Source organism: Musca domestica, unplaced genomic scaffold (genome assembly GCF_030504385.1).
Source record: "Musca domestica strain aabys unplaced genomic scaffold, Musca_domestica.polishedcontigs.V.1.1 16, whole genome shotgun sequence".
In the NCBI taxonomy this organism is placed as follows: Eukaryota; Metazoa; Arthropoda; class Insecta; order Diptera; family Muscidae; genus Musca; species Musca domestica.
This window is the reverse complement of record NW_026712219.1, coordinates 16801446-16945624: the sequence shown is the minus strand read 5'-3', so window position 1 is coordinate 16945624 and position 144179 is coordinate 16801446. Positions and strand designations below refer to the sequence as shown.

Genomic DNA, 144179 nt, shown 5'->3' with positions numbered 1-144179 from the left:
CGTTGGCGTTTGCTGTTTAATAACTCTTACCAAGATGACAAGACCAACAACACACAACAGGAAAAGCTATGGGGGCTATGGCGAAGCAGTAAAACTTACTATTGAGACATTGAGCTGACTTAAGCAGGAAATAAACAATTTGTTGTCGTTGTTGTTGCTTTTTATTTCGACTTTGCATTGGGTCTTTGTTGTTCGGTGTTGCTTTTTTCTGTTTTTGGGAAACTTATTCCAGTTAATTTGGTAACAAGATCTATACCCAAGTGTTCCGTTTTGTTCCATGGCAACTGGGAGCAGCTCAAATGCCATGCCACTACCAAAATGCATCTGGATGCAATTCTACAACAAAAAACCGAAATAATTAGTCTTCAATTAAAGGTTGTCAAACTGAAATAGATTTTTAAACTATTTTTTGAAAACAAAAAAGGAGAGACATGATGGAATATTTTTAAGAAACATTTCCAAAGGTTTAAAGGGCCATAATCCTGAATTTTTTATACAATATTTCCAAAGAACTGGCAGATCCTTGAAAGTTTTTAAGAATTTTTTTTTCTTTCAAGGAAACACTCCCTTATGACAATACCTTTTTTAAGAATTCTTACATCCTTAGAATTCGCCAAGGACTAGCAAACATTTGAAAAGGGATTTTTATAAAACAAGCTAAAAACCCGTGAGTTCGGCCGGGCCGAACTTTGAATACCCTCCACTATTTGGAAGGAATTTGAAAATTTTCAAAAAATAAAATCCTTTAAAAACTTTGTTAAAATTTTAACCAATAATGAAAGTCCTAAAGTCGGGCGGGGCCGACTTTATGATACCCTACACCACTTTGCTAATTTAGTACAGCTCCACATAACAATTAAAAGATTTGATGGGAGAATACAATTATACAAGCCATAAATATAAATATAATTTAAAGTTCAAAGGACTAAATATGCCAAAGTGCAAAATAATTTGAAATCGGATAAAGATATATATGGGAGCTATATCCAAATCGGAACCGATCTCGATTTCCCTGAATATCGTTGTTACGGAGTGCATATTACGGCTGTGGGTAACATATATAACAAATCGGATGCACAATATATATGGGAGCTATAGCTATATCCGTACCGATCTTCACCAAATTTGGCATACTAGCTTCTAGACTCAATTCGGCCGCATTTGCCAAATTCCATCCCATTTGGGCAAATATTAGACGTTTGGTGTACAATAAAAATTAAATCGGACGAAGTTAAATATGGGAGCTATATCCAAATCTGAACCGATCTCGATAAAATGTAGTAAAAGTATTTCTGAGCTCCATTTGATATATTTCCCCAAATATTGTTGTTACAGAGTGCATATTACGGCTGCGAAGGACAAAAATAACAAATCGGATGAACAATATATATGGGAGATATAGCTATATCTGAACCGATTTCGATCAAATTTGACATACTTATTTTAAGGCCTAATTTGGTTGTATGTACAAAATTCCATACTATTCGGGCTGATATTACACGTTTGGTGCACAATAAAAAAAATTCGGACGAAGATATATATGGGACCTATATCTAATTTTTCACCGATTATCTCCAATTTCAATAGGGTTCGTCCTTGGGCCAAACAAATGCTGTTTGGTAAATTTCATCTCAATCGGATAATAAATGCGACCTGCATTTTGCTGACAAGAATACATGGACAAACGGACGGACGGACGGACGTACTGACATGCATAAATCAACTCAGAAAGTGATTCTATGGAGATACTCAAAAGTAACTATATGTCTATCTCGCTTCCTTCTCCATGTTACAAACAAATGCACAAAGATATAATACCCTTACCACTATGTGGTGTAGGGTATAAAAATACCGAATATAGCCGTTATATTGGGGTCCATATGACGTGGACCTACAAAGGCATTGTTTGTCATAAGCCACTGCCATATTCAAATTCGAAACTTGAAATAAACGGTGAATAATGTAGCTAAAATCATCAAAATATCGTATATAGGGTTGTACCGTTATATTGGAGCTGTGCGAGAACCCGGACCAGCGTAGACAATTTTCTGTCAAAGGCTGTACCATCCATTACAAAGTTCAAATTCGACGTCGTCAAACAATTTCGGTGGGTATTGTACCTAAAATCGTCAAAATACCGAATATAGAGGGGTACTGATATATGTGGCCTATACGAAGACCTGAACCTGCATAGACAATATTCTGTCTTAGGCTGTAGTTCCCATTACGAAATTCAAATACCAAATTTGAAACAATTCCGCTTAATAATGAAGCTAAAATCATTAAAATACCGAATATTTGGAGGTACAGCAAAGACAATTTTCTGTCTTAGCCTGTAGTATCCATTTCGAACTTCAAATATCAAATTTGAAACAATTCCCGTGAATAATGTCGCTAAAATCATCAATATATCGAATATCGGGAGATACCGTTATATGGGGGCTATATGAGAACATATGGGGCCTACTGGAAAAATAATAATAAAAAGGTTTGAAAGTGAATGTTTTAAAGAATATTTTTCAAGAGCTACGTTGATTTTTCAAGAAATATTTTCCAATGACTTTGACTTCCTCAAAACATGGATTTATTAAAAAAATATTTTTCATGGACTGTGAAATCATTAAACGTGGATTTTCAAGAATGTTATTTATGGACTAGCAGACCCTCAAACTTGTTTCTTAAGGAAAATTTTTTCAAGGACTAGCAAAAACTTTGTTTTTAAAGAAAATTTTAAATCTTGGGTTTTAAAGGGAATTTTTCAGAAGGATTACAATATTTTTAATGAATAGTTTTTAATTTTTTTTTAAAAGATCAAGGTCTTTCATAGATTTTTAAGGAGCCCAATTTAAGGATTTTAAATATTTTTAACTTTAAGGAGTCCTACATCCTTTAACTATTTTTTAAACGACATATAAAACCTTGAATTTTAAATGCAGCTTTTAAGGATAATGACATCCTTAAATGTGATTCTTTTTTAATTATATTTCTAAAAGGACTACTATATTCATAAAATAATATTTTATGCAGAATATTTGCCAAGGACCCTATTATTCATAATCATGGAATGTTATGAACTTTCACATCCTTTAAAGTGGATTTTTGAAAGAATATTCTTTCCAGTACTATCACATCCTTGAACCTGCTTATATTTCTTAAACTTAGATTTTTTAAGAATAATATTTTTAACGGGACTTTTAAATCTTGACATCCTTAACATGGATTTAAACGTGAATTTTTATAAGAATATTGTGCAAGGACTATGGCATCCTTAAACGTGGACTTTTATAAGAACAAAGGGTGAGATGAAAAAACTGCAACCAACTTCAGACTGCTGTCATTTCTAAGCCACTCTCTCGTACCATCGCTCGTTACCGTGATATTGGTAGCGTATCCCGACTTCAAGGAAGTAGACGGAAGAAAACAGCAACATCAGCAGAAATGGTTCGAAAAGTAAAGAAGCGACTTGAGCGAAACGCGCTTCTAAGTGACCGAAAAATGGCTCGTGAACTGAACATGTCGCAATATTCCATTTGACAACTATTGAAAATTGAGCTCAGGATGAAGCCATTGAAATTCCAAAAAGTGCAAGAACTTACATCGCAAACGAAAGAAAATAGACTCAGGAGAGCTAAAGTGTCGAAAGTGGCGAATTTGGGTTTCTCCGATGAGAAAACATTCGTTGTCCAGCTGTTTGTAAACAAAAAAAATCGGGTTTACTTGCCAAAGAGTTCAGCTGAAAATCGGCACATTCGGTTGGCCACCAGAACTCAAGCGCCGGCCATGTTGATGGTGTGGGCAGCCATAACAGCCGATGGTCGCTCTCCGCTCGTATTAATCGACCGTGGCATCAGAATAAATGCCAAATAATATCGCGAAAATATTCTGGATGGTATATTAAAGCCGTAGACTTTGGACATTCCAACAGGACCATCGCACTCTGTACAAATCAGGCTCCTCGCTTCATTTCCAGCGCACAATGGCCACCAAAATCTCCGGATACCAATCCGTTGGACTATTGTGTCTGGAGGATTTTGGAAGGCAAGGTTGTCCCTTAAAAATACTAAAGTGTCGATCACCTCAAGCAAGATTAGCAGACCAATATTTGGGCAGCGTGTGACGGTTTCATTGGCCGTTTGAAGGCCATAATTTGTGCCAAAGGTGACCAAATTCCAACAAATCTAAACTTATTCTAAATGTTGATGCTATCTTCTCATTTTTGCTTTCACTCAATAAAATTAAAAAAAAATGTAAAAATTATGGCGTTTGACCTTGTTGCAGTTTTTGTACCCTCCTCCTTGGAGAGGAGGGGTATACAATTCTAAGTCGATTTAACTATGTCCGTCCGTCTGTCTGTCTGTTGAAATCACGTTACAGCCAACATTATTTGACGTAGAGCATCAACATTTAGCAGAACAATTTGTATTGTGTCTAGGATGGTTGGCATTGAAAAAGAGATATATCAGTTCACGTTTTGGTATAGTCCCCATATAACGGTACCTCCCGATATTCCGTATTTTGATGATTTTTGCCACATTTTTTCACGGATTTGTCTGAAAATTGGTATCTGTAGGTCATAGTGGGTCCTAGTTTGTGTGGCGAAATATTATATTTATGGGTCCACGCTTTGGTATAGCCCCCATATAACGGTACCTCCCGATATTCGGTATTTTGATGATTTTTGTCACATTTCTTCGCGGATTTGTTTAAAAATTGGTATTTGTTGGTCATAATGGATTCTGGCTGCGGTGGCGAAACATTGTATGTATAGGTCCACATTTTGGTATAGTTCCCATATAACGGTAACTGCAGATATACGGTATTTTGACTATTTTTGCCACATTTTCCCACGAATATGTCCAAAAATGTATATTTGTGGGTCACAATGGGTTCTAATGTTTGCTTTACCCTAGTTCGACCCGCCGAACTTAATGTTTTTTCACTTGTTTTTATCTCACCCTGTAGTGGATATTCTTTCAATAAATTATTTTTTTTTTGATTGACCACAAATTTGTCTATTCTATTCTTCTAATTCCCATCCCTTTTCCTTTTGCATTCCATTCCCGCATTCTAATCTCCATTCACACCACTGTTCATTTTGGCTTTTCCGGAATTTATTTTAATTTTATGGTTTTGACAATTCTATGCATATTTATGATTGCTCTTGTAATTCTCGTGCACATTCGTAAGTGTGTGTGTGCCATTGTCTGTTTCTCCTCAAATTTTTCGATACCAGGTAGTTTACCTCCGCCATTTGGGTGATTCACAAATAAATACCCACCAAGGTTGGCTGGTTGGCAGGCTGGTTTAGTGTTTCACATTTAAATGGAATTTTCACAAAAACCAAATGATTTTTATAGTTTTTCGCACAGTAATTTTCATTGACAATGTCATGCGGAGATCCTGCCGTGGTGTTGGTGTGATCAGCCATCAACCGTATTGTAACAAGGATATTTTTTTGATGGATGTCTTGCTTGGTGTTGGTTCAATTATTGTCTGGTTCCCTTTTGAATTTACTCTTTTACGACTATTTTTGTTTCAATTGTTGCATTAGCCTCTGAAAATTATATTAATGGATTTTCACGAAGAGTGTCTGTGTGAGAGAAAGAGAGAGAGAGAGCGAGATCCAACACCAGCAACCATTAACAATAGCTACAATGGCAAGTTGGATCTATGTGTCCGTCCATTGTTGTTTTTTTTTTTCAAATCATTTGTTTCTGCCATTTCCATTATTGTTGTTGTTGCTCTGCTTAGCCTGTTGTCCTTGTGTCAGTCCATCAAATCCATCATCATTTATCGTATTTCAGTCACAGCTCGTCAATTTACAACTGGAAATTTACTTAAAGATTTTTAATTGTTTTTTTTTTTTTTTTCATTTCTTCAAACTCCGTCCTTTGTTCGTCTGATGATCTTCATTGCTTGATCCTTTTCCTTGATGTAAGTTTCTGATTTGAAATTGTTTTTTTTTTTGTTGGGAAGGGAGGGGGATGGTTTGTCATTGTTGTTTTGTCATTTCTTTGGATTTACGGCAGTCAGGGTAATTCAAGAAGACAGTGAGTGAAAAATGTCATTTATTTTAATCATTGGTTTCGGTTCGTCTTAAATCGTTAGGTTTCTTCTTCTTTTTCGTCTTTGATTTCTTGGACTCTATGTGGCTGGACAAAGAAGTGTCATTAAGCTTTCCTGCTTATCTTTGACGTTACATTTAATGCAATGTTTTTACCATTTTCTGTTTTGTTTTGCTTACTGTCTGGCTGTGATTGATTTTAACAAATTTATTTCCCAAGGTACAGATTGGTCAGTTAATTTGAATTCCAAGGGATAGTCTTGAAAGTAATGCGATTAGATCGTAAAACGAATAATTAATCATTGATTTGTAAATGTCATTTGGAAATAGGGGGACAGCTTAAGTACGAATATACCTTTTTAAAATGAAGAAATGGAATTTTCGAAACTGTCCTTGAATTTCCTTGAAAGAATATTTTTATAAAAATCCACCTTTAAAAAAATCCACGTTTATGGATATGATGGTCCTTGGAAAATATTCTCTAAAAAAAATCACATTTCAGGATTTGAAAAATATTCTTTAAAAATCCACGATTCAGGAAAAACATTCTTTAAAAAATCCACTTTTAAGGATGTGATAGTCCTTGAAAAATATTTAAAATAAATCCACGATGCGATAATCCTTGAAAAATATTTAAAATAAATCCTCGATGCGATAATCCTTGAAAATATTTTAAAAAAAAATCCACGTTTTGGATTTTGGTAGTCCTTGATATATATACTTTAGAAAATCCAAGTTTAAGGCAATGGTAGTTCTTGAAAAATATTCCTTAAAAAATCCAAGTTTAAGGCAATTATAGTTCTTGAAGAATATTCCTTAAAAATTCACGTTTGAGGAACTGATAGTCCCTAAAACATTCTTTAAAAAATCCAAGTTTAAGGCAATGATAGTTCTTGAAAAATATTCCTTAAAAAATCCAAATTTAAGGCAATGATAGTTCCTGAAGAATATTCCTTAAAAATCCACGTTTGAGGAACTGATAGTCCCTAAAACATTCTTTAAAAAAAACACGTTTAAGGCTAGTCCTTGAAAAATATTCTTTAAAAAAAACACGTTTAAGGCTAGTCCTTGAAAAATATTCTTTAAAAAAAACATGTTTAAGGCTGTCCTAGTCCTTCAAAAATATTCTTTAAAAAATCCACGTTTAAGGCTAGTCCTTTAAAAATATTCTTTAAAAAATCCACGTTTAAGGCTAGTCCTTTAAAAATATTCTTCAAAAAAAACCACGTTTAAGGCTAGTCCTTTAAAAATATTCTTTAAAAAATCCACGTTTAAGGCTGTCCTAGTCCTTCAAAAATATTCTTTAAAAAATCCACGTTTAAGGCTAGTCCTTTAAAAATATTCTTTAAAAAATCCACGTTTAAGGCTAGTCCTTTAAAAATATTCTTTAAAAAATCCACGTTTATGGCTAGTCCTTGAAAGATATTCTTTAAAACATCCACGTTTAAGGCTGTCCTAGTCCTTGAAAAATATCCTTTAAAAAATCCAAGTTTAAGGCTGTCCTAGTCCTTGAAAAATATTCTTTAAAAATCCAGGTTACAGGATGTGATAGACCTTGAAAAATATTCTTTAAAAAATCCACGTTTAAGGCTAGTCCTTGAAAGATATTCTTTAAAAAATCCACTTTTAAGGCTAGTCCTTGAAAGATATTATTTAAAAAATCCACGTTTAAGCCTAGTCCTTGAATAATATTATTTGAAAATCCACGTTTAAGGCTAGTCCTTGAAAAATATTATTTAAAAATCCACGTTTAAGGCTAGTCCTTGAAAAATATTCTTTAAAAAATCCACGTTTAAGGATGTGATAATCCTTGAAAAATATTCTTTAAAAAATCCGGCTGTGGCAGTCGTTGAAAACTATTCTTTAAAAACTCCATGTTTCAGGATGTGATGGTCCTTGAAAAATATTCTATGAAAAATCCACGTTTGAGGATGTCATTGTCCTTGATAAACATTCTTTCAAAAAAACAACGTTTGAGAATGTGATAGTCCTAGAAAAATATTTTTTAAGCAATCCAAATTTAGAAATGAGATGGCCTTTGAAAAATATTCCTTAAAAATAATATTTTAAGGCAGCAATAATCTTGAAAAAAACCTTAAAAATCCACGTTTACGGCAATTGTAGTCCTTAATAATATTCGCTAAAAAGCCAAGTTTAGGACTATGATAGTTGTTGAAAAATATTATTTAAAAAACCAAATTTAAGGCTCTCATAGTCCTTGGAAAAAATCTGTTAAAAAAATATATTCCTTGTAATATTCCTTGAAAAATATTACTTAAAAATCCAAATTTAAGGCTCTCATATTCCTTGAAAAATATTCTTCAAAAAATCCATGTTTAAAGATGTGATAGTCCTTGAAAAATATTCTTTAAAAAACCCACGTTTAAGGATGTGATAGTCCTTGAAAATATTCTTTAAAATCCACATTTAAGGCTGTTCTAGTCCTTGAAAAATATTCTTTAAAAAATCCACGTTTAAAGATGTCCTAGTCCTTGAAAAATATTCTTTAAAAAATCCACGTTTAAGGATATGATAGTCCTTGATAATATTCTTTAAAAAATCCAAGTTTAAGGCTGTCCTAGTCCTTGAAAAATATTATTATAAAATCCAAGTTTAAGGCTGTGATAGTCCTTGAAAAATATTCTTTAAAAAATCCACGTTTAAGGCTGTCCTAGGACTTGAAAAATATTCTTCAAAAAATCTACGTTTGAGGATGTGACAGTCTGTGAAAAATATTCTTTAAAAATCTACGTTTGAGGATGTGATAATCTGTGAAAAAATATTTTTTAAAAACTCCACGTTTAAGGCCGTCCTAGTCCTTGAAAAATATTCTTTAAAAAATCTACGTTTGAGGATGTGATTGTCCTTAAAATAAATTCTGTAAATTTTTATGGCTGTGATAGTCCGTAAAAAATATCCTCTACAAAAATTTAAGGCTGTGACAGTTTTTGAAAAATAATCCATAAAAATCCAATTTTAAGTCTGTTATAGTCCATAAAAAAAAATCTCCAAAAAAATCCGTGTTTAGTCGTTGAAAAATATTCTTTCAAAAATCCACGTTAAAGGCTGTGATATTTTAGGGGTTTTATAGTCCTTGAAAAATATTCTTTAAACATCCAGGTTTAGGGCTGTAATATTCCTTAAAAAATGTTTTTTTTTTAAATTCACGTTTAAGGCAGTGATAGTCCCCGAAGAAATATTCTTTAAAAACCCATATTTAAGGATATATCCTTGAAAAAATATCTTAAAAAAATTCATTTTTAAGGTCTTGATATTCCTCGAAAAAATTGAATTTGCTTGAAAAATATATTCTTAAAAAAATACAAAATTATGGCTTTGGTGGAACTTGCAAAAATTGTCTTCATCTCGAAGAACATATCCTTAAAAAAAATACAAGAATCTCCTTGTCGCGAATTCAGTCTCATCTTACCAATTTTTTTGGCCACATTGTATTAAAAAATACTTATAAATTCAGAAACAAAAACAAATGTTTAACACCCATTACGCTCGATGTTCAACATCAATGGAACTGATACAAACATTTGCAAATACATTTACTAATCCTCCATAAATAATGGGATAGAAAATTGACATTTTAATGTAATCAATCATTTTTTTATAAACACAATTCTCAAAAAAAAACATCCCCATTAGTCGAGGATTATAACAAAACCGTCTGTGGAAAAAAAAATCAAAAAATAATATGAAGGGGTAAATTTTAAATAAGTCAATAAAAACATTTTTCGTCTATTTTCGCTAAAATAAATACTACGTTTTTGAAAGGGAATCAAATCCCATCATAAAAACTAAAATTGTTACAGAGAATGTTCGAAATTCGAACAGCTGTTCCTAGACGAAATATTAAAAACGAGAAGGATGCAAATGTTAGTGGCATGAGATTAAACATGGTGCCATAAATGGGAGGAGGGTTAACCAGCCCATAGCGAATCATAAAAACAACAGCAACAACGAAAAATATTCAATTCAAAACAAAACCGTTTCAAAATTATGTTCTAAACAATGTTCTTCAAGTACGGCGAACTAGCTGGGTACTTGAGCGTCTCTGCCATAGTTGGATGGGCGAATGTTTTAAGGGTTTGTTTTGAAACATAAAAAACCCAAAACAGAGCAAGGACATTAACTAAGCATTCAGTCAGCCAGCCTAGCCTATCCTAGCCTCGCCTTGTAACACAGCGTGTACATGCGAAAAACAAAAAGCGAAACAACAATGTTACAATAATTTCAGAAGCGTGTAGATGGTTGATTTTGTTTTTTTTATTTTGCAAACTGCAGCTAAGTGTAGAATTTAACATTTGCTTTTGTTGTTGTTGCAGTTTTTATTATTTGTATTTACTAGTCACTTCCCATCATTATCCTGAGCATGGCTTTGCCAAAATGAAATGGGTGGTTCCGTTTGACACATGTTTCCTTGCAGTTTGAAACCTGTGTAATCTGTTTGCATTGTTTTTTTTTTTTTTTTTCTTGAATATGGGATGTATGCGAATGCGAGAGTGTGTGTAGAGGTGAATATGTATTTTTCAATTTTTAGCATCCTGATGATTTGACATTTGCAAAATCTATGAGTCGTAAAGGGGATTTGAATTTAGTAAATGTGTTTGAAATCAGATACACAAATACATACATTTGAAAATTGAAGGTAGCTGATATTCCTACTTTTTTAATAACTTCCTGTTGTAGACCCGAATTAATAGCCCTGGGAATGTTTCAATTTTCAAAAAATATATATTTTACAAATAATTGTTCAAGACCTAGCGGATTTTGTAAGAATATTAGAACAACAAAAAATAACAAAGCCTGAAACATGGATTTTTTCAAGAATATTTTTCAAACACTAGAAGACCCTTAAACGTGGATTTTTTAAGGATTATTTTTCAAGGACTATGAGAGGCTTATACGTGGATTTTTTAAGGAATATTTTTCAAGGACTATGAGAGCCATAAACGTGGATTTTTTAAAGAATATTTTTCAAGGACTATGACATCCTTAAACGTGAATTTTTTAAAGAATATTTTTCAAGGACTATGACATCCTTAAACGTGGATTTTTTAAAGAATATTTTTCAAGGACTATGACATCCTTAAACGTGGATTTTTTAAAGAATATTTTTCAAGGTCTATGACATCCTTAAACGTGGATCTTTTAAAGAATATTTTTCAAGGACTATGACATCCTTAAACGTGGATTTTTTAAAGAATATTTTTCAAGGACTATGAGATCCTTTAACGTGGATTTTTTAAGGAATATTTTTCAAGGACTATGAGATCCTTTAACGTGGATTTTTTATAGAATATTTGTAAAGGACTATGACTTCATTAAACGTAGATGTTTCAAAGATTTTTTTCAGGAACTATGACTTCATTAAACATGGATGTTTTAAAGTTTTTTTTTTTTTTTCAAGAACTATGACTTCATTAAACGTGGATAAAGAATATTTTTCAAGGACTATGACATCCTCAAACGTGGATTTTTTAAAGAATATTTTTCAAGGACTATAAGACCCTAAAATGTAACTTTTTAAAGAAAATTTTCAAGGACTATGACATCCTTAAACGTGGATTTTTTAAAGAATATTTTTCAAGGACTATGACATCCTTAAACGTGGATTTTTTAAAGAATATTTTTCAAGGACTATGACATCCTTAAACGTGGATTTTTTAAAGAATATTTTTCAAGGACTATGACATCCTTAAAAGTGGATTTTTTAAAGGAATATTTTTCAAGGACTATGAGATCCTTTAACGTGGATTTTTTATAGAATATTTGTAAAGGACTATGACTTCATTAAACGTAGATGTTTTAAAGATTTTTTTTTCAAGAACTATGACTTCATTAAACGTGGATTTTTTAAAGAATATTTTTCAAGGACTATGACATCCTTAAACGTGGATTTTTTATAGAATATTTTTAAAGGACTATGACTTCATTAAACGTGGATGTTTTAAAGATTTTTTTCAGGAACTATGACTTCATTAAACCTGGATTTTTTAAAGAATATTTTTCAAGGACTATGAGATCCTTAAACGTGGATTTTTTATTCAATATTCATTAAACATGGATGTTTTAAAGTTTTTTTTTTTTTTTCAAGAACTATGACTTCATTAAACGTGGATAAAGAATGTTTTTCAAGGACTATGACATCCTTAAACTTGGATTTTTTTTAAAATATTTTTAAAGGTGGATCATTAAAGAATGTTTTTCAATGACTATGACATCCTTCAACGTTAGTTTTATAACGAATGTTTTTAAGGCCTATGAGAGCCATAAACGTGAATTTTTTAAAGAATATTTTTCAAGGACTATGAGAGTCTTAAACGTGGATTTTTTAAATAATATTTTTCAAGGACTATGAGAGTCTTAAACGTGAATTTTTTAAATAATATTTTTTAAGAACTATTAGAATTTTGGACGTGAATTTTTGAAGAATATTTTTCAACGACTGTGACATCCATAAACATGAATTTTTTAAGAGAATTTTTAAGGACTATGACATCGTTAAACGTGGATTTTTTAAAGAATATTTTCAAGGACTATAAGAGCCTTAAACGTGGATTTTTAAAAATATTTTTCAAGGACTATGAGAGCCTTAAACTTGAATTTTTAAAATAATATTTTTCAATGAGAGCCTTAGACGTGGATTTTTTAAAGAATATTTTCAAGGACTATGAAAGCCTTAATCGTGGATTTTTTAAAGAATATTTTTCAAGGACTATGACATCCTTAAACGTGGATTTTTTAAAGAATATTTTTCAAGGACTATGACATCCTTAAACGTGGATTTTTTAAAGAATATTTTTCAAGGACTATGACATCCTTAAACGTGGATTTTTTAAAGAATATTTTTCAAGGACTATGACATCCTTAAACGTGGATTTTTTAAAGAATATTTTTCAAGGACTATGACATCCTTAAACGTGGATTTTTAAAGAATATTTTTCAAGGACTATGACATCCTTAAACGTGGATTTTTAAAGAACATTTTTCAAGGACTATGACATCCTTAAACGTGGATTTTTTAAAGAACATTTTTCAAGGACTATGACATCCTTAAACGTGGATTTTTTAAAGAATATTTTTCAAGGACTATGACATCCTTAAACGTGGATTTTTTAAAGAATAATTTTCAAGGACTATGACATCCTTAAACGTGGATTTTTTAAAGAATATTTTTCAAGGACTATGACATCCTTAAACGTGGATTTTTTAAAGAATATTTTTCAAGGACTATGACATCCTTAAACGTGGATTTATTAAAGAATATTTTTCAAGGACTATGACATCCTTAAACGTGGATTTGTTAAAGAATATTTTTCAAGGACTATGACATCCTTAAACGTGGATTTTTTAAAGAATATTTTTCAAGGACTATGACATCCTTAAACGTGGATTTTTTAAAGAATATTTTTCAAGGACTATGACATCCTTAAACGTGGATTTTTTAAAGAATATTTTTCAAGGACTATGACATCCTTAAACGTGGATTTTTTAAAGAATATTTTTCAAGGACTATGACATCCTTAAAAGTGGATTTTTTAAAGGAATATTTTTCAAGGACTATGAGATCCTTTAACGTGGATTTTTTATAGAATATTTGTAAAGGACTATGACTTCATTAAACGTAGATGTTTTAAAGATTTTTTTTTCAAGAACTATGACTTCATTAAACGTGGATTTTTTAAAGAATATTTTTCAAGGACTATGACATCCTTAAACGTGGATTTTTTATAGAATATTTTTAAAGGACTATGACTTCATTAAACGTGGATGTTTTAAAGATTTTTTTCAGGAACTATGACTTCATTAAACCTGGATTTTTTAAAGAATATTTTTCAAGGACTATGAGATCCTTAAACGTGGATTTTTATTCAATATTCATTAAACATGGATGTTTTAAAGTTTTTTTTTTTTTCAAGAACTATGACTTCATTAAACGTGGATAAAGAATGTTTTTCAAGGACTATGACATCCTTAAACTTGGATTTTTTTTAAAATATTTTTAAAGGTGGATCATTAAAGAATGTTTTTCAATGACTATGACATCCTTCAACGTTAGTTTTATAACGAATGTTTTTAAGGCCTATGAGAGCCATAAACGTGAATTTTTTAAAGAATATTTTTCAAGGACTATGAGAGTCTTAAACGTGGATTTTTTAAATAATATTTTTCAAGGACTATGAGAGTCTTAAACGTGAATTTTTTAAATAATATTTTTTAAGAACTATTAGAATTTTGGACGTGAATTTTTGAAGAATATTTTTCAACGACTGTGACATCCATAAACATGAATTTTTTAAGAGAATTTTTAAGGACTATGACATCGTTAAACGTGGATTTTTTAAAGAATATTTTCAAGGACTATAAGAGCCTTAAACGTGGATTTTTAAAAATATTTTTCAAGGACTATGAGAGCCTTAAACTTGAATTTTTAAAATAATATTTTTCAATGAGAGCCTTAGACGTGGATTTTTTAAAGAATATTTTCAAGGACTATGAAAGCCTTAATCGTGGAGGTTTTAAAGAACTTCCGAATTTGGTTTTCTCCGATGAGAAATTCGATGAAAAATTTGATGCTATTTCCGAAATTTGTTGCTTTCATTCAATAAAATTAAAAAAATATATATATATATATATATAAAAATTATGGTGTTGCATTTTTTTTATCTCACCTTGGTGAGATGGCTTTCTTATTGGCTTTCTTATTTAATGGAAAACCACTTCTGAAAAATATGAGACCGTCAGTTTTAATTATTTTCTGGGTCCCATTCCCCCTACAAAATTAATATTTTTAAAGAAGGCTGTTTTCAACTGCCCCTCGTAAATATTCCTCAAAAAGTCTTTTGTGGAAAGGATTTTATGTCCATGTGTGCAATAATTTTTCTTTCAAAAATGTTTATAATCAATTTTTTCCATCTTCCCATAGCGAAAAAATACAACTGTACATTCTAACCTCCAAGCTAATAACCATTAACACAAAAGAACTGCAATGATCAAATTTAATTAAGAACATTTTCATATTTCATTAGATCATGAACCACTTTTTTGCCTTCAACCAGCATTCGGAAGGGGGAAATTTGCTACCATTATTTATTTAGATATGGCAAACGGTGGCGAACTATTCAAATCAAAAACAACAGAAAAAAAACTCGCTCACATTCAATGAAGCTAATATAAGGGTTAAACTATCTGCGAAACAATAAAAGGATAATCAACATTTCTCTAATCATGGGAAATTCATAAACACACGGAGAGTAAACACACACACACACTCACATGCATAACAAAACAATGCTCGTAAGGATGTGAATACTAAAAGATGATGATAGTCTGTACTTTATTTTTATTTTTTGTTAATGTAGTTCATATCAAAATTTCAGATTTATGTTGGTGCGAAAATCTACAAAACAAACCCTTCACCCTTTTGAAAACAACAAAAATTGAAAAGCATCAAAAAATCAATTTAAATGGTATTCAGAATAAAAGGAGACGTTATTTTTATCTATGACTTGGTAAAATTTAGACAACCTGAGAAGAAAACTCTGAAACTCGCACATAACAGACAACAAAATGGAAATAGAACTTGATTTGGAAAGATGGCAACGAATTTAATCAGACAATCTTTTATGGGTGTATATGTGTGTGAGTGTGTGTCACTAATGTAAGAATAGCTGTTACTCGTTTATATACATTGCAATTTTGGTAGATTTCGACCAAATGTGGTCGAAAATATTGGTTTGGTTTTACATTTGGTCGTTTTTGAGTTAAAGTTGGTCAATAGTTACAAGGAGTTTTATAGGTTATTTGGATGATATTTTTAGTTTTTTTATAGAGATGAATACGTTCTATAAATCACATGCGGGACAGAAGAACCTTTTGATGTCTTATGTAGAGAAAGACCTTACACATATCTGCTATATATGTGGAACTCCTGTAGGGGTCCTATGGTTAGACACCTTGTGTAGATTTTAGACCCTCCATCCACAGATAGACGACTTTCTTGAACTTACTCTGTAAAGGAGACCTTCGACAGGATCTCTATTAGCAGACGAACTTAGTCGACTTTTTACAGGTCTTCGTATTTGACCAAGTATAGTTCTTCTTTAGGTAGAAACGTGTGCAGTTCTATCAAAAATCTCCTTGCCAAGAAGAGCATATAAAATTTCCCTGTGCTTAGAAGATTTTCTACAAATAGAACCTCTATGGATAGAAGACCTTTTTCGAGTCCTTTTTTTTGATTAAATGACTTTTCAAGCTTTCTATGGATAGAAGATCTAAAGGTGTGCTGGGATAGAAAAAGGACTTATACAAGTCTTTCTCCTACAAATAGAATTCTTCAGAAGGTCATTCGTGAACGAAAAACCATCTATAGGTCCATCAATTGAAGATCTTCTCTAGGTCTTCTACATATAGGAAGTGTTTTTCCGATTTCAAGAAGAAGACCGATACAAGACCTCTTATTGGTCTTCTATATACAGTGTGAGATGAAAAAACTGCAACCAACTTCAGACTGCTGTCATTTCTAAGCCAGTCGTCCGACAGCTGTTAAAAATATTCCAGTGATAGCTTATTATATTGTTTACAAGCGTACAAGAGCATTTTGGTGAGAATTTTCCAGAAAAAAAGTTATTTGTGTTTGAATTCAAGCGTGACAGTTTGATTTCTTTATACTTGGCCGGAAAACCACAAGTGGCTATCGTTAGAGCACTCCAGCCTTTAAATGTGAATAAATCTTTTGTGTCTCGTACCATCGCTCGTTACCGTGATACTGGGAGCGTAGCTGTAAGTCAAGGAAGTGGACAGAAGAAAACTGCAACATCAGCAGAAATGGTTAGAAAAGTAAAAAAGCGACTTGATCGAAACCCCCTTCGCAGTGGCCGAAAAATGGCTCGTGAGCCGAACATATCGCAATATTCCATTGAAATTCCAAAAAGTGCCAAAAAAAATTGCTTCGCTTGACCGAAAGTGGTGAACTGCCGAATTTGGTTTTCTCCCATGGGAAAACATTCTTTGTCCAGCAGTTTGTAAAAAAAAAAAACAAAATGATCGTGTTTACTTGCCAAATAGGTCAGCTGAAAATGTTCACCTTCGGTGTGGGCAGCCATAACAGCCGATGGTCGCTGCCCGCTCGGAATAAATGCCGAATATTATCGCGAAAACATTCTAGAGGGTGTATTAAGACCTTGGGCACGCAAACATTTTGGCCGCACACCTCGGACATTCCAACAGGACTCAGTACGCGCCACCCAAGAATGGTTACAAAATGAGGTTCCTCGCTTCATATCCAGCGCACAATGGCCACCAAAATCTCCGGATACCAATTCGTTGGACTATTGTGTCTGGAGTATTTTGGAAAGCAAGGTTGGCACTAAAAAGTACCAAAGTGTCGATCACCACAAGCAAGCGCTTCACCGGGAATGGGCCAAACTACCGAAGAGCAACATTTGGGCAGTGTGTGACGGTTTCATTGACCGTTTGAAAACCATAAATTTAAACTTATTCTAAAATTTGATGCTATTTCTGACATTTTGCGTTCTCATTCAATAAAATTAAAAAAAATGTAAAAATTATGGCGTTTGACTTTGTTGCAGTTTTTTTTTATCTCACCCTGTATATATTTCAGAGTTTGAGCTATTATCTTATTAAAAAGATCTTCTTCTTCCTTTGTTTAGAATTTTTGGTCGGAATCAAATTTCCTTACAAAATACTACTTTTAACGAAATACGGCAACACTGTCGACCACCACAACTTGTACTTACCTCTAATCCCTTTTTCTTAGCATTTGATGCATTTTTAATTTATTTCTTTTTTACTTTGCATTCTTTTAGTTCTCGATTTATTTTCTTCTAAACAAAGCAACTCCAAATGGCTCAAGAACATTAAAATCTCACCTAACATTTTTCTCTATTCTCTGTCTGTCTCTCTCTCTCTTTCGTCATTTGACTGACTGACATATCTTTTGTTAGCACCAGTTACCAAAAACGGCAAACACAGCGAGCAACAACAACGGTCACCAAAAAAAAACATTTTCAAAATCCTCGGTGTTGTTGTAATTCATCACCTACAAATCAATCATTTTGACGAAAAACCCCTTAGTTGAGACACACACGAACGCACACACATACATCTATCCATCTATTCATACATACATACCTGTGAGCATTTCGTACTTAAATGCTTAGGTATGTAGGGTATGTATGGTGGTGCATTAATGCTATCAGCAACAGTGGAAAATGCTCGTGAAAAGTCTTAAAAAACAATGGCCGGTAGAATATTCAAAAATCAAAGACAAACAACAACAACAACAGAAAAGGAAAGAAAAGAAAATCATCATCGTCATCATCATCGTTGCACCGGTGTAGAACGAGAGCCACTGCCATTCGGTCGACATCATTGAATAAACAATGGAAAATCCCAAAACAATGCGACATTCAACCACCACCTCTCCTCTAAGAACATTCGTCAAAGCAACGACACGGTCATCCATCCAACAACATTAGCAACAAAGATTCGAACAACTAGGACTGGTTTGAGGGGGATCAAACAGAAATGTACTTAATTTTTGAGTGATAAAATTTGTATGGAATCCATCAAACAGGAGAACATTTCGTGGATATGATAATAGTTGACAAATAATTCATGTTCAATTTGTATATGGGAATCTGCTAAAGAGTCTCCTTTACTTATTTTTTTTTATGGAATCGGTTTCGAATTATATGAAGATACTAGCAGGTTTCTACTATTTCACCAGTGAAAAGTCCACCTTAAAATTTTGGATTAATTCCAAAAGTTGTGTTAGGCCTTTTTAGGTACTGAAAATCTGCAATTTGTTCAGTCTGACAACATTTTTCAATAAGAACTTTATACAACGTATTAAATTTTCAGACTTTCAATGTTTTATATTTTGTTCAAGTTTTTTGCTTTTTTCGGAAGAATAATAGAAACAAGTAAAAAAGCTGTAAGTTCGGCCGGGCCGAACTTTGAATACCCTCCACCATTTGGTACAAATTTGGCAATTTTCAAAAAATAAAATCCGTTAAAAATTCTGTTGAGGTCTATACAATGACGTGGACCTGCATAGGCGAGTTTTGTCACAAGCTATTACAATATTCAAATGCGAAACTTGAAAAAAAATCTGTTTATAATGTAGCTAAAATCATAAAAATACCGAATATCGAGAGGTACCATTGGGGGTTATAAAACGTCAGACAATTTTCTCTCACATGCTGTAGTATCCATTACGAACTTCAAATGCGAACTTTGAAACAATTCCAGTAAATAATGTCGCTAAAATCATTTAAATACAGAATATCGGGGTGTACCGTTATATGGGGGCTATACGAAGACGTGGACATGCAGAGAAAATTTTCTGTCATAGGCTGTAGTATTCATTACAAATTTCAAATACTAAATTTGAAATAGTTCCGGAAAATAATGTCTCAAAAATCATAAAAATACCGAATATCGGGAGGAACCGTTATATGGGGGCTATACGAACACGTGGACCTACATGGCCCATTTTCAATACCAAAAATCCTGCAGAAATAATACACATTTGAGTAAAATTTTATCAACCTACTTCATATGTGTTCGGAAGCTAAAGTGATTTCCGCAGACGGACAGACGGACGGACATTGCTAAATCGACATAGAATTGTATGCTGATCAAGAATATACATACTTTGTGGGGTCTAAAATGTATATCTTGAGATGTTATATCTTGAGATTGTCATTTGGAATGACAAACCTAATATACCCTCTATACTATGGTGGAGGGTATAAAAAAGTTTACTTTACCAAAAAAAACTTTAAAATCTTTCATTTCTAAGTTTAATAAGGAGGATATTAATTAGACCATTGTACAATGGACCCACATACAATTTTTCTGTCCAAAGCTGTTCTAAAGTCTCCATAACCTTCAGAATTTGAGCTCTCTCCATTCACTCAATACTAAATTTAGTAACACCTACCGTGATCCAAAATTAAACCCAGAGAAAAAATGACAACATCCGTGTATGAAATGACCACATCCGTGTATGATAGTGTATCAACCACGTTTGGTGTCAAAATGAGCACGCTGTTGTCATTTTGACACCGAGATTTTGGCAACGATTTCAACAACAGATGTGCATGAAATGAGCACATACGTGGTCATTTCGAGCACGCCCCGTTGTCAGATTGTCAACGCTTCGTTGTCAGATCGTCAACGCTTCGTTGTCAGATTGTCAACGCTCCGTTGTCGGATTGTCAACGCCCGTTGTCAGATTGAAATCAATGGTGGTCATTTTTTGATATCCGTTCCTTTTCCATTTTATACCCTTAGTAGAAGAAACGACATTTTTTGAAAAGTATTTTATTGAACGAAACCAATTACATAAATTCAATATAAATACATATTTGATTTAACAAAACAATTCGAATTACATATATTCAATGTATAGAAACAAATTAAATTAACTTAAATCTGAAATAAACTTTTCCATTATTCATAGGATATAAGTGAAATGGGTAAGTAATAAAATCTAAAATTGGTATTAAAAAAATTGTATCCTCATTCAGAGAACCAACTTCATACGATTGTAAATGGTAATCAAAGTTTTTAACTTTTACTTGGTTACATAAAATGTAAACATTTTCATTTTCAATTATTAAATGTTTAATTTTGAAAAGTTCAATTGCGGCATTATTTGTTGCTAAATAATAGTTTTTTTTATACCTAGTTCCCTTAAAAAAAATGTCATCAGACACTTTGCAATTTTGGTAATTTAAAACTGGCTTACTTTTTTTGTAACAATATTCCTCTTTTGCCAAATCTTCGATGGTATGCGTATTAATGATAACATTTGGTTCTAAGTTATCTTCGTGTTTTAATAAAAAATTGGAAAATTTCAATCCAGACTTAATAGATAATGAACGACAGGGATTTACTCTTGATGTAGTATTTCCTAAATAGGCTTTTGCTTCCTTGTGTTTAGCTTCGAATCTCATGCTCCAGAGATATTTAAGGGGACCACATTTTCGGATAGCTGTGGGATAGTGGACAAGAAAGTGGTGTTTCGGTTTTAACGAACCGTATAATGTTATATAAAGTGAATGGTGATCTCTAATTAATTCTTCCAATTTTATTAAATCGTCTTCTATATAACTTGGTCTTAAAAGTAAATCGATTATTTGTAATAATATTATAAAAACTTTCCAGTGATCGTTGGAGAAAGGAATTAAATCGCCTACCATTAAAGGTAAAAAATTAGTAAAACACATAGTTTCACTAGCTGTCATTTTTAAGTTATAGTTTTTCAATCTACATAAATCTAGTGGTCCAGATTTATTTCCCACTTCAATTTCTCCAAATTGGAATAAAGATTTTCTGCTGTTAATACAATCTAACGTAACAATATTTTCTTGAATCAGCCCGAGAATTACATTAGACATATCGTAGACACATATGCCCTCGAAAATGTCATGCATAATATCAAAACAAAAATTTTCAGTGACGTTAAAATTTGGTAAAGATTCGAAGATACACTTGTTTTTAATACCTGTTTCTTGAAAATTATTTTCCAATACATTTGAGTTGTAATTCTCTTGGTTTCTTAAACTATCTAAATGCTGAATTGCGTCGAATTGCATTTGGGACTTTTTTCTTCTACATACCCGGCAAAATCTTTTAGAGTTAAATGATTGCACGTAGCCTAAAATACTATTAACTGCTAAATTATCTCCAATAATTACACCTAAAATAAAATGCACCTTCTGAACACTTTGTTGAACACAAATTTCAACCCCTTCTTCTAGAATTTTTAACTCTTCTACAAGATTGTGAAATGAAACTTCATTTCCACGTTCTTTTAAATCCTTTGATGGTATAAACGCAGCAGTTAATATATAATCAAGTTTTGACAACAAGTGCTGTGGCATTGAAGGAAAGCTAATATAACAACCACATATGGAAAATGTATGGGTTCCAAGAGGATTATTAATTTGAAAATCATCCATGTAAAGGACATAGGGAATAACTAAATTGTACTGATATTTTAATAATTTAGTTTTATATAACTCACCGTTTGTAAAATTTTGTAAAACAGGTGAATTTAGGAATTTTTTGGAGTTTTCTAATGTCAAATCTAAGAGATTTGGAATTTTAAAAAGGGCACTTATCATGAATTTCAGTGGCATTATATAAATATTGGATAACTTTGGACCTAAACTGGGATTTCCGCTGATAACAATTTCCGAGACTTGATTGCTAATTACATAAACCTTTGGATCATCATAAAAGTTTAGTTCTTTTAAAATTTTTAAAAGTCTATATTCCGTTCTAGTTTCTTCGAAAGGATTTTTACAAAAGTTTAGTAAGTACCTTAAGTCTTCATAATTTGGATGATCAGTTATATATTTTTCAATTGTACATGAAATGGATGAAAGCAGAATTGAAACAGAATGTTGTATTTCTATAACATGATTTCTAGGCATATAGCTTTGACCATGTAATTGTAAAGACAGATATAAGGTTTTCTTTTTCAAAACATTTAAATCCTTTTCTATTGTATTGTTGTTAATAACAGTTTCACTGTTTGTATAATCATTTTCTTTTGATGATGACATTTCAACTGGCACATTAATGGCTTTAACCATTGGTGGAGCTTTTGTGTGATTCTTGTGAAGTTTTTCTAAATGAATTCTGAATGACGTAAATTTTGTAAATGTTTGCTTACAGTTGTCCTGAACGCATTGTACTTTTAAAAATTTAGTGGACATTAAATGGTCTGTTTTCAAATGAGCTATTAAAAGATTTGCCTTATCAAAATGCTTACGGCAACGAAAGCAAATATACATTTTGAATTGTACTTTAATTATTGTTGCAGAAATTAATAAGTGAAGTCAAATTAACTGATTTTATATCATATACAGTATTAATTTCATAAAAATATTTTTGGATAAAAATCCATGGAATTTGGCAGGCATTTGGATATTTTAAAGAAAGTGCATGAAAAATTTTAAAACATGTATCTAAACATTCGAGGAACGATTGAAATTTTAACAAATTGTGGTTAAAAAAAACATAAAAACCTTTTATATTGAAATCGGACAAACCCTCCACAATTATAAATGGCTGTATAGTTAATCCAGCATTGTAATACTTTTCAGTGACTGTATCAATTTGCCTTTTATAATCGTTAATTGTCGGTAGTCGCAGTACGAAACTTTCCTGCGAATCAGCTATTGTTACTTTTTTTCGTAATTTACCGTTTCCACATTTAAACCTAGCAGGTGATGGTAAAACTGAATTCAACAGTATTGCGTATATATAATCTTGAGCATCTGCAACCGAAATATAAAATAAATATTACTTTTAATGTTTATGATAAATCAGGAATTAAAATTTACCTATGCTGCTTGCCGTCAAAACATTTGCGAAGAGTTGTTTGCAATGTTCGTTATGAATATTTTTCCCATAATAATTGTAAATTTTTTTCTTAAATTGGTCCCATTTAGAAAGTAGAAGATTGCCTTTCTGTGGATACATAATATCGAAATCAATGTTGACCTAAAACGAAACATTAGTATCCATATACAAATAAATAGCTCATGGCTACTTACCAATTCTGAAGCTCTTGCATCGGACAACTTCGTCCATTCAAGGAGAAATGTATGGCTACTTAAATTTTTTATATCTCTTTGCCGTATGTTAAAAGATCTTTTCCATTTTTCGCAGATCGATCCCCAATCATTACATTCTCTTAGTAAGGAAGCTTTCAATGAATTTTCAACTGATTCATCAATTTCGGGAACATCTTTGTTACAAAAATTAGGAGATGTGTGAGTTGCTGCTTTGCTTGTGCTAGGCTCGGAAATCAAAAGCTTTATTCTTTTGGACTTCTTGTTTCTATACTTGGCATAAAGTTTTCCGCTTGCGTTGTTCTTTCCTTTTCTTGAAATGTAATAATAATCCTAAAAATAAAGACATATTATAAGTTAAGAAACTACATAATCAGATACGTTGTTTATATTGTTAATCTTACCCTCATTTCGTTTTCAAGAGGAAAAACGGAACAAATTTCATCCAATATGCGCATATAGTCTTGAGTGTAAAGAGTAACATTGTTGGTTAAAATATCTTCAATAATTATATTAATTATATCATCTCTTTGCTCGTCACTTAATTTCTTATTAACGCTACTACATTCAAGCGCTAGTTTCCCCTTCGAGGTATGTGTTAACAATTCCGTTAGATCCTATATTAAATAAAAAAACTACATTAACTATGCTTACACAAATATTACTCTTACCTTACCTCTGACAAAATTCCTTTGGCTTTTGAGCAGTTCGAACCTGTAGTGTCGGGAGTACCAGGAGTACTTGCAGGTGTCTCGTTGCGTTTCCACCATTCACCTATTTTAGATGGAACTGACATAGTTTCGTCATCAATCCCGAGCTATTGTTATGACAATATTAATACTGAGTTCAACTCTGTAAAACAAATAATACGTACCTTTCGTTTTTTCCAAGCAAAGAGCTTTTCTCTGAATTCAACACGCAGTCCCAATGGTGGCACTGCTTCCTTTAAATCTTCTTTTTTCAAGTACTGCAAGCTGCGAAATGTTACATGTGATGCTAAAAGAACAAAAAAGAAAATTCTTTGTTAATTACACTGATTAACTGAAAAATTCATTTTTATTTACTTACCTTTTAATTGTTCAAAAAGCGACTCCATATTTATTCCTTTTAAGAACTCCCTTAACATATAATCGTCCTCATTGTTTTCCGCATCTTGACTACTGCAATGGTTTGTATCGCGAACCACAACAATATTGCCATCGATTTCTAACAACTCACCAATGATATTTTGAGGATCTTGCGAATTATTATTCATTTTCAATAAATTTTTTGCACAATGCGTCCTTTCTCTTTCAATAACACGGAAAAAATGGTAAATATGCAGCCGATTGCACACGAGTAAAAAAAATGACAACGGTGGTGCATGATTCATACACGGTAGTTGCTAAAATGGCAACGATCGTGTACGATTCATGCACGTCGGTGTACAAAGTAACAACGGTGGTGCATCATTATGCAGGTGGTGGTGCATAATTCATACACGACCGGTGTCATATTGACAACGACCGTGTGTGAATCATGCACCACCGTTGTCATTTTTTACTCGTGTGTAATCGGCTGCAATTACCAATATTACAAATGGACAAATTAAGCACGGCTGTTGTTGGTACCGAAAGTTGACCACGTCTCGGTGTCAATTTGAGCACGTTCGTGCACAATTCACCAACAGCCGTTGTTGAAAAATATAACAACGGGTCGTTGCGAAAATGACAACATACGTGCTTGATTTCGCAACGGGATTTTTCCCTCAGTGTAGTACTCTTCGTACCGTAAGTTTTTGCTTTCTTCAGGCATATTCGGAATAATATTTGTAATATAACCATATTCGTGCACTAAATGAGATTTTCCCTTGCGATATTTAATAACACGTTGGGCGCCATTCGAAGACTAAGCTGAGCGATTCTTCCCTAATTGCTAGCAAATAAGAAATAATATGTGTGATATAATCAAATCAGGATAATTAGATTTCATATTGAGATATTTTGAAATTTAGGGCATTTTCCCCAAGTTGGGCTCCATTGGACGCCAAACGACATTTTCGTTGTGAACTCCTTATTCTTGCGAGCATTCCCTTGCAATATTCAGAAAGTTTAGTCAATTTCCCTACGTCGGGCGCCATGGCAAAGGGAATTATTTGATTTATACTTTTCCTCTTTCAGGTAAGTTGGGAATAATTCGATATTTAGAAATTCAGATTGTTTCCCAACGTTGGGCGCTACTTGACAATAAAGATAATTTTATACCCTACACCACATAATGTTAAGGGTATTATGTCTTTGTGCATTTGTTTGTAACATGGAGAAGAAAGCGAGATAAACCCATAGGTACTTTTAAGAATCTTCATAGAATAACTTTCAGTAAGTTCGTCCGTCCGCCATGTATTCTTGTGAACAAAATGCATATCGCATTTATTATCCGATTGAGGTGAAATTTTGAAATAAAACAATGAAAAACCTGCAATCAACTTCAGACTGCTATCATTTCTAAGCCACTCGTCCGACAGCTGTTAAAATTATTAGTGACAATTTTCCCAAAAAAAGTTATTCGTGATGGAATTCAAGCGTGATAGTGTGCTTTCTTTATATTTGGCTGGAAAACCACAAGTGGTTATCGTTAGAGCACTCCAGCATTTAAATGTGAATAAATCTTTTGTGTCTCGTACCATCTTTCGTTACCGTGATCCTTGGTAGCGTAGCCCGACGTCAAGGAAGAGGACGGAAGGAAACACCAACATCAGCAGAAATGGTTCGAAAAGTAAAGAAGCGACTTGATCGAAGCCCGCGTCGCAGTTGCCGAAAAATGGCTCGTGAGCTGAACATATCGCAATATTCCATTCGACAAGTCCTGAAAAATAAGCCCGGGTACAGCCATTGAAATTCCAAAAAGTGCAAGAACTTACACCGCAACGGAAAGAAAATAGACTCAAAAGAGTTAAAACTAAAGAGTTGTTTCGCTTGGCCGAAAGTGGTGAACTGCCGAATTTGGTTTTCTCCTATGAGAAAACATTCGTTATCCAGCAGTTTGTAAACAAACAAAATGATAGTGTTTACTTGCCAAATAGGTCAGCTGAAAATATGCACCTTCGATTGGCCACCAGAATTCAAGCGCCGGCCATGGTGACGGTGTGGGCCGCCATAACAGCCGATGGACGTTCTCCGCTCGTATTATTCGAATAATGCCGAATATTATCGCGAAAATATTCTGGAGGGTGTATTAAAACCTTGGGCAAGCAAACATTTTAGCCGCAGACCTTGGACATTCCAACAGGACTCGCACTCAGCAGGCGCCACCTAAGAATGGTTAAAAAATGAGGTTCCTCGCCACCAAAATCTCCGGATATCAATCCGTTGAACTTGTGTGTCTGGAGTATTTTGGAAAGCAAGGTTGGCACTAAAATATACCAAAGTGTCGATCACCTCAAGCAAACGCTTTGCCGTGTATGGGTCAAAATACCGCAGAGCAATATTCGGGCAGCGTGTGACGGTATCATTGGCCATTTGAAGGCCATAATTCTGCCAAAGGTGACCAATTCGATCAAACCTTATTTAAAATTTGATGCTATTTCCGACATTTTTTGCTTTTATTCAATAAAATTAAAAACATGCAAAAATTATGGTGTTGGACTTTGTTGCAGTTTTTTTTTTATCTCACCCTGTATGTTGTACAGTTTAGTACTTTTCGTGCACTTATAATGCGAATTTCCATAAACTCTTTGGTACATCTATCATATACTCCATCAGTGTCCCTTGTTCCAAACTTAAAGCTTCTAGCTCTACTGCTTCCTCAAATACAAAGCGTACCATATTTCGTACCTTTTAATATTTTTCGTACCGCTCTAGTACGAATTTCCAAAAACCCAGCCTTATCTGACCCGTTCGGACCTAAATTTCAAGATTCTAACTTCAGCCGTTTCGCCTGGGCGTTGATGAATCGTTAAGTCAGATAATTTTAGTCAATCATAAAATCTTAGGACTTCTCGGCTATGAATATGAGAATATTTTTGAGGTATTCATGAAAAAATTGATTTTCAAAAATTTTGGATCTGAAAATTAGATTTACATATACGTCGCTTTTGACGCTACTAGTAATGACAACTATATATCCTCTGCATTACCGAAAAGCTAAAAAATAATGAGATGTTCCTATAAAAGGTACAAGGCACGGCGGCACCGAGTGCATAATGGATAATGTAAATTTGAAGAAAGTCACTATGTATGTATATGTGTATGTGGGTGTGTATAAGAACATATGTTGCAATAAGCCTTAAACCAGTCATCAAAGTGAATTCTATCAAAAAATGCATTTGTTCCGAATTGAAAAAAAAATCAAAAAAAAAATATTCTACACCGATGTTGTTGTTAATCTCCGTACTGACGAAACCTTTAATTGTTGTGACGATGATGAACTACGAGACATTTATTTATTTAGAGCTACGTTTTTTTTTCTTTCCTTTTTTGTCTTCGATGCCTAATTCCCTACTCCAACTCTGGAGCAGAACGACACGATTGTGAGTTCTTTGCTGGGGTTTTTGATGAAAAATTACATTTTTTGTGGTGGAAGATTGATATTTGAAGATTAAACTAAGTATTGTACCCAAAGTAGTAGAAAAAAAATACAAAACAATGGAACTACAAACTCACCGACACACACACACAAACAGAGTCACACAAAAGGAGTACTCTTAAGGTGGTGGTGTAGTATTTTTTTCGGTTTTGTTCATTTCTGTGACCAACATCTAATCTCAATTGAGGTGTGTCCGTCATGTATTGAAATTTAAACTTTTTTTGAAATTTGATTATGAGATTAAGCCACAAAATGTTCCAACACACACATACTTCTCTGCAGCAGCAGAGCTCTAATTCAGCCAAAACAAAAACCGAAAAAATTGCCTTAGGTTTTAAAAATTTCTTTTTAATTTTTAGCTGATTTTCTTTAGAAACCAGGGCATATTTTGTTAAACTCTTATTTTTAGACATTCAAAAAACACTTGAAATTAAGTGATTGAGAGGGTTTCTACTTCTTTCACATTTCCCCTGACCCCAGAAAACGTTTTAAACTCGTAAAAAATCTATTTCCTGTGTGTCAAGTGAAGATTTCCCAGCCCTGATTGAGCCACCAATGTTGTAATTTTCCTGTATTTTTCCTAGTTATTTTTAAGAGGTTCCCTTTTCCATTTCCCCTTCACCGTCTTCCTACAAATTGTGTACATGCTTTACATATTAAAGAGGTTCTATTTTCGCTGTTGTTGTTGTTGTTCTTGGTATCTCAAGTGATTAAAATCATTACACGCACTTTTAGTTCACGAAGCGATAAGGTGATCGATCTATCTAACCAGGTTCATCATCATTTCTACCTGGCTTAAGTATTCTCTCTTTCTCTATTTTCGTTTGTTGTCTTAGTCTAAAATAAACACTTTACCTGGTTTACTAGGGGAGGATAGCCATTGAATTTGATTTAGAACATCATTTTACGGCCAACGTTTTCGAGTCATTCAAAATAAATAAACAAATGAATAATTTGAAAATTATCTATCATTTGTAGGACTGGGAATGCCACATAGTTGGAAGTTATACGAATTCAGAATATTGCTGGAATAGAATAGCTGATTAATAGTTCAAAAAGTAAAAAAGTTGTAGGTTCGGCCGGGCTGAACTTTGAATACCATCCGCCATATGCAACAAATAAGGAAATTTTCAAAAAAAAAAAAAAAAAAATAAAATCCATTAACAATTCTATTAAAATACCGAATATTGGAAGGTGCCGCTACATGGGGGATATACGATATTGTGGACCTATATTAACAATTCTATTTCAGGGGGAAAAGTACTTACAAAGAACTTCTTTTGTAGAATTTCAGACAATTCCATTGAACATTTTGGCTAAAATAAAAAAAATACCGACTATTGGGGGGTACCGTTATATGGGGGATATACATATATATCGTGGATCTATATTAACAATTCTCTTCTAGGGGATAAAGTACTCACACGGAACTCCTTGTGTGAATTTGCATACAATACCGTTAAAAAAAATGTGGCTAAAATCATCAAAATACAGAACATCGGAGGGTACCGTTAAATAGGGGCTATACGATATCGTAGATCTTATAGATAATACTCTTCCAGGGGATAAAGTAGTCACAAAGAACTCCTTGTGTGGATTTAAATCATAAAAATACCGAATATCGGAAGGTGCCGTTATACGGGGGATAAACGATATTGTGGACCTATAACAAAAATTCTCTTTCAGGGCGTAAAGTACTCACAAGGTATTTTTTAGTGCCAACCTTGCTTTCCAAAATACTCCAGACACAATAGTACAACGGATTGGTATCCGGAGATTTTGGTGACCATTATGCGCTGGAAATGAAGCGAGGAACCTATATTTGTAACCATTCTTGGGTGGCACGTGCTGAGTGTGATGGTGTTGAGCCCTGTTGGAATGTCCAAGGCTTGCGACTAAAATGTTTGCATGCCCAAGGCTTTAATACACCCTCCAGAATATTTTCGCGATAATATTCGGCATTTATTCTGATACGATCGGAGAGCGACCATCGGCGGTTATGGCGGCCCACACCAGCACCATGACCGTTGCTTGAGTTCTGGTGGCCAACCGAAGGTGCATTTTTTCAGCTGAACTCTTTGGCAAGTAAAAACGATAATTTTGTTTGTTTACAAACTGCTGGAAAACGAATGTTTTCTCATCGGAGAAAACAAAATTCGGCAATTCACCACTTTCGGCCAAGCGAAACAACGCTTTAACTATTTTGAGTCTATTTTCTTTCCGTTGCGTTGTAAGTTCTTGCACTTTTTGGAATTTCAATGGCTTTACCCCGAGCTCATTTTTCAATATTTGCCGAATGGAATATTGCGATGTGTTCAGCTCACGAGCCATTTTTTGGCCGCTGCGACGTGGGTTTGGATCAAGTCGCTTCTTTACTTTTCGAACCATTTCTGCTCATGTTGCTGTTTTCTTCCGTCCACTTCGTTGACGTCGGGCTACGCTACCAGTATCACGGGAACGGTACCAATTGTACGAAACACAAAAGATTTATTCACATTTAAATGCTGGAGTGCTCTAACGATAGCCCCTTGTGATTTTCCAGCCAAATATAAAACAATTAACACTATCACGCTTGAATTCCATCACGAATAACTTTTTTTCTGGAAAATTCTCACCAAAATGCTTTTGTACGCTTGTAAACAATATAATGAGCTGTCACTGGAATAATTTTAACAGCTGTCGGACGAGTGGCTTAGAAATGAAAGTTTGAAGTTGTTGCAGTTTTTTCATCTTACCCTATATTGATTATAACTAACTAATCACATTCACCACGAATTTGATTTATATTTGGTATTTAAGAAGATTTGTGTAGACGACAATCCTTGAAGTATAGAATGGAGGTTCCTGTTTTGGTATGGCTCCCATACAACGGCCTCGCCCACTTTATGGTTTTTTGAAAAGTTTAACTGCATTTTCCGAAGGGTCTTTCCGTATTTGCAGTTTAAAGTGGAACACGTTTGAATTCAGATACTTTTATATAAAAATTTTTTCTTCACCCAATGGTAGAGGTTACTAAAAATTCGGCCCGGCCGAATTTAATGTTTTTTTACTTGTTTATACTCAAAATGCGCAATGGATTTCAGCCGTATCCTTCCTCATAATACCAAATTTAAGTAACATTTTGTACGCATATCCAACAAAATCTACATCTCTCCATCAGTGATCCTAAATCAGTACCATTTAGTTATATTCGAACATTTATAGTACGCATTTGAAAAATCCTCACTATATGCCAGCAGAGAACTCAATATCCAATTTCTGAATTTCAGCTCTATACATTCGCTCAATACCAATTTTAGTAGCATTAAGTACTATTTGTACAATTTCGTACAAATTTGCAAACCCACCTCCAACTCTGAACCTTAGATACGCACAGTTATTTCAATATCAAATTTCAGGATGTCATCTACTTATTTTCCCCACTACCAAATTTAGTACCACTTAGCACAATTATGATACGCATATCAAAAACCGATACCTAGTTTAGTACTATTTAGTACTTTTCGAACAATTATATCAGGCATATTCAGAACCAACTCCATATCTTAATCCAAAATCCCAACAGAGATCTCAATATCAAATTTTGGGATTCCAGCTCTATCCCTTCACACAATACCATATTTACTACCATTTAGTACTTTTCGAACAATTATAGCACACATTTCTAAACTCACCTCCATATCTCAATATGTCATTTTGATATTCCAATACTATCCCTTCCCTACTAAATTTAAATATTTAAATTTAATTTTTTTAAATTTAGCAATTTTCGTACAATTATAGTACGCATTTCTAAAACCACCCCCATATCTCGATTTCAGATACCAAGAGTGATCCCAATATCAAATATGAGGATTCCAGCTCTATTGCGTCACTCAATACCAAATTTAGTACCACGTCCTTGTGGACGATTATACTACACATTTCCAAATCTAAATCCCAGATGCGAATAGAGATCTCAATATAACTTTTAAGGATTCGAGTCAAATTCCTTCTTTTACAACAATTATAGTACACATTTCCAAAACCACCCCCAAACATCGATAACTGTCAAATTTGAGGATTCTAGCCCATCCAGCATTACCAAATTTGGTACCATTAGTACTTTTCTTACAATTCCAGATACCAACAGACATTTCGGAATTCCAGCCTTATTCCTTCCCTCAATACCAATACCACTCTTTCTCTCTCTCTCTCTATCTCTCTCTCTCTCTATCTCTCTCTCTCTCTCTTCGCCCAATATTAAATTTAGCACTTTTCGTATAATTTTTGTACCCATTTGCAAAACCGTTCCATATCTCAATCATAGACACCAATCACCTCCATATCTCAATTTCAGATACAAACAGACACCTCAATATCAAATTAGAGGATTCTAGCCCTATCCCTTCCCGCAGTACCAAATTTTGTACGATTCAGTACTTTTCGTACAATTACGATACACATATCCGAACCACCTTAATTTGTCCAGGCTACACGTGAACAACGGCTCAAATGCCAAATTTCAGATTTCAAGCACTATATGGTCACCCAATTCCAAATTGTACAAAATATAGTACTGTTTGTACTTTTCGTGCACTTGTAGTACACATTTTCAAAACCACCTCTGATTGTCCAATGCAAAGCATTCAATTTGCAGTAAAAGTTAGTACTTTTCGTACGCTCATCGGGATGACGTTTCTCGAATGTCTGAGTTCAGTGAATGAAGTTAAATTGAATACGATTTTTAGGTACAGGGTTGCCCATATTCGACGGACCCATCTGGAAACGCCATAACTTTTGACAGAGATGTCACATCGCTTAATTACATACCGCGTTTGAAGCTTCAGTCCAAGCAGATTTTTACCATGAACCAATACACGCCACGCGAGCGCTCTGAAATTTACATTCAACAGAAGAAGTCAATTGTGAAAACTCAACGTGCTTTTAAAACATTAAAAAATGTGAGAAGTGTGCCTTCTAAGAGAGAGAGAGAGGTCCCCAAGAATATCCCAAAAACGCCGTTCTCAGCAGTTGGGCATGGCTCGGTCCACTTTACAACGGATTATTCGCATTGATTTGCATTTGTTCCCGTACAAAATTCAATTGACGCAATGAATGTTGCCTGCGAACAAGCCTTGTCGATTAGAATGGGCCCAAAGGTCCGTCGAATATGGGCAACCCTTAATTCCTTACACTATTGTTTCTAATATAGCCTATGACCAAAAAATTGTTACAAAAATTAGTATAATTTTGTGCCAGAAGTACGAATTGATATTATCTACTACTTTGAATTGAATTTTATTTTCAGTTTTCAAGAGAAATGACAAAGGGGGGCCGACGAGAGTACTGACCACCAAATTATCTCTATTTTTATACCCTACACCACATAGTGGTAAGGGTATTATGTCTTTGTGCATTTGTTTGTAACATGGAGAAGGAAACGAGATAAACTTTTGAGAACCTTCATAGAATCACTTTCTGAGTCGATTTATGCATGTCAGTACGTCTGTCCGTCCGCCCGTCCGTCCGTCTGTCCATGTATTCTTGTGAACAAAATGCAGGTCGCATTTATTATCCGATTGAGATGAAATTTTCCAAACAATATTTTTTTGGCCCAAGGACGAACCCTATTGAAATTGGTAAGAATCGGATCAAATTTACATATAGCTCCCATATATATCTTCATCCGATTTCAGGTTAAATGTGCACCAAATGTCCAGTATCAGTCCAAATTACCTGAACTTTGGCACACTAACCGAGTTCGGCCTAGAAGCAAGTATATCAAATTTGAAAAGAAAATCGGTTCAGATTTGGATATAGCTCCCATATATATCTTTATCCGATTTCGGGTTAATTGACTACCAAATGGCCAATATCAGCCCATATGGCCCGAATTTTGACACATGTGGCCGAGATTAGCCTTAAAGCAAATACAACAAATTTGGAGAAAATCGGTTCAGAAACAGCTATAGCTCCCATATATATGTTTTATCCGATTTGGTGTTTAAGCCTCTCACATTCGTAATATGCACTCCACAAGAATGATATTTGGTACCAGATATGAGATACAGCCCAGAAATAGCTGTTTGTAATTTTATCGAAATCGGTTCAGATTTGGATATAGCTCCCATATATATCTTCAGCCAATTTCGGGTTAATTGTGCACCAAATGGACGATATAAGTCCAAATGGACTGAATTTTAGTACATCGGACCAAATTCAGCCTAGAAGCAAGTACATCAAATTTAGTGAAAATCGGTTCAGATATAGATATAGCAACCATATATATGTTTCATTCGATTTCAGATTAATTGTGCACTAAATGGTCAATATCAGCCCAAATCACCTGAATTTTCGTACATAAGACCCAATTCAGTCTAGAAGCTAATACGTCAAATTTGGAGAAAACCGGCTCAGAGATAGCTATAGTTCGTAAAATGCACGATAGAATTAGATAGATTTTGATTTTGTACCAAATATCTCTGAAATGCCCTGTATAAACCTTTTTACGAGAGCTCTACTAAATATGCATAGTGGTGTAGGGTATCATATAGTCGGCCCCGCCCGACTTTTGAGCTTTCCTTGCTGGTTTTTTTTATTTTTTTACTATTTTTTTTTTTTTTTAACAAATTTTTGATTTTTCAAATGGATATTGAGCCTTTCTATAGGATTGGATTTTTTGAGATTTTTTTAAATATGCCAACATTTATGTATGCCTCTAAATTTTGGAAATATATAAAATTCTATGATTGTACTTACATTAGAATGATTCATACCAATCTATTCAATTCGTATTTGAAAATAGGCTGATGGACATAAATATATACATACCTTTATACATAGATATGTATGTACATACAGGCGTCAGTTTTTATTGTCATCCAGACGTCATGTATTTTACCTATCCACCAAACAGGGCAACACTCAGTTTGACAGCAGATTCCATTAACACAACCAACTGACGACCAACATTGACATATTGCTGACAAAAAATTTAGGAGTTCTTTGACAGAAGTTGGTTCGGCTTATCAGTTCGACAGTTAACCGTTTCGATTTTTTTTGTAACAGCGGTCTAATGATTCGAAAAGGGATTCCAAATTGTACTCTATTTACAGTCATGTACGTTTGTGTGTATTTGGTTTGATAATTACTTGAATTAATGAGTTCTCTTTTCTTTCGTTTGTTTGTTTGTTCGAAATAGAGATAAGACCTGCAGAATTTTAAGTAACGAATTGAAAAATATTCCTTAGAATACAAAAAAAAAATGCAACAAATCCCACTGTGGAGAACAAGAAATATGTAAAAGATAATAGTGGTCATCGATTTTCAAAAATAGAGCAGCGGTATTGTTATTTGAAGGAGTAGCAAAGGATATTTGTACAGGAACGGTAACCTCAAAATAGAGGAACTACAATCAACGCACAGACGAAACGGCTGTAGTTAGAATTTTGGGTTCTTGGAAATTCGTACTAAAACTATATGAAAAGTACTAAAAATTGCATACTTTGTATTGGAGAAACGGAATAAACTAAAATTCTGAAATTTGGAATGAGAGTCACTCCATCAGATAAATGTGCCTAAGGGTTTTTTAGAAACTCCAATGTTACGAAAAATTCTAAAATGGTACTAATCTTCTAAAATAGTACCATTTGGTATTATGTGAACGGAACTAGCTAAAAACTTGGTATGAGAATCAAGTTTGGAAATGTGTACTAAGTGTGCGGCCTGTACTAAAAGGTACTAAATTTGGAACAGTTTGGTTGAGGGTAAACGGATGAAGATCGAATTGGTTTCCGAAAAAAGTGGTGGAGTTGGCTTTCGAAATATGCAATAAAATTATTAAAACTAAGTGGTACTAAATTGGGTGAAGGGATAGACCTGGCATCTTCAAATTTGATATTGAGGTCTTTGTTGGTATCTGAGATTAAGATATGGAGATGTTTTTGGAAATGTGTGCTATAATTGTGCGAAAAGTACCATATACTTGTAGTATTAAATTTGGTATTAGAATCCTCACATTTGACGTTGAGGTGTCTGGAATTGAGATGTGGAGCTGATGTTTGAGATGTGTAGGAAAATTGTTCGAAAAGTACTAAGTGGTACTAAACTGAATATTGGGCGAAGAGATTGAGGTGGAATCTCAAACTGTTGCCGTGGTTGAGAGAAGAGACTGGTTTTGGATATGCGTACTATAATTGTACTAAATTGTACTAAATTAGAGAGCTCACATCCAGAAAATTGATATTAAGGTCTCTGCTGGCATCTGGTGTTGAGAACTTTTATATTTTTTGTATACCCTCCACCATAGTATGAAGGTTATATTAAGTTTGTCATTCCGTTTGTAACACCTTGAAATATGCATTTTAGACCACACAAAGTATATATATTCTTGATCAGCATAAAATTCTATGTCGATTTAGCGTAGTCCGTCAGTCTGTAGAAATCACTCTAGCTTCCGAACGAATTGAAGTAAATTGATAAAATTTTGCTCAAATGTGTGTTATGTCTGCAGGAATTTTGGTATTGAAAATGGGCCATGTAGATCCACGTTTTGGCATAGCCCCCGATATAACGGTACCTCCCGATATTCGGTATTTTGATAATTTTAGCGAATTTATTCACCGGAATTGTTTTAAATTTGGTATTTAAAGTTCGTAATGGATACTACAGCCTACGACAGAAAATTGTCTGTGCAGGCCCACGTCTTCGTATAGCCCCCATATAACGGTACCTCCCGATATTCGGTATTTTGATTTTATCGACATTATAACCGATATTAAGTTTCGCATTTGAATATTTTAATGGCTTATGACATATGTTACCTACGCAGGTTCATGTCGTCGTATAGATCCTAACATAATAGCTACATTCGGTATTTTTAAGATTTTAACATAATTTTGAACGGATTTTATTGTTTTTGAGAATTGCCAAATTCGTTCCAAATGGTGGATTGCATTCAAAGTTCGGCCCGGCCGAACTTACAGGGTTTTTACTTGTTTTATTTTATTGAATGAAAGCAAAAAATTTCGGAAATAGCATCAAATTTTAGAATATGTTTAGATTTGTTCGAATTGGTCACATTCGGCACGAATTATGGCCAATGAAACCGTCACACGCTGCCCCAATGCGGCTCTGCGGTATTTTGGCCCATTTCCGACGAAGCGCTTGCTTGAGGTAATCGATACTTTGGTATTTTTTTAGAGACAACCTACTCAACCTTCAACCTTTTTTTAGTGCCAACCTTCTCTCGAGGAACCTCATTTTGTAACCATTCTCGGGTGGCGCGTGTTGAGTGCGATGGTGCTGAGTCCTGTTGGAATGCCCAAGATCTGCGACCAAAATTTTTGCTTGCCCAAGGCTTTAATACACCCTCTAAAATATTTTCGTGATAATATTAGGTATACGCTCGATTAATACGAGCGAAGAGCGACCATCGGCTGTTATGGCGGCCCACACCATCACCATGGCCGGCGCATAAGTTCTAGTGGCCAACCGAAGGTGCACATTTTCAGCTGAACTCTTTGGAAAGTAAACAGGATAATTTTGTTTCTTTACAAACTGCTGGACAACGAATGTTTTCTCATCGGAGAAAACCAAATTCGGTAGTTCACCAATTTCGGTCAAGCGAAGCAACTCTTTAGCTGTTTTGAGTCAATTTTCTTTCTGTTGCCGTGTAAGTTATTGCACTTTTTGGAATTTCAATGGCTTTACCCCGGGCTCATTTTTCAATGTTTGCCGAATGGAATATTGCGATATGTTCAGCCATCGCCATCACGAGTCATTTTTCGGCCACTGCGACGGGTATTTCGATCCAGTCGCTTCTTTACTTTTCAAATCATTCTGCTGATGTTGCTGTTTTCTTCCGTCCTCTTCCCAGTCGTCGGGCTACGCTACCAGTATCACGGTAACGAGCGATGGTACGAGACACAAAATTTGAGGATTTCAGCCTTATCCCATCGCCCACTACCAAATTTAGTACTACTTAGTACTTTTGAAACAAATATAATACATATTTCTAATATCACCTACATATGTTAACCACATACACCAGCAGTGATATCTATGCCAAATTTCAGGATTTTAGCATCAGTTATTCACCCCGACGTCAAGGAAGTGGATGGAAGAAAACAGCAACATCGGCCGAAATGGTTCGAAAAGTAGAGAAGCGATGGCTCGTGAACTAAACATATCGCAATATTTCATTCGGCAAATATTGAAAAATTAACTTGAGGTAAGCCATTGAAATTCCAATATGTGCAAGAACTTACACCGCAACAGAAAGAAAATAGACTCAAAAGAGTTAAAGAGTTGCTTCGCTTGGCAGAAAGTGGTGAACTGCCGAATTGGGCTTTCTCCAATGAGAAAACTTCCGCTGTCCAGCAGGAAAGAAAATGATCGTGTTTACTTGCCAAAGAGGTCAGCTGAAAATGTGCACCTTCGGTTGGCCACCAGAACTCAAGCGCCGGTCATGGTGTTGGTGTGGGCCGCCATAACAGCCGATGGTCGCTCTCCGCTCGTATTAATCGACCGTGACATCAGAATAAATGCTGAAGAAGAATGGTTACAAAATGAGGTTCCTCGCTCCATTTCCAGCGCATAATGGCCGCCAAAATCTCCGGATACCAATCCGTTGGACTATTGGGTCTGGAGAATTTTGGAAAGCAAGGTTGGCACTAAAAAATACCAAAGTGTCGATGACTTTTTAATATCACAATCGTACATTAAAAAAATAAATAAATATTTTGTAAGGTAATGTATAAGAGGATTTGTTTAAGAATTATTTTTAAAGAATTTTCTAGCAGCAATCTCGTTTTTTCAAGAACATTTTTTACACGAGGGTTTTTTAAGTTTTTTTTTTTGGAATACAATCGAGATTTTTTAAAAATTTTATGGATTTTCAGAACTACATTTTTTTTTTAAGTTTTTTCAGATCTACAATCGCGGATTTTGTGAGACAATTTTTGAAACTGTCCGAGCTACATTCGATGATTTCCTAGCTATGTAATTTTAACACATTGAATTATCATCTTGTTGTGGTCTAAACGTCGTCGTAAAATTAACACCCCAAAAATCTTGGTCAAAAGGAATCAACCACCATCCAACCAAATGAAAACTAACGTTTGCGTTAAAAACTCATCTCTAATAAATGCCTGTCAAACCAATCAACCCACATTCAATGGAATATAACACTTCATTCGACCCGTTTAAAGCTCATCCAACTGAGCATTTTCAACAATTGTCCCAACCTCAAAACGCACAAACCTTCCTTCCATACCAACATAAATACACAAAGAATCTGTAATTATAAGAGACGTAATGAAATTCGTCTCATATGACAATCATCTCCACCATGGAATCGGAAAAAACTGCGATGATGTTTCATCATCGTCATCATCATCACATTATTCGCTGGCATTTAGAAAAGAAATGTTCGATGCTCATTATGTTGGAAGGTGGTTTGGGGTGTTGGTGTGAAGATGATGATGACGACACGAACTACCAACCGATGATGAACCGAACACCGATGACGCGTTGTTACAATAATTATTATGATTGTTGTTATTATTACTATTCCCATTATGTATTGTTGTTGCTTACTCGTTATTGTTGATGTTGTTGTTTCCTTGATTCTCCCTTTTCGCCGTTTCTTCATAATATCGCACACTTTGTTTGAGATTCGTTAAGTTTTTGTTGTTGTAACTCTTTGGCTTATGTTTGTGGAATTTGTTGCCTTATGTGTTCATCGGTTTTGTTTTGCTTTGTAAATTTACTGCTCTCTTTTGTCGTATGTACTCGAATTGAATTTCAAGTACATAACACAATATGTACTTACAGTGGCTCAAAGTTCAAATGAGACTCAAACAAATTAAAAATATTAGTCGGTTTTGCTGACAGATGTATACCCTTAAAAAAATGTTCGATAATATAAATATATTGGACTTCTGTTATGATTATTCAAAATGTCGACACTCTATGGAGTAGATTCCGAAGGAATGGGCCAATATTGTCCATTTCGTATCGGACCGAAATAAATACGATATAAATATTGCGACACACCGGGTTTGGACTATACTGGTTACTTCCATCATTATACCCTATACCACATAGTGGTAAGAGTATTGTGCCTTGTCAGTCCGTCCGTCCGTCTGTCCATCTATTCTTGTGAACAAAATGCAGGTCGCATTTATTATCCGATTGAGATGAAATTTTCCAAACAACATTTGTTTGGGCCAAGGACGAACCCTATTGAAATTGGAGATACTCGGTCAAAATTTAGATATAGCTCCCATATATATCTTCGTCCGATTTGCCTTTTATTTTGCACCAAACGTGTAATATCTGCCCGAATAGTGTGGAATTTTACACATACAACCAAATTAGGCCAAATTATGCCAAATTTGATCGAAATCGGTTAAGATATAGCTATAGTTCCCATATATATTGTTCATCCGATTTGTTATTTTTGTCCTCCGCAGCCGCAATATGCACTCTGTATCAATAATATTTGGGGAAATATATCAAATGCAGCTCAGAAATACATTTGTCAAATTTTATCGAGATCGGTTCAGATTTGGATATAGCTCCCATATATATCTTTATCTGATTTCAAATTAATTTTGCACCATATGGGCAATACAAGTCCGAATTTAAAAGATACAAATGCTTCGGCACATATAGTCCTTTGAACTTTAAATTGCAATTATAATCATAGCGTGTATGATTGAATTCTCCCATAAAAGCTTTTAATTGTTATGTGGAGCTCTACTAAATTAGCAAAGTGGTGTAGAGTATCATAAAGTCGGCCCCGCCCGACTTGAGGACTTTCTGGTTTTATATTAGATATGTGACAATTTTTGGAAAATGTGTGTGAGATATCAAATATAGTCGACAGAATTATTCCATTTTCATGCTTCATCTTATACAGGTAAAACCAGTTAGGAAATGTCAAAAATCGGGTGGGGCCGACTATATGATACACTACACCACTATGCATACTTAGTAAAGCTCCCGTAACAAAATAATTTATTTGAAGTAGATCATATCTATCAACCGCCTATCAACATTTGTCTTTAGGGCAGTTATAGTTTGGTTTCAGAGGGAACTAATATAGTGAAGGCATTTCTAATTCTGAATCGGTTTTCACGAAATTTGACGGAGACGTTTTAACCTTTTAAATCGAATAACATTGCTATAGAGTGGATGACATCACTTCGAAAAGGTTTATATTAAAAAAATATTTGTCGGAGCCGAGTTCCACAAGATGGAAACGTAAGTCCCGAAATTCACTCCATTTGGACCGATATTTTGCCAAATAATGGCGCAATAAACCTAAAATCGGATTAAGAATATACAAGGTGAGATGAAAAAACTGCAACCAACTTCAGACTGCTGTCCTTTCTAAGCTATCACTCGTCCGACAGCTGTTAAAATTATTCCAGTGACAGCGTCGAAAAGCATTCTGGTGAGAATTTTCTAGAAAAAAAGTTATTCGTGATGGAATTCAAGCGTGATAGTGTGATGTTTTTATATGTGACTCGAAAACCACAAGTGGCTATAGTTAGAGCACTCCAGCATTTAAATGTGAATAAATCTTTTGTGTCTCTTTCCATAGGCACCATTACTGTGATAGCCAGTCGTCAAGGAAGTGGATGGAAGAAAACAGCAACATCAGCAGAAATTGTTCGAAAAGTAAAGAAGCAAATTGATCGAAACCCGCGTCGCAGTGAACGAAAAATGGCTCGTGAACTGAACATATCGCAATATTCCATTCGCCAAATATTGAACAATGAACTCGGGGTAAATCCATTGAAATTCCAAAAAGTGCAAGAACTTACACCGCAACATAAAGAAAATAGATTCAAAGAAGAGCTAAAGATTTGCTTCGGTTGGCCGAAAGTGGTGAAATGCTGAATTTGGTTTTCTGCGATAAGAAAACATTCATTGCCCAGCAAGTTGTAAATAAACAAAATAATCGTGCCACCATCGGTGGCCACCAGAACTCAAGCGATGGCCATGATGATGGTGTGGGACGCCATAACAGCCGATAGTCGCTCTCCGCTTGTATTAATCGAATCGAGGGTGTATTAAAGGAAGACCGCAGACATTGGATGTTCCGACAGGACTCAGCACCATTGCACTCAGCACGCGCCACCCAAGAATGGTTACAAAATTAGGTTATTCGCATCATTACAAGCGCATAATGGCCACCAAAATCTCCGGATACCAATCCGTTGGATTTTGTATCTGGAGAATTTTGGAAAGCAAGGTTGGCACTAAAGAATACCCAAGTATCGATCACCCCAAGCAAGAGCAACATTCGGGCAGCGTGTGTGTGACGTTTGCATTGGCCACTTGAAGGCCATAATTCGTGGCAAAGGTGACCAATTCGAACAAATCTAAACTTATTTTAAAATTTGATGCTATTTCTGACATTTTTTGCTTTCGTTTAATAAAATTTAAAAAAAAAAAAATATGTAAAAACTATGGCGTTTGACTTTGTTGCAGTTTTTTATCTCACCCTGTATATTATATTCACAACAGATCTTGTGTTAGCAAAAATGTTTGTATGTGTGAAATTTGAAGAGACTTGGATGCTTCTTCCTCTTTCTTTGAGAGTTTTATATTCAGATTGAGATTTACCAAGTCTGAGTAGAATCGAATGTTAATTACGCGATTTATGATATTCCAAATTTCGATCCTTTGTGGGGGAGGGACCAGAAGGAGTGGACCGATATTTTCCATCTTCACACCAGACCTTGGGTTAATGGAAATATCAGATTATCCTTCGTTTTTTGTGCAGTAAAATATTTTTTTTTTTGAAAATTGCGAACTTTAAGAGGGATAATGACATTTTATTTCATGATAGAACTGGGACATAAATACAAGACCTTCAAAAAGTCTTCTACAGATAAAAGACAATCAGAGTAGCCTTTTCTCGTCTTTTAACAAATAACTACAGAATATCATTTTGGATCTAGAATATTTGTCTAGCTGCAAATTATCCATCATCGCATTTATGCAGCGCGTATCAACGATGTTAATTACAATTGCATTCTAGTCTTATGTTTGTAGATATTTACACATTCTTGGCGATATATATTTCTCCCTCTCCCTCACTCACATTCCTATGTTCCCATGCTATAATAAATTACTGATTTGTTGTTTAATTATTGAAATATGAAACGCATTCCATTTAATATACCAACCCAGAATTTGTCGCAAACACTCACATACTCTCACATAACTCGAATCAAACCGATTATATGCAGGCATAGAGACTCGAGAGAACCCCCATCCCAAAGCTTAAAACATTGTTGTTGTTGCATTTTTATTACAATATTTAATGTTAATAAAAAGGGTTGCAACTTTGTTTGATTTAGTTTTGTTTGGAGTTTTTTTTGTTACAACAATAACATTATTATGTTCTGCAAGAGTTGAGAGAGAATGTTATTAACATTTGGTAAGCACTCAGCACATTATGTTGTTTAACAGCAGCATTAAATCGGTATAATTGCACATAAATACGCACAGTGTTTTGGTGGAAAATAATTATTTTCCTAATTTTGGAACAAATGCTATGAAATATATACAAATACTTTTCAATTTTTGTAGCTTAAAATATGAAACTATGAAAAAAATGTGAACTAATAAATGTTCTGAAAAATAACATTTTACATTTAATAATTAAAAAATAATTTATGACAGGATCTTAACAAAAATGGCACCTTTTCAAAAATGGTATATTATATTTTCAATGTCTTAAATTGCGGCAATCTTTGAGTTCTAAGCAAATATTTTGAAGACTTTCAAAACCAAAATTGTGGATTTTTTAGGCAATTTTCCAATGACCTAGATCTGATAATTTTTAACGAATATTTACTTATGACTTTGGAACACAATTTGGGGATTTCAAAGGAATATCCTACCTTATACAGTTTTTAGCAATTATTTTTGCAAGAACTTTTAAAGGTAGGGTCGTGTTTTATGAATACTTTATCAACGATTTTTGGAGCTAATATATAAAAAATATATATATATATTTGCAAAAACTTTCAGGGGTACAATCTTATATTTTTAAAAAGATTTTTTTTCAAAAAAAATTTTGAGAAAAAGCCAAGAATTTTAAACAAGGACCTTCAGAGCTAACTTAATGAATTTCTTCAAAGTTTTTGAAGCACCAGCAATGGAACAATCATGGATCTTCAAGGTATTTTATAGCTATAGTTGCGAAGGTTTTAAGAGTTGCTCCTCGGTTTTAGGAGTCAGGCCTAATCCCATTGTTATTTATTTATTTTTTTATTAGTACAACATTTGTATATTGGTGGAAAAATTACAATGTTTACCGATAGGTAAGGTAGAAAATACCACTCGTTTCGGAAAATGACACACATCCATATCAGCTTCCTTGCGTTTTTTATGAAATGTTCTCCCAAGAATGATTTAATTTGGGTTTTTTTTTCGGAATGATAAACTTAATGTAGAGGCTATTAATTTCAGTATAATTAACTAAAATGTAATTTACTTAACTACCATGAAAAAGGTCTACGTTAAAATTTTGGATTTGTTCCACCAATTCGTGTTAGGCATTTTTAGTACTCAAAATGCACAATTTCTTCAGTCTGACAACATTTTTATTCAAAACTTCATATATCGAAATACATTTTCAGACTTTCAAGGTTTTATATGTTATTCAAGTTTTTATTTTACGGAAAGAATTATACTAAAATTTTATACCCAAAAAGTCGTCAAAATCTATGAATTTTACGCCGGATGATATTAGAAAAACCTATGTACAATGAATACATATCCAATTTTTTATGTCCAAAAATATTTCAACATCTTCAAATGTATCAATTCACCTTATACCAAATTTAGTAGGTATATCCAAACCAATCTACTGTACTTTTCGTACATTTATAGGACGCATTTCAAAAAACATCTTCATATCCCAACCGCAGACAAAAACAATGAGATCTATGTCAAATTCTAGGATTTCAGCTCTATCCCTTCACCCAGAAGAAAGTTCGGTACTCTTTAGTACTTTTCGTACGATTATAACAAACCACTTCCATCTCTCAATTACAGATACCAACAGAGACCTCAAAATTAAATTTGAGGGTTTCAGTCCATCACCAAATACCAAATTTAGTACATTTTGGTATTTTTCTTACAAAAATAGGAGATACCAACAATAACCTCAATATCAAATTTGAGGTGTCCATTACTATTCCTTTAACCAATACCAAATTTAGTAATAATTAGTTCTTTTCGTGTAACTTTAGTACTCTTTTGCAGAATTATTATATGTCTCAATCCTAAAGAACACCAGCTATCGCTACATAATTTATACTAAATTTAGTACTGTTAAGTACTTAACGTACAAGAATAGTACGCATTTCCAAAACCATATCCATATCTCAATACTAGATACCAACAATTATCTCAGTATAAAATTTCACGTTTGCAGCGCTATCCCTTCACCCAATTCCAAATTTGGTACTTTTTGTAGAATTATAGTACACATTTCCAAAACCATACCCACATCTCAATTCCACATACCATTAGAAATCTAAATATAAAACTTCTGGATTTCAGCTTAATTTTTTTTTCACCCGATACCAAATTTAGTACCATTTAGTATTTATCGTTCAAATATAGAACGCATTTCCAAACACAGATAACATCTGTAATCTAAACATCCAATTTTGGAATTTTATATCTCTTCCTTTCACCCAATATCAAAAAATAATACCATTCAGTACTTTTCGTAATATTATAGTACACATTTTCGAAAGCACCTCCATATGTCCGGGCTACACATGAACAGCGACACTAATGCAAAATTTCAAACTGCAAGCACTATCTGTTCCCTTCAATACCAAATTGTACCAATGAAGTACTATTTAGTATTTTTCGTGCAATTGTAGTACACATTTTCAAACCCGCCTCTTTGTCACAAACCTGCCACCAACAGGAATCCCAGTACAAATTTTCAACATTTCAGCATCATCCGTTCACCCTTAACCAAACTTTTCTAAATGTAGTACCATTTCGTGCAGTTCGTACACTTAGTACACTCTTCCAAAAACTTCTTCATATATCAAACATACTTTCCAACCTTGATTCTCATCATTTTAAGTTTTTTGCTCTATAATAACACAAAGTGGTACTATTTTAGAAGTTAAGTTCCCTCGTAGAACTTTTCGTTCCCGTTTAGTACGAATTTCAAAAACCCTTTTGGTACATCTATTCTGAACACTTTCAGTGACTCTCATTCAATATTAGAGAATTTTGGCTCATTCCGTTTGTCCAATACAAAGTAGTCAATTTTTAGTACATTTTAGTACTTGTCGTACTCTATTAGTATAAATTTCCAAATACCCAATCTTTAAGTTCGAATTTCCAAAAGCGATGAATCCTCAGTCCACCAGGGACTTTCATTTCAAATTTAAGAATTTCAGCTCATCCCTCTTCTCCAATACAAAGCATTACATTTTTAGTACATTTTACTATTTTTCGTACCCTTTCAGTACGAATTTTCAAAAATCCAAACTTATCACGCCAAGTCAGATTTTCGCCTAATATTTCAAGATTTTATCTGTAGCTGTTAGGTCAGGGCGTTGATTTTCGGCCAGTCAGTCAGTTATTTCATTACTCTTTTGCATATATACTTCATATTATTTGAATGTTTTGAAGTGTGGATATGTTTGAAAACAAGTCTGAGCCACTGTATAATATATGCATATAATTAGCTTGATTAAAATTGCCCAAGTTCGCTTTGGACATGTTTGAGTTGCCATGTTCTATGTGCATCATACACTTCCATCTCCCTCCTAGCAAACGACATTGATTAACTCCTTCTGTTAATGTTTGGCGATACACTTAATTTACTGCTATTAACAGTTTCATTAGCATAGTTTGTAATTGTGTGTGTGTGTGTGTCGTGTGTATAACAGTAATATTTCCCCTTTGGCAAACCAACTGAACAAAAATGTAAACATTTGCTTCATTGATGCAGATGCTGGAGTGTGGTTCACTGCCAAATGTTAAGTACAGAGTTTTAATTGTAATTTAAAATAGTCGCTCTCTCACTCTCTCTCTCTCTCTCTGTCGATATCGTGCTCTCTGTGTAAAAGTGTGGTTTTTTTGTTATTATTACGATTCTATGCTGCCGACAGAATGAATGGGTGAGACAATAATTAGAAATGTGTGATGTTGTGTGTTGGTTTGTGCATCATACCTACTTAGCAATCGTCATAAGAAATTGATTTTCATTAGTTTGGTCGTCGTCGTTTTTTTTTTTTTTTATCGTGTGTTTGGTTAGTCGCTCGGTCGGTTGTATCGGTCTTAGCTATCATACACATCATTTGTGTGTTCGTTTATTTTGTTCTGAGTTTGGAACATTGTTGTGTGTTTTGTCGTCTTGGTCTAACAGTCGGCGTTTTTACTCCTCTCTGTGAGCACAAGTGAGCGTGTGACTGTGTGTGAGTGCTTGTGTTCGTTCGCCTGCTTGTGTTTTGTTTTTCTTTAGTAGTTTTTTTTCGTGGTTGTTGATTTAAATTTTTTCGAATTGCGCGCCCTTAGTCATTGACTAAACGTTCAACAGCGAACAAGCGTGAGCGGCAATTTAATTAATAATCAAAATAATAGGAGAATAATAATAAAAGAATTACCAAAAAAATAAATGCAACAAAAAACACAAATAATTATTTAAAGCAAATAATAAAAAATAAATTTATAAAAAATGAATTTTTGAAAAAAAATTATTTGAATAAAAAAATAAGAGTGTTGAAAAAAATTCCTAAAAATTGAAATAAATCTACCAAAACAATTTTGAAAAAAAAACAACGTAATCGAAAAAAATCCAAAAGTGTTAATTTATAAACAAATATTTTTTAAAGTGTTTTGCTACCTACCCATCCATGTCTTACTCAAATTTTGGATTATTTGTTTTGTTTTGATTTATTTTTTTTTTTGACATTTTCATTTAAACGCTGATTTCTTCGTTAAATGACAAATAAACAACAATAACAAAAAAGTGTAATATGCCAAATCATATGATATTATCATTACACTCCTTCCACTCTTTCTTAACCGTCATCATCATCATCATCGGCACCCTTGGTCCATTCATCTACGCCTCCACCCATCCGCTGGTGTTTCGTTAAGAATAATAATAAATACTAAACAAAAGCAGCATACAAATAAAAACAACAAGAATTCTGAACTTGTGACAGTTATAACTTATCCCAAAAAAAAAGCCACACTTCATAACGAAAAACGCCGCTAAAACAAAACACACACACTTTACCGAAAAAAGTGTTAAAAATATTTTAATTATTTTGTAAAAAAATAAAGTGAAAATTTGTGACAATTTCTTATCTTTTGACGAAAAAAAAAAATATATTTTAATTTGAAAAACATAAAAAACGGATTTCTAAAAATAAAATAAAAAAAAGGCTCCTTCCTTGGGATTATAAACAACAATTTTGGCTGGATCCATCACCAAAGGCACTGCTGCCTTTATTATAACGGATTATCGCATTGTCACAACAAATCAAAATGGTAAATATTGAAATAAAAATTGTAAATAGCTAATTTTTGGAGAGAGAAAAAATTATAAAAAATTAAGAAATGCCGCTGGCTGAATGCTTTCCTTTTTTCGAAGCAGGTCTCGACAGTTTCTAGTTCCGCAAACCATTTTATTCCCTATGGGCAATACAAAGGGAATGTTTTGCCATTTCATTTCCCTAACCCGTTGTCAAATAGCCTCTAGGCATTGCAAGGATTCATAATTATCTAATTTTGAGACCAATGAAAGGACTCTTGATAATGAAAATAAAATAATAGCCACATTTTTAGCCTTACTGGATCGGATCGCATTGTAAATGGAATTTTGAGTTTAATATGGAGCTAGAAAGGGTCCTTTATGCATCCTTTAAAAATAAACGGGGGTACGGACCTCGAATTTTTAAGCTTCTTTAAAAATTTACCGAAGTTGAAAGGTTTTAGACCTATAAGTTTTGTTACAGCTGTGTGAGACTACTGAAACCCCTCTAATTTTAATTTCTTATTTGTGTCTCCAATAATAATTAACGGCGGGATGAGACTCTATATAAAAACCGTACAAATTTTTATTTTTTTAATTCTCCGCGGAAGCTGTAAGGGTTAACTTTAACCTCTTATGAGACAATTGACATACCTCCTCTTTTTAATGGTAATTTTCTAACCGATCCAGCTGTAATAGGGAATTTTGGATTAAAAGGAATTTTACAATGTCCTTTTTGGCATCCTTTAATAATTTGCGACGATATGAGTCTCTACATGGGTAAACTGCTTTCAATCTTTAAAGACCTTAATACCTCTTTAAAAATCTAAGAGACCTACCTTATTTAACGATCGAAAGCAGCAGAAAGGGATTATCGAATGCCATTATCTCTTCAGGAGACATTTAAAAGTCCTCTCGAAGATAAAAGTGCCAACATTTTCTAACTAAACCGGAATTCCACATTCGGTTCTTGAAAAGTTAGAACCACCTTCTTTTTGCATTCGTTTATTATAAACGGCGGTATGAGCCTCTAGATTTTAAGATATTTGAGGCTCGAAAAAGATTGAGCCCCGGTATATATATACCTCACTGAGTTATTTCCTTCGCTCTATCCATAGATTATTAATTAGGTTTCTATTCAAACCCCCTTTTCAATGGGCTGAGGGCAGTCCAAATTTTCCCAACTTTATTTTTTTATTTTCAAAGCTCAGAGACAGTAATTCATTCCATTTTGTTGAGTTGTTCAATTTTTTTTGCTCTTTTTATTGGACTAGTTATAATGGAGTTTAACTGGGGTCTACAGGGTTCCATTCGAAATATCCTCCGACATTCTTCTCCTTTAAACCTTTGAAGTAATGGAAATTTAAGTCAATCTTTGAAGAATATTTTATTAGCTCTTTTTATCCGTGAACTAGTTCATTCATCCAAATTAGGTGGTTAATATTTCATAGGGTTAAAGGATATTCAAAATTTCCTTTTTTTCCTTATCTTCATAACACTTGAAAGCGCAGTTGAAGCATCCTGAGATGTAATTCTTATTTCATTTTTTTTATCCCATGGTAATTTATGTTTATCTTTGAAGAGTGCCTCTATTAGTTCTCTTTTTTCAGTGAACTAGTTCCTTCTTATAATTTAAGATATCCAAAATTTTGCATCTTCTGATTAATCTCCAGATATCCGAGACAGAACTCTAGGTACATCTTAAAAGTGGTTCATTTTTTTCAGCTCTTCTTATTGAACTAGTTGTTATAGGGCTCCATCAGAGTAGAAAATTGAAAGTTTTTATCTCTCTTTGAAGTGGAAACCTATTAGTTCTCATTTCAGTGAACTAGTTCGTTTTTGCTTTTTTTGTTGTGTCATGGTTTAATTCAATAATTCCATATTTTATTTAATTAAAAAAAAAACAGAAACAGAAATCCATTCCATTTTGAAGAGTTGTTCAACTATTTGCTCATTTCATTGAACCAGTTATAGGACTTACTGGAGTTGAAACCTATCTTTATAACACTTTAAATCCAATTTGAAGTATCCAAAAAGTCCTTTTTTATCTCATTTTTACTCCTCGACAGTTCAAAGTTCATCTTTGAAGAATTCTACCGTTGTTTGTCATTAAAGTGAACCAGCTCGTTCTCACAGTTAAGTTGAATTTAGTTATTCATTGGGTTGAAGGCAGTTTAGGATTAGTCTCTTCTATTCCATTGAAAAATACAAGTAGTTCTATAAAAACAGCAGAAATAAACGAATACTTCTATTATTTTATGTTAACATGGGTCTTAACAGTGAACTAGTTCGTTTTATAGGTTAGTTCATTATTGGATTTAATATCTTTTAGAAATCGTGGAATTTTAAAGAATGTTTTTGAGTTTAGTGACCGTTTTGGTTAGTTATTGAACCTATGGAGTTTTCCCAGTTCAATCTATTATGGATTCTGATGGGGGTAAAAATAAGTAAATAAAATATAATAAAATTTGAAGGCAGTTGCATTAAATGAATTCAATGTGTTATTCTCCTTCCTATGGTTAAGATTTCCGAATTTATAAAAAAAAACTTATTCTGAAATAATATATGCGCTGCCATCTTCCGGCTTTAAAACAAGAACATTTCTTTCAATCATTTCTTGAGTGAACTAATTTCGTCATAGCTATGTGGATTATGGCTAATCGTTTGAATAATTTATGGGGATATCCTCATATTTCAATCTTAAGTTTCTCATGAGATAGAAAAGAATCCTTCATATTTTCAATACCGACTTATTGTTATTTTCATTTTATGGAACGCATATGTTATTTTAACCTCTTAGTGATCTAGTTCATTTTTTTAAATTCCATACATTTCAAGGATGTTATTTGGCTCCTCGGGACTAACCAGTACTGAGATTAATGCTTGGTGAGATATGTTTTCATGCCATGTAATCGCCAATGCATTTGGAATGTTGCTTCTTTCGGTGCAAATATTTTAAATGATTTAGTTCGTTCATTTTGACTACTTTAAGTTTTTAACTACTTATGAACGGTTAGTAACTTAGAGTTCAGCCCCTCTTAATTCTAAAGAAGCGGAGAAACAGAGAGAGAGAGAGAGAAATAAATATATCTTTATCTTCTCCCCAAAAAATCAGATTTGTTCCGATAAACTTTACAAGAGTTAGTTGGAACTAAGTGAACTAGTTCCTTCTTTTAGTTCAATATTTCAATCTCCCGTCACATTTGCATTTGAGTTCAGTTCGTTCCAAAAAGGAGCTCACTAATTTAACTGCCAATTTTGTATGTTCGCTCAATTAATAAATTTATTTATGTTTGTTATTGAAGTTAATGGAACGATTTTGACTGACCCAATTTTAAAGGCACTTTCAATGAATCTATTGACTGAACTAGTTCATTTGTGAACAGAAAATGCTAAGAAACAACTGAAAACTGTGCCTCTTGCCTTTTCTCCGATTGTCATTTCCTCTCAAGTATTTCTCATATCAAGGGCTATGTGTCTTTAAGAAAACCGTCTTACTTTTTGAACAAATTGCGATTTTTGTACCGACGGCATAACAAGCTGCACCCGGCACTATAGGTTATGTTGTGTTACATTTATGATTTTAATTATAATTCCTAAAATAAAAAAAATTAAACTGATCAATTAATGATTCAAAATTATATTTTTTTTGTTTAGAACGGTTAAAAAAATCTCTGGAGAAAAATTGCAACGTGGATTTTCCTCTCATATAAATTAAAATGTTTCTACTTTTTTTTCCAAAAATTCACAACGCAATCCTCCTTGGGAGAGTGCATTGAACTTTAAACTCTCTGCGCGCTCATTTTTTTTAAACCATTGTTTGAAGTTCTATCTAATTTTACATTGCGAACGCAATCATAGATAGATAGCCGAAATCAACCCTTGTCTTTCATTATCTTTACATACCCTCAAATAATGAAGGAAAAGTTTTTGTAATAAAATATTGATTTGATAAATGTATATCACATTTCGACATTCGAATGATAGACAGACATCTGCACGGGGTGAATTAATGTGGATCCGCAAAATCTGTTTCTCGCTTTACACCATGGTTTTTTATGGATGGTGTAATAAAAAGCAAACACACACGCACAAAAACTGTACCAAATTGCTATTTGGTTAGATTATAGGGCCGCATTAATGTGATTTTATGATGCTGCTGCAGCAGCTCTTTGAATCGAGGAAAATATGAAATTCAGGTAGCAAAATTTGTTTTCATTTTGAAATGAGGAAATTAATCATAAATCAGTGTCAAAAACTAAATTTTTGAAAAAATGCATAGTCTTCAAGGATTTGGTCGATTTTTTTGTATTTCAAATGTTGCAGTAATTGAGAAGCAGATTTTTTAGCAATTCCTCTTCTCAGTCCTTTGTAAAAGGGCGTTTTCGATGATTTTTTACAGACATCTAGGGTTCTATTTTTACAACAGAAGAAAACAGAGAAAATTGTGAAATCCTCCAGGACTGTGTCTTTCTTACGTATTCTTTATTATCAACGGCTGAAGGATTGCCAACCTTTTGAGAATTTTTTACTTTACATCTTTGGATGAATTTTATTTTATCTATAGAGTGCTCGGTGACAAGAAATATTTTAGAGCCTACAGCACTGTTTTTTTACAAGATTAATTTTGAAAGTACCCACGATTGTATTTTGCTAAAGACGAAAAAAATGAAATCTGCTTAGGTAATTTTTTTCCTCTAAAAATTGAAGCTACTATTCCATGGATAAAATTCGAAAGAATACTATAGACTCCATTTAGTCTCATTTTGCAGAGCTTCAAAAGCCTTTTTTTTCTAAAGGACTGTATTTTTCAAGAAATTTTCAAATACTTCTGTCTACCAGGACTGTTTTTTTTTCTATAGAAAAATTCGAAACGCCCCCAGGACTCCAAGACTCTATTGAGTCGAAAAAATCGGATGTTCGGGGCTCTATTATTTATAAAAAAACCCAGGACTATAAACATTTTCTTCGAGGATTCAATTTTTAATTTTCAGACCGCAGGACTCTTTTTTTGTCTAAAGAAAAATTCTGTAGACCCCAAGAAAATACTTCGGACTAAAAGGACTATTTTTTCTATCGAAAAATTCGAAACGCCCCCAGGACTCAAACAAAGTCGAAAAACTCCAGGCCGAACCACGACTCTATTGGAAATTCGGATGTTTCCCGAGGATTCAATTTTTAATTTTCAGACCCTAGGACTCTATCTTTTTCTATTCTCTAAGCCCCAAGGTATTTTTTATACAAAAAGCTATACAGGCTTCCAGGTACATATTTTTCATTAAATAATTATATAGTCCTTTAGTTATTCACAGAAAACTTCCAAAGATTTTTTTAAGAAAAAAATTTGAAGGACCCCAAGACTGAATCTCAGGTCCTATTTTTCCAGGACTATGTTTTTTCAATCGAAAAAATTCTACAGGCCCCACCAAGACTCTGTTAAGTCGAAAACATTTTCGAATGTTTAGGACTCTTTTATATATAAGGACTCTATTTTGTCTATAGAAACAAAATTTTAGGCCCAAGGGTCTTTTTTATACAAAAAGTTCTGCAGGCTTCCAAGGAAAAAACATTCTGCAGATTATCTGCTTTTTCTGCAGAAAAATATCGGCAAGACATTTTTTTATAGAAAAAAATTTACAGGACCTAAGACACTGTTTTGGCTTTAGAAAAAAATATGCAGGACCCCCAGTACTCCGTTTTCCATAGAAAAACTTCTGCATTCGCCCAGGCTCTTTTTTTGTATTTGGAAAAAACTCTGCAGACTTCCACGCCTTTTCCCATAGACAAACTTCTGCAGGCCCTCATGACTATGTTTTTTTTACGAGAAAAAATTCTCAAAATCCTTGCAGATGTTTATGTATGGACTGATGAATTTTGGGAATTTATGTTTTCTTTGGTAGGCCCTTAGGACTTGCATTTTTTTTAGAAAATTCCACTTCCTCCCAAACTTAATTTTTTCTGTTAAATTTTTTTCTTTTTTCGTGGTGTCAATTTGGGATTTTTATTTAAAACATCCTCTCCTTAGTCAAATTATTTTCACAAGAATTTGATTCATTTATTTGAATATTCGACAAAGATGTTTCTCGTGCCCATCATCAACACCCCCACTTAAATTAATAAATTTATTTAAATATTATTTTCATTTAAAAATGTGTTTCTCTGACTAATCGACAGCAAACGAATCAAGCAAATGAACACAACAACAGCCTCTACAGCCTCTGAAAAAGCCACTAATTCTTGGAATAAAACTAAAACCGAACTAAACATAGCTGTGATGATAATTATTATTAATTATAGATAGAATGAGTGTTAGTCATTTGAATTAGCAAATGGCTGCAAATGTACTCTCAAGATTATTCTAAGAAATTTGCAAAAAAGAAATAAATTCATATTCAAATTCTATGGCATTCTGCTGCCTCATAATTCACCTTTTGCTAATTTTTCATATTTCGCAAAAAAGGAAACATTATTTTAGTCAATTTCTTTCTTTCTTTTTTTCATTTGGTGCTCTCAAAATAAATTATAAATCTCTTTTAAATATGAAAGAAAATCCCCAAAAACGAAACCAAATGTCTAAACGCTTCGGTTCACCTTTAATTTGTGAAAAGTGAAAAACGGCAACCAAAACTCAAATAAAACCAAAGTGGCCTAGTCCATACGCCATACGCCTGTCTATCTGTGGCCTATGGCTGTGTGGCTATGGCCTGAGTGCAAAAAAAGGCGCAAAATGGAAATTCACATCTCATGAATTGCGAATAATTTTCTTGTTGTAGTTCTTGTTGTTGGTTGGTCGGTTTTCCTTTTGGTGCAAATATTAATAAATTATACCGCATATAAAATTCTTTGATTCTCTAAATTATGATTTAATAGTCTATTTTTAATTAAATGCAATGCCAAAAACAACATCAACAACAGCAGCAGCAAGAACAACTTCTACGGCAAGTACCAAGTGTACAACTACAACGCCCAGCTATACCACCACCACTTGGTATAGATATTAACAGAATTATTAAAAAATATATCTAGAAAATTAATAAAAAAAATGTGTAGGCATTGGATAAAATAAAGGCGAGGAGGGAGAGGGGAGAGAAGTGATATTTTTATAATATTGAGATGTTCAATATTGGAAAATTAATGTGAAAATTTTTTTTTACGGACTATAGAAAAATTCTAGCATGCTCACAACAGTATTTTGTTTTATAGAAAGCCCCAAGAACTACAGAAAAAATTGAAAGGAAATCAGGACCTTTCAAAAAAAAAAAAAAAAAACAAATTCTGAGGACTTGTGTTTTTATGCCCTCTGTCATATGGCTGCATTTGATACGACCAAAACGTGCCTCATAGAAATGGTGCTTTACGACCCAGGGTCTCTTTGGACAAACTTCGTTTCAAAATATTTGCAGTTGATCTATGGGTGTCCGACGATAACTCTCGAAGAGAATATACATCGTAATATTATTATCAAATTTAAATCGAGTTCAAAGATGAGCAATGTCAGTCCCCACAAAAAACTCAAAACCTTCACTGAAAATAATTTCCCTTTTAGAACGAGAAAGGATCATCCAATTTTGCGGAAACTTTACAAATCCTAATATGTTTATTAGTGCCAGGTCAGATGAAAAAATGAACAATATGCGCCCACTCTATCCAGGATCTCCCCCACAACGGGTCAATTTTTTTATGTCCTTCACAAAATGTGAAGTATGCAATCAATTTCTTTAAAATTCGGCAAATTCCAACATTTTTTCCAACACAAGATCTGGATGAAGATAAATCGGACCTCTCCTTCTAGTACCTCCCCCACAAAGGGGTCAAATTTTTGAATAACTAAAGCGCTCATAAAATACGAAGTAATCACCTGAATCTCTTCAAATTTCACACATCCCAATATTTTTACTAAAACTAAATCTACTGTGAAGATTGTAGATATCGGCCCACTGATTGTGATACCTCCCCCACAAAGGTGTCACATTTTTGAATAATCAAAACGCTTATAAAATGCGAAGTAATCACCAGATTCTCTTCAAATTTTACAAATCTCAATATTTTTACTAAAACAAGATCTACTGTGAAGATGGTAGATATCGGTCTACTGATTCTGGTACCTCCCCCACAGAGGGGTCAAAATTTTGAATAATTATATCTCTCTTAAAAAGCGAAGTAAGCATCCGATTCTTTCTTAACTTCACACATTCCAATATTTCCATCAACACAAAATCTAGTGTAAATATGGGATTTTGCGGGACACTCCCTCTGGTACCTCCCCCTCAAAGGGGTCAAAGCATCCGATTTTCTTCATATCTTACAAATTCTAATAATTTTACCAAAACAAGATCGAGGTGTGAAGATGGGATATATCAGAACATCCCTGGTATCTACCCCACAAAGGTTAAAATTTTGAACGGCCCAAACGCTCATAAATTGCGAAATAAGAATCCGATTCTCTTTAAATTTCACACACCCTAATATTGTTGCTTATACACGGCTTGCTCTGAAGATAATACATATCGGCCCGCCCCTTCTGGTACCTTGCCCGCAAAGGGTTATGATTTTCAATACTTATATCTCTCATAACTCTTAAACAAGTAACGATTCCTTTCATACTTGGTATATCCTTAATGTTTCTATCACCCTGAGTTCTGATTTGAATATGGAATCTGAATTAAAATTTTGATTAACATTTATTCGCATTAAATTGGAAATTAATTGCAAAAATTCCATAGGACTGTATTTTTTTCTACAGAAAATATTCCACAGGACCCTGGGACTGCAGTCTTTTCTATGGAAAAAATTTCACAGGACCCCAGGACTACAATTTTTTCTATAGAAAAAATTTCACAGGACCCCAGGACAACAATTTTTTCTATAGAAAAAAATTCACAGGACCCCAGGACTACAATTTTTTCTATAGAAAAAATTTCGCAGGACCCCAGGACTGCAATTTTTCTATGAAAAAAAATTTCGCAGGACCCCGGGACTGCAATTTTTTCTATGAAAAAAAATTCCGCAGGACCCCGGGACTGCAATTTTTCCCCAGGACTCCAGTTTTTTGTATAGAAAAAATTCCACAGGACTGCATTTTTTTCTATAGAAAAATTCCTCAGGACCCCATTACTGCAATTTTTTCCATAGAAAAAATTCCACAGGACCCCAGAACATTATTTTCCCTACAGCAAAAATTCTGCGACTCCCAGAAATCGAGTTTTGGAAATTCCCCAATCAATTGTTTTCACAGGAAAATCCTATAATTTTCTCGATCAGATTTTTTCACAAACATTTTACAAAACTGTCTCCAATTCCACCCTAATATTACATTTTAAAATTATGAGCCATATTACAATATCTTGTCAGAATATGAAACTTCCTTTAGTGCCTTTCTAATACAACATACAACATGTTGTAGCACCATTGCTGTTTACCCCATTCATCCAGCCATAAGTATCGGCTGCCTTCAAGTTTTCCTTCACATGTCTTTTTCCTTTCTTCTTCTTTCTTATCTTGTGGCCATTCTCTATTAAATATGCTTAAGATACAATTAAACGGATGCACCATCTAAAGTCTAGAGAGAGAGAGAAAAAAAATCAAATTGTTTGAAATAAAAACACAAATGATGGCAACAACAGCAACAACAAAGAGGACTGACTGATTGAACATTTGAAATTGAAATGAATAAAACAAACTCATCATCATTTAATATCATCATTCCACCAGCAATAATAATAATCATAATTGTAGTGTAGGGCAAAGGAGGAGAGGCAGTGGAGTGGAGGGCAAAGAAAGTCCAACTGATGTTAGTCGTATTGCTTAAAAATGATATTTTTGTAAACAGTTCTCATTTCTTTGGATTTACAATTTTTGTTTACAAAAAACCGATGCTTTTGATGATGTTGATGCTGCTGCTACTGCTGCTAGTATTGGCTGCCACAGATGATGACGGAGGACGGCCGTTCTAAGTTGGGAGGGAGAGGGCATGAAATGCTATTCTAAGTTTCATAAAAGGAAACTTCTACCCCAAATCGAGAAAAGTGGAAAATGAACGATGGATTACATTAGCACATGGACCCAATCATATGGTCCTCAACTCCCCACTCTCTCTCTCTCCCTTTCGCTGCCATTACTTCTTCTTCACTTCATTCAATGTTCATCAAAAGAAGCATGCAAGCAAGCAAGCCGTACACTTCTCTGTCATTGGCATAAATATTAATTTTAATTTCAAAATAGATTTCAGTTTTAATTTTTTGATGTTGTTGTTATTCTTTTCATATTTCTAAATCTAAAACCTAGTGTTGTTGTTACATACATCGGCACCCCATATGTGTCATTTTTGCCCATTGCCCAACAAGTACAACAATGTTTAATATTTGGCATATGAATACTAAGTCAATGTAACATTCAGTTCGTTTTAATCTGTTTCAATGTATTTTGACATGTTCAAAATTGTATCGCATCATCGGTATGCAATAACAACAAACAACAACAACAATAGGAGTTGAATTTAAATGCCAACCTTCATTATGGCAAAAAGGGATTGCATTTTTTTATGGATAAAATAGTCTAGAGATTCACCTGAATCGAAAATACACAGTCCTGAAGGAATGTTAAAAAATACTCCTGTGTAAATTTTCTATGTAAAAAAAGTCCCGCGGACCTGCAAAAACTTTTCAAAAGAACAAAAAAAAAAACGGACATACAGATATTTTTCGAGGAAAAAAGACACCTTTAAGTTCCTGTAAAAAAAAGTTTGGTATCAAAAAATAGAGTCCTCAGGTTCTACCATTTTTTATTCAAGAGAAACGAATACGGTCCGAAGGGTCCGTGCTAAATGCCTTTTTTTATAAAATTTGCTAGATGCTTGGATTTTTCTGTAGAAAAACAGCGATCTGTGGACCTATTTTGTTTTCTACGAAGAGCTGAGTCCCTGAGGACAGCATAATTTATTATCTAAAAGACTATATCGACTTTGATATGTGATAATTTTTGAAAAATGTTGAAATATGCGTGTGCTGCTAGATACAGTGTACCGAAATATTCCCCTTCATTTAATATTGAAAAAAATTGGGATGTGCAAAATTAAAAGGAAGTCGAGCATTTATTTCCAATTTTGTGCAAGTAATTTTATTCAAAATTGTAACCTTTTGTGTGGGAGGAACCAGAAGGGATGAGCAGATATATACCGTCTACACTCCAGATGTTCTATTGATAGATATCTTGGGATGTATGACATTTGAGGAGAATCGAATGTTTTTTTTCGCATTTTATGAGAGATATAATTATTCAAAATTATGACAATACTCAATTCAGAAGGAGTGGTTCGAAATATCCCATCTTCACACCAGATCTTGCCAAAAATATTGGGATGTATGAAATTTGAAGAGATTTAGATGTTTATTTCGCATTTTATGAGCGTTTTGCTTAAATCAAAATTTCAAGACCTTTGTGGGGTGGGGGTGGGTGCCAGAAGGTGGGACCGGTATACCCCAATTTCACACCAGATCTTGTGTTAATAAAAATATCAGGATGTGTGAAATTTGAAGATAATCAAATGCCTATATCGTATTTAAAGAGCGTTCTGACCCCTTGTGGGTTAGGATAGGGATGGTCCGACATAATCCACCTTACATCAGATCTTGCCGAGTTTGAAAGCAATTGGTTGCTCATTTCGCTTTTTATGAGCTTCATGGTTATTAAAAATTTTGACGCGTTGTTGTGGGGGAAGTACTGGAAAGAGTAGTCCGATATATTTCATCTTCTGTTAGTAGAAATTTTGAGATGTGCTATTTTTGAAGACAATCGGGGTCTTTTTTCACATTTTTCAAATCAGATACTCCTTTTGAGTGGTATCGGGCGCACCAGCCACACAGACAGATTGACGGACACCTTTACCTCGACTACAAATATCCTGAAACGGATTGGTTTCTAAGAGACCTAGGGTCTAAAGCCCTTATTCTTATGTGACACTTTTTGGCCGTATCAAATGACACATAGCTTTTAAATGGCTGAGGGTATAAAAAACCCGAAATAAAACACAGTACGGTGGCGCTGGGGAATCTGAAAAGTGTTTCCTAAATAGAAGACTCCCAGCGGTGGTTTTAAAGAACCAGATTTCTGCATAGGTCCTCTTTGGGTGTTTGACTTTTGGAAGGTCAAAATACATGTTTGACCTTAGAAATATCTTCTTCGTAAATAAGGGTTTAAGAGGTTGGTTTTGGAGTTAAACCCCTGGAAAGAGTGTTCAAAGGATGGACAATTTCTAAGAAGTGTGGGTTAAATATCTTAAGGATTTCCTGGAGTTAAAAAATCTCGAAAAATCTTTCGAAAATAAACGAAGCCCTGAGGCCTTCTGGGAATGAAAGACCTGTTGAGTGCTCTTCTATGGATAAAACTGCTTTGAGGGGAAGAAAACATTCGGGAAGAATTCTACTGATGGGATAAGATATTAGAGAAGTTTTCTTTTAATAGAAAATCTTGTGAAGTCTTCTAGGGATAGATGAGCTCTTTGAGATCTTCTCTGGACAGAAGACCTATAAAAGGCCTTATCTGGATAGGTTGCCTTCTAGAAGACTTCCGTGGGTAGAATTCCTTTTAGAGAATCCCGTTGATGTACCATTTGTAGATAGAAGAACTTCCAGACCTCTCCTGTAAATATAAGACTTTAAAGCGGTCCTCTATAGGGAGAAGGCCTTCTAGATATCTTAAATAAGGAGAATACACACAAAGGCCTTCTGTATTGAAAATAAATCCAGAGGTCTTCTATGTAAGTAAGACCTTTTGGTTTTCTTCTAGAATTACATGTTCTTGGATACATTTTCTGTGGATGGAATACCTTCCACTTTCTGTATACAAAACAAAATGATTAGTTATTTCCCCTTAAAAAAGTTTCGTTCTCTTCCCAATATTTCTCTATGGCCAAATTATGACAACTTTATAGATTTAATAATTCATATATTTATTAGCCATTATATATTTTGTTTACGTTTTCATCGAGCAAAAATATTTTAATTATTATTGCCAGTGAAAAGAGGTAAACCAGAAGCGAAAAAATGCAAAGAGAACAACTAAAATTCTTAAAATATTTCCTTGTTCACTTCCCCATACCCCAATTCCCTCTTGGGATTCTTAACAAGAGTTTTGTAATAATTTATTTAATAAATTTTATAGATTTGCTTTTGCATGAATTGGAAGGAAAAGAAGGCCACTTAGAGGCGATGCTGATTTGGTTTTACACAAATCGCAATAAAAAAAACAACAACAGGCAAACTACAATAAATTAATTTAACCTGTTCAACACCGGTCTATTCAGAACCGCCATCATCACCAGCACCACCACCGTCACCATGTGATGGATGCCCCCCTCCCCGTGACTTGGTTTTTGTGGTCTTTAGCTTTACGTTTAGCCAGTTGATGGTGATGGCTGTGCTGCTGGGGGAACTGAGGCTGCTGCGTCTGTTGCTGCGACCGATCGACCGACCAGCAGCTTGTTGCCGCTTATTTCTGTGAACTTTTTCCCCATTGGCTTAGAATATAGAAATCTTGTTTAATTTCTGCTGTATTATTTTGTTGTTTTTCGTTGGCTTTTTTTCTTCATCATGAATTTAAAACAAAGACTGATTGGCTGAAAACTCGTTGTAGTTTTTGTATTGTTGTTGTTGTTGCTGCTGTTTTTGTTTTTTGTTTAAATGAGAGATAAATAAATAGCAGCAGCCAGCCAGCTAGCTAGCTGTTTTATGAGGTTTCTCGTGTTGTTGTTGCAGTTGTGTTATTGTCGTTTAAAAAATATTGTTGCCGCTGAAAGCCAACAATGCCCCCACCATTTATTTGAATTTGTTTAAAAATATATGTATGTATGTTGAACAGTTGTTGGGGCGTAACCAATAAAAAATATTAAAATAAATGTTGGGCTTTTCCTTTGCCGTCTGAGGTGAGAATGTGCCAAAGAGTAATTAAGAAATTTTAAATATTGGAAATTAAAAAAAATATATATTTATATTTTAATATAAAAATATACATAAATGACTGAGTACCAATGAGAAATTGGGTTTGAAAATCCATATCCCGCTAACTCTGAAAGTCGCATATAGGATATGTATTTGGAGGCCTAACTCAAAATATTTTACCCATAGAAAATGCCTCGGGAGGGCAGACATTTTGTGTTTAGTACCCCTCTCTTTCATGAAGAAGTCGTTTCGGCAGTCTTCTATTGAAATATGAAATTGAATGGGTTTTCTATGTCTCTTGGCTTCTCTCGAAAAGCTTTTTTCATAGAGAGAACTCTTGTCTTTCTGTTCAACAATTTAGGATCTTTGGGAGATCTTCTGCATTAAGAAGACCTGTAGTAGATTTATATCTATAAAGAGAGACAATTATCGAAATTGCATTTACATAGAACACAGTTTTTCTAAAAGTCTAGAAGAAAGGTCTTGCGTCTAAAGAGGACATCTAGATGGTCTCCGATTTGAGTAAGCCCATTTTTAAATTTTGAGAAGGCCTTCAATCTACGGAAGACCTCTAGGAAAGTATTAAATTTATAGAATACTTCAGGACTTATACCTTGAGAAGAACATTGGAAGATGTTTGTCTGTAAAATGCGTCAAGAAGAGAAGGTTTTCTAGTCCTCTAGACCTATAGAAAGTCTTGCACCTGAAGACGACCTCTAGATGGTCTCATATTTAAATTAGGTCTCAATCAGACCTCTAGACGGCTTATTGCCTACGAAAGATCTACTTTCCTAGAGATCTTTCGTAGGCAATAAGCCGTCTAGAGGTCTGATTGAGACCTAATTTAAATATGAGACCATCTAGAGGTCGTCTATCTATCGTCGAGAAAGTCTATGGAACACTTCAGGAATGTCTTCTGTCTGTAGAAGTGATCCTTTTGCAATTTCTTCTCTTTGGGGAAAGCCTTTGGACGAAATTTTGTATTTTTGGAAAGTCTTCATTTTGGGGAATTCCAAAGTTTTCTGTAAGCTATGAGCTTTTCAGCTATGAGCAGCCTCGAACGAAAACGTATAAACAAAACACACGTATTCTTTCTCGATTTTTATTAGATATTGTTTTGACTGTACGAGAGAGCCTCTTACCACTACTAATGCATGTGTTTTGGGCAAGTCTGCTTTGAAAGGTCTTTGGAGTCTAGAAGACAAATAGAGAGTCTTCTTAATGTAGAAAGCCTCGTTCAGTTTCTACAAAACCCCTTTGGGGTCTTCTATACATAGCACACCTCTGGGAGGTCTCATTAATGTACCTCTGGGAGCTCATCTGATTATAAAATAGTTAAAGAAAATCTTCTATGTCTAGATTTTTTGTAAACATTTCTTTATAGGAAGTTATTCTTAATAAATACAACAATATATATGAGGCATTCTAGTTATCGATCTCTGGTTATAGATTTAAAAAAGATTGTTGTTATCGAAAAAGAAAATGGTATCGGAAGGGGTTACAGTAGAAAATGCATGTTTGCATATATTTAATTGCGAAAATCGTTTCTGATTTTTTATCGATTAAATAGAAGTTATTGTTATCGGAAATAAGGTCAAAGGAAATTTTCGTATCAGATATAATTGTGAAGAAAAACTAAAAAACAAAATTTTAGTAAAAAACAAATTCTCTGTTATTATCGATATTTTTTCTTTTCAGAAAATTTTATTATCGATAACTTTTTTTTATGGAAAAAGCTGGGAAAACTACTTATCGGCAATAATTTCCAATGAAATCTTTTTTAACTGCAACTATTTCTATCAAAATGCAATCGATAAAATCTTATTATCGACAAGAATATTTTTAGAATATTATATATTAATTTGTTATCGACAAGTATTGCTAAATTAATTTCGTCTACAGAACCTTGTTATCGGTAAGAATTCCTATATAGACAATAATAGAGAATCTTGTTATCGACAAGAATTTTCATAAAAAAATTGTTTTAGAGCATCTTGTTATCGATGTTGATAGAAAATGTTGTTATCGACAAGATTTCCTATAAAAAATATTGTTTTCTGAAGAAATTTCTGTAAAGAATATCATGCTATCGAGAAAATATCTTTATCGAAAATGTATTTATGGATGAGAATTTCCGCAGAAAAAAACCTTTTTTTATCGACAAAAAATATTGAATAGAAATATTGTTATCGACAAGAATTTTTGTAGAAAAATCTTGTTATCGACTACAATTTCTATGGAAAATGTAATCAAGACTTTTTTTTTTTTTGATAAAATCTCGTTCGACTAGTCTCTCGACTAGCCTCACTTATAGATTATTGCTATTTTTGTGTATAACAACTTGTAACCGTCAGACATTATAATAGAACAATTTGTTATCGATTCGCATTTTGATAGAAATTCCCCTTACGTTTGTTTCTTATTTCTTTCTCGATAAGAATTTTTATAATATATCCTGTTATCGATCAAAATTTATATAAAAAACAAAAAAAAAAAAAAAAACCGAAAATTTTGTTATCGACAACATTTTGGTAGAAAAACGAGTTTTTATCGAAGAGTTTTTATAAAATATCTCGCAAGTTTTTCAATTATTTGTATTGACAGGTTTTTCTACAGAATAACTTGTTATCGGCAGCTTTTCTGTATGAAATAACTTGTTATTGACAGTATTTTCTTTAGATTAAGTTGTTATCGACACGTTTTCGTATTGAGTAAATTGTTATCGGCAAGTTATTCTATAGAATAACATGTTCAACTACAGGTTCTTTTATAGATTTACTTCTTATCGACAAGTTTTTTTAAAGAATAAATTGTTATCGACAAATACACATATAGTAAATAATCTTTATCCTATAGAATATTTCGGCCATAAATAAGAGAAAAAGTCGTGTTATCGGTAAGAGTTGTTGCAGGGAAAGATATTATCCCCATCGCTGGTATTTCAATTTTTCTAAAATCAAATTTAAGTAAATCAAATGTTGATATTCTTAAATCAAATTTTAATTTCCTAAAATAAATGGTTACTTATTATTCCAAAACATTCTCCTTTATTTTAACAATTTATTGATTTGTCTTTGTCTAAATTTCAAGGAATTTTTGTTTGTATGCCAGCCAAATACAATGCAATAAGATATTTAATTTATATAAGATGGGGTTTTTAATCTTTTTTCACAAAAAAAAGAAAAAAAATAAAAAAAAATAGAATTAAATAAATAAACAATAGCACATATCAATTGCCAATATTAAAATCATCATCACCATCCATTGACAACAACACAATTCATAACTAAGCACACAATCTTCTTCTCTACAGAGCTGGGCTATTGTTCCATTTGATTAAGGAATTTAATTCTAAGCACGTTCGTATTTAAAAAAAAAAATTCTTTTACTAAGATTCTACTATACAGCAGAGGGAGACTAGAAGATATAGTCAAGGTAATCAATCGGTGGGGTGGCCAATCAGTCAGCGAATTGTTTTTGTTAAATTGATTAAAATATTACTAAGTAGGAATGTGAGATTTCAATTGAATATCCGTTGCGGGTGCTCCTCTCCCTTTCGCACTGTAGATTGATTCTTGGGGATTTTTGCCTTTTCTCCCCCTTCCCTTTGCTGCACATCCTCCTTAGTTGTTGACTAAAAAAAATCGCTCGTTAATTATTAATTTAAAACTGCTCCGTTGAATTTGCTGTTGGTGTGCGTGTGCATGTGTGTGAGTTAAGCCAATTTCATGGCATGTGAACGTGTGTGTGCATGTCTCTCTGACTGTCTTCATCATCAATAAATATGGTGTTGAAATAAAAATAAACATTTATTTTAACTAAGTAATCAATACAGATGACGATGATGGCGATGATGATCATTGTCGTTGTCATTGTCGCATATAAATATGGCAATTCTCTACAAAGAAAATAATAAATATTTCAACAAAGTATTTTTACAATGGGGAAATTATACAAATGCAATTTATCGGTTATCGAAAACAAGACAACGCTTAGAGACAAGAAAACTGCACAAAACTTTTGAGAGAACATAAAATGGTTCTACAATCCTTCTTATATATCCCCCACCCTCTTATTTTACAAAAATATTGAACAAATTTTTAAATTTCAATTTTTTTTAAATTTGGAAAATTCTGAAAAAAAAAAACAAATTCCCACTCTCGATATTTTAAGAATTTTAGTAACACATTACATCAAATTCTTTCCGGTCTCCACCTTGAATTTACACACACACACACACCGAGCATCGAAACTATTTTCAGCAAAAATTTAATATGCATACAATGTTTAAGATTTGTAGAGACAGCAACAACAACAATTATTATTTCTAATTAATAGCCAATAAATAGAACGTAACATTGTATTGTATGTGTCGTTGAATTTTGAAAAAAAAAAAAAAAATCGAAGACCAACAACAACATTTTTGTTCTGCAGATTTGCTGCCATTTGAATTTTCTGTTCTCTGTTCTTTGAATGAATTTGATTTAATTACAACGATTGCTTGTCAATTGATTTGGCATGATGCATGGCAATAAATTCATGTTGGGCGCTGGGTTCGAAATCAGTAGCAAGAACAGCAACAAAAAAAGGAAAGGGAATTTGAAAACTATTTGTAGCCTTAACCAAAGCAATATTATAAAAATTATGTAATCGACGTTAGTTATTCCGATTACACTGTTATATAAAGGCATTTCTAGAAAAAATATTAGCTGTTATCGAAAATAATCGGTAAAAATCTGTTAAAGTTTGCTGCTATCGATAAGGTTTTCCGTAAAAATCTTGTTATCGACAAGAATTTCTTTGAAAATCTTGTTATCGGCTAATTTTTTCTATAAAAAATTTTATTATCGACTATATTTTCTACAGAAAATCTTGTTATCGAAAATATTTTCTATAGAAAATCTTGTTATCGAAAATATTTTCTATAGGAAATCTTGTTATCGAAAATATTTTCTATAGAAAATCTTGTTATCGATAATATTTTTTATAGAAAATCTTATTATCAATAATGTAATCCTTTTATCGACTACAATTTCTATAGAAAATCTTGTTATCGACAATATTTTCTATAGAAAATCCTGTTATCGACAATATTTTCTATAGAAAATCCTGTTATCGACAATACTTTCTATAGAAAATCCTGTTATCGACAATATTTTCTATAAAAAATCCTGTTATCGACAATATTTTCTATAAAAAATCCTGTTATCGACAATATTTTCTATGGAAAATGTTGTTATCGACAGAAAATTTTATAGAAAATATTGTTATCGACACGAATTTCTATAAAAAAATCTTGTTATCAACAAGAATTTTCATAGTAAAATCTTGTTATCGACAAGAATTTCTATAGAAAATATCGTTATCGATATTATTTTCTATGGAAAATATCGATATTATTTTCTATGGAAAATATCGATAATATTTTCTATGGAAAATATCGTTATCGATAAAATTTTCTATAGAAAATATCGTTATCGATAATATTTTCTATAAAAAACCCCGTTATCGACAATATTTTCTATAGAAAATCCCGATATCGACAATATTTTTTATAAAAAATCCTGTTATCGACAATATTTTTTATAGAAAATCCTGTTATCGACAATATTTTTTATAGAAAATCCTGTTATCGACAATATTTTCTGTAGAAAATCCTGTTATCGACAATATTTGCCTATAGAAAATCCTGTTATCGACAATATTTGCCTATAGAAAATCCTGTTATCGACAATATTTTCTATAGAAAATCCTGTTATCGACAATATTTTCTATAGAAAATCCTGTTATCGACAATATTTTCTATACAAAATCTTGTTATCGATAATATTTTCTATAGAAAATCCTGTTATCGACAATATTTTATATAGAAAATCTTGTTATCGACACGAATTTCTATAGAAAATCTTGTTATCGACACGAATTTCTATAGAAAATCTTGTTATCGACACGAATTTCTATAGAAAATCTTGTTATCGACACGAATTTCTATGGAAAATCTTGTTATCGACACGAATTTCTATAGAAAATCTTGTTATCCACACGAATTCCTATAGCAAATCTTGTTATCGACACGAATTCCTATAGAAAATCTTGTTATCGACACGAATTCCTATAGAAAATCTTGTTATCCGTACGAATTTCGAAAAAAATCTAGTTGTCGACACCAATTTTTATAGATAATCTTGTTATCGATAATATTTTCTATAGAAAATCTTGTAATCGATAATGTAATCCTTTTATCGACACGGATTTCTATAGAAACTCTTGTTATCGACAGGAACTTCTTTAGAAAATATTGATATCGACACGAATTTCTATAGAAAATCTTGTTATCGACACGAATTTCTATGGAAAATCTTGTTATCGATACGAATTTCTATAGAAAATCTTGTTGGCGACACGAATTTCTATAGAAAATCTTGTTGTCGACAAGAATTTCTTTAGAAAATCTTGTTGTCGACAAGAATTTCTTTAGAAAAAGTGGTTATCGACAAGAATTTCTTTAGAAAAACTTGTTATCGACAAACATTTCTATAGCAAAACTTGTTATCGAAAAGTTTTTCAATAGGAAATATTGTTATCGGTAAGTTTTTCTGTAGAAAATGTTGCTTTCGATTAGCTTTTCAATAGAAATTCTCATTATCGATAAGTTTTTCTATATAAAATCTTGTTGTCGATAAGTTTTTCTCTAGAAAATCTTGTTATCGACAAGTTTTTCTATAGTGTAACTAGCTAACGACAAGTTCTTCTGTGGAATAACTTGTTATCGTAGAAAATATTGTTATCGACATTATATTCTATAGGAAATCTTGTTATCGACAAGGTTTTCTATTTAAAATCTTGTTATCGACAAGGTTTTCTATTTATAATCTTGTTATCGACATGGTTTTCTATTTAAAATTTTGTTATCGACAAGGTTTTCTATAGAAAATCGTTTTTTTTATAGAAAATCTTATCATCGACAAGAGTCTACAACAATTTCTATATAAAACTTATCAATATCTTATTTTCTATATAAAGCTTATTGTTATCGACTTAATACAAGTTTTACTAAAATTTTCATATTCTTCTTTTTTTCTTTCCAGGTAAGTCCCTTTTTCAAAGAAATTGTAGTTTCATAACACCATCTACGTGAGTAGCCAAAACGATACACCCCAATGTCCCCCATACCGAATTTATGGCAATATTCAAATAAAGATAGCAGATATTCAAACATCGTCACAGATACTTACTTAGATATCGATATTATTGTTGTTTTATGGCTCAGGGGAGACCTGAGATCACTTTGGTATTTTGTTGTTGTTATTGCTATTGCTCTCAACAATTTCAAGTGGAGCTGGAGAGGGAGAAAAGTTCAACACCAGCCAACAGTAGCACGCTCGGTCTTGGTGCTGTTCAATGTTCGAAAGATCGAAACGCCAGCAATAAAAAGACAAAAGGGGAGAAAGAAACGAAAAAACGACAACATGAACAGCAGGAGTAATGGTGGAATGAAGCAATAACAACAACAACGAATACAATTGAAATGCGTATAACCCGCATTTGTAACAACAAAGCGACAGAAACGGCCCGACCGTGGCGCATTCTCATTCGAAGGCAATAAAAACAATTAAATAATTTTTTGACAATTTTTTGTAGGAAAGGGGTTTCTCAAAGGGGACTTGATAGTGGTCTACGCTTAAACTAAATTCATTAATTATTTTGTTGTAAAATTTCCACAACAAATTGTAACAAGTTAGTCAGCTACTGTTTCTTTTTTGTTTTCTCTAGTCTCCTCCTTGGGTGTAATTATCGGAACTATGCCAAAAAAAAAAAAAAATAAAATATAAGGGTTTTTTTATTTTTATTTCATGTTAGTTTCGGTTATGCTGGGTGACTGACTTACGTCTCGAAACGAAACGAAAAAACGCAATTACTTTAAACAACGAAATTAGTTTAAATTAAAAGCACGTAATAAAACGATTATCAGCAATTTATGTTGGCTTTTGCCGTTTGGCTTATTTGGTTAGATGTCGGCAAATTGTTATTCCACTATTGCGGGTAGAGAAGGTAATTAAATGTTCAAAAAAAGACGAATTAAATGGTGATTATATTGTGTATTCGGTTTTAAGATGTCGGAAAGTAAGGGAGAATGGGGCAGTTTGGGAAACCCCATGTCAGTTTTATATTGCTATACGAAGAAAGAAAGACCTTTCATACAAAATACAATGTTTTGGATAGGGATTTAGAAGAGAAATTTTGTTATCGAAACATTTTACTAAGACAGAGTTTGTAATCGAGAAAAATTACTGAAGAAAATATTGTAATTGACAATATTTTCAATGGAATTTTGTTATCGACAATCTTTTCTATAGAAAATCTTGTTCTTGCCAAATACTCTTTGTAGAAAATCCTGTTATCGAAAATATTTTCTATAGAAAATCTTGTTATCGTCGATATTTTCTATAGAAAATCCAGCTATCGACGATATTTTCAATAGTAAATCCTGTTATCGATATTACTTTTGATAGAAAATCTTGTTATCGACATTACTTTCTATAGAAAATCCTGTTATCGGCAATATTATCTATAGAAAATCTTATTATCGACATTATTTTCTATAGAAAATCTTATTATCGACATTATTTTCTATAGAAAATCTTGTTATCGACAATATTTCTTATAGAAAACCCTGTTATCGACAATATTTTCTATAGAAAATCCTGTTATTGACAATATTTTCTATAGAAAAACCTGTTATCGACAATATTTTCTATAGAAAATCCTGTTATCGACAATATTTTCTATAGAAAATCTTGTTATCTACAGGATTATCTACAGAAAATCTTGTTATCGACAATATTTTCTATAGAAAATCTTGTTATCGACAATATTTTCTATAGAAAATCTTGTTATCGACAATATTTTCTATAGAAAATCTTGTTATCGACAATATTTTCTATAGAAAATCTTGTTATCGACATTATTTTCTATAGAAAATCTTGTTATCGACAATATTTTCTATAGAAAATCTTGTTATCGACAATATTTTCTATAGAAAATCTTGTTATCGACAATATTTTCTATAGAAAATCTTGTTATCGACATTATTTTCTATAGAAAATCTTGTTATCGATATTATTTTCTATAGACAATCTTGTTATCGACAATATTTCTTATAGAAAACCCTGTTATTGACAATATTTTCTATAGAAAATCCTGTTATTGACAATATTTTCTATAGAAAATCCTGTTATTGACAATATTTCTTATAGAAAATCCTGTTATTGACAATATTTCTTATAGAAAACCCTGTTATCGACAATATTTTCTATAGAAAATCCTGTTAGTGACAATATTTTCTATAGAAATCCTGTTAGTGACAATATTTTCTATAGAAAATCCTGTTAGTGACAATATTTTCTATAGAAAATCCTGTTAGTGACAATATTTTCTATAGAAAATCCTGTTATCGACAATATTTTCTATAGAAAATCTTGTTATCGACATTATTTTCTATAGAAAATTTTGTTATCGACATTATTTTCTATAGAAAATTTTGTTATCGACATTATTTTCTATAGAAAATCTTGTTATCGACAATATTTTCTATAGAAAATCCTGTTATCGACAGGATTTTCTATAGAAAATCTTGTTATCGACAATATTTTCTATAGAAAATCCTGTTATCGACAGGATTTTCTATAGAAAATCTTGTTATCGACAATATTTTCTATAGAAAATCTTGTTATCGACAATATTTTCTATAGAAAATCCTGTTATCGACAATATTTTCTATAGAAAATCCTGTTATCGACAGGATTTTCTATAGAAAATCTTGTTATCGACAATATTTTCTATAGAAAATCTTGTTATCGACAATATTTTCTATAGAAAACCTTGTTATCAACAATATTTTCTATAGAAAATCTTGTTATCGACAATATTTTCTATAGAAAATCCTGTTATCGACAATATTTTCTATAGAAAATCTTGTTATCGACATTATTTTCTATAGAAAATCTTGTTATCGACATTATTTTCTATAGAAAATCTTGTTATCGACATTATTTTCTATAGAAAATCTTGTTATCGACATTATTTTCTATAGAAAATCTTGTTATCGACATTATTTTCTATAGAAAATCTTGATATCGACAGCATTTTCTATAGAGAATTTTGTTATCGACAGCACTTTCTATAGAAAACTTTGTTGTCCACATTATTTTCTATACGGAAAATCTTGTTATCCACATTATTTTCTATACGGAAAATCTTGTTATCGACATTATTTTCTATATGGAAAATCTTGTTATCGACAGCATTTTCTATAGAAAATCTTGTTATCGACAGCATTTTTTATAGAAAATCTTGTTATCGACAACATTTTCTATAGAAAATCTTATTATCGGCAACATTTTCTATAGAAAATCTTATTATCGACAACATTTTCTATAGAAAATCTTATTATCGACAACATTTTCTATAGAAAATCTTATTATCGTCAAGAATTCCTATAGAAAATCTCTTCTATATTATCGTCAGGATTTTCGATGAAAAATCATGTTATCGACAACATTTCCTAATGAAGATCGAACTATCGACAAATCTCTTTTGAAAAAAGAAAAAAAAACATTTTGTCACCAGGAATTTATACTGAAATAGTTGTTATCGAAGGGATTTTACATAAAAAATCTTCTTATCATCGCTAGATTATATAACAAGTTATGTTATTGACACGTTTTGTTTCGGAAAATTTTGTTATCAAATTTTACATTTTTTACTGAAAATGTTATTATCGTTACATTTAATGGCCAATATTCAGACTTTCTTGCCTTTTATTTGACTCATACAATATTGCTAGTTATTCACTGATTACAATCTCAACAAATATTTCCATTTACAAAAACAGGCGTTACATGCAAATTAGCAAAGTAACATTAACAACCCAGCTGGTTAACAATTTTATGGTTAGTAAAGAAAAAAAAAGAATTAATTTATGTATTTTGTAAAGCAAATTCATACCTACATAAAACTCCCATTGACATACCAAGCAAAATCACGGAGTAAAAAAAACGTCTACATCAAACCTCTAATTATTTATGACAAATGTAACAAAACTTTGGCAAAGATAAAAATCAACCACCCTAAAATATTTTATTTCGAAACCTAAAGGACCTCTCTCAAAATGAATAGAAGCAAAATTTTAAACTGGTTACAATGATTTGTAATCAAGGTAGAGTAGTATATCATTAATATTAAAATCAAAACAATGTTACAATGAATTAAAAAAAACACCACTACACGATGGCAGCTGTTCCAAAAAATCTAAAGGATTTTAAATTTAAAGTGTCTTTGTATTAGTTCTTCTGTGAGATTTATTAAATGCTACTAAAACACAATTGTGAGGGGAAAATCACTATCCCTCACCCCACACCACCACCACTTGAGAGCGTAATAAGCCAACGAATAAAATTCAATTAGGCAATATTTTTTTTTCTTAGTTTTAAAAGTCTGCCAACTGCAATTCATTGAAAAGGGTTGGTGGCTGCTGATGCATTGTGTATGAAAAAGTAATTATTTCAACTTTAAACTATTATAAATATTTTTTTTTTCATCGTCCAGACGAAACTACCCTTAGTCTTTGAATGTAGTTGCCGTCATTTTTTTGCAATAGTTTAGTTCATTGCTATATTTTGTGTGTATGTTAAATTTAATTTGAGAATCTACAACCCCTTCAGTGAAAATAATAACACTTTTAGATAGGATCATAAAAAAATTACTTCATTCTCTTTGGAAATATTGTAACGTTTTACTAAACATTTCCATCAAATATTTTAACGATAGCAAATATCATCAAGATTTTCTATAGAAAATGTCATCTATAACAAGATTTCATATAGAAAATGTCATCGATAACAAGATTTTCTATAGAAAATGTCATCGATAACAAGATTTTCTATAGAAAATATCATCGAAAACAAGATTTTCTATAGAAAATGTCATCGATAACAAGATTTTCTATAGAAAATGTCATCGATGACAAGATTTTCTATAGAAAATGTCATCGATGACAAGATTTTCTATAGAAAATTTCATCGACAATAACATTTTCTATAGAAAATGTCATCGATGACAACATTTTGTAACGTTTTACTAAACATTTCCATCAAATATTTTAACGATAGAAAATATCATCAAGATTTTCTATAGAAAATGTCATCTATAACAAGATTTCATATAGAAAATGTCATCGATAACAAGATTTTCTATAGAAAATGTCATCGATAACAAGATTTTCTATAGAAAATGTCATCGATGACAAGATTTTCTATAGAAAATGTCATCGATGACAACATTTTCTATAGAAAATTTCATCGACAATAACATTTTCTATAGAAAATGTCATCGATGACAACATTTTCTATAGAAAATTTCATCGACAATAACATTTTCTATAGAAAATGTCATCGATGACAACATTTTCTATAGAAAATGTCATCGACAATAACATTTTCTATAGAAAATGTCATCGACAACAACATTTTCTATAGAAAATGTCATCGATAACAACATTTTCTATAGAAAATGCCATCGATAACAACATTTTCTATAGAAAATGCCATCGATAACAACATTTTCTATAGAAAATGCCATCGATAACAACATTTTCTATAGAAAATGCCATCGATAACAACATTTTCTATAGAAAATGCCATCGATAACAACATTTTCTATAGAAAATGCCATCGATAACAACATTTTCTATAGAAAATGCCATCGATAACAACATTTTCTATAGAAAATGCCATCGATAACAACATTTTCTATAGAAAATGCAATCGATAACAACATTTTCTATAGAAAATGCAATCGATAACAACATTTTCTATAGAAAATGCCATCGATAACAACATTTTCTATAGAAAATGCCATCGATAACAACATTTTCTATAGTAAATGTCATGTTTTCTGTAGAAAATGTCATCGATAACAACCTTTTATATAGAAAATATCATCGATAACAACATTTTCTATAGAAAATGTCATCGATAACAAAATTTTCTATAGAAAATATCATCGATAACAAAATTTTTTATAGAAAATATCATCGATAACAAAATTTTCTATTGAAAATGTCATCGATAACAAAATTTTCTATTGAAAATGTCATCGATAACAAAATTTTCTATTGAAAATGTCATCGATAACAAAATTTTCTATTGAAAATGTCATCGATAACAACATTTTCTATAGAAAATGTCATCGATAACAACATTTTCTGTAGAAAAATTCATCAATAACAAGATTTTCTCTAGAAAATGTCACCGATAACATCATTTTCTGTTGCAAATATCGTCGATAACTATATTTTCCATAGAAAATATTATTGATATCTAAGTTTTCTAAAGAAAATGTCACCAAAACCAAAACTTTTATTAAAACCTATCCTGCAAATTATCGATTAACGATTAAGCACACAGTTGCATGTTGACATTCCAATGAAGTAGACATCTCACTATTAGTAATCACATGCCACCAAAGAAGATTTGCATCTCAATGATTTAAATTCTTTGGCATTTTTGTTTTTTTTTTTTTTTTTTTTTTCTAAACAAAAACCCAAAATAAACCTTGAAAATGCATTAAAATATCGTCGAACATTTTCAAACGAAAACACAAACATTGATCAATTCAAAATGTGGGATCATTAGAATTATGGGTAAAAATGTTCAAAATATAATACAAAATCAATATTGCCAATAAGATCTTGAATCATAATTTCTGCTCATTTTCAAAATCAAACAAATGGCCACTGAGTAGTGTGGCGTTGTGAAGGTGTTGGTAAGTTCGTCAGACGATGAATTCAAATTTCAAGAGAAAAATAGGTGATTTGTTTTTTTTTTTTTTTTTTGCTTCACCAAAACTTTTTGAGGAAATGATTAATAGTTTTATAAACTAATCTGGAACCCAAATCAAAAGACAAAACAACAACGGCAACAACAACAATGAAAACATTATTTTGAAAACCCACTCAGTTGTTGTTAGGCGACACAATGATGACAACAAAAGTTAAAACAACTAAATCCTCCAGTGAGAACCCCCAACCGCAAACAAAAGTAAATCCATGAAATTTTATTTTTAAATAAAAAAGGTGTGTGTTTCTGCTTTTTCATTAATAAAAGATTCGAAATAAAAAACGAAACCAAACATCATTTGAGGCGACCAATATAAACGATGTGTTGAAAATATTAAATAGAATTAGCTGCTAAGTTTTCAAAAAAAAAGAATAATAATAAAACGAATTTAAGCAGCAACCCCTTTATGCCTCCCCTCCAGTTGGTAATGAAATTAGTTTAAAGTTGGAACAAAAACGCACGCTCGCCTAGTAGTGGGGCTGCCTAACCCAAAATTATGTTAAATCCTCTCTCATGACGCAAAAGCCATGTTGAGTGACTGTCTGTCTGACTATCTGTCGGTATGTAGTTGGAGTTGAACAAATAAATAAATTTCCTATCAAGATGGCAGGGAACTGATGTGGATGATGGTGATCATCATCATCACCATTGTGCTTAACCTCATTATCACGATTAAGGCTGTGCGATGTGATCTAAAGATTGTAGCTCTTATTGTCTTAAAATTGAAACCTAAACGACAAATGCTGTCTGTATGGCCGCCAAGGCAAAGTTGAACGTAACCGAGAGAAAAAAGGAAGTAATATTTTATTTATGTCTACTTTTAGGTGGATTCACTTAGTAAACACACCCAAAAGAATTCCAAATTTGAAAAAAAAAAAACAACAGCACAACAACTTCAGCAAATCTAAGAGAAAAATCAATCTCCGATGAAACAGTTTTTCTTGATGCAAAAATCGGAGATTTTCATTCATGCGTCATGCTCCATTTACGATGGTTGGCACAGATATAATGTTTTGGGTTATTGTCATAAAAATAAAAAGTATTCCGAATGATAATCAATTAAACGAGGAAGCTAGAAATGTTAGTTATCAGTGAGATCTTCTATAAGAAGAATTTTTGGCATTGGTGACATATTCTATAGAAAATGTTGTTATCGGTGACATTTTCAATGAAAATTTCGTTATCGGTTACATTTTCTGTAGATAATTTTGTTATCGGTGACATTTTCTATAGACAATTTTGTTATCGATATGGTTTTCTATAAAAAAATTCGTTATCGGTGACATTTTCTATGGAAAATTTCGTTATCGGTGACATTTTATATAGAAAATTTTGTTGTTGATAAGATTTTCTATAGAAAATTTTGTTATCGATAAGATTTCTTATAGAAAATTTTGTTATCGATAGGATTTCCTATAAAAAATTTTGTTATCGATAAAATTTTCTATAGAAAATTTTGTTATCGATAAGATTTCCTATAAAAAATTTTGTTATCGATAAGATTTCCTGTAGAAAATTTTGTTATCGATAAGATTTTCTATAGAAAGTTGTGTTATCGATAAGATTTTCTATAGAAAGTCCTGTTATCGATAAGATTTTCTATAGAAAGTCCTGTTATCGACAAGACTTTCTATAGAAAATCCTATAATCGATAAGTATTTCTATAGAAAATCCTGTAATCGATAAGATTGTCTATAGAAAATGTTGTTATCGATAAGATTTTCTATAGAAAATGTTGTTATCGATAAGATTTTCTACAGAAAATTTTTCGATAAGATTTTCTACAGAAAATTTTTCGATAAAGTTTTCTATAGAAAATTTTGTTATTGTTAGGATTTTCTAAAGAAAATCCTGTTATCGATAAGATTTCCTATAGGAAATTTTGTTATCCATAAGACTTGCTTTAGAAACTTTTGTTATCGATGAGATTTTCTATATCCAATTTTGTTATCGATAAGATTTTCTATAGAAAATGTTTTTATCGTTAAGACTTTCTGGATTTTTTTAATAGAAAATGTTGTAATCGTTAAGATTTTCTATAGAAAATGTTGTTATCGATGAGATTTTCTATAGAAAATGTTGTTATCGATGAGATTTTCTATAGAAAATGTTGTTATCGATAAGATTTTCTATAAAAAATATTGTTGTTGATAAGATTTTCTAAATTTTTCTAACAGAAAATGTTGCTCTTCTTATTGACAAGATTTTCTATAGAGCATCTTTAGAAAATCATGTTATCGATACATTTTTTTTTTTTATAGAAAATACTGCTATCGTTAGCATTATCTATAAAACATTTTGTTATCGATAATATTTTCTATAGAAAATGTTGCTATCGATAAAATGATCTATATAAAATGCTGTTATCGATAATATTTTTATTGAAAATATTGATATCGATAATATTTTCTATAGAAAATTCTGTTAGCAGAAGCATTTTATATTAAAAAAATGTTTTATCGATAATAATTTTTGAAGGAAATTTTGATATCGATAATATTTTTTGTAGAAACTTATGTTATCGATAAGATTTTTTATAGAGAATGTTGCTATCGATAAAATTTTCTATAAAATCTTTTATTATCGATGAGATTTCCTATCGAAATTCATGTAACGATAACATTTTGCATAAAAAAAGCTTTTATCGATACAAATTTTTATGGAATATTGTTTAATCGATTTTATAAAAAATTGTGTTATTTTGTAGGAAATTTGTCCATAAAATATATCGTGATCGGCACTATTTGCTTAAAAAAAGAGAAAGTTTTTTTTTTTCCAAAATAAAGCCTTAATTGGAACCGAGTTTCGAGAAAAAGTTACCGGATAATATTTTCTATTAAAACTGTTGTTATCCTTAAATTTATTTACATTACCTTGTAACGAACTATTCAGCTCAAGTGTTTCCTAAATTTTTGCTAGAATGTGGTGCATTTATCCAATGATTATAGGACTCCATCCGTGATGTCATGGTCAAGAAAACCTAACTAATGTTATCTTAAAATTCCAATAGATCATCGATCTGTGGAAAAATCGCTTTGAATAAAAGTATCTTGACAATTGAATTCCTACATTTTCTCCGAATAAAATCAATCTCTTAAATTAAGCCCTCATCTTCTCTCTCTCTCTCTCTCTCTCTCTCATTTCCTCTTCTTGAGTAAAATATTCATTCAAATTTTATTGCAGTTGCAACACTGTCCAACCCATAAAAACCATATCTGGCTTGTTTCAAACTAATTTTCTAAAGGAAATCATTATTTATTTAGGTGTGCTTACTTAGGTGTGCATATTAGAACCGAACAGATATTATATTCAAATTTCTTATCAATAATATGCACATTGGCTCTTCTCATTCTCTTTTTGCCAAAGAAAGACCATAATCTCCATTGTCATACGAAAAATTGAGGTAATCTGGAGAATCGGTTTATATGTTTGGTTTTGTTTCGATAACTGTATGAAAAAAAGAAAAAACAAATTAAGTAATTAGTTAAACAATCTTGGTAATTAGTTTGATAAAGAAAAATATATATATATTTTTTTTGAGAATGTAGCTAAATATGTAGCTTCATGTGTACACATGTTCTTTAGCATAATTGTATTTACCCCTTAACTACAAATGATAACTGGCGGTATGCCTTGATTTCTTTCGGTATTTTGTTTTCCGGATTCTATTAACAATATAACACAAGGTTTTAAAGAATTTAATTAAAAACTTATTTGAAATTAGTTTTCTATTTGGCTATTCTTTCGTTTGTCTTTTTAATATGTCTGTAAGTAAATTTACTTAAGACCTCTAAACAAATTACGATAAAAAAATGTATGCATATGTATGAGTGTGTGTGTGTGTGTGTAGACTGGGCATATAGCTCTTTGGGGCACTAGAAGCTTTAGCTAGGCTAGCTAGCTAGTCCAATGGAGCCATTTAATCATACAACAAACAACAAATAGTTGTAATTGCTGCTAATTGTCCATACATACTTGGGGTGAGACTTAGATAATGAATGCGTCTATCTATGGCGATGGTGTTCTGTTGTTGTTCGATGTCGCTTTTGCTTGTTCGTTTAGAGGGAGGAAGGGCAATGGGAGGACTGCTTAATATTAAATTGGGTTAATTTATTTGGTTCGATGAGTTTTACTGGCTCCATGTAGTTAGTAGTATGTTTGAAGAAAAAAAGTCAGATAAAAACTGGTGACAAGACATTTAAATTTTTCTATTAACCCATTGGGGGAAGGAAAATTTAAAATTTTCCGAAATTATATTACGGAAGTTATATTAAGTCATATCTTCAAAAAAATGGAGGGAAGACACAAAAAAAACTACCGCACCTAATATTCTTGCACAAAATCGCTATAAAGCTATTTTAACCCATTAAGTCTAGCAAAAGTAAAATTTCCCAAAATTATATAATAAGACTCATATGAAGAGATCTCCAAAACCCTGTAGACAAATGTTAGGTGCCACAGGCAAACGAGGGAGCATCTGCAAAAAAGCCTCTAATTATTTGCAAAGAACTCCTCCCCCTAATAGGTTATTATAGCGTCTTTACTCACTTGATTATTTTTGATAGATCTGTTTGTTGTGACACCATTTGAACTTGTCGGCATTTCTTTTTCAAACTTAGAAAAAAAAAAATGTTTAGTTGTTGCATTGTCACTTTTGTTGCTATTTTCGATACATAATATTTTTTTTTATTTCTGCATTAGTAGCCGGTAATTAAAGTCATGGGAGTGATTTGTCCATGTATTTTGTCACACACATAATAGCAAATGGAAAAAATAATTTGTTTGATTAATTTTTAATAACATTAATTGATAAATAAGTCCACGTCTAGTCCCCCATTCGGTCAGTGGCAATGAGTTGTGGAATTCTTTTTTGAAAGATAAAAAGTAAATCAAAATATTTATATAAAATACAATTTAATATCAACAGGGGAAAAAAGAATCGTACTAATGATATCGCCGGGCTTTACTAAATGACTAATTAAAGTCATAAGGTTTTTTATGTGTCTGCTAAGGATTTGTTAATGATTTGGAAATGTTTTTTTTTTTTTTTTTTTTTTTTTTGTTAAAGAAAATCTATCATTATGTCTTTGACTAAAGAATTTTTTTTACTTGTTATCGAAAATAGCTTTTCGAAACAGACTGATTTGTTAGTAAGTTTTTGGCAGTAAGTGGGATCGGAGATGTTGCAAATGGTAAGAATTTTTGAAAATTTGACAAACAACAAATTTGAAGAATTCCTTTGGAAAAATTGATATTGAAGAGAATTGCGATAAATTATCATGCTTTCCTCAATATATCTTGTTATCGACAAGAATCTTGTCAAGAAAATCTTGTGTGTCGACAATATTTTCCATAGAAAATCTTGTTATCGACAAAAGTTTCCATAGAAAATCTTGTTATCAAAAATATTTTCCATAGAAAATCTTGTTATCGACAATAGTTTCCATAGAAAATCTTGTTATCTATTAGTTTTTCCATAGAACATTCTGTTAGCGATTAGATTGCTATAAAAAATCTTGTTATCGACAAGAATTTCTATAGAAAATCTTGTTATCGACAAGGGTTTCTATAGAAAATCTTGTTATCGACAAGGGTTTCTATAGAAAATCTTGTTATCGACAAGGGTTTCTATAGAAAATCTTGTTATCGACAAGGGTTTCTATAGAAAATCTTGTTATCGACAAGGGTTTCTATAGAAAATCTTGTTATCGACAAGGGTTTCTATAGAAAATCTTGTTATCGACAAAGGTTTCTATAGAAAATCTTGTTATCGACAAGGGTTTCTATAGAAAATCCTGTTATCGACAAGAGTTTCTATAGAAAATCCTTTTATCGACAAGAGTTTCTATAGAAAATCCTTTTATCGACAAGAGTTTCTATAGAAAATCCTGTTATCGACAAGAGTTTCTATAGAAAATCCTGTTATCGACAAGAGTTTCTATAGAAAATCCTGTTATCGACAAGAGTTTCTATAGAAAATCTTGTTATCGACAAGTTTTTCTATAGAAAATCTTGTTATCGACAAGTTTTTCTATAGAAAATCTTGTTATCGACAAGTTTTTCTATAGAAAATCTTGTTATCGACAAGTTTTTCTATGGAAAATCTTGTTATCGACAAGTTTTATCTATGGAAAATCTTGTTATCGACATAACAAGCATATTTTAGAAATTAATTTCTTTAGAGGGCCTTGTTATCGATAAGTTTTTCTGTAGGAAATCTTGTTATCACAAGTTTTTCTTGTTATCGACAAGAATTTCTATAGAAAATCTTGTTATCGGCCTTATTTCTATAGAAAATGTTGTTATAGGCATTATATTCTTGTTATCGGCATTATTTTCTATAGATAATCTTGTTATCGATATTATTTTCTATAGAAAATTTTGTTATCGATTGGTTTTTTTAATTAAAAACTGACTATCGTGTGTGTTTTCTGTAGAAAATCTTGTTATCGATTAGTTTTTCTATAGACGGTCATGTTATCGACATTGTTTCCTTCCGAAAATCTTGTTATCGATGAGTTTTTCAGCAGAAAATTTTGTTATCGATAAACTTTGCTGTAGAAAGTCCTTTTATCGATGAAGTTTTCTGTAGAAGATATTGTTATCGATGAGATTTTATAAAGAAAGTCTTGTTATCGATGAGCTTTTTAAGAAAAAAAAATTGTTTTCGATAACGTTTTCTGCAGAAAATTTTGTTATCGATGAGAATTTCAACAGGGAATCTTGTTATCGATGAGGTTTTCTATCAAAAATCTTACTATCGATTAAAATATTTATTATTACTCTGTGTATACTCCCAAAAATTAACATATTGTGTTACAAAAAATCTAATAGTTATGCTTGTAAATACATAGTATCGGTTATCGCAAATTAATTATCAAATAATTGCATCGATTATGGGTTGACTTATTATTATTATTTGATTGTTGTTGGTGGTGGTGTTGCTGCCGCTGCTGCCTTTACAATTGAGTTGTAATTGCTGTGCATTTTTTGTCGTGGTCTAGGGAATTTCTGTTGTCATTGTCTTGTTTTATTTTTCCTTTGCTTCTCAAAATCCATATCCAAATAGTATCGACTGAACTCCAACACTGCACATTTGTAATAATTCGCCAAACAATAAATCTTGTTAAAAATTAACTATAAACAAGACCACCTACAATTGCTGACTACTAACTGCTGCCATAAATGTGGCACCACCACCACACACTGCCACAACGACAACAACGGCAAGAACAACTGCAACAACAACAATGAAAACTGGCCTAACTATTGTCTTAAAAGGTGGCAAAACTAAGGCCAAACGGCAGCCGTTCAAAATTGCAATGAAATGTCTCCAAGAGACCCGGTGGCTGTAAAATATGAATATTTCTATAAAAAAATAAATGTGTGTTTGTGTGGAATATGTTCTATATTTTTCGCATATTTTTGTCGGTATTGAAAACCATGTGCGTTTGTGTGTCTTTTTTTTTGGTAACCTAAATTCGGGAAAACATTTTTTTTTGTTGTTCGGCTGGTTGGTTGTTTGGCGTTTTGGTTGACACATTATGGCACATAGAACACCTAAGACCTAAAGTTGTTGCAAGAATTCTTTGTTGTCGTTGTTGTTATTATTGTTATATGTGGAACACCTGGATTTTATACAAATTTTGTCTTTGGTCACATAATCTTATGTAAATACATACATACATACAACACACACATTCGTACCTTGTATGTCTCATGGTAACAAAGATCTCAAGAAAAAGACATTCTTTGTCTTAAAGGTTTCTCAGACCCACAACAAAACATTTATAGTTTGAACCAATTCTAGACCCAGTTGATGTTGTTGGCGTTATAGGAATTCCATATTTCCGATCATGGGTTATTAGTTGGTTTCCTTTGAAATTTGTGGTGGGAGGGGAGGTTTTTTTGAAGTTATTGAAAAGAACATAGATATTTGGCAAAATGAAAAAATAATATGACTGACAAAAAAAAAAAAAAAAAAAAAAAAAAAAAAAAAAACAATATAGCATAATTTGCACAATGTCAATGGGATAGGGGGAGTGGTATGGCAATTTTGGGAAATTCTAAGTATACTTATACTTCAAATTTTTTTTCAGAATTTAAAAAAAATTTACGGGCTCTAAAAATTGTTGCAATAGACAATTTTTAGAAATTTAAATTTATTTCGCGAAAAAACGTTGAAAACTTAGGTCCCCATGTACAGGGTGAGATAAAAAAAACTGCAACAAAGTCAAACTCCATAATTTTTACATTTTTTTTTTTTAATTTTATTGAATGAAAGAAAAAAATATAAGAAATAGCATCAAATTTTAGAATAAGTTTAGATTTGTTCGAATTGATCACCTTTGGCACGAATTATGGGCTTCAAAAGGCCAATGTTGCTCTGCGGTATTTTGGCCCATTCCCAGCGATACGCTTGCTTAAGGTGATCGAACTTGTATTTAGTATTTTTTAGTGCCAACCTTGCTTTCCAAAATACTCCAGACACAAAAGTCCAACGGATTGGTATCCAGAGATTTTGGTGGCCATTGTGCGTTGGGTGGCGCTTGCTGAGTGTGATGGTGCTGAGTCCTGTTGGAATGTCCAAAGTCTGCGGCCAAAATGTTTGCGTGGCCAAGGCTTTAATACACCCTCCAGAATATTTTCGCGATAATATTCGGCATTTATTCTGATGCCACGGTCGATAAATACGAGCTGAGAGCGACCATCGGCAGTTATGGCGGTCCACACCATCACCATGGCCGGTGCTTGAGTTCTGATGGCCAATCGAAGGTGCATATTTTCAGCTGACCTCTTTGGGAAGAAAACACGATCATTTTGTTTGTTTACAAACTTCTGGACAGCGAATGTTTTCTCATCGGAGAAAACCAAATTCGACAGTTCACCACTTTCGGTCAAGCGAAGCAATTCTTTAGCTCTTTTGAGTCTATTTTCTTTCTGTTGCGGTGTAAGTTCTTGCATTTTTTGGAATTTCAATGGCTTTACCCCGAGTTCATTTTTCAATATTTGCCGAATGGAATATTGCGATGAGTTCAGCTCACGAGCGATTTTTCGGCCACTGCGACGCGGGTTTCGATCAAGTCGCTTCTTTACTTTTCGAACCATTTCTGCTGATGTTGCTGTTTTCTTTCGTCCATTTCCTTGACGTCGGGCTACGCTGCTAGTATCACGGTAACGAGCTATGGTACGAGACCCAATAGATTTATTCACATTTAAATGCTGGAGTGCTCCAATGATAGCCACTTGTGGGTTTCCAGCCAAATCACACTATCACGCTTGAATTCCATCACGAATAACTTTTTTTCTGGAAAATTCTCACCAAAATGCTTTTGTACCATTGTAAACAATATAATCAGCTGTCACTGGAATAATTTTAACAGCTGTCGGACGATTGGCTTAGAAATGACAGCAGTCTGAAGTTGGTTGCAGTTTTTTCATCTCACCCTGAATTAACATTTAGGTCCCCATAAATTATGGAAGGATTCCAAAAAATATCCTGGTATCTCTCGGCCCATGAAAGTGGCCTCTCAACCTATTCATCTCCAAGTAGAGAGGGTAGTTTAGAAAGTTTTCGATTGAACTCAAAATTGCATTTCCCAGAGCTATATTTATCAAATTGAATCCCAAGGGTTATAATGACGTAACTGGACCTTCAAGATAATTTGCTCCAGAATTTTCAAGGGTTCTCTCAAAAATTATTTTCCTAAATTTTTCTCTCCGAATCGTATGTAGATCAATTAGATTCATATTAACCTAGAGGTTGAATGTGTCAACTAGTATTAGTTGATTATAGTTTTTGCCGTTTGCATGCACATATTTGTTGTTGTTGTTAATTTAATAAAACAAAACCAACAACAAAAAATGACAACTACACAAAAAAATTGATACCCAACACAACTGCTCTCAAGAATATGCTAACAATTTTGAAATTGAACTAAGGTACGAATTGTTTTTTTTTTTTCGGGGTTTAGCTATGATAATTTATTGGGGGAGAATTGAAAATTGAATCGAAACACAAGACCCCAAAAAAAAAAAACATAAAACAACAACAAGGACAACATACATAGATCTGAGAACAACAGCAACACCAACAAACAAACCAAGTGTTTAAACAATTTTTATTTATATTTTATGAATTGAAATTTGTTGTTCGATTTATGTCTATGGCTAGCTAGGGTGCTGGGTGGGTTATGAATCATGCATATCTGAAAATTTGTTGCAGAATTGTTTTTCTTGTTGTTGTTGCTGCTTGCATATTGTGTTCACAAATTTGTAGTTTTATGTGTTAAAATGACCTAACTAATATAAGACAATAATTTAGGATTTATATCAATTTATTGCCATAATTCTGTTATTGGTGTTGCTCTTGTTGTTGTGGCTGCTGCTGCTCTCGATCTCTTGGCATTGAAAAATTTTGTTTTGCAAATTCCTCAGAAACTGAGATTTAATAACAAATTAAAGCAAATGATTAATTGTGATTTATTGCTGGTATGTGTGTTTTTAGATTTCCTGACAAATAAAACAAAGAAAATCTGAAATTAATTGGAAATTGTGGCTAGGCTTAGCAAATCTGTTATGCAAATGCAATGAAGGAGGGGAGGGTGTGATTTAAAAATAAAATAAATCAATGCAAAAAATGGGAAGGAATAAAGAATTTCTTGGGTCTGTATCGGGGAGGTGTACAAAAATTCATTGCCAAGCCATAAAGGACAGCGGGGAAGAAAGTGGTGATAGGAAATGTATTCAACTAAAAAAAATTATCTTTCCATTAAAAAAAAAAAAAAAAAAAAAAAAAAAAATGTCGGGATAGTAATAATTTCAGAGGTGGCCTGGGTCCCAAAGAAAAAGGTTTTCGCTTTGATAAACGATTTTCCCTTTATTATACGGAAAAACATTGAAAAAATAGTAAATCCCAGCAGTTTCTGAAACAGATTAGTCACCAAAATACATAAAATATCCTCTGTTTGCAAAAGACCACCACAAGGTCGACTAAAGTTATTCTATCTTTATAAGATATATTTTTTGGACCTTCTATGGAAGACGGGAAAATAACAGTGTTCAACACAAAAAAAAAAAAATAAATAGTGGGGAAATCCAGCAGATTATAAAAGTTGTGCTAGGAAAAAAATACACACGCTTTGGCTTTTTGAAAGTTTACATCAAAATTAACCAAAAAGGGGGGGCAAGTTCCCTCGGAATTTTACTTATATTGTGTCTTCGGCAATATTGGTGATAAAAATGCAAAGGGTCGTAGAAGACGTCAGAAGTCAGAAAAAAAGAATTTTCGTGTTGATGCCGCAAAAGTAGCAGAAAATTTTGTTTTAGGTCGATCAAAAGAAGAAATATTCTACCCAGAATTTTACTATAAATGTCTATAAAGGGTATTAATAGTTGCATACTTTTTGGCGTCTGTGGAAATTAACTTCAAAAGTCGATTAAGAAAAATCGAAAGTCAATTAAGAAGTTCGATTTGCAATTTTTGAAACCTCTAGAAAATCTATTAAGTTTCAGTTTATCGGGACTTTTGTCTAAAGAGAACATTTCTAAAAGTGTTTTCCGGTTATAAATCCATAAAGGATTTTTTGAAGTAAGGCTTTAGTCTAAACAAGTAAAACAGTAGCTAAGTTCGGCCGGGCCGAACTTTTAATACCCTCCACCAATTAAAAAGAACTAGAAAATTTTCAAAAAAAAAAAAAAAAAATCCGAAAACTACCACTTAAATGAAAACCGTTATATGAGGACTATCCGAAGACGTGGCCCTACATACGTGGCCCCTAGGTTATAGTACCCATTAAGATCTTCCAATACGAAATTTGAAACGATTCCGATGAATAATATTGCTGAAATCATCAAAATATCGAATATAGGGAGATACCGTTATATGGGGCCTTTAAGAAGACGTGGACCTGCATACAAAAATTTACAAATTACAAATCAAATATGACATTTGAGATAATTCCGCTAAATAATGTCGCAAAAAATCATGAAAATGCCGAATATCGGGACGTACCGTTATATGGGGGCTATATGAAAAAGTGGACCGATATTGCTCATTTTCGAACTTAACTTGCCTACTTGTAAACTATGCATGTATGCAAAATGTTAGCCTCGTCTTAGAATTCCACGCTGATCCAGAATATATATACTGTGTAGGGTCTATTATGAATATTTCGATGAGTTACAAAAGGAATGACAAAGCTGCATAAAATGGTGGACGGTATAAAAAGACCTATAGAAGATTTCCTACCAATGGAAATCCTTTGAATGGCCTTCTGTCTGACGATGCTCTTTTTCTCCTTATCTTCTCCTTAATTTTCTCATCCATTAAGAAATATATTTAAATAGCATAAAGTCCATTTCGATTGTTTTATATATAGTTCTTCACGAAGGCAATAACATCGATTTTTATTTGGGGTTATCATCATAAAATAGAAAAAATAAATAAAATATTAATATTGCATACTTTTTGGCTCATATGAATATTAATATGATTAAGTTAATTACGCAAAATCGTAGATGATCTCTGGATCTTATCCCTTGTGTCTCTCCCTCTAGGAACTTCTCAACCCAAAGAGTGTTTTGTTCTTGCTAAATGGCGATTGGTTGCCATTATTGATTGAATTGAAAAATTAAAGTTATAAAAAATTTATCGTTGCATACTTTTTGACTTGTAGGAGAATTAAAAATCTAAGGTTTGAAAAATCGAAATTCCATTGCGAAACTTCGATTTTGCTGTTTTTACTACAGAAATAAATTGACTTCAAATTTTCGACATCATAAAAAAAAGTTGGTTGATCGAAAGTCAGGTTATTTTTCGGGTGGAATTAAGATAGGGGAGGGAGAGTGCAATAAAGACACACGTAATCCTTTCCTGAAATTCCTTTATGATATAAGCTCACAATCCACGATTGCTCCCAGGCTAGATTCATTTTTTCGATTAATTCAAATTTTGAGTAGTATATCTTTAACGGAGTAGTTGGTGAAATTAACTGCAGCATCCCCCTTCTTAATCCTTCCTTTGCGTTCCACTTTCATGATTGTTACCATAATACGAAATACGAGCTTCGCCTTCGAAAATGCAAACATTTTCTCTCCATCGTATCACCGAAGCTGTTAAAAGTCTTTAGAGTATGTAACACACTTGGTTCCTTTTTCGAAATTCTGAAAAAAAAAATCTAGCATAGGCATAGCCATAGTAAAGGTGGGTTTCCTCTGTTAGCAGATAGAATACCTTGAGTGTATCTTAGACTTATATCCTATATCTTTTAAAAAAAGTGTCTAAGCTATTTCACCCTATTGCATAGGAAGGATCTACTTTGTAAATTACAATTTTTTTCTAAGCGATGAAAGACAGTAACCTTGATATGAAATACTAATGTGGTCTCTCGTCGTCTCTTTAGTTGATAAAATTTAAAATTAAATAAATCGTATATTTTTTTTTAATTTTTAATATTTTATTATTTAATATTTTAATATTTTATTAAAAACTATTTTATTAAAAACTAATTTTCTCTCTCCATTTTTTAGGTAAGAGAATCGCTCATGGAACCCCATAGAATATTCAGTCGAATTAAACAAGATGTATGTATAGAAATACCTTCAATAATACACTACAATTACTTGTTAAAAAAAGACCTACTCAAAAACAACAACAACAACCACATTCACAAAATAAACATTAAATTCGTTTAAATAACTAGAATGGCCACAATGTGATCATGACCACGATGATTTAGTAGAAATTCCAAAATAAAACTGAAATGTCATCGACACCAACAATTGGTAGACTGTTTAAATTCTCGTCTTTTTTTTTGTATTTCAAAAGAAATCCAGACTTGACCACACCGCCTTCAATTGTAAATTCAGAGGAACCGAAAGAGCAGAAGAAAAAGTATTCAAAATTGTTTTTATAAAAAAAAAAAACGCGGCTAAAAGAAAATAAACTCAAATTGGAATGATTAAGTAAAAACAAATCTCTGTGAAGAAAAAGAAGTTTGAATTATGTTTATCATATTCCCCCACTTAAGATTTCGACTACCAGAAAGAACTGTATTGAAATTAATATTGAAATTCATCAGTTCAGTTAAATGCTGACGACGATGTGAATGATGATGATGAAGAATTGTATCATGGTATGGGTTAACAAACATTATAATTATAAAAGCAGAGGTTTATGTTTAATCGCGCTCTTAAACACATCCAGCCAGCCAGCCATGGAGTGCGCGAGAACACTCACACACACACACACACATAAAACACCCTTTCACAGACACTTGAAAAAAAGCAATGAAATGAAATATGTGTACAAAATTCTCAAGTATTTTTTTATTTTTTTTGGAGAATTCTTTTGAATGCTTACTTATTTAATTTTTTTTTTTGTTTCGTTTTGGGTTTTTATTGAACGAATTTTTTTTTGGCCGTTAATGGAGTATGAAATGAAATTCTTAGATCTGTACTTGAAAAAAAGCATTTCAAGTGCCTAGAAAATATAGTTCAAAATACGATATAATGTTAAAGAATTGGCCGGTGGTTGTGTGTGAGTGAGTTAGTTGTTTGCCTACATTTGTTTTCAAATAAATATGGGGGGTTTTATTTGTGTTTAAACCATTAGTTCATTGTAATGACTATGCTTGGGCGCCAGATTTTAATTGAGGGCTTTTGATTAGTAGAAAAGTTTTATTTATATATATTATTTTTATTGTATTATTATAGTAATAATAACTTCTAGACGAACATTTTATAGATAAAAAAAAAAACTTGAGTTGATTACCATAAAATTCTTCTCAAGGATCCAACGAAAATATATAATTATTTTTATATTACTAAATCTCTTGAGGAAAATTCAAGGACTTGGAAGATTTCGTTAGAGCAATTTCACACAAGATATATTATATAGTAGATATGTCAAAAGTACTTTAGTACGTAATATGATAATCTGCAAGTATTTTTATACCCTCCACCATAGTTTGGAGGGTATATTAAGTTTGTCATTCCGTTTGTACCACCTCGAAATATACATTTTAGACTCCACAAAGTATATATATTCTTGATCAGCATAAAATTCTATGTCGATTTAGTGATGTCCGTCCGTCTGTGAAAATCACTTTAGCTTCCGAACGAATTGAAGTAGATTGTTAAAATTTTACTCGAATGTATGTTATGTCTGCAGGATTTTTGGTATTGAAAATCGGACATGTATGTTCACGTTTTGGTATAGCCCCCATATAATGGTACCTCCCGATATTCGGTATTTTAATGATTTTAGCGACACTATTAACCGGAATTGTTTCAAATTTGGTATTTGAAGTTCGTATACCAAATTCGTATACCAAAATCGTATACAGTCTGTGACAGAAAATTTTCCATGCAGGTCCAGGTCTTCGCACAGTTTTTAATAACTGTAAATGATTGCCTATAAATAGCGCCGTGTTAGAAACCAGTTTTATATTGAATTATTTTGATGATCGCCGAAAAGTATGCTTTGAAATTGCTAAATATATGTGACTTTACATATGACTTTAACATAATGTGTAAATTAGTGAACTAATTATAATATTGTTGTTTATTATTTTAATTATTAAATAAAAATTATGAGAGTGAGTTTATATTGGGCGCCATTTGTATTTATTGAGAAATATACAATTCAAGCGCAATCATTTTTATACCCTACACCACAAGGTGGTCATATATCTTCGTCCGATTTGTGCACCAAACGTGTAATATCAGTCCGAATAGTATGGTATTTTGCACGTACGATCAGATTGGACCTGAAAATAAGTATGACAAATTTGATCGAAATTGGTTCAGATATAGCTATAGCTCCCATATATATTGTTCATCCGATTTGTTATTTTTGTCCTCCGCAGCCGTAATATGCACTCTGTAACAACAATATTTGGGGAAATATATCAAATACAGCTCAGAAATACATTTGCTAAATTTTATCGAGATCGGTTCAGATTTGAATATAACTCCCATATATAACTTCGTCCGATTTACCTTTGATTGTGCACCACACGTCTAATATTTGTCCAAATCGGATGGAATTTGGCACTTACGACCGAATTGAGTCTAGAAGCTAGTATGTCAAATTTGGTGAAGATCGGTTCAGATATAGCTATAGCTCTCATATATACTGTTCATCCGATTTGTTATATTTGTTACCCACAGCCGTAATATGCACTCCGTTACAACGATATTCAGGGAAATATATCAAACACAGCTCAAAAATATCTTTGCCAAATTTTATCGAGATCGGTTCCGATTTGGATATAGCTCCCACATATATTTTTATCCGATTTCAAATTAATTGTGCACCAAATGGGCAAAACAAGTCCGAATTTAAAGGATACAAGTGTGTATGATTGAATTCTCCCATAAAAACGTTTAATTGTTATGCGCAGCTATACTAAATTTGCAAAGTGGTGTAGGGTATCATAAAGTCGGCCTCGCCCGACTTTGAGACTTTCTTTACTGGTTTATATATATTTTCATCTCAATATTAATATTTGAGGTTTAGGTGGCAGTCTGGTGCGCACGATCGCCCTCGAAAGGGGTAAACAATTTTGTTTAAACAAACAAACCTGTTTTGAGGGTGGGTTTCCCATTCAGTCTGAAATCTCTACATTTCAGCCAAATCACATTCATAGATGGTCCAAGTTGGCACATTTTTACATTTCAGGTACCCTTCTCAGAAAAGACAACATAGTCAAATCCTTTCTTGCTAAGTTTGTCGGATGAGAAATACATTTTTGGACAGACAGAGAGAGAGAGAGAGAAAGAGAGAGATTGGAAGAAATAAGTGATATTGGAAGAAATAAGTGATATTGAAATCCTCACACAACTCCCTTCTTTTCCCTAAAACTTCGTTTTCTTTGCCGCAAACTTCTGCCTCTGTTCACGGACTTATGGGATTTTTGTAATAATACCAAATTTTCAAAATTAAAAGCAATTCTTGAAATTTTTTGACAAGTATTTAACCAAAAAAAACTTCAAACTGAAAAAGAACGTGCCACCATTAACCCGAGCCGAACCCAATTGTAGATGGAGGTATTTAGCATTGTTTATTGTGTTTAAATGCCGTAAGTCATGCCCGTCTACGCGTTGAGTAGTACAACAACAACAACAACAACAAATTTACGCAGATTTTATTTTGGTATACGATTTACGATATTTTTCTATGCTACGCTGTTGTTGCGATCTAAGCAAAAATCATTTAGAAAACGTACGTAAATTTGTCAAGTGTCGTTGATGTAGCGGAGGTATTAAATTTAATTTTCTTAGAGAGAGAGAGAGGGCTTTATTTCGGCTGTTATATCTCTTGTATTGTTTGACACTTTTTTCCTGTATCGGCTGAGTGACTGGCTGGCTGTTCGCCGATTTATTTAAACGCCCGCCATTTGGTCTGAGTGTCTGTCTAGCTGGATGGCTGAATGGTTGGCTTGGTTCAGTGACATTTTTCATCTGATTTCTGGATGTGTTGTTGCTGTTTGTCGAAAAAAACCAACTGACTGACTGACTGAATAACTGCCTGCCTGCCAGTCTGTCTGACTGTTTGTTGTCATTAGTTATTTTGCTTTAATTTTTTTTTTTTTGCTTAACTGTGCGTGTTATTTGTGATTTTATTTGTTGTACTATTTTGGCTTAAGTACCTTTAAACATTATTTGTGGTACTTAGGTTTTTTCCTTAGTTTGGGTTTATTCATTTCTGTTCATTTCTTAGCTGTGGTTTATTTATGTATGAATGTGTGTTGTTGCCTGCCAGCCAGCCGGCTTGCCAAAATTGCGTGAGCAGAGTTTTGTGAAAAAAAAAAAAAAACAAAACTACAAATAAAACGAAAATAGAATCCGACAAGGAATCAACTGAGCAAGCGTACATCAAAATCAAAACGAAATTAAGGCGCGCATGCGTAGGTACATGTTCAAATATTTACGAGCATGGGGGGAACGTGTATGTGTGTGTGTGTATGAACGATTGTATGTCTGAATACTCACTCAATGTATGAACGCACGTACCACAAGAAAACATGTTTTACGTTGGGGTTTATTAATACCTTTAAAACATTTAATTTTAGTTAGTGCTGTTCTGCCATGAAAATTAATTTATTTCGAAGGTATTTGTTGTTGTCGTTGATTATTTTGGGTTTGTTCGCCGTGTAAATGTTTTAATGACAATAAGCGTATTTTTGGGGGGGATTTTAAGCAGTACCCCCACACACACACAAATACATCATCACTTTATTGTTAGCAGCCATTAAAATAGAATGGTAACAATTGTTTTTTTTTTTTCTAATTTATCTGTAGAATGTTTTAGTTGAGGGTTTTTTTGTAAAGTCATCGGATGTTTACGAATTCTAGATGGGCTTCGAATTATTAAGTAGCAACTTGGAAATTACATAAGGCCTTGTAAAATGGTGTAATTTGTCCAACAAAAATATCCAATTTTAAATTAAGATTACATTTTTCTAGTGGACGAGTGGAAAAATATGAAAGTATCTACAGGGTGAAATAGAAAAAAACTGCAACAAAGTCAAATTCCATAATTTTTAAATTTTTTTTTTAAATTTTATTGAAGCAAACAATTTCGGAAATAGCATCAAATTTTGGAATAAGGTCGAATCGGCTTGAGGTGATCGACACTGGCTGGCTTGAGGTGATCGACACTTTGGTATTTTTTATTGCCAACCTTGCTTTCCAAAATACTCCAGACACAATAGTCCAACGAATTGGTATCCGGAGATTTTGGTGGCCAACGTGTGCTGGAAATGAAGCGAGGAACCTCATTTTGTAACCATTCTTGGATGGCGCGTGCAAGTGGCGAGTGCGATGGTGCTGAGTCCTGCTGGAATGTCCAAGGTCTGCAGCCAAAATGTTTGGGTGTCCAAGGCTTTAATACACCCCCCAGAATATTTTCGCGATAATATCCGGCATTTATTCTAATGCCACGGCCGATTACTAGGAGCGGAGAGCGACAGTCGGCTGTTATGGCGGCCCACACCATTACCATGGCCGGCGCTTGAGTTCAGGTGGCCAACCGAAGGTGCACATTTTCAGCTGACCTCTTTGGCAAGTAAACACGATCATTTTGTTTGTTCACAAACTGCTGGACAACGAATATTTTCTTATCGGAGAAAACCAACTTCGGCAGTTCATCACTTTCGGTCAAGCGAAGCATCTCCTTAGCTCTTTTGAGTCTATTTTCTTTCTGTTGCGGTGTACGTTCTTGCACTTTTTTGAATTTCAATGGCTCGGGGTAAGCTCATGTTTCAAAATTTGCCGAATGGAATATTGCGATATGTTCAGCTCACGAGCCATTTTTCGGCCCCTGCGACGCGGGTTTCTATCAAGTCGCTTCTTTACTTTTCGAACCATTTCTGCTGATGTTGCTGTTTTTTCCGTTCACTTCCTCGGCGTCAGGCTTCGCTACCAGTATCACGGTAACGAGCGATGGTACGAAACACAAATAATTTATTCACTTTTAAATGCTGGAGTGCTCTAACGATAGCCACTTGTGGTTTTCCAGCCAAACAAAAAGAAATCACACTATCATGATTGAAATCCATCACGAATAACTTTTTTCTGGAAAATTCTCACCAAAATGCTTTTGTACGTTTGTAAACAATATAATGAGCTGTCACTGGAATAATTTTAACAGCTGTCGGACGAGTGGCTTGGTCTGAAGTTGGTTGCAGTTTTTTTATCTCACCCTGTATATTGCATCAAGGAGGGGGAACTTCCACAAATCTTACCTAATTTAATGACATTTTCTCTTTTCCAATTTTTCTCTCTGAAGAAGATCTGCGAGGTGTATTTTATTTATTTCTCTACTTTTCAAAGTACTTCTGCCTGAAGGATATTTTTGTAATATTTTCGTTCAATATAAGGCTTCTAGGAGGGGACATGATTATTCTTAGAAGAGTTAATCTGTTAATCGAAATTCTGTAGATCTTCCGTATATAAAATCTATAGAGAAGAGATGGTTTTCTATCAATAGAAAGTCTTTAGACGTTTAATTATTTTCAGAATATTATTAAAAGACCATCTATCAATGGAAAAACTTCAAAAGATTTTCGTTCCGTAAATGACCGATTTAAGGTTTTCTATCTACAGAAGATCTGTGGGTGCTGTTTTTTCCAAAAAAATCTCGGAACTCTTGTAATTGTGAATGTGTAGGAGGTAATTCTTCAATCTTTGAAAGAACTATACAATGTGCTATTTTTATAGCAGGCGTGGATATAGAAGACCGTTCTCCAATTAATATGATGCCTTCAAATGGTATTTCGTCAACGTTACCTTGAGGATGTTTTTCCAGGAAGCTAGTTGAAGGCCCTCTGCCTTTAAAATAATTTTAAAATCTGTTTTTATACCCTCCACCATAGTATAGAGGGTATATTAAATGTAACACCTCGAAATATACATTTTAGACCCCACAAAGTATATATATTCTTGATCAGCATAAAATTCTATGTCGATTTAACAATGTCCGGCCATCTGCGGAAGTCGCTCTAGCTTCCGAACGAAATGAAGTAAGTTGATAAAAATTCACTCAAATGTGTATTATATCTGCAGGACTTTTGGTATTCAATGTGGGTGGGTCCATATCTTCGTATACCCCCATTTTCGGTATTTTGATGATTTTAGCGGTATTATTTACCGGAACTATTTCAAATGTAGTATTTGAGGTTCGTAATGAATACTACAGCAGAAAATTGTCCGTGCTGGTCCACGTCTTCGTATAGCCCCCATATAACGGTACCCCCGATATACGGTATTTTGATGATTTTAGCGACATTATTTACCGGAATTATTTCAAATTTTGTATTTAAAGTTCGTAATGGATACTCCATCCTATGCCAGAAAATTGTCTGTGCAGGCTTATGACAAAAGTTGCGTATGAACGTCCACGTCGTCGTATAGACCCTAACATACGGCTACATTCGGTATTTTTAAGATTTTAACAGAAGTTTTAATGGATTTTAATTTTTTGAAAATTGCCAATTTTTCCGGCCGGACCTCATTTAAAAAGAGATTTTTTCCATACGCCTCCTTTAGATAGACCTCTTATATCAAATTCCCTCCCAGAGTCTAGCCAACAAATTTCCACAATTTAAATCATCAAGCATGTGGTTATGTGCCGCACATATCTCGTGGATTCGAAATCATGTAGCTAAATAGCTACAATGATCGATTTACTGTAGACAATTTACATTTTGTGTTTTATTTGATTATTTATTGTTACGGTGATTACGACTGGAGGGGCAGAATTGTGGCGGTGTGTGAGTGAGTGTCTGTTTAAAAATAAAGCTTTCATATAATTAAACTTCACTACTTGCTTTTAAATCACATTCAAGAACCGACCAAAAAAGAAATAAGAACAAGAAGAGCCCAAGAATCAGTCAGATTGTTTCAATCAAACACCCAAACAACCGACCGACCGACCGACCAACTTACCATTAAAAACCCAACAAAAAAACCGTGGAACACTTGAAGGCATTTATCGGAGGAAAATGATTTCTTCTTTTTTTCTTTTTGAATTTTGAGGGTTTTATTTTGTGATTTCTTCGAATTTAAATGTAGTTTTGTTGTTTTGTTTTAAATGTAATTTCAAAATTTGTTGGTTGTTGTTGTTGGCCATGATGTGGCAGCCGCAGCAGCAGCAGAGATACAATAAAAGTGATTGAAAGTATGTATGATAATTTTTGTAAAAAAAATTATATTGTAAGTAAAATACTCCAACGCCAAGTGTGTGTGAGTGCATGTGTGTGAGTATGTTTGGGTAAGAAGTATTTATAGGAGATTTATGCGTTAATGTATCTTATAGATTGTCTTTTTGTTTTATTGTTGTTCCCCCACTTTTTTGTTCAATTGTCTATATGGGGTATTGACGGCGATTATGGCTCGACTTGACTGACTGCTTGACTCCGGTTTGTTGGCTGGCTGGTTGGTGGCTTGAATTAAAAAGAAATGTACTTTTTAGTAATGGTGATTGCCCGCTCTCTCCCCCGCCCACCCGCTCGCTCTCTGATCATGACGACAATGACGATGATGTTGAGATATTTAAATCCCCCCTTTCGAAAAGAAACATATATATGTGTATGACTGATTTTATTTATTTGTATATCACAAAAAAAATGTTAAGCTTTAATTGTTTTTATACCAAAAAAAAGAAGCAGAGAAGAAAATCGTTAAGATTGATGGCAATTGTTGTAGAGGTATTTTAAATATTTCAATCTTGTTGGTATGCCATACAAACACACATATGTGTATGGGTGTATCTCTCCTTTTATTGTGTGTAATTATTTTTATTATTTGTTCACAGGTATTATTTTTGTTATTGTAATAACAATTTTGAATAACTCTACATGCCCCAGCCACATAAGTATCTCCAGAGTGCCGGAGTACACGAGAAGTATTGTCATTGGGTTAATGACTTATTAAGTATGATAGATTCAGTTGTTGTTTTATTTTTTTGTTGTCGACCACAACTTGTTTGGTGCTCCATGTAGCGAATTTAGAGCAAATTCTAAAGAGTTTCACGTTTCAGATGTGAAACATTTAAAATTTATTTGCACTTATAAATATATAACACAATTCGCAAAAAGATTTATATTTATTGTTGCCCCCCATTAATTCATCCACGTGTCTTGTTGGAGAATATCAAATTTTAAGATATTTTGTTTTAAAAATATATACTGGGCAATTTTTATAAAAAGAAAATAAAGAATACGGGTTGCAGATAGAACAGCTTTTTCTTCTGCTTTCCATTGATCTTCCAAAGAGAGGAGATTTCCTAAAGATCTGCTATGCGAGAAGGCCTTCTGGTCTTCTATACGCTATTCAAAGACTTTCTGGTCTTCTATTCTAGGACCATCTGGTCTTCCATACTAAGAACAGGTAGTCATCTATTCGAAGACATTCTGGTCTTCCCTTCGAAGACCTTCTAGATTTCTGTTCGAAGACCTTTTAGACTTCTTTTCGAAGACCTTCTAGACTTCTGTTCGACGACTTTCTGGTCTTCCATTCGAAGATGTTCTGGTCTTCCGTTCGAAGACCTTCTAGTCTTCTTTTCGAAGACATTCTGGTCTCTGTTCGAATACATTTTTGTCTTCTGTCGAAGACCTTTTGGTCTTGTATACGAAGTCCTTGTGACCTTCAATACGAGAAGACCTTCTCATATTCTGTATAAGAGGTCCTTCTGTCGAAGAACTTCTGGTCTTCTATACGAAGATCCTAAGGTCTTCTACACGAAGACCCTGAGGTCTTCTATACGAAGATCCTAAGGTCTTCTACACGAAGACCCTGAGGTCTTCTATACGAATACCCTGAGGTCTTCTATACGAAGACCCTGAGGTCTTCTATACGAAGACCCTGAGGTCTTCTACACGAAGACCCTGAGGTCTACTATACGAAGACCCTGAGGTCTTCTATACGAAGACCCTGAGGTCTTCTAAACGAAGACCCTGAGATCTTCTATACGAAGACCCTGATGTCTTCTACGAAGACCTTTTGGTCTTCTATACGAAGACCTTGAGGTCCTCTATACGAAGACCCCGAGGTCTTCTCTACGAAGGCCCTGAGGTCTTCTATACGAAGAGCCTGAGGTCTTCTTTACGAACACCTTCTGGTATTCTATACTGGAAAATCTTCTCGTCTTCTATACGGGAGAACCTTCTCTCGAAGACCTTTTGGCCTTCTCTCGAAGACCTTTTGGTCTTCTTTATGGAGGCCTTTTCGCCTTCTTTACGAGAATACCAGCCCGTCTCCCATATGAGAAAACCTTCTCGTCTCCCATACCAAAAGACATTCGGTTCTTCTGTGAGATGATCTTCGGGTCTTCTACAAAAAGTCTTTTGACTTCTAAACGAAGAGCTTCTCTTATTCCTTTCGTATAACTTTTCGTCTGGAACACACGAAAGTCTCCTCAGAGATGACAATGAAGGGGGAAAACCCTTGGGCTTCTACAAAAGAGACTTCTTATATTATGGGATCATTGACCTTCTATAAGATGATTTTTTGGGCTAGTATAAGAGGTGTTTCTGGGTCGAAAAAATTTAAATTGTTACTTATAACTAGAAGTTACTAAAGAAGACCTCTAATTGGTTCATAGGATAATATAGAAAGTCTTCCATACACATATTATCTTTAGAAGTTCCTTTATCCATTTTGTATCCTTTGCCTAGGTTATTTACACCCTGCAAATCTTTGGCAACAGTAATCGAAATTGTTTTGCTAAAAATAATTTCAAACTCTATTTTGTTTATGAAGTGAAAATAGATATTAAAACGAAACACTCTTTCAAAATTTAAACAAAAGTTTGCCAAAGTCTTACAAAAATGTATATAAATTGAAAATTGATTATGCGACAGTAGTGCGTATGTATGGGTAAATACAAGTTTCATTTTAATTTTTTTATGGACATAAATTGGTTTTTTAATTTGTATCGCAAAGAAAAAATATTTACTGGACAATACTTTCCAAGTCGCCTAGGCATCAAGTAACGCAATTCAGTCTTTGTTGTTGTTGTTGTTATTAACTCAAGTACTTAAAACTTAAGTTGAGATACAAGAAACCAAGAAACAACAACAATAACAAAACATAACTGATTTGATGTGGGTTACTTTTACATTTGATCCGAACTCTCCGCGTCTAAGCGTAAGTAGTGTATGAGTATCTAGCCATCTATTATTGTGGCCCTGTTTATTGTGTTGTTGTTATTGTTGTACCTAGCCTGTTTTCGTGGTGTCTTGTTGACGCTGATACTGCTGCCGCTGCTGCCTGTAGTCATTTGATAGATTTAATACCCTTCCCAATCGCCCCCCAATTGGACCATAATTTCATTCGTCATTTATTTTTGTTTAATTTAATACCAAAGAAAGAAATGAAAGAAAAGAAATTCAAATTCAACCAAATTTTGAAATTATTATTTTTTTTTCGTTTTGAAAAGAAAGCAACAACTATCATAAGGAGAATGTCTGAATGTTTAAGGCAATATTGGGTAATGATTACCACGCACACATATGGGTTGGTTCAATTTTAATGGTTATAATTATAAACTGAGTTTTATACAATGGAGGCGATGTAGGTCTGGGCAAAAAGAGTTTTAAATATGGCCATCTCATTAAATCGAGTGAGTTATGAAATTTGTTCTCCCACCACAAATATTTTACGGAATTTGAGATAAAATTTAGTAGATATTAAAAAAAAAATGTAGATCTTCAATGAGAAAATCTATGAACGAGATATTAAAGAAATGATCAACGACATTTCTATGAGAAAATCTGAAAATATAGTAGCAGAAGATAAACAGATCTTCTGTTAGAAAATTCACAGGTGTTCTATTAGAAAATGTTCAGATTTTTTATTTAAAAGTCTTTAGATTTTTTTTCTGAGAAGATTTACTGTAAAATCATCTATGAAAAAATATTTCATGTGAAGATCAACTGATTTTCTATCGATAGATCTATTGAATTTTTAGGAGAAGATCTGCTGATCTATGAGAACATCAGCTGGTGTTTAAGCAGAAACTCTATCTTTTTCCCAGAAGATGTTTTTTTTTGTTTCTTATGGAAAAAGATCTATTGATCTTCTGTGAGAAAATTTATTCATTTTCTAGTAAAAGATCGACTGACTTTTTAAGAGTAAGTCTGCTGATCTTCGAGGAGAAATTATATTAATCTTCTCTCAAAAAATCTAATTATCTTCCATAAGAAGATATACTTTAGGAGATTCTATGAGAAGATCTATGGCACATATTATGGCCAATGAAACCGTCACACGCTGCCCAAATGTTGCTCTGCGGTATTTTGGCCCATTCCCGACGAAACGCTTGCTTGAAGTGATCGACACTTTGGTATATTTTAGTGCCAACCTTGCTTTCCAAAATTCTCCAGACACAATAGTCCAACGGTTTGGTATCGGAAGATTTTGGTGACCACTGTGCGCTGGAAATGAAGCGAAGAACCCCATTTTGTAACCATTCTATGGTGGCGCGTGCTGAGTGCGATTGTGCTGAGTCCTGTTGGAATCTCCAAGGCTTTAATACACCCTCCAGAATATTTTCGCGATATTATTCGGCATTTATTCAGATGTCGATTAATACGAGCAGAGAGCGACCATCGACTGTTATGGCGGCCCACACCATCACCATGGCCGGCGTTTGAGTTCTGTGGCTAACCGAAGGTGCACATTTTCCGCTGACCTCTTAGGCATGTAAACACGATCACTTTGTTTGTTTACAAAACCATATTCGGCAGTTCACCACTTTTGGACAAGCGAAGCAACTCTTTAGCTCTTTTGAGTCTATTTTCTTTCTTTCTTGCGGTGTAAGTTCCTGCATTTTTTGGAATTTCAGTGGTTTTACCCCGAGCTCATTTTTTTATATTTGCCGAATGGAATATTGTGATATGTTCAGCTCACAAGCTATTTTAGTTTTTTGAAAATTTCCAACTTCATTCCAAATGAAGATTCAAAAAGTAGAGAGAATGCAGAATATTCAAGGGTAGTAGAGCGGATTGTTATATTGTCATTCCGTTTGTAACTCATCGAAGTAATCAATTCAGACTATGTCCGCCTGTCTGTTGTAATCACGCTATCTTCTGAAAGAAATATAGAGTGCTGAAATTTCGTACACATGCGTTTTGGGTCTGAAGATCTAAGATCAAGTTCGAAGATGGGCTATATCGGCCAACTTTTACGTATAGACCCCTTAAAACAGCACGCCATCATTTTAAGCATTTTGACGTATTTAGCATATTTTTCAACGGAATTGTCTGCAAGGAAGGGACCCCCTTTTGGAAAAAAAACAATTTGTATAGGTCCACATTGTGGTATAGCCACTATTTAAGGTACCTCCTCATTTTAGGCATTTCGACGATTTTCGGCACATTTTTTAACGGAATTGTCTGGAATTTGGTATTTGGAGGTTGTTACGTGTTCCTAACCACCTTTCAAAAAAACAGAAAAATTCTGGTCCACATTGTGATATAACTCCCTTTCAACAGTACCACCCTATTTTCGGTATTCTGAAGGCTTTCCCCATTTTTATCAACAGAATTTTCAGAAATTTAGTATTTGCAGCTTCTAATGGGTGTCTAACTGATTTGTTAAAAATTGTAAAAAATTGTTAATATTATGGTGGAGGGTATCAAATGTTCTTTGAATTCATGTGAGCGCCAAAAAGTATGCTATAAAATGCGAACGATTCGGAAAAAGTTAATTTACACCTGAATCTAACATGATGTGTAGCCTGACCTTTATATCGCAATTTTGTGTGACCATTGGTTCTAATGGAAATTTTCAAAATCTTAAATTAATTCTTTTTTGACCTGGCGACCATTAATATTGGGTTTACCATCAACATCTCTTGAAAGATCTGCAGATATTCTTGGAAAATATACTATATCCAATATTTAGGTTTTTTTTTTCATTTGAAACATAATTATTTAAGATTTATTGTCAATAGCCATTACCACACACAAGTCTCGGCGAGGAAAAAAACAACAATTGAAACAAATTAAAAATTTAAATTTATTTGATTTTCAAAATTGATTTGGAAAAATAAATTATTTTTGAGGCGCCAATAATACAAGCTAACCCACATGCATGCCTGCATACATACATACATACATAAAACAAATACAACAACTAAAGAAAATATGTATTTTCAAAACAGCTCTACATAAACAATTGCGATTCGCTAAACTTCAAAAGAATTTTTTTTTGATTTCAAAAAACAAATAAATCGATATAAATATGGAGAGGAAAAATGTTAAAGAGATCGATGAGAGCAACAGATGGAAATGAAACTCTGAAATACTAAGAGGGAGATAAATGTGTTTGATGGTGGTGATATATATTTGGTTTACTGGCCCGAGAGACCGATCGACCAGACGCGACCAATTGCCAGAGAATGGCATCGTTTATTGTGGTGTCACAATTAAGATCGTTTATGGCAGATTTAATACTTGAAGATATGTTCAATATGTTCGATAAACAACCAAAACAAACAGTCGAACATTTCCACATAATATTGAATGTGTCCGACAGACATCAAAACACAATTTGATGTGGATAATAATGTATCCCCACACCCCACCACGCCACCATGCCACATGCCAGCTACTAAGAGTACCGCCTGTATTATATCATTGCAAGGCAGGCAGGCATGGTGGTATTTTTCTATGCCATTTTTATAACATTAATGAAATTTTCTCAAAAAAGACGACAAAGGAATTAGAATTAAAAAAAAACATAGAATAAAATTAAATACTACTAAAACACATTATTTTTTTTTTGCTGTTTAATAGAAGACACATGGGCCATTTGGGGGTGCCTTATGGTGACTGAACGCAGCAAATGATCTGTTTTATGGCATTCTTTTTGTGGGGGGGCGTTTGCTTCAATATTCGAATTTAACAAATTATTTGAATTTTTTGCTATTAATAGCAATATCACTCATACTCAATTCTTTTCATAATCTTAATTACTTTAAGCTCTAAAACACATCATCATCATCGTCATCGACAGTAAAATACATTAAGATCCATTAGAAAGATAACCGATAGATCTATTCTCGGTTTCTTTGAGGACGTCGTCAACCACAACAACGTCGAATGTTTATAGATTTTTGCCATCCATCCATATATCTTGTATCTATCTTTTTAACTAATAACAATGATTTCTTCTCTTCGAAAAATCTCTTGGCCTGTGTTTTATGTAGGCGTTTTACTTGGTTCTCAAAGAAGAGAAGCGTAAGAAAACAAGACAAACTATTATTTTGTATCGCCAAATCGCGTTTAATAAAAAAAAAATCTTATGGAAGAAACATGTTTTACATTGGCCATAATGTAAAATAATTAAGGTCAATAAACCAAGCTTTATCGTAGTGTTTATGTGTGTGTAAAATTTAATGAAGAATAAGCCAGATCAGATGTGTGTAATATATTGGTTTTGCTCTACATACTCAGAGAACTTAAAAATATATTGAGGTGAAATGAAAAAAAAAATTGAAAAAAAATATATATATACCATACCATAATACCATATTAGTTTTTCTAAATAGGTAAAAGGTTACAATTTTTGAAATTTATCATAGAAATATAAGAAATAAATTAAGACATTCTTCACTTGTCCAATATTAACGAACTGGGCCTCAATTCTTGTTCTATGAAAATGTGACATGAAAACTTTGAAAAATGAAAAATTTTATGAAGGAAATATTTTTCATTTCATATTTTCATAGAACAAGAATTCAGCCCCTGATTACACATTGTGTTGGAGTCATATGTGAAGTAACATTTGCCACAACAATCAGCACATAATTTATAGCATACTTTTAGACGCTCCCTAGAACTTTTAATCTAAAACGAAGCGCTTTAATGTGTATTATATTTATTAACATACAGGTTGAGATGAAAAAACTGCAACCAACTTCAGACTACTGTAATTTCTAAGCCACTCATCCGACAGCTGCTAATATTATTCCAGTGACGACTCATTATATTGTTTACAAGCGTACAAAAGCATTTTGGTGAGAACTTTCCACAAAAAAAGTTATTCGTGATAGAATTCAAGCGTGATAGTTTGATTTCTTTATATTTGGCTGGAGAACCACAAGCGGCTATCGTTAGAGCATTTCAGTATTTAAATGTGAATAAATCTTTTGTGTCTCGTACCACCGCTCGTTACTGTAATGCTGATACTGATACGGTGTAAAGAGCTTACACCGTAACAGAAAGGAAATAGACCCAAAAAAGCTAAAGAGTTGCTTTGCTTGGCCTTAAGTGGTGAACTGAAGAATTTGGTGTTCTCCGATGAGAAGACATTCGTTGTCCTGCAGTTTGTAAACAAAGAAAACGATCGTGTTTACTTGCCAAAGAGGTCAGCTTAAAATGTGCACTTTAGGTTGGCCACCAGAACTCAAGCGCCGGCCATGGTGATGGTGTGGACCGCCATAACAGCCGATGGTCGCTCTCCGCTCGTATAAATCGACCGTGGCATCAGAATAAATGAAGAATATTATCGCGAAAATATTCTGGAGCGTGTATTAAAGCCTTGGGCACGCAAACAGTTTGGCTGCAGACCTTGGACATTCCAACAGAACTGAGCACCATCGCACTCAGACGCGCCACCCAAGAATAGTTACAAAATGAGGTTCCTCGCTTGGAGTATTGTATCTGGAGTAGTTTGGAAAACAAGGTTGGCGCTAAAAAATACCAAAGTGTCGATCACCTCAAGCAAGCGCTTCGCCGGGAATGGGTTAAATACCGCAGAGCAACATGCAGCAGCATGTGACGGTTTCATTGGCCGTTTGAAGGCCATAATTCGTGCCAAAAGTGACCAATTCAACCAAATCTAAACTTATTCTAAAATTTGATGCTATTTCCGACATTTTTTGCTTTCATTCAATAAAATTAAAAAAAATAAAATAAAAAATATGGCTTCTGACTTTGTTGCAGTTTTTCCTCTCACCCTGTATATCTTGGGGTATAGATGGCGCTTTAAATCATACATTTTGGTTACTCGTTTTTGAGCTTTTTCAAATAGGCACTTAAGCATAAGAGATACATTTCTCTTGCTCAAATTAACTGAAGAGTAACACATATATGTTGATGCTCCCTTATCGTTGGTTGTATGTTTTTTTTTACTTTTTCGAGTAAAGGAAAGTGTTTTTAGTAACTTTTTGCAAAAATGTAAATTCTTCTATTTAAGGAACCTCCTCCGTACTGAATGAACACTTGCGCAGAGCGCCATCTGAACGTTGATTTTGGATTGCTGATTAGATATCCAATAAAATTAAATTGATTAGCAAACTTTCAGGAGGATACTGGTCTGGTATATTTTATGGGATTTAGTGGGATAGAGTAGCGGATTTAAAACCGCACATTTGTGCTAATTCATGAAATGAAATTAGACGGTGGGAAAAATTCGAAAAACAAATACACTTAGCCAAACCATTGTGTTAATAAGGTCGCACGAAATAAGTAGTTATATTTTGTCCACTTCAGTCTTTTTGAGATGGAATTCTGACTATCGACATGTAGATGTAGTTAAGCATATTTGCATTTCAGGTGTACAACATTTCTCAAGTCCTCTTGTTTTTGTGACATTATAACGAAAATGGTTAAATTGGTTTGGAATTTTACTCCGATCAGTAATATAACTCTGTGTGTCCGAAACAAGTATTTCGATGTATTACAAACGATGTAACTAACATCGTAGAGAGTAAACATATTTGAAACAATCCATCAATCAGTTTGGCGGCCCAGTGCCCTCTCCGTCGGTTAGAAAGATTACAAAAAAATCATCATTGGACTCTAGACCCTCGAAGTTGTTTCAAAATCCGATCTCTGGGGGTGATTTGAAAGACCTAACATTTATGATAAATTTAAGATTTCGACACCTGAAACCACATCATATATATGAAATATTTCAGTCCTAGTACGAATAGATTCTGAATTATGTTCACAAAAAATGTAGAAATGTATGTTTTCAAAAGACTAGAATCTCTCTTGTTTATGGTTTCTAAATTCACTCCCTTTTAAAATTAAAATAATTTTCTCAATAAATATAAATTATTTTCGAAATATCTTTTAACAACTCACTCCTCCCGATTCGTTTAATATTATTTTTCATAACACGTCTCTGTTAAATCACTTTACTTCAATTTAGATGTCTCAATGGTGTTATAGATTTTTGTTATTAGCGAATGCCATTAACTGGATGGTGTGATTTCTTATGAACATTATAAATATATATGTACATATATATATGTGTACATTTGTTTGTACCCTTCAGTTCAATTCAATTCAAATCATATTTCCTCTATCACCTTCTTTTGCATTTGTTTTTGGGCAGTCAACCCCACCATCTCCATCCCCCTCCAAAAAAGTTTCAGTTAAAACCAAAATAATATCTTGGGGATACATATTTATTTTTGCTGGCGCGGAGTATGGTGTGTTAATTTCATTGGAAGCAAATGAAGAAAAAAAAAAGCATAGAATGGAGGAAGGAATTACATTAAGCAATCAAAATAATCATAATCACTTCACTAAAAATAAATTTGATTCTCTAAAATTATTTTTTTTTTTCGTTTTTCTTTTCTCTCTATATCATTCGTTTCGTTCTTTTTTTTTTGAAGTGGAGTAATACATCTTAAGACAACAAATCAAAAACGCTCCAGAATAATACACACGTTCGAACATACAGACACACAGATAATGTGTTTGATGGTCATAACAATTTCAAAAATACCATCTGGAGCCAGTGGACAAACAGTTGGGAAGATACGATTACCGCTAGGAGCAGTGGGGGTGGTATGTATACAAGGCAATAGGAAAAATTACTCATTTGCCGGTTTTTTTTTTTTGTCGAGAGAGGGGGATAATAAAACAAATGTGTTCCCAACAAATTTATAAACATTCACACACATACAGACAGACATACATACAACTTGTGTTTTCATTTTAAATAAAATTAACAAGAATATGATATGTTCTAATGTTGAGAATAAATAGGACAATTGGCAGGCGGGAGGAAAACCATATTGATTTGCTGTTTTGTTTTGAAATGAAAGGAAAAGACACCCAGAAGAAATCGCTTCCAGGCCAAAAGTGCTTATTCAGATTCATTATAAATTAATGGTGTTACAAAATGTTTTATTTCGACAAATAACATTTGTTCGTTGGGTTCGCTTTGAGGACGCCTTGTTAATGGAGTGAACATTAATTTAAAGAATTTTTTAATTATACCATATTTTAATGCGTTTGAACAATTAGGAATTTTTATAATTTATATATAAAAATTCCTAATTGTCAATCAATAAATTATGTGAAAGTGGGAAAATTTTTAAGTGCCAAAATATTTATTAAAAAAATAATTGAAAAAAAATATTAATATAATATTTATATTAATATATATAATTATTATAATTTATATTAATTTATATATATTTATATTAATATTAATATACTATTTTGCTTTCTAATTTATTTTGTTTTAAAATCTTTATGAAAAAAAAAAAAACAAAAATTAAAAATGTTACATTTTCAAAGCCTTTAGAAATTTTCTTTGAAATTCTGTATGTTTAAAGCATTTTTTATTGTTTTTTTATTATTATAATTTTTAGATAATTATGTGGGCCTCATAAAACAAGGATATTTTTGTTAGTCTCAGGGGATCAGGAAAATTTTTTCTATAACATTTTGTACACTTCAGAGTCCCACCCGAGGTTATACCAAAGTTTGTAAGCTTCCAACTAAAAATTGTCTATATAATTTCTATGGCCTCACATACCCTTACAAAAATCGATATAATATTGTGAAAATCACAGGGTCCGCGGGAAAAAAAATTTTATAAAACCGTGTAGACCTCGAAGGTTTATGAAAAACTTTCTACAAAGTCATCTGAAATCTATAAATTGAAATCTATAAATTGTAAATTCTTTTGCGGCCCATAGGCACATTAACATTTTTTTTGTATAAAATATTGTAGGTCCCAAAAGCCCACGAAAGATTTTGTATACAAGTCCTCAGGATACCACGAAAAAGGTTGTCAATGTTTTGTTTCTCTATAATATTTTCAAGCCCCCTGAGTTCCACGAAAACGTTTCTATAAACAATTTTTAGGTCTCAGAAACTCACAAAAAATTTCTATAACATTCTGAGGGCCTTTAAACGGATTTATTTAGCTCACCCCGCTCTCACGCTATTGACTTATCCATCTTTCCCAGTTGATTTGGCTGAATATTATATATTTTTTTTTTCATGGAAATATATCGTCATAAAATTATTATACCCTCCACCATAGTATGGAGGGTATATTAAGTTTGTCATTCTACAAATTATATATATTTTTGGTCAGCATAAAATTCTATGTCGATTTAGCAATGTCCGTCCATCTATCCCTCTGTGGAAATCACTCTAGCTTCAGAGCGAAATGAAGTAAGTTGATAAAAATTTACTCAAATGTGTAATATATCTGCAGGACTTTTTGTATTGAAAATGGGCCATGTAGGTCCAAGTCTTCGTATAGCCCCCATATAACTGTACCTCCCGATATTCGGTATTTTGATGATTTTAGCGAGATTATTTACCGGAATTGCTTCAAATTTGGTATTTGAAGTTCGTAATGGATACTACAGCCTAAGACAGAAAATGAGCCATGTAGGTCTACGTCTTCGTATAGCCCCCATATAACGGTACGCCCCGATATTCGGTATTTTGATGATTTTGGTGACATTATTTACCGGAACTATTTCAATTTTGGTATTTGAAGTTCGTAATGAATACTACAGCCCATGGCAGAAAATTGTCTGTGCAGGTCCACGTCTTCGTATAGTCCCCATATAACGGTACCCCCCGATATTCGGTATTTTGATGATTTTAGCGACATTATTTACCGGAATTGTTTCAAATTTCGCATTTGAAGTTAGTAACAGATTCTACAGTTTATGTCAGAAAATTGTCTGTGCAGGTCCACGTTTTATAACCCCCATGGTACCTCCCTATATTCGATATTTTGATGATTTTAGCTAATTTATAAACAAATTTTTTTCGTGTTTCGCAGGTCGTCGTCGTTGTGTAGATCCTACATTCATACATATTTTTTTTTAAATTTTACCAACATTTTTAACACATTTTATTTTTTTGAAGATTGCCAATTTTGTACCAAATGGTAGAGCGTATTCAAAGTTCGGCCCGGCTTTTTTACTTGTTTTTTTTTTTTTTTTTTTTTTAATCCTTTTGGTAAATGTTCTCATGATTTTACGCGTTTCACTTTGTACAAAAATAATTGAAATTTAAGATAAAATTATAAGAATCCACAACTGCAGTTAAGTCCGTTTCCTCCCGCTTCAACTCAAACTTGTCCCTTCTTTGCACTACGTAGTTTTCATTTAATATGAAAACTATAAAAAATATCGTTGTACGTGATATTTATGAAAATAAAAGTATTATCGTTTGATTTAACAAATAAACACTACATAAAAAACAACTATTTGTTGTTGTTGTTGTTGCATGAATTAATAATACCTTTCTTACAGATTAAATAAAAATAACAAGTAAAACTGAGACATTTTTTCGTGGAACAATTCGAGAGAGAGAGAGAGAAAAGAAGGTTACTGGGGCTTGGGGGGAATGGTAATAAAATGCATTTTATTTCCACTAAGTTTGGGGTGAATTTCCAATTTTAATGACGCATTTAAATCGTACGTGTTGGCACATATTAAACGGGCAGCGGGTGTGTGTATGTGCGTGTGTGCCCAAGCAAATGGGAAGTGAATTACAAATGTGTTATTAATAATTAGTTTTAACACTTATTCAACTTCCTTTTTGAGATTCTACACCCCTTGTAGAAATATTAAAAATTAAAAATCGGTGGTGTTGGTTGCACACAAACACACACACACACTTAAGAATGTAAAAAAAAATATTCCACAAAATTTTTTGAAATAAAAAAGTGGAATCGACATCATTTTGACAGCTCCATTAGAGGGTTGTCATTTTGTTATTCAGTTTTTTTTCTCTTTTGCTTTAATTGAATTTATTCCAAAAAGTAAAACAAAAATCATTTGCCTCTTATTTTATTGTTATGATTATCCTCATCCTTGCCAGTCAGCAAAACGCCAAAATAAAGTTCATTCGCTTGCTGTTTACTTCTCAAGATTTTATGGGTCATTGTTTTGCTTAAAAAAATTTTATGATTATTATTTTTTAATGTTAAATATTTTTTTCTCTCCCTCTCAGACACTCACTTATTTTTATTATTATTATGATAAGTATAAACTCTGTTAACGAAAGGAGGGTATAACATTTTAAAAATCCATTTTTTTCGATTATACGCAAATTTTGTGTAAATTTCAATGGGGTTTATTTATCCGCCACCACCATTACGAAAAAAAAAAACAAAACAATTTTAAAACCCCATCGCATAAAAAAATATATATTCATATATACTAAATATTGAAATCCGCCATAACATCTTTTGTTTTAAGCCAATGCCTTTGGTGGTGGCGATGGGTGAGTGTGTATGTCTGCGAGTTTGAGAATTTTTTCACCCAATCCTCAAACACTTGCTGAATTTTAAATAATTTCGTTTTGGGTTTTTTGTTTCATTCTTCAGCTTCTTGATACTGGGTATTAATTACAATAAATGAGTTTTTTCTTTTTTGGTTTATAAGTATTGATTTTTATTTTGTTTATTTATCGTTAAATTTTTTATAAAAAATATATTTAAACTTTTGAATGTCATGGTAATTAATTTTGTTTTTTTTTTTTTCAATTTTATTACAGGTCAATAAACAATATTCTGCCACCGATCTGGAGGCATTTGTCAAATTGGCTGCTGCCAATTGGCAAAACACAAATCACAGCTTATTGGAAGGAGTTGACATTAAAGGAGGTGAGTAAACAAGGAATCAATGTTCTCTAAAAATAAATTTTATAAAGCTTAAAACTTAAATTGTCTTCAAGAGGAAATTAAAAAAAATCGATAAATGGCTAAAATCTAAAATTTTCTGATAGGGTTACTACTGAAGACAAGGAACGAAATGGCTTGCCATTTTTAAAAACTCTCTCTAAATTGGTTTGAAATTTATATAAAAGTTAAATTATTAGGAGCGACGTCTATTGACATCTGAAGAACGTTTAATAATCTTACATAAAATCTTATTAATTATTATATAATATTACTAAAATTAAATTTCCAATTATAATTTTTTTTTCAAGGGATGTTTTAAAATGTTGTATTTAGAAAGGTAAAAATATGTATAATTGTATATTATATTATATTATAAATAATAGGGAGCGCCATCTATAGACATTGGACGTGCCGATTATTGTATGAGAAAAATAAGTTGAGAAGCAAACTTTCGTCAAAGACATAAAACCTTATAAGGTCTTTGTGTAGAAATTTAGAAAAAAAGGTGGTTAATATGTGGCTAAAATCTGAAATTTTATATGATAGTCACAATCGAGGTCAAGGAGTCGTAATTTTTGTAAATTCATTCTTAAAATGTTTCTAAATGTATTAAAAATATTTCATAAAGAACGTCATCTATGCCATGAAAAAGATTAGTAATCTTAAGAAATATAAATTGGTGCATGCATGCTTTTAGGCGCACATTTTAGGGGGCTGAAATATTTAAATAGATCCCCATACTGATATCCGGCTAATGGGCAACTACTATTCGAGAATTACGTACCAAGGATTATTATTTTAGGCGAAAGAAAATAGAAATGAATTCCGGAATGAAAATAAGTTATTTAGTATTCTAAATCGTTTAGCATCACCTTAGGCGGGGTCTTTAAATATGTTTGAATTTTTTAAGGAACTACGAGCTTAATTTTTGGTGGGAAATGTAGATAAAACCAGATACATTTTTTAGAAACTTGGATGGGTTTGAAATGCGGAAAAGACATATTTGGTATTGTTCCAAAAGTTCCAGCGAGCGCCATCTTAATGCCGATATTTTGGTATATGTTTTGATTGGTAATCATTTTTTCGAAAAAAAAAACTTATTTCTGTAAATGCCAAAGAAAAGTACTTGCGGAAAAGGACAGAGCTTTAAAACATTCATTCTGGCAGGGTTTAAAATGTGGAGGCAGTTCTTTGACTTAGTACAATTTGTTATACCGAACGCCATCTTCATTTTGACATTAGGCAATCGAAAATTAACTTTGAAGCTTGGATTAAAGAAATAATTTTCTAGTGGAAAATAATGGGTTAGAAGTCTTGCAAAAATTAGCAGGAGACCTTTCAAGTTTAAGAAACTCGTATTAGGATTTTATCTTAGGAAAAATAAATTATTGCCCTTTAGATTGTAACACCACCTATTATTATTCTGCTAACTAACCGTTTTCTTGAAAATCTGAATTCTAAAATTTGAAGTAAAAGCTTTGTTCTCCGACTTTTTGTGGTAAAGCCTAGTGAAATTTGATATGTGATAACTAATTTTTGCAAGAAGTGCGGGAACGAAAACCCAGATCTAATATCAAAACTAGATAGCAGGTCTTCAAATCCAACCATATTTTAAAAATTCGATCATATTTTCGAGTAAAAAAGTTTAGAGCCTTGAAAGTTACATTATTTTGTCATAAAAAGACAGAACCTTAAGTAAACTAAAAAACTTATGAACTAAGCAAATGTATCCTAATGACATAGCGGAGTTTAATGTAGCACTATCGATGTGTAGATGGCACCCTATCTAAGAATATGGAGTTTAGTATTAAGGAATACCATTGGACCGAAGGTGTTGGATAGAATTTTTGGAAACTTATATCGAAACTCACAAAATTTTCCATTACATATGTTACTGTATGTCAAACTGTGCAGTACATCGTTTGTACATTAACATTCCGGAAATGAATATGGCATTACCGACCCTAAGATGGCACTGACATTAAATCAGGAAACCTTAGCGGGAAATCACCATTTGAGTGAAGATGTGACTTAAAACTACGTTTTTTTTTTTTTTTTTTTTTTTTGAAACTCGTCCTGAAAAGGTACGAAACCGAGAACAATTTTCCTGCTACCGTGCTGCTTGCCCATCATAGTTTAAATGAAATCAAACTGTAGTACGATCGACGTTTAAATGGCGCTAAGGAAATTTATTTAACTTTTTTCTAAAGCTAGAATAACAAATCAATACTCCATACAAATCAGTACTACTAATTTAATTTCTTCTGACCGAATTCTGAAAGAACTCTCCATAATAATAATTTATTGGATATTAACGTAACATTATTGACATATAGATGGCGCGAAGAAAATGTAGACAACCTTGTCCAAACACAAAGACAAAGATTAGAGTTAGTTAGAGTGTAGATGGCGCCCTATCTAAAAACATGGAGTTTAGTAGCTTTTTATTTTAAGAGACATTTTCATTTCTCTGACGTCTGTTATTTTTAATTTGAATTGAAGTTTTGGCTTTTTTCTTCTCAAATAAACACTGAGACGGTTGCTTGACTAATTTTAAATTTCCCATCTAGTTAGTATTGACTTCTAAATAGGCAGCAGAAAATCATGAAAACAATTAAAAACATGAAAGCTCAGAATTTTCCCATTTATAATTTTATTAATTTTTGCAATGATATGAAATTAATTAAGGGTAGTGTATAATACACTTCCAATTTCAATTTTCAATATTAAATATATTTCCTAATAAATATTTTTCTATTTTCCAGAAATGCAACAATATCTGAACAGTCCCACCATGAATATGTACAAGAAACGTGAACGTACCCAAAACTGGAATCATCAGGAGAAGAAATTTCTCCTGGATCTATGTCGCAAGGATATGCGCATCATAGAGAATAAACGTTTGGATGCCGGCTTGACGGCAGTTAAGAACAAGGCATGGAAAATAATACATCAGAAATTTTCAAATCAATTTGGCACAGATCGTACGTGCAATCGTTTAAAGGAGCAATGGCGTCGAATGAAAGGTGAGTAGTGTGGAGAGAGAGGGAGAGGGAAAATACAGTTTATTAACTTCGATTCACTTTATTTGCAGCCTGCACCCGCAATGAAATATTGGATTACAATAATCGCTTGGCCCGTTTCGGCCCCGAGGTGGCTGATCGCAAAAAGCCCTCACCCTTTACCTTTGAAGTATGGGAATTCATGCAAGAGGCCAAAAAGGCCTGCAAGTCCGAGGCCCTAGATGGCATTGATTACTCCAAAATACCGCTGGCATTGGAAGAAGATTTTGAATATCGTGAGGATGCTGAACAAAATCCTGAGGATCATGATATGGATGAGTAAGTATTTTCAAAGCCTCCAGGGGTCTTAGGAAGTTGCTAATTTCTCCGATTTTTTTCCACAAAAGTAGCAGTCGTACCCCGCCCCAGGATTTGTGTGACATTGATATCAAGGATGAGACATTAAACGAAAGCTATTCCCACATGATGGCCAATGGTGAACGTTTAAGTGCCACTTCACCCCAACAACAGCAGCATCAGCAGCAGAACTCACAAATACAACATGATATGGATCACTCATCCGGCAGACACAGCCCCACAAATTTGTCCACAAATGGTGGAGATCATGGTGTACCAAACCCAGCTGCCTTTATGGCCCAGGGTGGCAGTGATTTGTCCGGATTCCAACCTGGTTTCAATATGAACAACATTTCCGCTACCCTGGAAGCCTTGAATGCCCTGCGTACTGGACAATTTCCCTCGGCAGCGGCCGCTGCTGCAGCAGCTTTGCAGACCAATTTTGCAGCTGCTGCCCATCAACAACACCAACAAGCCCAGCAACAGGCCCAACACCAGGCAGCCCAAAATCAGCAGGATCGTGACATGGACAATCAATCACCGCCAGCCAAAAGGCCATGTACCTCGGGTATTAGTAACTCAGGAAATAATGGTTCCGGAGGCTCTGTGGCCGGTGATTTGGACTTGAGTGATACCCAACAAAATACCAGTGGCAGTTGTTTGAATTTGGCCACCACCTCAACGGGCTCCCTGAGTTCTTCTTCCAAGCTCCATGGGGATAGTTCCCCTGAACTGCGGGCCTTCATGGACATGCAATGCAAGGAACACATGATGCGCATGCGCATACTCGAAGTGCAATTACAAGCTGCCAAATACTCGCGCGATTTGGTGGAGATCAACAAGACACTGGCCCTGCAAAAACTCCAAGAATATGCCAGTAAACGTTTGAGCACATAACTCTGTCTAACAAGATTTACGACTTGTTTTCGCTTCCAGAGATTCCTGTGCTTCGTTGTTAAAACGCTTGGGGGAATAACGCTCCCCTGCAGGCGTTTAATAATTGTTAAATTGTGTTATTCTATTTTAGACGTAAAACTAAAACCTAGTTATAATTCTTCTTTGGCAGTTTTATTGTAATTTAAGTTCTTTACTTTAAATCCAGAGCTGCGCTCGTTTTATTGTAAAAAAAATCTTCTTTTTTTCTATTAATAATATTTTATTCTTATTCAAACATTATTTAAGAAATCGTTAGTTTTAATTTTAAACAAAACCCACAAAAAATACTTGCAAAAAAGCACATTCCTTTTGAAAGAAATAAAAAAAATCTTTTTTTTTAATTGCCATCATTTCGAAAATTATTTTCCCTCAAAAAAGAAAAAGAGATTTCGTTAATTTATACAAAGAAGAAAAAAAAGAAATAAATTGCTATAAACATGTGCCAAGACAGTATTTTTTACAAAACTAAAACTCAATTAAATTTTAAGTTTTTGTAAAATAAAAACAATTTGTTACAAAATAAAAAAAACTGTCACAAATGAAAAAAAAAATTAAAATAAAAATTATATATCACAAATGTAGATAGATCTTAAGAAGAGTAAGAAAAAGCGATGGAGAAGAAGAATGCTACCTCAGTTTACTTTATAAAAAACAAAAACTAAAACAAAACAATTTTTTAGCCATAGTTTCTAAAACCCCCCTTAATCTTAAGGCGTCTAATCCAAGAAAATCACTTAACTTAGTTTATTATAATTATTTTTAAAACTCCCTTTCGTTATTTCAAAGAAGAACAACCATCTTATATGAAAGATATTATATAAGTTTTTTTGTTTAGTTATCTTTTTAACTTTAATTTTTATTTAGAGATTTATGTTCCACCAACCATAATATTCTTAAAATGCTTTTTAATTTTTGTCAAATTTTGTTTAACTATAGAAATCGATATTTTTCTATGCTCATTATTAAACAAACAATTATTTAAATTTAAGTAACGAATTTACTTAAAATCGCAAACAAAAAATACATATATAAATATGTATATATGTGTGTTATATATAAATATTAAAGAGATGAAAAAAAAAACACCCACTGTAAACAACAAATATTACAAATAAAAATAAATAATTTTTATGATTTTACTTATAAAAAACATAAAGTGTTTTGAATTAAAAGAAAGAGGTAATAAGGGATGGAATTAAAAATAACAAGTTAGTACGTCGGTTTACCGGCAGATATACACATTCTATGTATAGCATTTTCAGATTAAATGAAACCTTTTGCAACCGAAATGAAACTTTTAGAAGGAAAAATAACAAAACATTTTTATACCCTCCACCATTCTATGGAGGGTATATTAACTTTGTCATTCCGTTTGTAACTCCTCGAAATACTCATGTCAGACCCAACAAAGTATATATATTCTTGATCAGCGTAAAATTCTAAGACGATTTAGCTATGTCCGTCTGTCTGTCTGTCTGTCCGTCTGTCTGTCCGTCTGTCTGTCTGTCTGTCTGTTGTAATCACGCTATCTTTCGAATGAATTGAGATAGATGGCTTAAATTTTGCACACATGTTTAGTTTTCCAGTAGGCAGGTTAAGTTCGTAAATGGGCCATGTAGTTCCACGTTTTCATATAGCCCCCATATAACGGTACCTCCCGATATTCAGTATTTTACTGATTTTAGCGACATTTTTCACCGGAATTGTTTTAAATTTGGTATTTAAAGTTCGAAATGGATACTACATCCTAAGACAGAAAATTGTCTGTGCAAGTCCACGTCTTCATATAGCCTCCATATAACGGTACCTCCCGATATTCGGTATTTTAATGAATTTAGCGACATTATTCACCGGAATTGTTTCAAATTTGTTATTTGAAGTTCGTAATGGATACTAAATCCTAAGTCAAAAAATGAGCCATGTAGGTCCACGTCTTCGTATAGCCCCCATATAAGGGTACCCCCCGATTTTCGGTATTTTGATGATTTAAGCGACATTATTTATCGGGATTGTTTCAAAATTCGCATGTGAAGTTCGTAATGGATACTTCAGTCCATGCCAGAAAATTGTCTGTGCAGGTCCACGTTTTCGAATAGCCCCCATATAACGGTACCCCCCCCCCCCCATATTCGGTATTTTAATGATTTTAACTACATTATAAACAGATTTTTGTTCAAGTTTCACATTTAAATTATTGTAATAACTTATGACAAAATATGCCTATGGAGGCCCACGTCGTCGTATAAGCACTCGGTATTCTTAAGATTTTAACAGAATTTTTAACGGATTTTATTTTTTGGAAATTACCAAATTTGTACCAAATGGTGGAGGGTATTAAAAGTTCGGCCCGGCCGAACTTACAGCTTTTTTACTTGTTATTTTTAGTAGGTTTAAAATTAAATCAACTAATTATAACTAATATATAGTTAAAGAGGAATTTTTATTGATTATTAATATCTATGTTTTTATAAAATTTTTTCTTAAAGCACAAGTGTAGATGCAGAAAGATTGAAAAAAGTTTTTCAATGTATTTTTTTCAAAGGACCCGAATTAGGTACCTTTTTATAATCTCCTCCATGGAAAGGAGAATATATTAAATATATATTATTCGTCATAGACCCCATAAAGTATATACAATCATGATCATAGTTGATTTAATGATTTCTATTGATATCACGACTGCTCTATCTCCATAATCAATAAAGCTGTGAAGCGAGAATCCTTTATTAGGTAAGATTAATAGTATACTATAACTCTTAAAAAATTGTGGTAAAGCTTAATTTCACAATTTCAGTCCTGACCATACCTATAAAGGCCAAAATTAGTTTTTAGCGTTAAGCATTTGGAATTGAATAATATGGAAGCATTTTATATCAAATCAATAAAGAACCAATTGTTATTACAATAATTGAAGATTTAAGAAATAATATAAATAAATGTAGATATTTATAATCAATAAAAAAGCCTCTTTGTCAATAAATTAGTTATAATTAATTGATTTAATTTAAAAACTACTAAAAATAAAAATGTTTTGTTATTTTTCCTTCAATAAATTTAAAATTAAAAGTTTCATTTGATTTGCAAAAAGTTTCATTTAGGTTGCAAATGGTTTCATTTTAACTGCAAAAGGTTTCAATTCCACTGCAAAAGGTTTCATTTCCGCTGCAAAAAGTTTCATTTGAATTGCAAAAGGTTTCATTTAACCGGAAAATGCTATATATATTTTCGTGATCTTCATAAAATTCTATGTCTGTTCAACGATATCCGCAGTCCGTCTGTGGAAATCACTCTAGCTTCCGAATTTTGATGATTTGTGTCACACTTTGCACAGTAAAAATTGCAATTTGAAGTTCCTAATGGGTACTACATCCTGTGACAGAAAATTGCATATATAGGTCCACGTCTTCGTATTAGGTATTTTGATGACTTTAGCGAAGTGTGTTTCCAATTTCGTATTTTAAGTTCGTAATGAGTGCTACAGCCTGTGACCGAAAATTGTATATGCCGGCCTCGGATACCCGATATTCGGTTTTATGATGACTTTAGCAATATCCAGGAGTTATCGCTATACTCCCTATATTTTTATGATTTTAGAAGTTTTTCAACGGTTTTTTTTTTTTTTTTTTGAGAAATTTCAACTATTTTTCCAATTGGTGAAGGGTATTCAAAGTTCGGTCATGATTTCTGTAAAGTTTAGCAGAGGAACTGGCACCAAATATGGTTGCTGTGGAATGCAATTTATGGGTTTGAGGGACTTAAATACTAAATCGGATGAAAAACGTACATGGACCTATAGCTATATCTTCGGGATTATATTCATCATTGAAATCGGATAAAGATATATATTTATATATCTGGGAGCCCAATCCAAATCTGAACCGATCTCCATAAAATTTGGTGCAGTTATTTCCGAGCTGTGTTTGATATCTCTTCTCGAACATAGTTGTTATGGAGCTTATATTACGGCTGTGATGAAAAAAAATAACAAAACGGATGAAAAATGTATATGGAAGCTATAGCTATATCTGAATCGATATGCACCAAATTTTACATACTTGATTCTAGGCTCAATTTACACATTTGTTACACAATAAAAAACAAATCGGAAAAGGATAAACAGGGTGAGACGAAAAAACTGCAACCAACTTCAGGCTGCTGTCATTTCTAAGCCACTCGACCGATAGCTGTTAAAATTATTCCAACACAGCTCATTATATTGTTTACAAGCGTACAAAAGCATTTTGGTGAGAATTTTCCAGAAAAAAAAGTTATTCGTGATGGAATTCAAACGTGATAGTGTGATTTCTTTATATTTGGCTGGAAAACCACAAGTGACTATCGTTAGAGCATTCCAGCATTTAAATGTGAATAAATCTTTTGTGTCTCGTACCATCGTTCGTTACCGTGATACTGTCCAGGAAGTGGACGGAAGAAAACAGTAACATCAGCAGAAATGGTTCGAAAAGTAAAGAAGCGACTTGATCGAATCCCGCGTCGCATTGGCCGAAAAACGGCTCGTGAGCTGAACATATCGCAGTATTACATTCGGCAAATATTGAAAAACGAGATCGGTGTAAAGCCATCGAAATTCCAAAAAGCATTGAAAATTGGAATTCCAAGAACTTACACCGCAACAAAAAGAAAATAGACTCAAGAGAGCTAAAAAGCTGCTTCGCTTGGCCGAAAGTGATGAACTGCCGAATTTGGTTTTCTCCGATGAGAAAACATTCGTTGTCCAGCAGTTTGTAAACAAACAAAATGATCGTGTTTACTTGCCAAAGAGGTAAGCTGAAAATGTGCACCTTCGGTTGGCCACCAGAACTTAAGCGCCGGCTATGGTGATGGTGTGGGCAGCCGATGGTCGCTCTCCACTCGTATTAATCGACCGTGACATCAGAATAAATGCCGAATATTATCGCGAAAATATTCTGGAGGGTGTATTAAAGCCTTGGGCACGCAAACATTTTGGCAGCAGACCTTGGACATTCCAACAGAACTCAGCACCATCGCACTCAGCACGTGCCACCCAAGAATGGTTACAAAATTAGGTTCCCCGCTTCATTTCCAGGGCACATTGGCCACCAAAATCTCCGGATACCAATCCTGGAGTCTGGAGTATTTCGGAGAGCAAGGTTGGCATTAAAAAATACCAAAGTGTCGATCATCTCAAGCAAGCGCTTCGCCGAGAATGGGCCAAAATACCGCAGAGCAACATTCGGGCAGCGTGTGGCGGTTTTATTGGCCGTTGAAGGTCATAATTCATGCCAGAGGTGACCAATTCGAACAAATCTAAACTTATTCTAAAATTGGATGTTATTTCCGACATTTTTTTGCTTTCATTCAAAAAATATAAAAAAAATGTAAAAATTGTGGCTATTGACTTAGTTGCAGTTTTTCTATCTCACCCTGTAATCCGATATTGACTTTCCACTTTGAGGATGTTTTCTCAATATTACGATGTTCTAAGTTTGAACTACATCGTTTTCCTTTCGTTCAATATAAAATTTGTATTTTTTTCCCAAATGTTAAACTTTTTTGCTCCGATATAGGAAAAAATATTGATTGCTTGATTTATATTTATTTGGGATGGTCAATATTCTACATTTTGCCCTTTTGTGGGCCATGTCCAAGAACAAGTTGGTCAATATTGTCCATTTTCTCGCCGGAGGTAAGGCTTATGTAAATATTACGATGAGGCATGCCCTAAACTGATTTCGTTCAAAAATACCTAGGGTCTAAACTCGTTATTTCGATTAGGTAAATTTTGACCCCATCAAATAATATTTAACATCTGTGGCCATAAGGTGAAGGTACAAAAAAAAACATAGGCCCAGGTTTTTATATAACTCCTATCAGGGGCGTAAACATATCTGAAATTCAATACCATTTTTGAATCGAACCAACAGAAATAAATTAACTTTTGCATACAAAAAAAAAAAAAAAGAAAATGTCGGCCTAAATACACATCTAGGGACAGGTATAAAATAGGCATGTGTCCTGAATAAAGAAATAATGTAGAATTATTGGTATTGAAACCTGTATCTACCTATACATCGGTTCCTCTATGTTTGTGGTAATGTAACAGTTCATTTTCTAAGTGAGCTGAGTTACTCAAAAAATAATCTCAACTTAGGCCCAGTATTTTGTTGTCCTCATATAACTGAATCCTCAGATTAAAATAAATTAGACGAACCAAATTAGGTCTAGTTTAGCGTTTCAGGTTCTCAGATATCCATTATTTGTTCTCCTCTCAGCCTTACACCCTGATAGTCTATATACTAGAGATTTGGTAAAATTATTTAAAATAAATAAACTACTAAAAAATGCAGGACGTTCACTCTTCCATGGCATTAAATTAGTAGCTACTCTTTTATCCAGGCTCGTCCCTAGATCCTTACGGAAAGTTGTGAAAAATGTTCAATTGCTTTCCATCTACAATTCTTCAGAGAAACACGCACAGACTGGAGCTTTTCTCAACCCAGCTGTAAAAAAAAAACTTGTAATTTTTTATACTCTCGTCAATTTCTTTGTATTGTCATGACCTTTGCTGCACTAGGAAATTCGTAAATGTATTATCAAATATAAATTGCAAAAGAAGCCACACATAAAACTTATATTCGGCTCCAGTCCTTCTTTTCATTTGGCCTTCTTTGTATTTCCCTCAGCTGACGATGTTTTTGCCTCCTTTATTTCTTCTATCAATTCCTGGGCCTTATCCAATTTATCCTCCAGCTGTTGTTGAATTCTCTCCAAACGTTCCAATTTGCGACGCATTCTCTGCAGTTCTTCGTGCTCCTGCCGAACAGTAAAAATCGATTAGGTTTTAAAAAATAGAATTCAATTCATTCGTTACCTTCCTTCGAAAATAAATGTTTTCTTCGGCACGTCCCTTTTCCAAAAGGCCTGAAGGGTCGTGACTACAAGTCGATTGGCATAATGTTACTCCACATGCAAGAGATGTTTACAAATTTACTTACGGCAAATTGCTTGACATATAACGTAACAAACGGCAATAATTGAATGTTGAACGAACATTTTGAGATTTAATCATTTTTATTTTGTTTAAAATTTTGAAGTTTTGTGACAAATGTTGTGACACAGTACCGGTTATTTCGAATTCGAAGAATAAATTTTTTGAGTTGGCAATGCCGTGACACAAAGTCTGTAGATGTGTGACTTTGCTGTAAGCGAGTCGATAAGACCGTGTGCTAGAAAGACCATAGACATCAACCATATTATCACGGTATTGCCAGGTGCAATAATTAGTATCTTAATCGTTTAAAATAGAAATAAAGATGCTAGTTAATTTTGCTATTGACAGATGTCGCTCAACTAATTATATTTACATTTGGCAAAGCATAAATAAATATTTTAATTTCGAGGAAGTTTTTTTTTGAATATTTTCAAGTATTCTTAAAAAAATCCTATAATTGTCCAGGGACACATAAAAGTGATTTTTTTTTTAAATTTTCTAGAGACTACATTTGTGGATTTTTTTGAAGAATATTTTTGCTGGGACCAGAAATAAGCGAGTATTTTTAAAGAATTTTTTTATTGTTTTTTACCAATAATTGTGGGTTTTTCCGCCCAAAAGAAACATGGGGTTTAAAATGGAAATCATTTTGGCCGCATTAAATGATAAATACTCGTAAGGTTGATGATATTAATAAAGGATGGTATATTATATTTTTGGCAACAATACTTTAAATATCTCACGCACTTTTCGTGTTTAGTTTCACTGTCAAATGAAATCAGTCGAAATTGCCGATAGCTGCATACCCTCTGTTATTTAAAAATATATCTCACTATCTTATTCAAACTGTCGACCCTTCATAGGAGGGATTCCGAAGGAATGGGCTAATATTTTCAATTTCGTATTTGACATAAGACTGATAAAAATATTAAAACGTATCAGTAATGAATTTTATATGGTGTACCTCTTTCGCATTATATGAGATATTTGATACTTTTTTGAAAATTTCGCGTTTTATGAGAGATAAATTTACATCAAATTTTGACCCGTTTTGGGGGATGTACCATTAGGAGTAGTCCGATTTTGTCCATCTTCACCACAGATCTTGTGTTGATAGAAGTATTCGGATGTACCGGCTTTGAAATTAATCGGATTCTCCTTTTGCGTTTTATGAGCTTCATAGTTATTTCAAGAATATAAAATTTATAATTATTTCAAAGTTTGACTATATGTTGGGGAGGTATCAGAAGGATTGGTCAGATATCTACCATCTCCACACTATTTCTTGCTTAAGTAAAAGTATTGGGATGTGTGAAATTTGAAAAGAATCGGAGGCTCGTTTCGCGTTTTACTAGCTTCATGGCTATTAACAATATTGACCCGTTGTGGGGGAGGTACCAGAAGAAGTATACCGATATATCCCATCTTTACACCAGACCTGTTGTTAATAAAAATATTGGGATGTATAAAATTTGAAGACAATTTGACTCTTATTTCCCGTTTTATAAGAGTTATAATTATACGAAATTTTGACCCTTTGTGGGGGGATGTACTTGATGGAGTAGGCCGATATTGTCCATTTTAGAACTTGATCTAGAACTTGCAAAAATTTTGAGGAGTGCAAAGTTTGCACACAATGGAATGATCCTTTCTCTTTCTATGAGATAAATAATTTTCTTTGATAATGTTGCCTTTTTGTGGGGGAGGTCCAGAAGGAGTAGCCCGATTTTACCTATCTGCAAACTGGATCTAACATTGACCATACTATTACGATGTACTAAGTTTCGACCAAATCAGATACTCCCTTCGAGAGTTATCGTGCTCACCATCCTGCCAGAGAGACAGACGGACGGACGGATATCTCTAGATCGACTCCAAATGTTATGAAACGGATTTGGTCCAAAGAGACCAAGATTTTGGCCGTATTAAATGATATATATCCTCTCTTACCATATGGCTGAGGGTATAATTAATTTCGCAATTTATGACCACCCTTCTAAAATGATGCCTGTTGGAGATTTTTGCACAAGGTAATATTCACATCTTTTTTTGTATTCTAGAATCCATAGTGGAATTTTATGAAAAATAATTTTGGACTTTCAACAACCCCAATTTAATGGAATTTTTAACAAATTTTGAAAAAATCCAAAAAGACCGCTTGAGTCACTGTTGAACGTTGCTGTTGCGCATTGTAAATTTTTAAGTTCCTGAAAAAATCGTGGATTTTTTTAAGAACATTTTTTCAAGGACCAGAAACAATCGTCGATTTTTTTAAGAATATTTTTTTAAGGATCACAAAAAATCATCGATTTTTTTTAAAAATACGTTTTAAAGGATCACAAATAATTGTGAACCATTAATGGTTCTTAATTTTTTTCCATTTTTAAAATAATATTTGTCAAGGACCAATATTTGTGACCTTTTTAAAAGTATAATATTCACAGTACAATAATATTTGTTTTTTTTTTAATTTTTGAAAAATTGTTGTTCAAGGATCAAAAATTATGGACTTTGATAGATAATTTTTTAGGGACAAACAATTGTGTATTTTTAAGGACAACATTTTTCAAGGATCACTAAACTTGGATTTCTGAATGAGACAAATCAAATTAAGTCAAATCATCACATATGTCCTTAAATTTATTTTCTAAAACCGTTTTTATACCCTCCACCTTGGAAAGGAGGGTATATTAACTTTGTCATTCCGTTTGTAACATCCTTAAATATTCGTCTTAGAAACCATAAAGTATATATATTCATAATCAGCATAAAATTCTAAGTCGATTTAACGATGTCCGCCTGTCTGTCTGTCCGTCTGTCTGTCTGTCTGTCCGTCTGTCTGTCTGTTGAAATCACGATACAGCCCACATTATTTGACGTAGAGCGCCAAAATTTAGCAGAGGTATTTGCATTGTATCTAGCATGGTTGGTATTGAAAATGAGATATATCGGTCTACGTTCTGGTATAGTCCGCATATAACGGTACCTCCCGATATTCGGTATTTTGATGATTTATGCCACATTTTTTCACGGATTTGTGTGGAAATTGGTATTTGTAGGTCATAATGGGCCCCTGAGCGTGTGGCAAAACATTGCATGTATAGGTCCACGTTGTGGTATAGCCCCCATATAAAGGTACCTCCCGATATTCGGTATTTTAGTTTTTTTTTGCCACATTTTTTCACGGATTTGTCTAAAAATTGGTATTTGTGGGTCATAATGGGTCCTAGTTCGTGTAGCGAAACATTGTAATTATAGGTCTACGTTTTGGTATAGCCCCCACATAACGGTACCTCCCGATATTCGGTATTTTGATGGTTTTTGCCACATTTTTTCACTGATTTGTCTAAAAATTGGTATTTGTGGGTCCTAATGGGTCCTAGTTTGTGTAGCGAAACATTGTAATTATAGGTCCACGTTTTGGTGTAGCCCCCATATAACGGTACCTCCCGATATTCGGCATTTTAATGGTTTTTGCCACATTTCTTCTAATGTTTCTTTTACCCTAAGGTGGAGGGTATTAAAAGTTTGGCCCGGCCGAAATTAATGTTTTTTTACTTGTTTAAACATAGCATGGCGGGTATATTAAGTTCGTCATTCCGCTTGTATCTCATCGAAATAATAATTTTAGACCTAAAAAAGGATATAAATATATTTTCTTGATCAGCGTAAAAGTCTAAGATGATTTAGCCCTATCCGTCCGTATGTTCGCCTGTTGTAATCACGATCGAGTCAAAACGAATTAAGATAGGAAGCTAAAATTTTGCACTGATTAGTCTTTTGTCTGCAAGTCCGAAGATGGGTTATATCGATCCACGATATCGTATATCATTCATATAGCGGTACCCCCCCATTTTGATGATTTCAGTCACATTTTTCAATGGAATCGTCTAAAATTCTACACAAGGAGTTCTTTGTGGGTACTTTACTCCTTGGAAGAGCATTGTCTATAATTGTCCACGACATCGAGTAGCACTCATACAAAGGTCCTCCTCGATATATGATATGTTTATGATTTTAGCGACATTTTTTCTCGGAATTGTTGTTTCGTATTTAAAGTTTGTAATGGGTACTGCAGACTATGACAAAAAATTGTCTATATATGTAGGTCCATATCTTCATATAGCCCACATATAACGGCACCTCCCTTCATTTAGCATTTTGATGATGTTAGCGGAATCATTTCCAGTTTAACGATATTAGAGACATTTTTTACCGGAATTATTTAGAATTTCGTGTTTAAAGTTCGTAATGGGTACTACAGCCTATGACAGAAAATTGTATATGCAGGACCATGTCTTGGTATAGCCCCCATATAAAGGTTTTCTGTTGAGGTTTATTTTCGAAGAATTTTTTGAGACATTTTTCAAGTTCGTTAAAAATGGTGGAAGGTATTAAAAGTTCGGCCCTCCCGAACTTAGATGCTTTTTTACTTCACAAAGGACCAATAAACTTGTTTAAGGACAAATCATGACTCATGTCCGGTAATGTATTTCGTCCAAAGAGACAACAGGTCTAAACCCGCTTTGCTGTAATCTATTAAAGTACTCATATCGGTGCGTCTGTTTAAAGTTCTTCTAATCAAAATCTCAAAACTATACGCACTCATATTCTAAATACACACGTTCTTAAAATATGTACCAAATATTGAATGTTGCAAACTTCCTATTTGACTGGAAACGTGAATGCTTCCTAGATAATAATGCCAGATAACCAATCCATTTAACAAACAGAAGGAGGGGTACCCGCATTAGTATGTCCCAAATTTGTGAGCCACGTTTTTGTCATTGACATTGCCTCGGTTTTTTTTTTGGGTTTAGAAAAATTGTATAAAAGATACAATCAATTGGATTAGAATTCAGTTCCGTTCAAAAATTAGTGGTAGTTAAAAGCTTTTTCTAATTTCTCAATAGTTACGTTCTAATAGGAAACGAATTAGATTAAAAATGAATTATTTTTTCCTGATCTCCTATACCTTGATATTTTTTCTTGGCCTCGAACCACAAAGCTTGTGTAAGGCTGATGACAGTCCTGGATTTTTTGTGAAAATTGCCAAAAATGTTCCACGTTTGGGCAGGCGTTCTGATAAACCGTTTACAAGGAGATTCTTTAGGAATTACAAAATCATACCCCGCATTGGAAGGAGTGTCGAAGAGGTAATGTTATAAACCCCACGAGAAGTATGTTTTTTTATTTTTGGCATTATTTTCAGCTGCCGAAAAGTGATTCCCTTAACAATTGGCTAGACACTCCCTTCACCGTGCACATGGAAAAACGTCTACACTACAGCCCTGCCAGTAGGTTTGTCGACCAAGATTTATCTTTGCTGCAACCAGTCAATGCCGCAACTCTCAAGGAACTCATTGACTCACATACCATTGCCAGAGAAAATGTCAAATTTATTCATTGGAAAGATTTCGATCGGGCCCTACAAATGGACCCAGAGCTATTTGGTAAAATCAGTTCCATTGGTCGTACGCCAGATCAACATTTAAAAGATAATTTGTCGAAAGAAAACTTTACACCAGTACTAAAAAATATGATGGATTCAGATGGTACGGATTTTGTCCTTTATACCCAAGGAGAGAATGATCAGGGAGTGTATGCTCCAGAATTTCTGCGCTACAATATTATGTAATGTTAATTTTGTGATAAAGAGAGGAAGAGAAATGCTTTCATTGTGTAATAAATGTAAAAAGTGGATTTAGCTCACATTTTTTTTGAGTTTTTTTTTTTCGATATCTGCAGTTAATTTTAGAAAAGCGTAATATGGCTTTATGGTCGATGCTTTCAAAGAAAATCATGAAAAAACTGACAATTCCCCTAATGTAGGTACTTTCTCAAATCGTTTCCTTTAACAGACAATGAAAGGTGTCAGAATGAAAAATGTGTTTTTAGAAGAAAGGATCTCATTCAAGCTGTTATATCATACAAGTTCATAGAAGAAAAACTGAGTCCTGTCAGTAACATTTATGGAGGTTTCACTTCTATTATGATTATGCTCTATGTAACTGGAAAATCGGTATGAAACTGGAAACTTTTTGCATGAGGACAATTACACAAGCTAAAGATCTTTTGAAGGAAGTTCAAAAAGAGATTTTCTGCCCAATAAGAACCTACAATTTTAAGAAACTGCAAGTTATTTTGAAATATAATTCTGAAAATTGAACAAGAGCTCTTAGTTTCGGACAACTCTAATCTGTGTACCATTCAACATTAACATTTCTGAACTAAAATAAACAAGTACAAAAAATGTTAAAATTGGCGTGGCAGAACTATTGATGATATGGACTCGAAAACCGCTGCACAGATTTTCCTAAAAATTTTCGAGTATACTACAACATCGCCTGAAGGTAACATAGGCTATATAAATTTTTGAAACTCCACTTGGAACATCAGAATCTTAGGTACCTCTCAAAAATTTAGATTTTTTATGTACATATCTATTGATCGATTACAGATACATTCTCTATTTGGTACCAAAAAAAAAAAAAAAAAAAAAAATTGCCCAATTATATTGAAATCGCTTGAGGTTTGGGTATAGCTTCCATATATATAATTCGGCCGATTTCATGTATGTTATGCACCAAACACGATACGTATGTACTATCCAATGAAATTCAGAATGTGTGACGAAATTTGGTTACAATAATAAATTTGAAAAGTTAATTAGAAATCGCTTAAGATTTGGATATAGCTCCCATAAACAGGGAGGGATGAAAAACTGCAACCAACTTCAGACTGCTGTCATCTCCAAGCCACTCGTCCGATAGCTGTTAAAATTATTCCAATTACAGCTCATTGTATTGTTTAAAAGAGAACAAAAGCATTCTGCTGAGAATTTTCCAGAAGAAAAGTTATTCGTGATGGAATTCAAGCGTGATAGTGTGATTTCTTTATATTTGGCTGGCAAATCACAAGAGGCTATCGTTAGAGCACTCCAGCATTTAAATGTGAATAAATCTTTTGTGTCTCGTACCATCGCTCGTTACCGTGATACTGGTAGCGTAGCCCGAGGCCAAGGAAGTGGACGGAAGAAACCAGCAACATCAGCAGAAATGGTTCGAAAAGTAAAGAAGCGACTTGATCGATTCCTTCTGAGCTTCTGGCTTCTGAGCTGAACATATCACAATATTCCAAATATTTTTGAAATACTGAAAAATTAACTAGGGGTAAAACCATTGAAATTTCAAAAAGTGTAAGAACTTACACCGCGACAGAAAGAAAATAGACTCAAAAGAGCTAAAGAGTTGCTTCGCTTTGCCGTGAACAGTGGTGAACTGCCGATTTTGGGTTTTTTTCCGATGAGAAAACATTCGTTGTCCAGCAGTTTGTAAACAAACGAAATGATCGTGTTTGCTTGCCAAAGAGGTCAGCTGAAAATTTGCAACTTTGGTTGGCCACTAGAACTCAAGCGTCGGCCATGGTGATGGTGTTGGCCGCCATAACAGCCGATGGTCGCTCTCCGCTCGTATTAATCGACCGTGGCATCAGAATAAATGCCGTATATTATCGCGAAAATATTCTGGAGGCCTTGGTCATGCAAACATTTTGGCCACAGACCTTGGACATTCCAACAGGACTCAGAGCGATCGCACTCAGCACGCGCCACTCAAGAATGGTTACAAAATGATGTTCCTCGCTTCATTTCCAGCGCACAATGGCTACCAAAATCTCCAGATACCAATCCGTTGGACTATTGTGTCTGGAGTATTTTGGAAACTAAAAAATACTAAAGTATCGATCACCTCAAGCAAGTGCTTCACCGAGAACGGGCCAAAATATCGCAGAGCAATATTCGGGCAGCGTGTGACGATTTCATTGGCCGTTTGAAGGCCATAATTCGTGCCAAAGGTGACCAATTCGAACAAATCTATACTTATTCTAAAATTTGATGCTATTTCCGACATTTTTTGCTTTCATTCAATAACATTTAAAAACCAGTAAAGAAGGTCTTAAAGTCGGGCGGGGCCGACTTTATGATACCCTACACCACTTTGCTAATTTAGTAGAGCTCCGCATAACAATTAAAAGTTTGTATGAGAGAATTCACTCATACACGCTATGATTATAATTATAATTTAAACTTCAAATAACTAAATATGCCGTAGCATTTGTATATTTTAAATTCGGCTTGTATTGTCCATTTGGTCCACAATTAATTTGAAATCGGATAAAGATATATATGGGAGCTATATCCAAATCTGAACCGATCTCCATAAAATTTGGCAAAGATATTTCTGAGCTGTATTTGATATATTTCCCTGAATATCGTTGTTACGGAGTGCATATTATGGCTGTGGGTAACAAATATGACAAATCGGATGAACAGTATATATGGGAGCTATAGCTATATCTGAACCGAACTTCACCAAATTTGACATACTAGCTTCTACTTTCAATTCGGTCGTAAGTGCCAAATTCCATCCCATTTGGACAAATATTAGACGTTTGGTGCACAATAAAAGGTAAATCGGACGAAGTTATATATGGGAGCTATATCCAAATCTGAACCGATCTCGATAAAATTAAGCAAAGGTATTTCTGAGCTGCATTTGATATATTTTCCCAAATATTGTTGTTGCAGAGTGCATATTACGGCTGGGGAGGACAAAAATAACAAATCGGATGAACAATATATATGGGAGCTATAGCTATATCTGAACCGATTTCGATCAAATTTGGCACACTTATTTTCAGGCCTAATTTGGTTGTATGTGCAAAATTCCATACTATTCGGGCTGATATTACACGTTTGGTGCACAATAAAAGGCAAATCGGATGAAGATATATATGGGAGCTATATCTAAATTTTTACCGATTATCTCCAATTTCAATAGGGTTCGTCCTTGGGCCAAACAGATTTGTGCAAAATTTCATCTGGATAGGGCAATAAATGCGAACTGTACTTTGTTTACAAAAATACATGGACAGACGGACGGACGGACAGACGGACGGACGGACATGCATAAATCGACTCAGAATGTGATTCTATGCAGATCATCAAAAGGAACTATGGGCCTATCTCATTTCCTTTTGCCTGTTACAAACAAATGCACAAAGACATAATACCCTTACCACTATGTGGTGTAGGGTATAAAAATGTAAAAATTATGGTTTTTGACTTTGTTGCAGTTTTTTTATCTCACCCATTTATATTACCCAATGATAGTTCCAAATTATAGCTTATTCAGTTGAAAATGAAGTAAAAGGTTTTAAATTGGAGTATCTGCTGGTCTCAGAAAGCGTACGAAAGGTACTAAATTTGGTATTGCGTGAGCGGATACTGCTTGAAATCTGACATTTGGCAATAGGATCAGGGTCTTAGTGTGTAGGGTTGAGATTTTAAGGTGATTTTGCAAATACGTACTAAAATGTACTAAGTAGTGCTAAATTTTTTATTTGGGTAAGGGATTGAGTTGGAAGTCTAGAATTTAACATTAGGTTCACCTTTTGTGCGATTTGGTTCATAAATGGCGGTGGATTTGGAATACTTACGAAAAAGTACGAAAAGTACTAAATAGTATTAACTTTTCTAATTTGGGAAAGGGATAGAACTGGAAATCTGAAACTTGGAGTGAAAGTCTTTGATGTTTTGTAGGATAGACAAACAAAAGGATTTTTCCAAATTGTAATAATACGTTTACCAAATGTATTAAAGGACTAAATTTGGGACCATTTGAAATTATGTTAACGGATGGAGGTAAAATATTGAAATTTGGTATGAGAATCAATTTTTCGATATGGGGTTGATGTAAGGAGGTGGTTTTGGAAACATGTACTAAGTGTAAGAACTGTACTAAATGGTACTACATTTGGTGCCATTCCATTTTGAGTAGCTGGTAATTTGAAATGTTGGTTTTGGGGTCTCTGTTGGTGGTAGGTTGGTGATAAAGAGGTGGTCTTGGAAATGTGTACTGCAAGTGGACAAAAAGTGCTAAATATATTTCCTACAATTTGGTACTGGGCAAACATACAGTGTCTGAAATTTGAAATTTGACTGTTAAGGTGGTTTCGGAAATGTGTGCCGTAATTGTACGAAACGTACTGTATGGTACTACATTTGGTTAATTTGGATTTTAGTGGAGCTGCAATCGGTTCTGAATCTAACCAGGTTTGAAACGAACCGTTTTCTTGTCTAAATGAACTGAACCATGTCCCAAATTATTGTTTAAATAAACTGTTAAGCCGAACTAAAAGCCATATTTCATTTAAAAATGGTTCGGATCGTTTCAAATAGGTATTTGTACCCTGATATCGGGAAAGCATTTTTTATACCCTCCACCATTCTATGGAGGGTATATTAACTTTGTCATTCCGTTTGTAACTCCTCGAAATATTTATAATAGACCCTGTCCGTCTATCTGTCGGTCTGTTGTAATCACGCTATATATCGAACGAATTGAGATAGAAGGCTAAAATTTCGCATCCTCGTTTTCGTATAGCCCCATATAAAGGTACCTCCCGATATTCGATATTTTCATGATATCAGCGGCATTCTTTACCGGAATCGTTTCAAATTTTGTATTGGTAGATCTTAATGGTTACTACAACCCTTCGTATACCTCCCGATATACGATATTTTCATGATTTTTGCGACATTATTTACGGGAATTATTTAAAATTTCGTATTTGAAGTTCGTAATGGGTCCTACAGCCTATGACAAAAATTTTTGTATGCAGGTCCACCTCTTCGTATAGCCCCATATGACAGTTTTCATTTAAGTTTTTGTTTCCGGAAGTTTATTGACATTTTTCAAATTCCTTCCAAATGGTGTAGGGTAGTAAAAGTTCGGCCCGGCCGAACCTAACTGTTTTTTTACTTGTTTGTTTGAGAGACGGACCCGGATTAGACCCAGACCTATTAAACCGATATAGACAATATGGGTATCATTTGAAAGCTAATAAAATACCTATCCACATGATGGGGTTATTTAAAACTGTTCGGGAGTTATATCAAAATTATCAAATTGTTTGCATCCTGATTTTTAAAAAGTCACATAAAAGTCGAAAGAGGCCACATTTTGGGAGTCCACAAAATGTATGCCAATTTTTTTCTTACACTCCAAACTTTGCAAAATGCTACAATTTGTGCTATAACATTTCCTAGATCCAGAGAAATGGGACTTTAAACCCGAACAACTCGATTGTGTTCATAGCCGCCCCTCGGCCATGGCTTGAGATTTTCTTCTCAGGGTATGTCCAACATCGGTTTCAAGATCCATGGTCTTCTTAAAATTGATACTGTTTTAGATAGCAGGCCTTCGATCGAGGTTTGAGATTTTCTCTTCTGGGCGCACCGGCTATGCGAACCAATTTTTTCTAAATTTGATACACCTTTTTAGTAGCCGGTCTTTGGCCGGGGCTTAAGGTTCTCTGCTCTAGGTATGTCCAACACCGGCTGCGCTAACCAAATTTATTCTAAATTGTACACCCCAACCGAAACAACGGTTCGAGCCGTCTGAAAAACCGTTTCAAAAACCAAACCATTGTTCAAAGATTGCAGCCTGGACACAGACCATCTAAATGGTACAAAAATTAATTCCTGCATATCATGAGCTAAACAGTCCAGTAAATTCAACCACTTTTCGAACGTACTGTTTAGCACCATTTCGATTTGTCATCTTCCCCTTATTGGCATTTAGAGCAAAGTACAAAGTAATTTAAAAAAAACCCGCATAATTTTGGCACCTTATGGTGACCCCAATGAACCATAAGGTGTCTCACTCATACCGCTTATCATCAGCAAAGCGATTACAAACTCGTTATAAAAGATACAATTCAATTCAATTGGAATTCAGTTGTAATTAAGGTGTTTCCAAAACAACAAGGGAAGAAAATCCTGAACAATTTGAGGCAATACCCTTCGAACAGGATACTTCCAGGATGCGTGGTATCCTTTTAATTGCCTATGCACTGATATTGTGTCTGGGACTTGGTATTCGTACAAGTTGCAACGCTGAAGATAGTCCTGGATTCTTTTTGAAAATTACCAAAAATGTACCACGTTTGGGTAGAAGATCGGATAAGGAATTTGGACGTGGATTATGGGGCACTTACAAGTCGGTGCCACGCATGGGAAGGAGTACTCAGAGTGTAAGCGAAGAACTACATTATTTATGACTTTATTTGAAATTTTAATTATTTTCTTCAGGATAATGATTTCTATTCCCTAATCAATTGGCTGCAGCAGGTACAATCTATGAAATCCGTGGGCAAACGTGTTCTGATGAGTCCCCAGATTTCTTTGCTGACCTCGGAAAATGAGTTGAGTGTTGTGCAACCGGTAAATTCGAATACCTTGAGAGAATTGTTGAATAAAAATGCCATACCTCGAGACAATGTGAAATTTGTCCATTGGAAAGATTTCGATCGGGCACTGCAATTGGATTCAGAACTCTATGGCAAAGTAAGTTCGTTGGGACTAAAACCGGATCAGCTGCTGAAACAGGGTATCAGTGTTGGCAACTATATTCCCCTAATGGAAAATGCTGTCGATGCAGATGGTACCGATTATGCCCTGTACACCCGGGATGGTGGTTTTGATGGTCCTTATGCTTCGGATTTTCTGAGATATAATAGTTATTAATTGTGTGTGATTTTGGAACAATTTTGGATTTTGGCTTATTATCGTAGCTTATAAGATCTGCATATGTCGTATGTGAAAACGAGTATTCTAGTCATTTAATTACGAGTACGGACTTACATATTTATATCCATGGATGATGTCTAATAAAATATTTATATATTCGAATAAATACTAATAACGAAGTGCAATATCATTAAAAATATAAAAAACGTTAAGCAGACTCTTTATTTAATATTCGAGTATTTGTGGCTACCCTTAAGTGAAAATACGTTAGAAAATTTTTTCCTGGCATAGATCATTGGCTGGCTTTTCTCCAGAGAAGAAAGGTCTTTATGGACCGAAATCGAATTAAGTCAACCGTTTGTAACTCCTCGAAGTTAACATTTTAGACCCTGCAAAGTATATGTGTTCTTGATAAAATTCTAGGACGATTTAACCCTGTCCATCCGTGCGTCCGTCTGACCGTCTATTGTAATCAGGGTTGAGTCGAAACGAAATACGATTGGAAGCTACAATTTAGCACATATCAGACTTTTGCCTACAGGTAGGCCAAGTTGAAAGATGGGCAATGTAGGTCCCCGGTATCGTTTAGACCCCATATAACGGTACCCCCCGATATTCGGTATTTTGATTTTTTCAATGGAATTGTCTACCTAGATGCCTATATAGATCCCCGATATCGCATAGCCCCCATACAACGGTACCCCCCGATATTCGCTATTTTGATGATTTTACAGACAATTTTTTTATCGGAATTGTTTCAAAATTCGTATTTAAAGTTGCCGATGTAGGTCCACGTCTTCATATGTAACATATAACGGCATCTTAGGTTAGGTTAGGTTAGGTTAAAGGACGCGCGCGGTTACCATATGGCAAGCGCTCCACTCGGAGACCTATAGGTTCATTGTGTTTATCCTAGAAGAATGTTAAGAAAAGAGGAAAAATTGGTTGGTAGAAGAGGTGAAGATAAGAGATAAAGTTGTAGAGTGTGATCTACGGCTGAGGAGTTTGCCGTGTCGTCTTTAGCCACTTGAATCTTCTGGCTAATTGAAGGATTACTATAGGGTCAGTGTTAGAAAAAGAAGACAGATCATGTGACACTAGTTCTCCCACTAGCCTCTGTCTCACATTAATGAGTGCTGGGCAGTGGCAGTAGCCAATGTCGTCGCTGTCCCATTTCGAGGTCATAGCCTTCACCTTACAATGACCTGTGATGATACCCACCACAAGTTTTAAATCAGGTTTTGACAATGACATCAGCGACCTTGTTCTCTTCTCTGAGAGTGTGGGCCAGATTCTTTTAGAGATGGTGCATCCCATTTCGTCCTGCCATTTTTGTTGGATTCTCTCAGAGTTATGTCTGTGAATGACCTGTAGGAAATGGCACAGTGGTGGTTTAACCTCGGTTGTCTACTTCAATTGTAGTTGATTCGGATCCTAGTCTGGCCAATTTGTCTGCAGTCTCGTTACCTGGGATGTTATAATGGCCAGGAACCCAACAGAGCTTGATGGACAACCCAGTGTTTTCCAAGGCTTCCCTGCAGTTCAAAACAACCCTAGACTTGATAGTAAAGGAACTTAAGGCCTTCAGTGCCGCTAGACTATCGACATATATTGTCACCGGACCGCTGACCTCAATGCTCCTCGTGACCAGCATGTCTATGGCCTTTTTGACCGCAAAGATTTCCGCCTGAAATACGCTACAATTGTTTGCAAGTTTGTAGGAGTCACGAACATTAAGGGTATCACAGAAGACACCAGCTCCCGTACCACACTCCATCTTTGAACCGTCCGTATAAACAGCTATGCCGCGGAAAGGTGGGTTGTTATGGGCCCAGGACACAGTAACGGCATCTCCCTTTGTTTGTTCAAATTTCGTATTTAAAATTTGTAATGTGTCCGTTCGTCCGTATGTCTGTCTGCCTGGCTGGTGCCAGGCTCCGAAGGGAGTATTCGATTTGATCCAAACGTGGTACATCGTAATATTATTGTCAAACTTTGATCGAATTCGGAGATGGGCAATATCTGTCCATTGCTTCTGGTACCATCCCCATAAAAGGTCGAAATTTTCGAAGAAAATAATTTACTGCACAAAGCATAATCCGATTTTGCTCCAACTTTGCAAATCATAATATTTCCCTCAGTGTTAGCTTAAGTGCGAAAATGGACAATATCGGTTCACTCCATCAAGTACCTCCACCACAAAGGTTCAACAATGTGAATAATTATAACTCTTATAAATTGTGATGTAAGAGTCCGACTGTCTTCACATTACATACATAAGAAAATGTTTATTAACCCAAAGTCTGGTGTGAAGATGGAATATATCGGTCTATTCCTTCTGGTACCTCCCCAAAAAGGGGAGCTTATAAACCGAATTCCATTCAGACTTGGCACATCTCAAGATTTCTATCAACACAAAATGTGTTATACAGATGGTGGAGATCGGACCATTCCTCCTGGTACCTCTCACACAAAGGATCAACGCTTTTAATAACCAAAACGATTATAAAATCTGGAGTAAGCATACTGTACTCTCCATATTTACTCATTCCATTATTTCTACTAATACAAGATCTGCTGTGAAGATGGAATATATCGGCCCACTCCTTCTGGTACCTCCTCCACAAAGGGTCAAAATTTTTAATATCCATGAAACTGATAAAACGATTTCATTCAGACTTGGTATATTTCAATATTTCCCTCAACTCAACGTCTCAAGGAGGATGAGAAAGATCGAACCATTTATTCTGGTACCTCCCCAACACAGCGTTCAAGATTTTGAAAAACAAAAAATTCTCTTCAAATTTCACACACACAAATAGTTTTGCTCATACAAGATCTCTTGTGAAGATGATAGATATCTGCCAAACCCTTCTGGTACCTCACCACAAAGGGTCACAATTTTCAATACTTATATCTGTCATAACTTGCGAAACGTTTCGGCGATTCTTTACAAATGCTGGTGTGAATGTGGAATTTATTGAAATTTATGTTTTCGCACAGAATAGGGTAAATTGTCGATTTTTTTTTGTGATTTGCACATGCCAATATTTTTATTTGTATTAGATGAAGTATGAAAATGGAATACTTCGGTCGACTGTAACTCACGCACATTTCAACATTTTCAAAAAATAATCAAATATCTCATATAAAGTGAAGGAAGTAGTCGAAATAGTCCAAACTTAGCACGTTTTTATTATATCACATTTATTTAGGCCCGATACGAAATGGCCAATATTGGGCCACTCCTTCGGAACCTACTCCAGATATATTTAAAAAATCGAACATTTTCTGATCTGTCGGCAACACCAACTTATACTCTTTAACTTGTTTTTTGTACTTCATATCATTTTCAAAAATTTTTATTCCCCAATGGTTGGAGGATATCAAAGTTCTGTCTGGCCGAATTTAACGATTTTTTATAAGAGTTAATTCTGTAACTGAAGATTAATATGTTTTTCTATTTAAATAGAAAAATAAAAATTTAAATATTTTGAACTCATAAACTTTTAGAATTAATAAGCATAGTTGCATGAGCCTTGATTATTCCGTTCTTTGCATTCCACTTTTGCCATGGAAACACCCACATTACAGTAAGTGAAGTGCTTGTCACATTATTGTCGGTAATCATATTTTCCGACTACGCAGTATTATCTGAGCACTGCATTATCAACGTTATGCTAGTATTGCTAGTCGGCGCAGTATGTTTTGTTAGTCTACTCGTCAATAGATGGCAGTGTTAAATTTTTAAACGTCTGCCGGTGATAAATATAAGATAACCATTTTGGTGAGAATTTTCCAGAAAAAATATATTCATGGAATTCAAGCGTGATAGTGTAATTTATTTATTTTTGACTGGAAAACCACTAGTGGCTATCTTTAGCATTTAAATGTGAATAAATTTGTTGTGCATCGTAGCATCGCTCATAACTGTAATACTGGTAGCGTAGCTCGATGTCAAGGAAGTGGACGGAAGAAAACAGCAACATCCGAAGAAATGTTTAGAAAAGTAAAGGAGCGACCTGATCGAAACCCGCGTCGCAGTGGCCGAAAATGGCTCGTTTGCTGAACTTATCGCAATATTCCATTCGGCAAATATTGAAAAATGAGCACATGAACCATTGAAATTCCAAAAATTTGGTTTTCTCCGATGAGGAAACATTTGTTGCCCAGCAGTTTGTGAACAAACAAAATGATCGTGTTAACTTGCCAAAGAGATCAGCTGAAAATGTGCACCTTCGGTTGGCCACCAGAACTCAAGCGCCAGCCTGTTATGATGGCCATAACAGCCGATGGTCGCTCTCCGCTCGTATTAATCGACCGTGGCATCAGAACTAATGCCGAAAATTATAGCGAAAATATTCTGGAGGGTGTATTAAAGCCGCAGACCTTGGACATTCCAACAGGACAAGATAACAGCACCATCGCACTCAGCACGTGCCACCCAAGAATAGTTACGAAATGAGGTTCCTTGCTTCATTTCCAGCGCACAATGGTCACCAAAATCTCCGGATACCAATCCGTTGGACTATTGTGTCTGGAGCATTTTGCAAAGCAAGGTTGGCTCTGAAAAGTGTCGATCATCTCAAGCAAGCTCTTCGCCGGGAATGAGCCAAAATATCGCAGAGCAACATTTAGGCAACGTGTGACGGTTTCATTGACCGTTTGCAGGCCATAATTCGTGCCAAAGGTGACCAATTCGAACAAGACTAAACTTATTATAAAATTTGATGCTATTTCTGACATTTTTTTAATTCATTCAATAAAATTTAAAAACAAAATGTAAAAATTATTGCGTTTGACTTTGTTGCAGTTTTTTTTATATCACCCTGTATAGATTGACGTTTTACAATGGCCCCAAATAACTGTACCTCCCAATTTGTTTGCAATATGGATTTTTGGGCTTGCATCCGAGATAGAAAAGCTCCTTTTAAAACATATCATTGCTTTTTTATATTTTAAGTAATGGTATAACGGTTAATTTAAAAAATATCCAAAAATATGACTTTCAGAGATGTACCCCTACCATCGAGTGGGCGATATTTTTAGGGGAAGGGGGTATTTTTATAGGATTCTTTTAATTACTGACAGATGAATATTACACATTTCGGACGGTATCTGTCGAATAAATGCTTAAATGTTGTCTTTCAATGAGTCAATTAAATAAAAATAGTCTAAAGACGCTAAATTCGCACGATATAGCGTCCAGTTGACTGGTTCCAAAAGGGTAAATAAAATGTTCACTCAACTCGCCCCTCAAAAGGTATATTGTTACGCGTTCTGTGTGTGTGTGAAGCCACATGTCTTTTAAGTCAAGCTCTTGTATTTTGGGCAAAAAAAAAAAAAAGTTGGATATAACATCACGGTAATGCTCACCATTCACAGATACTTTATGATTTGCAACATCTTTGAAGAATTACGGACCAATGATGCCACCAGCCTATAAACCGCTCCAAACCACGGCTTTTTCTGGATACAATGATAGCTTTTGTAATCGCGAAATGAACTTTCTTAAGATTATAACTAGTAAATAAAGTCTTAAAGTCGGCCGGGGCCGACTTTATGATACCCTACACCACTTTGCTAATTTAGTAGAGCTGCGCATAACAATTAAAAGTTTTTATGGGAGAATTCAATCATACACGCTATGAGTATAATTATAATTTAAAGTTCAAGGGGCTAAATATGCCGAAGCATTTGTATCTTTTAAATTCGGACTTGTATTACAAATTTGGTGCAGAATTAATTTGAAATCGGATAAAGATATATATGGGAGCTATATCCAAATCGGAACCGATCTCGATAAAATTTGGCAAATATATTTCTGAGCTGTATTTGATATATTTCCCTGAATATCGTTGTTACGGAGTGCATATTACGGCTGTGGGTAACAAATATGACAAATCGGATGAACAGTATATATGGGAGCTATAGCTATATCTGAACCGATCTTCACCAAATTTGACATACTAGCTTCTAGACTCAATTCGGTCGTAAGTGCCAAATTTCATCTAATTCGGGCAAATATTAGAAGTTTGGTGTACAATAAAATGTAAATCGGACGAAGTTATATATGGCAGCTATATCCAAATCTGAACCGATCTCAATAAAATTTAGCAAAGGTATTTCTGAGCTGCATTTGATATATTTCCCCAAATATTGTTGTTACAGAGTGCATATTACGGCTGCGGAGGACAAAAATAACAAATCGGATGAACAATATATATGGAGCTATAGCTATATCTGAACCGATTTCGATCAAATTTGGCATACTTCTTTTCAGGTCCAATCTGATCGTACGTGCAAAATTCCATACTATTTGGACTGATATTACACGTTTGGTGCACAGTAAAAGGCAAATCGGACGAAGATATATATGGGAGCTATATCTAAATTTTGACCTATTATCTCCAATTTCAATAGGATTCATCCATGGGCCAAACAAATGATTTGTGCAAAATTTCATCTGGATAGGGCAATAAATGCGAACTGTACTTTGTTTAAAATAATACATGGACAGACGGACAGACGGACGGACATGCATAAATCGACTCAAAATGTGATTCTATTCAGATCATCAAAAGGAACTATGGGTCTATCTCGTTTCCTTTTGCCTGTTACAAACAAATGCACAAAGACATAATACCCTGACCACCTTGTGGTGTAGGGTATAAAAATTATTAGATGTTTGACAGTAAAACAAAACACGAAACGTATGTGAGTTGGTTAAACAAGTATATAACTAAAAAATCACCCTTTTTCAAATTGGTAGTAATTTAAATTTCAGCGATTAAAAAATGTGCCCTAATATATTTTCTAATTCAAATATTGTCAAAATTTCTTAGTCATGAATAGTTTTTTTATTCCTCCTTGCCTAGGACTTACTTTGTCACATCAGAAATTAGGGGGAAGTCGTATTATTTACTCAAAACTTCCATTTTTTCTCAATCGTCTTCCAGTCTAATTATTTCACAGTCTTTGAATTATTATAATTTTCAAATACATAACACCCCAATTTGGACAATGCCAACGTATTTAAAATATCAAACAATGCCCAATGACACCTTACAAATGCCTACTGACCACTTGACACCTATAATTATATGCAATGTGCAAACGGAATTTCTAAGATGTTTTCTAATACAAGAAAGTGAAGAATACCGAAAAAGGAAAGTGCACATGCCAAAAGGGAGGACACTTGAGTCAATACATGACAGACAGGCAGACAGATGTTAGAAGTGAAAAATATATATGTAAGCCATCAAACGGCAACACTCAGCTGG

The 144179-nt window shown here is 33.5% G+C and overlaps 3 protein-coding genes and 1 long non-coding RNA gene across 5 annotated transcripts; 3 read left to right on the top strand and 1 right to left on the bottom strand.

Annotated features, from left to right (window-relative positions):
* Positions 1-22896: 22896 nt before the first annotated feature.
* On the bottom strand, positions 22897-25445 carry LOC131801442 (uncharacterized). Its single transcript, XR_009341829.1, has 4 exons — positions 24569-25445; positions 24371-24511; positions 23464-24311; positions 22897-23397 (listed from the first exon to the last, which is right to left on the bottom strand). It is a non-coding gene; the product is annotated as an uncharacterized LOC131801442 (long non-coding RNA).
* Positions 25446-48635: 23190 nt separating this feature from the next.
* On the top strand, positions 48636-118487 carry LOC101891515 (uncharacterized). 2 transcript variants are annotated; one of them, XM_005179042.4, is made up of 5 exons: positions 48636-48804; positions 112910-113018; positions 115802-116062; positions 116131-116377; positions 116446-118487. In XM_005179042.4, exons 1-5 carry the CDS (start codon positions 48802-48804, stop codon positions 117290-117292), a joined length of 1467 nt encoding a protein of 488 aa, XP_005179099.1. In that variant the 5' UTR covers positions 48636-48801; the 3' UTR covers positions 117293-118487. The 2 variants fall into 2 exon arrangements, with proteins under 2 accessions (XP_005179099.1, XP_005179100.1); XM_005179043.4 differs by having other exon boundaries at positions 48638-48804; positions 116449-118487.
* A 10624-nt stretch (positions 118488-129111) lies between these two features.
* On the top strand, positions 129112-129999 carry LOC101896054 (uncharacterized). The gene is made up of 2 exons (XM_005179072.2): positions 129112-129460; positions 129517-129999. Exons 1-2 carry the CDS (start codon positions 129251-129253, stop codon positions 129940-129942), a joined length of 636 nt encoding a protein of 211 aa, XP_005179129.1. The 5' UTR covers positions 129112-129250; the 3' UTR covers positions 129943-129999.
* A 6123-nt stretch (positions 130000-136122) lies between these two features.
* On the top strand, positions 136123-137054 carry LOC101895884 (uncharacterized). Its single transcript, XM_005179071.4, has 2 exons — positions 136123-136400; positions 136459-137054. The coding sequence occupies exons 1-2, from the start codon at positions 136191-136193 to the stop codon at positions 136891-136893; spliced, it is 645 nt and encodes a 214-aa protein (XP_005179128.1). The 5' UTR covers positions 136123-136190; the 3' UTR covers positions 136894-137054.
* The last annotated feature ends 7125 nt before the right edge of the window (positions 137055-144179 follow it).

Bases quoted from the DNA above. Each gene is read 5' to 3' on its own strand.
- LOC101891515 (XM_005179042.4), top strand. The intron at 116,063-116,130 runs GTGAGTAGTGTG...CTTTATTTGCAG, and splicing joins GCAATGGCGTCGAATGAAAG to CCTGCACCCGCAATGAAATA. The intron at 116,378-116,445 runs GTAAGTATTTTC...TTTCCACAAAAG, and splicing joins GAGGATCATGATATGGATGA to TAGCAGTCGTACCCCGCCCC.
- LOC101896054 (XM_005179072.2), top strand. From the start codon at position 129,251: ATGAATTATTTTTTCCTGATCTCCTATACCTTGATATTTTTTCTTGGC. The intron at 129,461-129,516 runs GTAATGTTATAA...CATTATTTTCAG, and splicing joins TTGGAAGGAGTGTCGAAGAG to CTGCCGAAAAGTGATTCCCT.
- LOC101895884 (XM_005179071.4), top strand. From the start codon at position 136,191: ATGCGTGGTATCCTTTTAATTGCCTATGCACTGATATTGTGTCTGGGA. The intron at 136,401-136,458 runs GTAAGCGAAGAA...TATTTTCTTCAG, and splicing joins TGGGAAGGAGTACTCAGAGT to GATAATGATTTCTATTCCCT.